At 53.8% G+C, this 139,537-nt stretch overlaps 7 protein-coding genes across 7 annotated transcripts; 1 reads left to right on the top strand and 6 right to left on the bottom strand.

Moving 5' to 3' along the window:
* Positions 1-3,231: 3,231 nt before the first annotated feature.
* On the bottom strand, positions 3,232-29,110 carry FMNL1 (formin like 1; the record flags this gene model as incomplete). Its single annotated transcript, XM_079726141.1, is given in 28 exon segments — positions 3,232-3,648; positions 4,161-4,281; positions 4,552-4,647; positions 4,797-4,898; positions 5,152-5,315; positions 5,451-5,580; positions 5,663-5,743; positions 6,296-6,364; positions 6,525-6,759; positions 7,217-7,419; positions 8,094-8,218; positions 8,405-8,698; positions 8,967-9,219; positions 9,399-9,500; positions 10,011-10,160; positions 11,267-11,377; positions 11,690-11,764; positions 12,646-12,739; positions 12,950-13,026; positions 14,024-14,132; positions 15,595-15,649; positions 15,652-15,674; positions 15,968-16,105; positions 16,440-16,523; positions 16,887-16,960; positions 17,736-17,819; positions 19,417-19,500; positions 28,982-29,110. Coding segments are annotated over 28 exon segments (3,366 nt in total). The 3' UTR covers positions 3,232-3,544.
* A 27,556-nt stretch (positions 29,111-56,666) lies between these two features.
* On the bottom strand, positions 56,667-60,240 carry HEXIM2 (HEXIM P-TEFb complex subunit 2). Its single transcript, XM_079725987.1, has 2 exons — positions 60,161-60,240; positions 56,667-57,652 (listed from the first exon to the last, which is right to left on the bottom strand). Exon 2 carries the CDS (start codon positions 57,572-57,574, stop codon positions 56,864-56,866), a length of 711 nt encoding a protein of 236 aa, XP_079582113.1. The 5' UTR covers positions 57,575-57,652; positions 60,161-60,240; the 3' UTR covers positions 56,667-56,863.
* A 7,920-nt stretch (positions 60,241-68,160) lies between these two features.
* Positions 68,161-69,767, bottom strand: HEXIM1 (HEXIM P-TEFb complex subunit 1; the record flags this gene model as incomplete). The annotated part of the gene is made up of 1 exon (XM_079725723.1): positions 68,161-69,767. One exon carries the CDS (start codon positions 69,765-69,767, stop codon positions 68,724-68,726), a length of 1,044 nt encoding a protein of 347 aa, XP_079581849.1. The 3' UTR covers positions 68,161-68,723.
* Positions 69,768-74,518: 4,751 nt separating this feature from the next.
* Positions 74,519-80,220, bottom strand: ACBD4 (acyl-CoA binding domain containing 4; the record flags this gene model as incomplete). Its single annotated transcript, XM_079725309.1, is given in 11 exon segments — positions 74,519-74,730; positions 74,733-74,748; positions 75,093-75,196; positions 77,463-77,602; positions 78,319-78,397; positions 78,490-78,560; positions 78,884-78,973; positions 79,197-79,317; positions 79,600-79,684; positions 79,756-79,876; positions 80,133-80,220. Coding segments are annotated over 11 exon segments (1,086 nt in total). The 3' UTR covers positions 74,519-74,559.
* Positions 80,221-82,434: 2,214 nt separating this feature from the next.
* Positions 82,435-101,309, top strand: PLCD3 (phospholipase C delta 3; the record flags this gene model as incomplete). Its single annotated transcript, XM_079725116.1, has 15 exons — positions 82,435-82,585; positions 92,648-92,809; positions 92,908-93,136; positions 93,488-93,617; positions 94,489-94,717; positions 95,177-95,378; positions 95,546-95,690; positions 96,499-96,651; positions 97,787-97,930; positions 98,073-98,223; positions 99,045-99,161; positions 99,827-99,993; positions 100,167-100,302; positions 100,392-100,541; positions 100,684-101,309. The coding sequence occupies 15 exons, from the start codon at positions 82,435-82,437 to the stop codon at positions 100,770-100,772; spliced, it is 2,355 nt and encodes a 784-aa protein (XP_079581242.1). The 3' UTR covers positions 100,773-101,309.
* A 5,155-nt stretch (positions 101,310-106,464) lies between these two features.
* On the bottom strand, positions 106,465-109,018 carry LOC307068193 (glycylpeptide N-tetradecanoyltransferase 1-like). Its single transcript, XM_079725931.1, has 3 exons — positions 108,887-109,018; positions 107,740-107,877; positions 106,465-107,007 (listed from the first exon to the last, which is right to left on the bottom strand). Exons 1-3 carry the CDS (start codon positions 108,995-108,997, stop codon positions 106,987-106,989), a joined length of 270 nt encoding a protein of 89 aa, XP_079582057.1. The 5' UTR covers positions 108,998-109,018; the 3' UTR covers positions 106,465-106,986.
* A 3,083-nt stretch (positions 109,019-112,101) lies between these two features.
* LOC307068332 (glycylpeptide N-tetradecanoyltransferase 1) lies at positions 112,102-137,628 on the bottom strand. Its single transcript, XM_079726140.1, has 9 exons — positions 137,478-137,628; positions 125,522-125,630; positions 122,919-123,063; positions 116,884-117,002; positions 116,231-116,322; positions 115,210-115,326; positions 113,991-114,161; positions 112,826-112,934; positions 112,102-112,206 (listed from the first exon to the last, which is right to left on the bottom strand). Exons 1-9 carry the CDS (start codon positions 137,606-137,608, stop codon positions 112,117-112,119), a joined length of 1,083 nt encoding a protein of 360 aa, XP_079582266.1. The 5' UTR covers positions 137,609-137,628; the 3' UTR covers positions 112,102-112,116.
* Between the last annotated feature and the right edge of the window lie 1,909 nt (positions 137,629-139,537).

Below are 139,537 nucleotides of genomic sequence, written 5' to 3'. Positions count from 1 at the left end.
TACAGGCCAGGTGCCAGCAGGGCTCCTAGAGCCTCTCGGCATCGTAGCTCCAGAGCCAGACTACCCGAGTCCAAAGCCCAGCATTGCCCCTACTGGTGGTGTGGCCTTGGACATGAGTTATTTTGTTGTTTGTTTTGTTGTTGTTGTTGTTTGGGATTTTTTAATAGGATCGCTAGAATGGTTTAATATTTATAGATCCTTAGAATTGCAACAGATATACAGTAACATAAGGGGTTAGCAAGCTACAAGTCTTGGACCAGGTCCAGCATTTGGCCTCTTTTTGTACTGCCTGTGAACTGAGAATGTTCATTACATTTTTTTTTATGTTACATATATTTTATCTATTTATTTTTTTAACATCTTTATTGGAGTATAATTGCTTTACAATGTTGTGTTAGTTTCTGCTGTACAACAAAGTGAATCAGCTATATGTACATATAAAAAACATGGGATGCTTCATGAATTTGCGTGTCATCCTTGCACAGGGGCCATGCTAATCTCTGTATGATTCCAATTTTAGTATATGTGCTGCCGAAAAGTGAGCATGTTGTCGTTGTTTTTAAAATATTTATTTATGGGGCTTCCCTGGTGGCGCAGTGGTTGAGATTCTGCCTGCCGAGGCAGGGGACACGGGTTCGTGCCCCACTCCGGGAGGATCCCACATGCCGCAGAGCGGCTGGGCCCGTGAGCCGTGGCCGCTGAGGCTGCGCATCTGGAGCCTGTGCTCCGCAACGGCAGAGGCCACAACAGTGAGAGGCCCGCGTATCGCAAAAAATATATATATATATATTTATTTATTTATTTGGCTGCACCGGGTCTTAGTCGCGGCACGCGGGAGCTTCGTTGCCACGTGCGGGAATCTTCATTGCAGCATGCGGGATCTTTAGTTGCAGCATGCAGGATCTATTTCCCTGACCAGGGATCGAACCTGGGCCCTGAGTTCAATTTTTGGACATGAGAATTGAATGGACACTTAACAAGTGCCAACACACAGCAGCCACTATTCTCCATTAAGTTATAATGCACAGGGGGTTGGTGAACCCAAGTCCTCAGTCCCATCTGAGCTAGAGTGGGTGAATCTCAGGGTTCATGTGCCTGTGGTTCACCTTGCCCACCTGCCCCCCTCCCCACCCTCAGCGTTCCAGGATGTCTTCAAACTGTTCAGCTCCAGCCCGACAGGCACCATGGACATGCGCAGCAGAAAGCTGCCCAGTGCCATGTGGGTGTCCAGCTGAGCCCTCAGGAGATGTGTGAGGTTCTACGGCAGGCAGACTTGGGTGGTGGGTGACCCTGTCCCTGCCCTCCTGTCCTCTCCCACCTCGAGCCCTGAAGAACGCCTCCCTTACCCACAAAATCCTGGGCCTGGTCCTATTCTAAAGTTCCCTCTTCCAGGAAGCCTGCCCTGATCAACACGCCTATCCCGGAGTCCCTAAACATTCCTGTTGTGATACTCATCCTGACTTGGGGCTCCCAAGGGCAAGGACTATTTCTCCCCCACTCAACCTAGGACGACACTTGGCCAGAGGCAGGACTGGATGCTCTATGCCTCGAACTGCTGGCAAGCCCCTAATGCGTATGCAGAGTAGGGCTTTGGCAGGGGGTAGGCACCTACAGCACCCCCTCCTCTCTCTCTTCCCGGGTGATGGAACCGTAAGCTTCGAAGACTACCTGGGTGTCCTCACGGACAGCCACCAGCTCACTCAGTGCTTGGGTGAGGGGCAAGGCTGGTGGGGCAGGAGTGGACCTGGCCAGGCGGAGGCTCTTCCTTACCTGCCCCCATGTCCTCTGCCCCTAGGCAAGGTGAGGAACAGCCGGGTCTGTGATCCCCAGGGCTGGCAAACCCTGTTCTTAGAGATGTTGTTCAAGCTGATGAGTCTGGGCTTTGTGCCCTTCAAGTCGGTACAGGAGGTGATGAGGTGGGCACAACTGGACCCAGCTTCAGGGCCCAAGATGGGGGGAGCAGACTGTGCCCCTGCAGGAGTCCCCAGATGTCCCTGCCCCAGAGACGGGAGCCCTGAATTCCGGGTCAGTTTCCTGGGCCCCAACTTGCCCCCAGACCAAAGTGGCTTTCTGTCCTGCTTTGGTTCCCCCACCGGTGAGATGGAGAGGACTGGGGGAGGCGCTGTCTGAGGCGGCTACCCACTGTCCTCCTTCAAGCCACTACTCCAAGAAGCAGCGGTCTCTGCGGCTGAACTCGAACTGGAAGGGCGCGTCCGGCGGCCACGGCCGCACCTCGCGCTCTCAGGCGGGCCTCGCGATCTTCTGCCAGGCCGCGCACCTTAGCGGCGTTTCCGGTGCCGAGCTGGCGTGCTCGCTGCACGGACTGCACAAAGCGGGTGCGCCCCGGGCTGGGCGGGGACCTGCGGGACTGGGGACTCTCTCTCGGGACCCGCTCTCAGAACTGGCCGCTCCTTTTCCTCCTACCGGCTTCCTCGCCCCAGGTGCGCGCAGCGCCTACTCCCAGATACCTAACCTGAACGGGCGGGCGCAGTCAGAATTCCACACGCGGAACCGCACCCCGCGCCCAGACGTCCGACTTCCCAAGTCCTACCAGCCCAGCCAACCCAAGCGCCGGCCCAACCGTGGGCGGCTCAGCCAAGGTGAAAGTCGAAAGAGGCAGGGCCAGCGGGCGGGGCCGGGTCATGCAGATAAGGGGCGGGCCATGTGTGGGGTGGGGCGGGACCGAGAGCATAGGGGCGGGTCAGACAGACGGGGAGGGGAGGGCAGGCGAAGAGTGGAAGAAGAACTCCAAGAAATTGGGACCTGACCGGCGGAGATGCAATAAGTCACTCAAGGGCGCGACTAAGGATACGGCGGGGCATAAGAAAACGAGGCCGGGGACCCAGGTAGGAGGCGGGACTGACGGAAATGGGGCGGGGCCGGCAGAAAGGTGGACTGAGGTGGAGCTAACCCTGCGTCTCTAACCCGAGCAGCAGGCTTGACCCTCTGCCCGCCCCCTCCGCGCTTCCGCAGGGTTTGTGGGCCAGACGCTAGGGTATACGCGCCATTCGAAGCTGGCTCCCTTCCCTCCAACCCTAGTGCAGAAGCAGCCCTTCTCCCCCTCTCCAGCCTGTTTGCAGAGACCTGCTATGAAGAACTTGTACAAGTAAAGCATTTGCTGAGCGGAAACAGGTTGCGCTTGGTGGGGGCGGACACGGAGCGGACGCGGATCTTTTGCAAACGTCTTTATTAACCTTGTATAAAAATAAGGTCCACGGGGAGTCCCCGGAGTTGGGGCGGGGTGGGGGGTGGAGGGGGCGCGAGGTTGCACTTTATAAGTTACAGGCCAGGCTCCGGCTGAGGCTAAGTATGGCTACTGGGGGAAGAGGGGTGCTGCAAGCAGCATTTGTGGGGAGGGGCCAGAGATGCTGCCCCCAGTGGCCAGATGAGGGTGCAACCGCCTATCTGAGGTGGGCGAATGGTCGGGGACCTCGGCGGAGGAGACTGCCCCGCCCAGCAGAGCTGAGGACCACCTTCCTTGAGTCCTGGCTTGCCACCCTCCCTGCCCCCCCGCAGCCTCCCAGTCCATCTGCAGAAATAGTGGCTACAGCGAGAGGTCGGAGGTGACCTGAAGGGGGGGTCCGGGGGGGCGCCGACGAGCGCTGCGACGACCTGTGTCTGCGCGGATGTAGGGCTGGTTCCGCAGACCTGGAGGCGGAGAGGAGAGACATTTACCTTTTCGGAGTCTGCCCAGGGTTGGGACACCACTCCAGGGCACAGGCCTCACCCCTCTAGGGACACAGGTTGTCTGCACGTGGGAAGGAGCCTGTTTGTTTATCAGACCTCCCTCCAACACAGCCCAGCCATGCACGGTCCAGGGGAAGGCAGCATGACTCAGTCCCCCCAAGGGCCCCCAGGGCTGTGGGCAGCCACTGGGATCAGAGGCCAGGCCGCTGGGTACCTGGGGGCTAGAGGGGGATCTCCTCTCCCAGGCTGGCCTCACAGAGGAGCCTGGACGTCCTCTTGCCGGTGCGAGCAGTGAAGGGCACCGTCTTGAGCACTGAGGGTTGGAAAGGGAGGAGGGGAGAGAAAGGGAAAAGGAAAAAAAGACAGAAAAGTAGCAAAGAGGCAGTGAGGCAGCCAGACCCCCAGGGTTGGGCGGCGGATGGAGGACAGCATAGGCCAGACCAAGGACGGGACAGGCCCCACCAAGTCCTCACCTGTGATGATATCTTCAATGGCCCCATCACGGTCACTCTCATAGATGAGTGGCTCCTTCTGCTGCTTCCGTTTCAGCTCAGAGATGAGGTCCATCTGTTGCCGCCGGATCTTGGGTGGGGACTGGGGGGGAGGGCGAGGGTATATAGCTCCAACTCCAGGGTCCCCTTCCCCCCTGTGCCACTAAACCCTAGACCATCTGCCTGGTCCCCCACGGTAAGAGGAGCTGGCTTGAGGAAAAGGAACCCATTTCCACCCCCAGGCTACTGGGGCATCCTGGCCTTGGGCAGGGTCAGTCCATAAAAATAAGGGTGTGCAGGAGGGCCAGATCTTTGGGGTGAGGATACCAAGCATCATTGGATCCTAGTACCAAGCTCAGGGGCAGCCGCCTACCTTGGGTGCTGGGACCTCCCCTTTCACCGGGGTGTCGGTGTCTGCCTCCTGGGCAGCTGCTGCTTTCTTCCACTGTTCCACCTCCTGCTCGGCTTTCTGAGGGGCCAAGGCGGGTCTGCGTAAGGGGAGTCCTCCCTTCCCTTATTCCACCCCCCAGCAGAAATAACCCCTACCACTCCCACTGCCCACGTGGAGAGGCTGCAATGCCCTGCAGGGGTCCCAGCCTGCCCACCAAACACACACACCTTATAGGCTTTGATGAAGCGACTGAAGAAGGAAAAGAAGATGGAGGGGGACGTGGTCTTGGGGTTCTCTCCGAAGTACTCCACCACAGACTCGTAGGCTTCCTGCGGGCACAGCCTGTCAGCCCCACCAGCACAGACCCCTCGGAGCCTGACCACTGCTCTGTACCCCCTTAAGACACTGGCCACTTCATCTCTCCTCCTCCAGGCAGATGGCTGCTCCCTCCTGCCCCATCCCCCCAAGGCATCCCTGCTGTGGTCACAGCGCTCCAGGCCTTGGCTACACAACCCCACCTAGGTAGTCCTTCACTCCCACCCCAGCTTCCCCACCTCCCGGGCCGGGTCAGCCCCAGCCCACCTGAGCCGTCTTGCTGTCTGCCAGCAGCTTATCCATGATGGGCGAGTTGGCCCTCAGGAACTCCTTGAGCACCGCGCAGTCATCCTGCCGTACAAACTCCCGCTGGGTCAACTCCAGGCCTCGCTGCAGGGAGCGCACGTCGGCCAGCACACTGTCCAGGGACACTGAGTGGGAGGTGGGCCAGTAGAGAAGCAGGGAATCAGAGAGGCAGCATCCCCGTCCAGTTACCTCCTGTGGTCCTGTTGCTTTCTCCCAACCTGTATCCGTCCCCAGGGCTGCGCCCCTCCCCCCACCCATACCTGAGCCTGCCTTGTCCAGAAAGTGCAGGTCGCTGTGGAAACCTGTGAGCTGTGGGTACTTCTCAGCAATGACCTTCACCAGGTAGTGCAGCAGTGTCTGCTTGCGGTCAGTCGACTTCATCTCCAGCAGCTGCAGTGAAGACCTGCTGTAAGCCCCAGGCCACCAGCCATCCCCCAGCCCCCGGGCCAGGGGACCCCATGCCCCCCCTCACCGCATCCAGACTCTGGAGCCGGAAGCCATAGGCTGCTCCACGCTTGCTGCTGTTCATGTAGTTGCCGAAAGCCAGGACGATCTGCAAGAGGCGGGGTGGGGGTGGCGAGGGGAGCTCAGCCAGGTGCTGGGGCTGAGGAAACCCCCTAAAGTATAAATTGCACAAGAAGAAAAGGTGGTAAAGAGCAAGCCCTGCACTCAGGGCCTACCGAACTCCTGCGTGGATGCCTCAGGTCCACGACGCATGTATATGCGTGTCTGACACATGTGCACAGCCAACACCATGGCACACCCAATTTTGTCACCTGCTATCCTTACCCAAAACTGTGCTGCCAACACCTCCTCCAAGGCTGTGGGGTCACCGCCTCCCTCACAGCCATATCTATTGGTTCCCCGACAACACGATGCTCTGCTAATGAACCCTCAGGAAGGGTATGAGGTGCGCTGTTGTAACATGGCCCCCATCCCCACCTTAGCTTTGCCCTTCTGAGCCTGGACGTTAGAAGCGGGAACCTTATCGTTGTTGCATCCCAGGGACTCAGGGCAGGGCCTGGGTCTCCCTCTCACACAGCCCAGAACAGGCAAGGTATCATGGGTGGGCCCCGCCTCCTAGACCCTTGCCCTAGGCTCTCACCTCCAGGATCTGGCGGAGTTTGTCCGAGGACTTGATGGACATTGAGGCTGCAATGATGGCATTCAGTTGCTGGGGGTGGGATGGGGGAGGCATGGTAAGTTGGGGCGGGAGTTCGGGGAAGCCCATAGGAGGCTCAAGTACTCCCAGATGCCCTCTTGGAGACCAGGCTGCAAGCTGCCTCCTCCCCAGTCCCAGCCCAGGCCGCATCGCCCTGCCAGCCCGCGCACACCGGCATGAGCAGCTGGGCAGTGTCTGGGAAGTTTCCCAGGAACGTGAGTGTGTTCATGCGCTCGGGCAGGCGGGGGATGCGGCTGAAGCGCAGCATGAAACGGTCCTCCTCTGACAGCTCCTCTATGGGTCGCTGCTCCCGCTCGAAACGGGCGATGAGGCTATGTTCATACTCTGTGGGCAGGAAGCGGGTCAGCAACTCCAGGAAGTCCAGGCCAAGGGTCTGTAGGTCGTACCTGTGAGGGGAGGGGCTGGTATCACTCCACACTCACCAGTTCTTGAGAGCAGGACCACTCCTACCCCATTACTTGATTGAATAAATGAACTTAACTATTTGCTATTGCCAACAGCTTCAGAGAATAAGAGATAACAGTCAAGGGAAGCTGGGAGCTAGGAAGCCCAGAGTCCCAATCATACATCAGTGGCGGCGTCCAAGCTGTAAATGCCTGGGCCTGAGTGTAAGGAGGCAAGAAGGCAAAAGGAACATCTCCATCCGGGCATGGACTCACAGTATGACCTCAGTTTTCTTAACCTGAAAATGGGAACACAGTTCCCTGCCCTACTCTCCGACCAGCATTGGTATGAAACTTGATGGACTCTGTTCCGTAGTTGGGGCTCTTTTACTATCTGCCTAACAACCCCGACCTAGCAGAGGGGCTGCGCTGCCTATAAGCATGGGGCAGAGGTACTCACGTCTCGATGGCCTGGCAGATGCGGTCCGCCCCCAGGTTGCCCTTGCGCAGGGTGATGGCCAGGTTCTTGGCCCGGTTGGCCTCGATGAGCGTGGCTTTGCTGGGGGCCTTCTGGGCTGCCTTACTCTTGAGGGCACTAAGGTCTACGCTGGGGCCTTGGGACTTAGTTTTGAACTGCTGCTCAAAGTCACTCATGTCCAGCTCCTGAGGGTGTAGAAAGAGGAGGTGGGGCTGGGCGGGGCCGGGGGCTGGTGCGTTCCTGGCTGTGCGCCGTGCTTGGTGCTAGAGCCACCTATCCAGCCCTGACCAGGCCACCAGCAGAGAAACAAACCAGTACCCAGCCTGACCATGCACCTTGATGGGGGATACAGGGAGAGCACATGGAGCACTAAGGAAGGGCAGGAACAGCACCCCATCCAGGGGACCCAGACTCCAAGCCGCTTCAGCTGAAGGAAGAGCCAAATCGGCCAGAGTTAAAAAGAGGAAAGGGAAGGGCATTCCAGGCAGAGGAACAGCATGAGCAATGGCCTGGAGGCAACAGAACACAACCCTTTTGGAAAACTGAAAGTGTAATTAGAAGGGCTGAGGCCCTGGCTGTCTGTGGGAAGGTGGTGGGAGAGGGGCCTGAAAGGAGGAGAGAGGCCAGACTTAGGGGAGGGATGAGCCCCTCTGCAGGGATGGAGGGAAAGCCTCCAAGGGAGTCAGGACACACTGCCTACGAGATGCACCAGTCCAGTTTGGCTTAGCCCCCAGTCTTGGGCCTCCATGTCCTCCATAAAATGGGGTAGAGGAGGTGACCACCCCCAGTGCCCAGCATGATCCAGGCAGGTCCCCCCCTCCTCTGGTGCCCACACTGGCAGCAAGGCAGGACCACTCACCTGCAGCACCTTCTCGTCATTGAGCTCAGTGAAGACAGTGCCTGTGATCTGATCGGGTTTCAGGGCCACCCAGTTTAAGAGTGGCATTCTGAACTTGGTCTGGATGGGTTTCTTGGCCTTCATTCCTGGGACAGAGAGGGAGTGGTCACTGGGGCAGTAGTAGGTGCCATGGCTGGAAGGAACGTAAGGACAGACAGAGCAGGCTGGAGGCAGTAGGAGGTCCACAGACAGAGGGTCCTGGAGGAGACTGAAGCCAGAGTACCCCCCACCGCACCCTCGCCTCGTCCCCATGCCCTGGGCAGTCTACTCACCCGGGCCCATCTCTGAGCCAGGCCCTCCAAGGGCAGCAGAGGCACCTGCCGGAGGCGGTGGGGGCGGTGGAGGCACCGGCCCTTCAGCGCCGGGAGGCAGCGGTGGCGGCGGGGGTGGGGGCTGCTGGTCTCCCGGCAGCGGCGGCGGCGGGGGCGGGGGCTCCGGACTGCCTGGGAGGGGCGGGGCCAGTGGGGGCTCCAGGGGCGTGGCTTCCTGCTGGGAGGGGAGACCAGGTAGTGGGGGCGGCGGCGGCGGCGGCGGCGGTGGGGTTGCTGCTCCGGGAACCGGCTCTGCTGCAGGTGGGAGTTCTGAGCCCAGCGAGAAGCGGGGAGGGGGCGGGGAGAAGGGCGTGTCAATTTCTTAGGTTGAGGGGTCGTGTCTCCGCCCCTCCGCCCTACACATGCGCACTGGGCTCACTGCGACCCACCCTCACCTGCCTGAGCCACGCCCACAATCCAAACCTACGCCTCCCACCTCTCCCCACCTGAGATGTCCCCAGGCTCCTCATGCAGGTCCCGGTTCCGCCATTCCTACCCCACCCGGCTTGAAGCCCCTGCATACCTGGGCTGGGGGAGCCGGTGGGCACCCTCGGAGTCGGGGCATCGCTGCCGCTAGGAGTTGCCACAGCGACCGGGAGGATCTCGATGGAGACGGCATCCCCGGGCCCCCTCAGGATACGGATCAACCCCTTTTCCTCCAGCTCCTCCACCTTCAGCTCTAGCGCTGAGGGCCGCGCCGGGGCAGGGGCAGGCACTTTCTCAGGCTCAGAGGGACGTCTGGAGGTGCCCATGGGGGTCGATTCGCTGAAGCGCTCCTGCGAGCCCCCGGTAGGGGGTTAGTAACCACCGGCAAGCCTGGCACAGAGCCCCCATTTTCTTGCCGGGGTGGAGGGAGGTGTCAAGCCTAGAAGCCCCAAATGGTCTGTTCTTGGGAGTCCGTCCCACCCCTGGCCCGGCCCACCCACCCCCCAACCCCCCGTCCCCCCAACCTCACCCGCAGTGTCTCCAACTCCTTTCGGGCCTGGCTTAGCTGCTTTTCCAGTTCTGCGATATTGGTCATGGATTCGTTCTCCGCATCCCGAAGCCGCTCTGTCAGCTGTGGCACCAGCACATGGTGAGCTCCCACCCGCAGCCGGGCATTGGCATGGGCACCGAGGGGGCGGCACCAGGCATGCCTGCCTGGAGGGCTAGGGGAGGCTTCCGGGCGTGCTTAGCCCTGGGGTGCCGCGGGTCAGCCGAGCCTGGCACTTGAACCCAAGTAGGTGAGGTCCTGAGAGCACTGAAGTGCTCTCAGGAGGGGAAACCAAGGCACCACTGATGAGGGAGGGAGCTGGAGTGGAGACTGAGCTGGCAGGGGCCCCAGGCACCCAATTCCACCCAAACCAGGGCCTGGGGTCCAAGCACCTGTAGAGGAGGAGACCTGCCTTCCTCAGAGGTCCAGCCCAGTGGAGGAGCTCAATGAACAATTCATTCATTCAGAAAGGCACCCAAAGGATTCAGGTGAAACTCAGGGGCCCCCAGCTCACACCTAGAACCAGTGCCTGATATCTGTGTGGGGCTCTGTGGGCCTACTCTGTGCCGGGCCAAGTTCAGGAGCAGCTCTCACCAGGGCCACCTGCTCCTGCAGCTCCTCTACGTGCTCCAGCACAGCATTCTTGGTCTCAGTGTCCTCCAGCAGCGCGCCCACATCAAAAACGTTGTCCAAGTAGGCCTGAATCTGCACCTGCAGCTTGTCACTCTCCGTGAGCCGAAGCCTCTGTCCCCAGATGGAAGGTTCAGGTTGAGGCCTGGTGTGAGGGGTCTTTCCAGTACCCCCCATCACCACCAGAGCCCAGACAAAGGGGCCTGAGCCCTAGCCCACTTTTGTTTCTTTATTTTGTATTGAGATATAATTCATATACCATAAAATTCACTATTTTAAAGCATACAATTCAGTAGTTTTTAGTATATTCACAAGGTTGTGCAAACCATCACCACTATCTAATTTCAGAACATTTTCATCACCCCAAAAAGAAACCCTGTACCTGTAAGCAGTCACTCCCCATCCTCTCCTCTCCCAGCCCCTGGCAACCACCAATCTTTCTGTCTCTATGGACTTACCTATTCCGGACATTTCGTATAAAGGAATCATACAATATGTGGCCTTTGTGTCTGGCTTCTTTCACTGAGCATAATAGCATAATGTGTAGCTTTTCAAGGCCCATCCACGTTCTACCATGTTTCACTACTTTGCTCCTTTTCGTGGCTGAATAATATTCCATTGAATGGACATAACACCCTAGCCTGCTTTTCACCTTTTGTTGATCCTGGCTTTCAAAAATCCAATCCCAAAGGCCCTGCTCCTCTGGGACGCCTCACAAAGAAATCAGAAGAAAGCTACAACTTCTCTGCTCAGGCTGAGCCACGAAGTACCAAGCCCTGTGCCCATCTTCCCCGGAGCAAGGAACTCCCCCATGACCCAGACCCATACAGCATGAGCCAGCTCCTGCTTTGGCCCAATATCTCCGTGCTCCCCATTTTGTGCCTCTCTGAGTCTGGTGCTCCCAGAGCCAGACCGAGGGCCACCTAGAGCCTGTTCTAGCACCTGCAACAACAGCTCCATGGTCTGAGTGCCTGTTTGGCGGCAGGCACCACTCTATACATTTACAGTCTTTATTATTTCTATGATTCTCCTATCTTACAGATGGGAAAAGTGAGGCTTAGAGAGAAGAGACCTATCTAAGGTCACAAGAGCTAGGAAGTGGCAGAGTCAGGATTTGAACCTTGAACCCAGGTCTGCCTGACCCCAGCACCTGTGCCAACCACTGAGCCATACTCTGCAGCAAGCAAGTGATTAAGTCTGGGGGGGAGTGCAGGGCTCACCTCCAAGTACAGGTCCAGGCCCAGGTGGGTGAACTCATATTGCAGGAAGACACGGAAGTTCATGTTCTCCACTGAATGTACCACAATGTTGATGAATTGCATGCAGGCCACCTGGGAGGCGGGGCAGTGAGCAGGTCTATGATCCTCTTGGTGGGGGGTTCTCAGTGACTTCCACCCCCCCCCATTTAACCCCAAGTCCCCCACCCTTGCCACATTTCTCACCCCACTAATCCAGCTTTGTCCCACCCATATTTCTCCCACATCCCCTCCTCCCAGCCTCCCCCTCACTGACATCCGCCCCTCCCCCACCAACCACTCAGTCCACATATCTGCAGGAGCTGAGCCCAGATCCCAGATACCCAGGCTCCTGACTGCTCCTGGCACCCAAGGGTGACCTGGCCCAGGCTGGGCTCCTGAGCTCACCATGAAGTCAATGTTGCTGTCCTCATTCCGGAAATATTCCATCAGCTTTTCAAAGCGGTGCTGCTCCCCACATACCTGGGTAGGAGGAATGGCTGTCACTGAGGTCCCAGTGACACACCTCCTAATCTATCTTCCAGCTGCCCCCTTTATGCCTCTGTGAGTGCCTCTCAACTTAAATCTGTGTCGGGCCATGTCACTCTTCTGCTCAAAACCTCAATTCCCTCTTGATCCGTCACAGCCCTCCCCAACGCTGACCCATTCTGGCCACACTGGCCTCCTGGCACATTCCTACCTCAGGGCCTCTGCACCTGCTGTTCCACCTGCCTGATGTGCTCTTACTCAAGACAGCCACCACATCAATCCCTCACTTCCCTCACAACTTTGCTCAAATCTTACCTTCTCAATGAGGCTTCCTAACCACCCGGCAACCAGTTCCCCTCCCCTGACAGCTTCCCTGACTTTTTTCCCCAGAGCATTTACGATTTCTTCATAGACCGTGTAATTTGCTTATTTATTATATCGCTTATTTATTATATCGCTGATTATCTGTCTTCTACTGCCTTCTTTGTTTCTTTTGTTCATTAATGTATCCCAAGTGCCTACTCTGTGCCTGACACATAGTAGGCCCTTGATAAATATTCATTAAAGGAATGCATGCTGCCTTATACATCATATTCTAATGCAGTTACTTCTTGCGAGCCTGTTAACCAGAGTCAGCAACTCCGAGATGTATGGATCAAGGCCAGTTTGGGCAGAGGTTCAACAGATCCCCATAGTTGTCCCTGTTGCCCCAGGCAGTGCCCCTGCGTGACCCTGTACCTTCCCTTCAGATGAGGAAACTCTCCAAATACCCACCCAGCATCCCTAGCTGCCCCCAGCAGAAGCCACAATTGCCAGCAACAGGGCGCCAAGCAACACTGGAGGGCAAGTACATGTTTGGGTGGGGGCTCCAGTACCTCCTTGAAGTTGTCAAAGGCGGAAAGGATGATATCGTGTCCTCCCCGAACCAGGCACACTGCCGCCAGCAGCTCCAGCACCAGAGCCTTGGTTCTGGGGAGAGAAGAGGCAGGCTGTCCCTTGCAAACAGGCAGGCCCCGCAGCAAAGGTGGATGTGGGCCTGGCTAGGGGGGAGGACAGGGGAGCTGATGGGGTGGGAATGAGCCTGGGTAGTGGTCCTGAGAACTGAGGGGGCAGAGTAGGCAAGGGGTGAAGTAGGAGGAGAATCTAGACATGGAGAAAGGTTAGGGGCCTGGAAATCACCTAGGGTTCTTGTTGTTGAGGCTCAGAGCAATCTCATTGACACAGGCTGGGTGGTTCATGACGAGGCTGAAGCCAGACTGGGGAGAAAGGAGAGGTCAGCTCCTCCAGGCAGACCCCCCAGGGTTCTTTTACTTATTTATTTATTTTTGGCTGCGCGAACCCAGGGCCCCGGTAGTGAGAGCGTGGAGTCCTAACCACTGGACCACCAGGGAATTCCCAGGAAGTTCTTTATATCCAACCACGACCTCTTGGATGGCAGCCAAAGCCTGGTCCCTCTTTTTAAATACCTTTGTCTGGGACTTCCCTGGTGGCGCAGTGGTTAAGAATCCGCCTGCCAATGCAGGGGACACGGGTGTGATCCTTGGTCCGGGAAGATCCCACATGCCGCGGAGCAACTAAGCCCGTGCGCCACAGCTACTGAGCCTGAGCTCTAGAGCCCACAAGCCACAACTACTGAGCCCGCGCGCCACAACTACTGAAGCCCGCGCACCTAGAACCCGTGCTCCGCAACAAGAGAAACCACCACAGTGAGAAGTCCACGCACTGCGACGAAGAGTAGCCCTGCTCGCCACAACTAGAGAAAGCCCGCGCGCAGCAACAAAGACCCAACGCAGCCAATAATTAATTAATTAATTAATTAAAAAATAGTAATAAATAAATAAATACCTTTGCGCAAAAGCCAGTGTCAAGACTCAGTACCTTGGACAAAGTGAGTCCTTTAAGGCCAGCTGAGTGAGGGAGGACTGGCTTCACCAATCACCCCTCCAAATGAAATAACCCAGAGGCTGCTCTCCCTGGTGTGCAGCCTTTCTTAGTGGGGTGCCTAAGTCCCCACGTGAGGCATATCCATGCTCCCAGCCATGTCCAGGGTATTCCAGGGGACCAGACCAGGAAGGGGCAGAAATCTGGGCTTCCCCTCAAGACTCATCAGTCTCAAGACGCTGAACTAACAGCCCAGATCCCCAGGTTCTCCAGTGCGGACAGGGTGGGGGACAGTTGGTCCCAGAACCTCAGCAGCTTAGGCAGCCCCCAGGGAGGACAGTCAGTGTCAATGCCCCGGGCCCATTGACCAACCTGGTAGTTCATGATGGCACGGAGACACATGATGCAGATGTGGACGTCATCCTTCTGGCTGATGATGCGGGAATTCCTCAGGGCCTTCCTGCTATGGGCCGGGGTCAGCCTGGGCAGGTGGGGAGGAGGAAGCAGGGGTCAGAGTCCCAAACCCAGCTTCCTATTCCCCCCACCACTCAGATGGCCACTGGAGTAAGAGGGGGCACATCTGGAATCTTCTGCTTCCCGTCCACCCAACCAAAGAGGCCAGCTGAGGGCCGGAAGTCTTCCTCAGTTCTTAGGCCTGGGGCCTGGCATTTCCGAGGGGGAGGTGAAGAGGCGGGGGTCAGGGAAGCAAAGACCCCCTAACAGCGACTTGGTATTAAGAAGAGTTGCTGGGGCTTCCCTGGTGGTGCAGTGGTTGAGAGTCTGCCTGCCGATGCAGGGGACACGGGTTCGTGCCCCGGTCCGGGAGGATCCCACATGCCGCCGAGTGGCTAGGCCCGTGAGCCATGGCCGCTGAGCCTGTGCGTCCGGAGCCTGTGCTCCGCAACGGGAGAGGCCACAACAGTGAGAGGCCCGCCTACCGCAAAAAAAAAAAAAAAAAAAAAAAAAAAAAAAAAAGATGCTGTATTGTGGGGATGGAGAGCTTATAGAGGGAAAAGACCGCCAAAGCTTGTGAACGGCCATGAAAATGCTCTCCACAAGGTGGCGCTCACAGCCACGTGAGTTTACCTTGCATCTGGACAATTCAGACTGCCGTGGGTCAAATCCCAGCTCACTGATAACTAGGCATGCATGTTACTTAATCTCCCCGGGCCTCAGTTTCCTCTTTTGTAAAATAGGAATGGTGATAACAGTACCTTCCTGATAGGGTTGTTGGGACTATGAAATGAGCTTAGAACAGTACCTGGCACAGAGTAAGTGCTCTATGAATGGTTTTGCTGATGCTTTGCTAAAAGAAACATGATTTTCTCCATTGTCGCAGAACCGCCAGTCAGTACTGGGAGGCCCCACTCCTCGCTCTTCCCGCCACATCTCCCTTTTCCCGGCATTGCTCAAACGTGCCTCTGAGTCTTTGCTTGTGCTGTTCCTTCTCCCTGGAATGCCCTTCCCTGTTCCCACCACGGCTTCTAAAGCCTGTATCCATCTGCAAGACACAGTTCCAGTGTCATCTCTTCTGGGAAAGCCTTCCTGATGCCCCAGGCAGTGGCCACCTCCCTACTCAGAGTTCCCAGTCATACTTCCATGACAACCTGTCACACACTGTCTCCTACTAGATGGAAGGCTCCCACGGGCAGGGTAATCTGTCACCTGAGAATCTACCACCTTGCCTGGTACATAGTAAAAGCTAAAAAAAAAGTTTGTTGAATGAATGAATGAACAAAGAAATATATTGTGAGAGTTCGGAGCTTAAGATGAAGTTGGTTTCCTAGACCCAGAGTGGGAAGGAAGGTACCTGGGGTCCACATGAGGCTCCAGGGCCATCTCCTTCCCCCTCCCCACCTCCCAGCAGGATGTCATAAGTTAGAGTGGGCTGACGTATCCGAAGCAGCTGAATCCAGGGGTGTCACCTGAGTTGAACACCTCACCCAACCCCACCACCACCCTGGAAGCTGACCAGGCATGCACCTGCCCCTAGGCGGCTACGTACCGGGGAGAAGGGGGGCATCTGGAGTCCGCACGGGAGAAAACAAGGGGTTAGATGATACAAAAGGGGTCCCACCGACCCCGAAACCCCCCCTTACCTCAGACCCCACTGAGGTTCCAGCCTCCAGGTGCACCCCAGAGGCTTCTTAACACACATCTCCCGAGCCCTGGGTGAGGCCCTTACTCTGATCCCCGATGCCAGGCTACCCCTCCCCCCACCCCCAGGGCCCTGGTGGAGCAGGCTGGGTACAGCCATCCAGGGGTGAATTCTCCATTCACCCCGCCACCTGCCACCCTGCCAGGGGGCCCACATACTTGATGGTCAGGTGGCGGCTCCTGGGCTGCGGCTGCAGGGATGAGGGCGGGCCCTTGCTGAGGTCTTCCACCGACTGCTCCAGCGGCTTGCTCTTCTCGGAGCCCGGGGCCCCATTGTCTGTGCTCTCCATGTAGTATCTGCGGGGGTTAGACTGGGGATGGAGGCCAACACTGCAGGGCACTTCAGAGGGGGTGGGGGAACCCAGGGAGAGACAGATCTGCAGGAGAGACTGGGGGCGGGAGGAGAAGTCTGTGTTCTTGGCACTGTGCTGGGCCTAGCAGGTCCCAGCTGGCCACCGCAGGCCACCTCCCTCCCCGTCCATGGCAGGCCATCAGGAAGGGGCCTTGCTCAAGCCAACTGCAGGGCTCCAGGGTGGACCCAGGCTAAGTTGCCTGGAAGCGGCCTGAGGAGTGGGCGAGGTGCAGGAAGGCACGGACTCAGGGGTGGGCACCAGGGCAGGGCCAGGCTTACGTGACAGAGCACTGCACGAAGGCCAGGTACTCGAGCAGCACGTCCAGGCCACGGTTCTCCTCGTTGAGGAACTCCTGCACCCACCTGCAGGGCACAGGGCTCCCTGAGTGCCGCCCAGGAAGGAGGTCCTGCCCAGCGTTGGCACAGAACGGGCATAGCCAGGGCCCCTGGGCTGCCCTTTCCCAGGAAGACAGCAACCAGTCCTGGCCTCGGAAGACCCAGTGACGCCAGGGGATGATGCCAGAGGCCTCGGGCAGGACCCACGGCCCAGCCATGCCTCAAGGGGCAGGCAGAGGGTGGGCAAGGGAGGACACCCAGCCTGGAGGGGCCCCATAGGCACAGCCTGTTCGGGGGATGGGGGGATAACAAGGGGAATCCAGGGGCTGCCTGCTGGCAGAGCTCTCCCCCTCCCCCGACCTCCCCAGGGAAATCTGAGCCCTTGCTCACCCAATGTGATTAGTCCTCAGGGAGGTCTCCAACTCCCGGAGCACTTGGGTGGACTCCTGGACTCTCCTCTTAAACTGGGAGCCAAGAACAGGGGAGTCTGGTGGGTGGAGCCCAGGCCTCATCCCACAGTGCCTGCCCACACCGACAGCTGGCCTTTGACACTCAGCTGTCTCCACCACCTCCACACACCTGCCCAGCGGAATAAGCATACTCAGGCCACACATACGCCCCCCTATACGGACACACAGGGTGCGCACCACGGCCACGCACAGACACGAAAGAGGCACACACGTCTCTAGACACAGACATAAAACGCACACGCGCACACACACACACCCGTATATGAGGACAAAGGGTACACACACATTCAAACATGAACACCCTGGGTACACACACACGTGCATATCCATACACAAGTACAGTGGGTACACAGACATAAGACACTCACATATCCACACACAGACATATGGGGTACACACACACACCCCTATACAAAGACTCAAGGATACACATACATCCATATGTGGACACAAAAGGAAGTACATAATACACACACGCACATCCATGCCTGGGCACACAGTGTGCACACACGCTACACAAGTACACACAAGTGTACACATCTGAGTACAGATAGGAGCTGCAGAGGAACCCGTGAAAGTGCACACCCAGGGCACTCTCAGTCCCCTGTGAATACCCACACACACTCGTCCATGTACCCACACAAGCCTGCAGAAAAGTCTATACACACAGTTACTCCAGCTGCCCAGAGCTTGGAAAGTGCAGGGGGAAAGGGACAGAGAAAAAGGGGGAGACAAATACCCCTAAGTTGGACATCCAATCTGCTGCTACCTTTCGGCTGACCCCACCGATTTCCAGGTAGCTCTTCAGCTTCTGGATATAGGCTTCAGGGGGGTTCTTGACTTGAAACCGCTCCTGCGGAGATGGAATAGGATGTACAAGGGACCAGCCAGGGCCACCCCGAGGCAAATGGCCAGCCCTTGTCCCAGAGTCCCTTTCTCAGCTCTGACCCAAGGTCCCAGGCTGCCTTAAGACCCCCCTGAATACCAAAGGCATAAACCCAAACATTCCGCCTGCCACTTGAAAAGACCCCAGTCCCCGGCCAGGCCGTCCCTTTGTCTATGGCCACAGGCCTAGAACAGCCTGGATGGAGTGTGGAGGGGTCAGTCCTACTATACACCCCACCCTGGAGGGGGAGACTCAGGCAGGCCAGTGAGTGGCACCCTCCCAGCCCTGTGCCCTCACTGGGCCACATCCCAGCCCAGAAGTGGGAGTACCAGGAGGAAGAACACTCTGGAAGGCCTTATGAAGAGCCCAGCTCCTAGCAGGATGGGGGCCCCTCCCACAGGGCTCCGCCCCAGTCGTCCCATTCACCTGTGTGTGTGCGCGCGCGTGCGCACACGCGAGCACGTGACCTGTGCTCAACAAAACAATCCTTAACTCCCCCACCCCATCCAGGGCTCCAGGAGCCACTCACACAAGAGGCAGGGGCCCCACTAGAGGCCCTCCACCCAAAGGAGCTCCCACCCTTCCCAGTCCAGACCCCTCAGATATGCCCAGCCACCCCCCCTCAACCTCCCACTTCTCCCAGGCCTCTGTGAGCCCAACCTGAGATGCCAGGCCAAGGGGCAGGGACCCCTACCCCAGCCCCAAAGCCTCCGGAGGCAGCTCCCCACCCTCTCCCCATAGCCCTGCCCTCACCCCCCAGACTCCTGCCCTGCCAGCTCATCCCATCCTGGTCCATTAGCAGAAGCCGAAGGCCCAGACCCGGCTCCCAGGAGAGGCTCCCTGCTCCCCAAATCCCCACCCCCAGCCTCCGGGGCCACAGGCCCACCTCCCTCCTTCTCTGAATCACTGTGGCAGCCAGGCCCCGCCCTGCCACAGCAGGGGTCCTCCCTGCTACCACGGACAGCAGCCCCACAGCTGAAGGGGCTGGGGCAGCCGAGAGAGCCACGAAGGTGGCAAGTCCAGGCGGCGGCTGAGAACCGGGAGACGGGGCCTCCAGTCCCTGCTCTGCCACTTGGGAGCTGGCTGACTTGGGGAACTGCTTGGTTGACTGCAGCTCCTCTGGATCCAAGGTCAAAGGAGGACAGGAATGCCTGACCCTCCTCCTCGCCTCCCATGGGGTGGAATGAAGATACCCAGCCCTAGGGCAGCTCCCTCTCTTCCCCAGCCCAGAGCTGGAGGGTGGACAGGGGCTGCCCCGGGAAGCTCAGCAAGCGGGATGGGGACACGGCCCCAGCTGCACTGGCCAGTACCCTGGACCAGCCCCTGCCGGCTCTTCAGAGGGCAGACCCAGCCCTGCTCGTGACTCATAAGGTCCCTGGGGAGGCCCGGGCCCAAGAGAGGGGGATTCCAGAGTCCTGCATATGCCCTCAGCACCCTCCCCAGATGCTACGCTGGCCTCTGGGCAGGGTCTTGGCCCTGCGGCAGCGTGGCAGTGTCCCCTCTCCTGCCAGCCCCGGCCTGGCCAGGGCAGGGCACCCCGATGACGGAATGGGCCTGCGCCCACCTGGTCACAGATGAGCTCCCACTTCTTCTCGTTGTCATACTGGCTCAGCAGCTGGGCCTTGTCCGGGGGCAAGTTCATGCAGTTCTGGGGAGGAAGACGACAAGATGAAGATGCGGAGTCTGGGGCCCTAACACCATGGGCAGAGGAGCACGGGCATTTTCAGGGAACCCACTAGAGGCCAACTCCCTAGTAGGCCTGTGATTCATATGAGTCCCGTCACCACCTCACTCCTGGAAATAAGTAGAATTAGCCAACGAGAACACCGAGGCCCAGAGATGGAGCACCTTTCCGAAGGCCCAACAGCTGGAAAGTGACACTGGGATTTGAATCCAAGTCTTCCTGACTCCAGGGCCTGGGCTCTGTCACCTCTAAATCGCGCCCCCCCCCCCGGCACAACTGGCATGGAGGCAGGAGCGTGGGTTCGCAGCTTAACTTCCTGGGACCTCAGGCACCTCTGGGCTCGTTTCCCCACATGTGATAAGGGGGTACCATCTCTTCTCCCATTTGCATGGGAAGCTAACAGGGACCCATCTCTGGCCAGGCCCAAGTGTGGCCAGGCGTGGACTGTGCCCCATTCCCACATGCCACCAAACAACACGTGTATGTGGTCCCAGCCCAGGGCACCAGTGTCTCACAAACACCACAAAGCCTCTGCAAGGACAGCAGCCAGCAGCCCCCGTCCCTCTCCAGCCCCCTCCCACTTGGTCACTTCGGGACAGACTGAGGGAGATGAGGTCAGATGGGCAGGGAGCTCCAAGCCGGTGCACGGTGGCTGCAGGGCCCAGGTGGATTCCAGGGGAGGGTCACCCAGTTACAGGAACCAGGGAGAGCAGCCAGCACGCTGGGTCTGTGGTGCTGGTGGCCCAGGCTGGGACTCCCCTCAAGAGCTAAGAAAGGTCAGCACTGCTCTGCCTGGGTCCTCCTCCCCCAGCCACAGATGACAAGGGTACAATGTGCCTGCCAAACTTCTCCCCACAGGACAGGCTTAGTGTCCCACCTGGTGCTATGGAATCACCAGGTGCCGCCAGCACTAGGAGCTCCCTGGACCCCCAGGACTTGGCGTGTCTACCTAAAAGAACCAGCAGATGATGCCAGTTCACCCCCATTCAGTAAACCCCAGGTTTATTGAGGGTCTACTATATGTCAGGCTCCAAAAGACAGTTCTGGCCCTCAAGGAGCTTAGTCCGTACTGGGGATGTGGGAGCCCCAGGGAGCCCCAGCCCAGGGTAGAAGAGGCCCCTGTCACTAGTTCTGATGGCTCAGACTACACATCCACAGTCACATGGCCCTGAGAGGTGGCCACAGCTGGAGCAGAGAAGGGGCCACACCCACCCAAGACTTCTCGGCCAGCTTCCTCTCCCGGGCGCTAGGCCTAATTCGGGGGCTCTGGCCAGACCTCACCCCGAAAATCACTGCCTTCGGTCGGCCCCAGACAACAGGAAGCTTGGTACCCTCTGCCCCGGTTGCCCAAGCTTTCCGGCCGGGGCCCCACTTGAGAGGTGAAACTGCCCATCCACCAGGCCCTCTCCCCTGGGCCGGCTGGGCATGGCGATACGTCATTCCTCTGCCCCGTTGCGAAAGTGAGCCCAGATTGAGGAAACCGCCTGCGGTCTCATCTGCTGCCCTCCCCCAACCTGCCAACAGCCAGGACAGCTCCTGCCCCATGGGAGGGACTGCCCAGGAAGGGGCCCTGGAGCCCAGAGAAGGATGTACCTGGCCAGGGAGGAGGCCTCCCTGGGGCCGTTCTCTGTCTCTGTCTCTCTTTCTCCCTGGTCCCTCCAGATCCATCCCCACCCCACAGAGACCCAGGGTGGGGCAGGGCCGAGGTGGGGGTGAGGGCTAAGGTTGAGGGGGGAGGAGGAAGCAGAGAGAGAAGGCAGGCGACGCCAGGGAGACTGGACCCGCGGCCAGCAGCGGGGAGGAGGTGGTGGCGGGGGAGGAGGGCGCAGAGGCGTGAGGGGGTTGGCTCAGCAGCTGAGCCTGAGAGGAGATCGCCCGCTCCCTGACATGGGTCCTTCTGGGCCTTCACCCACCCTGGGGACTTGCTGGCTCCAGGAATGGCCCCAGTGGCACTTCTAGAGACAGCAACTAATCATCATAATGACTCTGACAACTGTGGTGCCAGCTTTGCCCGAAGCCTTACCAGCCCTGCTCACAGATGGCAGCCTTCCACCCTCACCACCACTATTGGCACTGCTATTAGTCCCATCCTACAGGTGCAGCACAGATTAGTTTAGTCACCTGCCCAAGGTCACGAACCCAGTAAGAGGGGAGCCGGGCTGACTTTGAGCCCTGAGCCAACCCAGAACCAGCGCCCAGGTCCACTCCCCCAGTTCAGCCCGCGGTTATTACTGGGGAGGGGGAGGTCTCTGCTGGGCCAGCGCCCCTGTCCCAGCAGTGGTGGAGGGCAGGGCACCCCTTTGCCCCTTCCCCACCTGGGCCTCGTCAGGCACCCGGGTCTACATGCCAGCCTGCCAGACGGGCTAAATTTAGGCTCGGAAATCAGAAATAGCTCTGACAGTGCTGAGCGCTAATTAGCAGCTGTTCCTCGGCTGTGCCCACAGAGGAGATGGGTACCCTAGGAAGCAGGAGAGGGACCAGCAATGCCACTCACTCAGAGTGGGGTGAGGCCATGCTGGAAACAGTGACAGACCCCCAGACTCGGGGCCCTTAGCAAGGAGGCAGCGCCGTGGGGCTGGGGACTGGGAGACAAGCAGAAGGTTGGCTGATGGCCCTCAGATGGGACAGGGAAGGACCGGGAAGTCCAGGTGTGGGTGGAGGGTTGAGGGGGGGAACACCCACCTCCTGTGAGGGGAGGGGTTGGGGCGGCTGTGATGTGGAGGAACCCGAGCAGGATTCAGGGGACCCAGGCTCTGGGTCCACCTAGCCTGACTGCTTCTTTGTCTCCTTGAGCCTCAACTTCCTCCTCCATAAAATGGGCACACTTCCCTCCTGCCTCAGACTCACAGGGCTCCCGGGAACACTTCAGTGAGAAGCTGTGTGGGGTTTTTTTGTTTGTTTGTTTTTGTTTTTTTAACATCTTTATTGGAGTATAATTGCTTTACAATGGTGTGTTAGCTTCTGCTATATAACAAAGTGAATCAGCTATACGTATGCATATATCCCCATATCTCCTCCCTCTTGCATCTCCCTCCCACCCTCCCTATCTCACGCCTCTAGGTGGACACAAAGCACCGAGCTGATCTCCCTGTGCTGTGCAGCTGCTTCCCATGAGCTATCTATTTTACATCTGGTAGTGTATATATGTCCATGCCACTCTCTCACTTTGCCCCAGCTTACCCTTGCCCCTCCCCGTGTCCTCAAGTCCATTCTCTACGTCTGCATCTTTATTCCTGTCCTGCCGCTAGGTTAGAAGCTGTGTTTTGACGTAATAATACTCTTCAGGGACATACCACTATGAAGAGGCATGTCACAGGTTGGGGGGGGGCTCAGGGGAATCCACTGAAGACCCCAAGGTGAGGGCTGTGTGGCGGACAGAAGTTGGTGCAAACATTCGGAGAAGCGGACCTGTCTCCAAGGCTTGGCCAGAAATGAACTGAGCCTCCAGCTCCCACACGCTGCGGCCCCTCACACTTTCCGAAGAGGGAGACGGGGTTCACCTCTCAGGGTGTGGCCAAGAGAAGGAGCTATTTCCCCCGCTCCTCCTATTAGAATGGGTGGAGATCATTCCCCTCCTTCCCTGCCCCCTCTCTGTGTGTCAGAAGGGCCTCCAGCCCTGCACACCCAAGGCCAGTCCCTTGCAGGCCGCCCCCCATCCCAACACTGACATGTGGGCAGATGTCCCTGGAGACTGAAGGGGCTCCGGCTACACGTGGACACAGGCACACCCTCCAGTTTCACTTTTAGTTTGAGCTGAGACTATGTCCCAACCCACCCGCTCACCCTCTCCCTAGGAAGCCCAGCCCTTCAACCCCCAGGATGCCCTTGAACTTAGGCACCAGCCCATCTCAGACCAGCCCCACAGGCATTCCACAGCCTGATGGATCCAGAAGACAGCCCTGTCCCCCGGCCCCACTTCCCCATCCATCTCCCCTGCCCACCTCTACATGGCTTCAAGCTTGGTTTTAGAGCTCTCAGGGCATCTCCAAAAACAATCAACGTTATCCTCTTTTAAAAATTCTGGTATATAGATTTTCTAGGGCTCTTAGAAGCAATCCCAGGCTTAGAGGAGGGTGTGGGGTAACCCAGCCCTAGGGTGCTAAGAACCCCAAAAAGCTAACAGCTTCTCCCATCAGGGTTGAAGGGTCCCCATGGCAGAAACAAGGGCAAGCAGGGTAGGAGCCGGGTCAGCAGGCACTGCCCTTATAATCCAGGCTGGTAGGAGAATACCGACAACAACAATAATTAATATTCCCCCAAACATTCAATCCGTGCTAGGTGCCATGCTAAGGGCTTTCCATCTATTAACTCATTTAAATCTCTACGACAAGCCTACAAAGTAGATACTATTATAATCCCCTTTTCACAAATGGGAAACTGAGGCACAGAGCCATTAAGCTGCTTGCCCAAGGTGACCTAGCTGGCAAGCTGGTAAGATGACTCAGTTTCCTCGGAAGAAGGAGAGCTCAGAGCAATGAGAAACATGGGTCCTGGCCTCCCAGGGGTCTTCTGCAGACAGCCTGGCCCCCGCGCCTGTCTGAGGAACCAGGAACAGCCGGCCCCATTTCCTGCCACCCAGCACCCTACGTTTCCTGTTGTTGCCCACACTGAGCTCTTACTCACTGGGGAACCCCCCCACCACCAGCACACCCTCTCTCTGAGGGAAGTGGAGGCCTCCCCACCCCTCCCCATGTGCACACAGCTACCGTTGGTGCCACCGCTGCCCCACCCTCCAGGAGAGGTGGGCCCTCCCTCTCGTGGTTTCCGGCCACCAGGCAGTTTTCATCTAGGCCCCTCTGTGGCTGACATGCGTGATGGCAGGGCGGGCAGCCTGGCCTGTGACGGCTGAAGACTAAAGACGGCGCCCTTGGTTGGTCTTGGAAACAGAGGTGGGGGGAGGGAAGAGGCAGGGTCTGGGCTCCTTCACCTCGAAGGGCCCCAAGATGCAGAGGACCAGATCAGCCTCAACATCATCCCATCCTCACAGTGGACAGTGTTTACTGAGCACTTGTTCTGTGTCAGGCATTGTGCTAAGCACTCTGTTTAATCTCCTCAACAATCCTAGCAGGCTGGCATATACCCTTTTCTTTTTGGGGGCTGCACTGCACGGCCTGCGGGATCTTAGCTCCCCAACCAGGGAGGAACCCACGCCCCCTGCATTGGAAGTGTGGAGTGTTAACCACTGGACTGCCAGGGAAGTCCCTGGCATATACTATTTTTATTATCTTTTTACACAGGAGGAAAACTGAAGCTCGGAGAAGATGGGTAATTTGTTCAAGGTCACACAGGTAGTAAGTGGCAAAGACAAAACTCAACTCCCAAACTTCATGACCCCAAAACCCAGGAAGCTACTCAGCGTTTCCTGTGAGTGACCCCTGCCCTTCTCAGAGGCAGGGAGGGCTGAGCCACCTTCCAGGGCTCCATGTTCCCAGGAAAAATTTAGAGGTGGCCCCAAGAGCAGCCCCACCTGTTCCTGCCCATCTCCCCCAGCTCTTTGCCAACTGGTCCCAGATGTCACTGTGAATCATGCCTACCGCATCCCTGTGTTTCCAGGGGCAGCATGTGCCAGCGCTGCCTGCTGGGAATGGCACCCCACGGCCTCTGCCCAGCCCAGCCTCTGACACAGGGCCACAACCCCATTGGGATCCTCCATGTGAGACCCCAGAGATGGGAGGCACAGGGCCTAAGCGACCCACAGCTCCGTGCGCCAAACTTCATGTGCCCCACCCCAGAGGAGGGAGCTGCCTGAGGAGGCAGCGCCTCGGTCACAGCCTACAGAATGGAGACACCCACCTCTGCCTTTAACCCCCAGTCCCAGCCCCAGCAGGGAAGGAGTCCAGCGAAAAGCAGGACTCCCAGCATCCACACCCTGTCGGGGACTGCCCTGACCTCCCCACACAGCCTGGACAAGTGCCCACCAGCCTGGGCACATGCTAAGGGCACCCCAGGGTGCCAGGCCCCATCAGGTAAATTCCTCTCCTCTTGGTTTTTTTTTTTTTTTGCGGTACGCAGGCCTCTCACTGTTGTGGCCTCTCCCATTGCGGAGCACAGGCTCCGGACGCACAGGCTCAGCGGCCATGGCTCACGGGCCCAGCCGCTCCGCGGCATGTGGGATCTTCCCGGACTGGGGCACGAACCCGTGTCCCCTGCATCGGCAGGCGGACTCTCAACCACTGCGCCACCAGGGGAGCCCAATTCCTCTCCTCTTGAATGGCAGCATCACTTGGCCTCAAGCACATCACGGCGCCTTCCCTTGATCCCTTTGCCCCTACGTTACAGGCTCCTCCCTGCCCAGACACATCAGGGGTGTCCTAGGCCAGGCCGTAAGCCTGGCACTTCTGGCAGGCCTGGAAAGAGTGCCCTGCCACCCCAAACCCTGACCCCGGAAGGGGAAGGCCTGAAGAGGCTGGAAGACACCCAGCGTTCAGCGTGGTGTAGGAGAGGCGAGAGCATGGAGCTCGGTGGCCAGGTTTTCCCACCGTTGCGGCAGGCAGCCATCACTCCTCCACTGTTGCTAAGGCAGAAGGTGGAAACCCTGGATCAACCTGCTCTTCCTCCGCACCACCATTTAAGCAAGGGCACCCCTCTCTCTCAGAGCTTCCTCAGAAAAGTAGCTTGCACCACCCACTCTTGCATGGGAAAAAGGCTGCCCAGGGAGAAAGGGAGAACAGCACCCTCGTCTCCTGTCTGGCAGTGGGCCTCGGTCGGGATACCCCTAACCCACAAGAGGAGTTCCACAGCCAGAAGCCAAGGAGTGGTTTTAGATTTCAGGATCCTACTCCCCACCAGGGATGAAAGTGCTGAGCTTCAGTGAAAGGAAGAGGTTCCCTGGGGCCATGTGACTAGATCCCAAGGGGAGGGCTGTGCTTCCCCCTTCCAGAATGGGGGATCCCTGGGGGTGGGAGGCCCACCACTCAACCGTCTGAGGTTCTTCTCCTTTTATTAATTTTTTTTTAAGGATTTTATATTTATTTATTTGGCTGTTGGGTCTTCGTTGATGCACATGGGCTTTCTCTAGTTGCGGCGAGTGGGGGCTACCATTTCATTGGGGTGCTCGGGCTTCTCACTGCGGTGGCTTCTCTTGCTGCGGAGCACGGGCTCTAGGCGCGCAGGCTTCAGTAGTTGTGGTTCGCGGGCTCTAGAGCGCAGGCTCAGTAGTTGTGGCGCACGGGCTTAGCTGAGCGGCATGTGGGATCTTCCTGGACCAGGGCTCAAACCCATATCCCCAGCACTGGCAGGCGGATTCTTAACCACTGCACCACCAGGGAAGCCCTCTTCTTTAGACATTCATTGAGGACAGGGCTCAGCTCTGGCCAAGGAGGCAGTGCTCAGATGGAGGCACTCCCTGTAATCCCCATCACTGGGACTATAGTTTTAGCCAAATCTGCATTCCCCCCCCACCTTCCCCACCCCCCACCAGCCTCAGGCAGGGGCCAAGGGTATAGTCCCAGGGCACGGTGAGGAGTGCGGAACGAGGTTCTTAGCCAAGTGACCTTGGGTTGGGTGCCTTCTGTGCATACAAGACATGGGACAGGCTGATCCGTCCCCAGGAAGAAGGGGGACGTGTAAACACACTGGGGTTCCTTGGGCAGGGGGGCGGTGAACCCCAGTGAGTGCTGCTGCCCTAGATTTCTACCTAGCCACCACTGCTTTCTCCACCAGGACACCTTCGGACCCCTCTCTGGGCCTTCACCCTCCACGCCCTGGTTCTCAGGGACTCCCAGTGGCACTTAGTGTCAGACTCAGCCAATCGGAGCTAAGGCCAAAACACACGCAAGCATGGCAGTCAAGTCCTACACAGGCATCAGAACCTCACCACTTGACTTTTGGAATTTCCAGGGGTCTGAATTATTCACCCATCTCCTCCCCATTAGGTGTGTGTAACAGAGAAATGACCGGGACCCGGACCTCACCCTGAGAGCCCATCCCCCCCATCCATAGACACACACTTAAGGGGAAAGTCAGGCTGGCCAAGGTCCAGGGATCCACCACCAACTCGGGCTCCCCAGGTGGCCCCCGTCTAGCTCGTTCTTCCCCCTCACCCTTCGCTCCGCTCAGCTCAGCTTTGTGAAGCCATGGGTTTGGGACAAGGGAAGCAGGTGGAGAGGTGGGGTATTTGGGGACTAGCCTGATGTGCGGTGTCCCTCAGCGTCCCTCCCTCTCCCCGAATCAAGCAAGGTGCCTTCACGTGGACAGCTCAGACCCCGCCCCACCCTACAGCTCCTTCAAATCCCTCCCAGCCTTTCTCCTGGGAGGGGGCAGCAGACAAGACTTCCTGGAACTGGGAGGAGGGGCCACACAGGGGATCTGGCAAGTAGGGCCTCACGGCAGGCCAGGGGAGGGGAAATGATGTCAGGGAGGTGGAGAAGACGAAGAATCAACAGGGCCACCAGGCTGCGTGGCTCTGCTGCCTGCGTCTCCCTCGGGCCCCCACCCTCAGACCTGCAGTGCTAGCCTGCTCGGACTTGGAAGTGCCTCTGGGGAAAAGCACGGCCTTATTTGCCTGTCACCCAGGATCTGGCAAGGGAGCTGACAGCAGACAGGCCACCAGGCAATTAGTTAGAGAAGGAGCCTGGGACAGGCTTGAGATAGGGAGAGGGAAGTGAGAATGAGTGGCCATTTCCCCTCCCTTCTTCTACCAGGTCTTAGAGAACCCTGACTTTGCTCTGGAGCCCCTACCCACCAAATCCATCCCAACTGCCTCCAGGCTCAGTTGATGGCTTCCTCCCCAGTGGCCTAGTCCCCAAGGCCCCCAATCCCCTGGAGCAGGTGACAGTGAGGGAGAGGGGCTTCCAGACTTCTGCTCCACCCCAAGACAGAGTGACCAACCCATCCTGACCCCGCCCTTCCTCACCTTCATCCCTCCAGCGGGTGTGAGGGGATGCACAGGATAAGGACCTACAGACAAGCTCTCCTGGACATGCAGTGAGGGAGAAACACAGACACCCCCAACTGCATGATCTGACAACCCAGCTCCCAGAAGCTCAGGCACCAGCAGATCAGGACCAAACACCTCTACTCAGTTTCCAGCTCCCAGGAGGTTAAAATATAACCCCTTCTGTCTTTGACCCTGAGACACAAGTAGATGCTCTTGCACCCTGTGGCTGGGCCTGCGTGCAGTGGGGAAGGGGGTGCTCCGGGACCCCCTCCCCGCGTGCTGCGCTCCCAACTTCCTCACAGGACATTTTTGTTTAGACCTTTAGACCCAGAAGCGCTCGGGGAGGGGGTATCTTGGGGAGGGAGACTGGACGGTTGCAGAAGAAAGTTTCTGGGGGGAGAGTGCTAAGTCACTCTTTAAGAAACCACTGTCACTCCCACCCCCTGGAAGGGCCGCCACCGAGCCGCCGGAGATCTCCAAGCGGTACCTGAGCCCCCGGGGGCGGGGACGCGTGGCGAGCCCCTGCCGCCCCCCGCCCGCGCCCCGCGCACAGCGGGCCACACTCACCAGGACCCGGTTAAACCTCTCCTCCAGCTCTCCAGCCGCGGGCATCGGCTGCTTGGGCGCCGCGGGATGCTTGGGGGACAGCGCTGCGGGGCTCGCGGGCTGCTCCGCGCTGCCGGCCGCGTTGCCCATGGTGGTCCCCACCCAGTCGGCCAGGCGCCGCCAGCCTCGGAAATCCAGCTTTCCCGGGGAGGGCGGATGAGGCTCCCGGCCTGGGGGGCGAGGAGGGCAGCGGCTCTCGGCGGCGGCGGGGCTCGGCGACGCGGGCGCTCGGCTCAGCGGCGCGCAAGGGCCGGGGCGCGGCGTCCCATCGGGGCGGCCCCGTCCGAGGAGCCGGGCGGCGAGCTGCGGGGTGGGGGGAGGAAGTCAGGCTGCAGGCCGCCGGGGCCAGAGGGCTGGGCCGGGGGCAGGAAGCTGCGGCACGGGCTCCCCCCTCGGCGATCTTCTAACTTCTGCTGTCGCTCCCTGTGCTCGCAAACCGCATTTCGCCTCCGCCGCCGCTACGCACCCAGCCCCAGGGGGGCGGGCTGGAGGGAGGGGAAGGGCGCCGGGCGCCGGCCGGGGGTCGGCCGCAGCCATGGCGTGGCGGAGAGGGGGCTACCGACCCGCTTCACCTGCCGCAGAGGGGGCGGCCGGCGCCGCTTCACCTGCCGCAGCGGGAGCAACCGAGGCGAGGCAGAGGCGGCGGCGCGCTCGGCCGCGCCTCGGGGTCCTAGAACCGCAGGCTCCCGCTCGCTCGGAGCCGGGGAACTGGCGGGGTCTGGGTGAAGGGGGTCACGGCCTGGGGGACGGAGGGGGCAATCATCGGAGTCGAGGACTGCCACCACTTACGAGAGCGGCTTGGAGACCCATGACGGTGCGGCGTTGGGGCGCAAGGGCTGCGTCCCCCTCTCGGGTTCCCGCCGGAGAAGGTGGGAACCCCCTTCCAGGCCCCCCACCCCTTGTTTCTCCCCTCCTCTGTTTAGCCCAGGACCGAGCTGAAGACCAGAGGGCACCATCTGCAAATAAGAATCCCAAAGCAGGGCGGGGGGCGCAGATCCAGGCCAGCGGAGACCCCCGCGACCTGTCCACTCTGGACCAACTCTGCGCCTGTGCCGGCATCCCCAATGCTTTTAGAATGGGGGCGCCCAAGGAAAAAGGCAGGCTGCGAAAATCTCGGGACCACCAAGGCGGTGTCAAGGAGAAGCGCGGGTACTGGGGAACGGGAGGATTAAAGCCAGCATCCACGCTGGGAAAGGAGCAGGAACCGCAGAGGGGGAAAAAATCTTGACGCTGTCACCTCCAAGGACCTACGGTGGCCTCTCGCTTGCCTTGACGAATAACAATCTCTGATGTCTGGCAATTACAGAAATACTTCCAGAGGTCTTCTTTCATTCATCCTGACAATGACCAGGGAAGGTAGGTATTGATCTCCTCCTTTTAGAGGGGGAAAATGAGGCTCAGAGTGGTTAAGTGACTTGCCGAAGGGCACACAGCTAATAAAGGGCAGAAACAGGCCTCCGTTCTCTCCACCTCCAAAATCTACGATGCCTTGGAGCTGCTGCCCCTTCCTCCCATTGGCCCTCTCATTCAGGATGGACCAGAGGATGAGAGAGTATTGCGGTGGGGTCAGGGGTGGGAGGGTTAGAACCCCAGGTCTGGGCACAATCTCCAGCCTGAATTGGAGGCTTTTCTCTTTCAGTTGCTCTTCCCACTCCCATCTATTATATATCTATATAGATATAGAGATATAGATATAGATAGATAGATAGATAGATAGATAGATACATATAGATATAGATTTTTGTTTGTTTGTTTTTGTTTTTTGCGGTGTGCGGGCCTCTCACTCTTGTGGCCTCTCCCATTGCGGAGCACAGGCTCCGGATGCGCAGGCTCAGCGGCCATGGCTCACGGGCCCAGCCGCTCTGCGGCATGTGGGATCTTCCCGGACCGGGGCACGAACCCGTGTCCCCTGCATCGGCAGGCGGACTCGCAGCCACTGCACCACCAGGGAAGCCCCCATCTATTATAATTTGTGGGGATCCCCAGCTGGTCCTTCCTTGCACCACCAAGGCATTGAGGACCGGGGGCCCATTAATGAGCCCTGGATTTTCTCTAGGCCAGGCAGGGGCCATAAATATCCCCTCCACTATAGCTTCCTCTTCCTTCTGCCCTCCCTCTCAAATTCAGAACCACCGAAGTTTAAGCAGGAGCTGGGAATTTATCTAATCTTAAGGAAGGCCCTGGAATGAGCCAGTCCCTTCCCCCAGACTGACCTGATTTAAGCCTTTCTTCTGCCAAGGTCACCAGCACCTCTGGTGGGTGAGAGATGTCATCACTTATTTCATGTCCCAGGCTGGGACCCACAAATTAAGACAAAGCAGGATATTCCTTGGGTGTGCTAAGAAGGTGATACATTCTGTGCCCACTGCCCTCACTTCCAGCCTAGAGCAGACCACAGTCTTGCCCTTGGATTCTTGCCCTTGAGATTAGCTAAGACCTCTCTCTCTCTCCCTTTCTTTCTTTCCTTCTTTTTTATTTAAAGAATTTAGTCCCTGTTCTCCTCAGTGACTGTCTCTTTCCATTTAACAAGGCTTTACTTAGCACTAGCTCTGTGCCCGGGACTGTGCTCACTCCTGAAGATTCTGTGGCAGATGAGAAGAGTCTCTGTCCTTGGGACACACTCTAAACACATCTGGGAGAGTGACTGGGAGAGTCAGCCTGTGGTGCCCAGGTGTTCATGCTTACTCTTGCTCAGAACTACTTCTTTGAATGGGTAGGACAAGAGTGGGAGTTGTGCCCCACAGCTGAAAATCCCAGTGGGGTGGGGAGCCTCTAATGACTTAATAGTTGCCAGCCTGCACCCTCGGTCCCTGGCATTGCTCAGGCCATTGCCAACCACTGCCCACCCAAGGCCTGATGGAAATAAGCCTGGGCTAAGTAGGACTTGTTGTGTGGAAAATGATGAGCCCAACAAGCCTACGTTATCTCTCTCTCATGCTGATCAGAACTGTAAGGTACAAAAAAAGGGGGGGGGGAGGAATTTTAACCAATTATTACCTAATAGATTTGGTTGGCTTGGCAGGAAGTGTCTTTCCAATCGTGGTCCACAGAGGAGGAAATCCTAGAAGGGATGCTTGAAGTTTGGGACCAATACTTTGGTGGGTCTGTGCTTCCTCCTGCTGGGCACAGGCGGTATGACAGCCAAGACAGGGCGAGGCCTCCAGAGGTGATAGAGATGGAGTCACAGCATGGGTGACATTTCTGACTTGTTGTCGCCTTGTCACCTCCGATGGAATGATTGTGCAGTCACTGGGCACACTCGGAGCTCAGGTGACTGAGCAGGTTTCCCCAGGAATCTCCTCCCTCCCCATCCCTGCTCACCGTTACTCAGTTGGTGCCTCATTTTTTTTTTTAAGGTAATACACGTGTACAGTTTAAAACAATTTTAATGTATCTTTCCAGAGATATTTTGGATATATACAAACAGTATGTTTGTGTATGTGTGTGTGTGTGTGTTTGACACAAATGATAGCACACATTCCACACTGCTTGACACCTTGCTATTTTCACTTAATAATATATCTGCCTCCACAAAATCTATATAGTCTTCCAGCATATGGAATGTGTCACAATTTATTATTTTTTCAAAATTTTTTTAACATATTTATTGGAGTATAGTTGCTTTACAATGTTGTGTTAGCTTCTGCTGTATAACAAAGTGAATCAGCTATATATATACATACATCCCCATATCTCCTCCCTCTTGCAACTCCCTCCCACCCCTCTAGGGGGGTCACAAAGCACCGAGATGATCTCCCTGTGTTATGTGGCTGCTACCCACTAGCTATCTATTTTACATTTGGTAGGGTATATATGTCCATGCCACTCTCTCACTTCATCCCAGCTTACCCTTTCCCCTCCCCGTGTCCTCAAGTCCATTCTCTAGTCTGCGTCTTTATTCCTATGCTGCCCCTAGGTTCACCAGAACCTTTTTCTTTTAGATTCCATATAGATGTGTTAGCATATGGTATTTGTTTTTCTCTTTCTGACTTACTTCACTCCGTATGACAGACTCTAGGTCCATCCACCTCACTACAAATAACTCAGTTTTGTTTCTTTTTATGGCTGAGTAATATTCCATTGTATATATGTGCCACATCTTCTTTATCCATTCATCTGTCGATGGACACTTAGGTTGCTTGTGTCCCAATTTATTTTGCTATTCTCTACCTAGTGGACATTTAGGGCATGTCAGCCTTTTGTTACTATAAACAATGGTTCCTTCAGGAAATATCTTGGTACATATAATTGTTTTGCACTTATGTGTGTATCTGTAAGACAAATTTATAAATATGACATTGCAGGGTCAAAGGTTATGTGCTTTTAAATTTCAGATAGATTTTCACTGGAATTTGGATAGATTTGGAATTGACTTCCAAAAAGTTGCACCAATTTGCAACCTCCAGCAATGGATGAGATCACCTGTTTCAACCATCCTGACTAACAGAGGATATTTTCAGGCCTTTTGGTTTTTGATGAGGCCTCTTTGAAAGTCTTTGTCACAAGGCAGGTGATGATCTTTCTCTTTCTTCAAGACAGAGACTGTGTCTTTTCTGAACCTGTCTCCCCAGCACAGGACTTAAATATTAAATGAAAGAAAATAGGACTGCATTTTGGTAGGACTGGAGAGGGAAGTAGAGGGTTAGGGTTAAGCATGAAGCCTGTCCTTAAGGGTCACTCTTGTTTCCAGGCCCTGGTCAAGCCTGTGCCTCAAACCCAAAAGCCCTCATCTTGAGAATTCCCTGGCGGTCCAGTGGTTAGGACTCTGTGCTTCCATTGCAGGGGGCACAGGTTCGATCCCTGGTCAGGGAACTAAGATCCCTCAAGCCACACTGTGTGACCAAAAAAAGCCAAATAAAAGTGCTTCTCTTGCAGGAGCCTCCAAGATTTCGAGATCTGAGGTTGAAGGTCCAGCATTCCCTAGGCAGTTCTCACTTAGCTCTCTTGCATCCCAGGGATGGGACTCATCATCCCTCAGCTCTTAAAGACTGGAAGTAAGCCAGATGTTCAGCTACAGGGGATTAGTTCAACCAGCAACTCAATAGAACTTTCTGCGATGATGGAAATGTTCTCTGTGCTGCACAATATGGTAGCTACTAGCTACATGTAGCTACTAAGTGCAACTGAGGAAATGAATTTCAAATTTTACTTAATTGCAATTTTCAGTGTAAATAGCCACATGTGGCTACTATATTGGATGGGGAGGGGTTTAATAAACTGTGGTAAAATGGTAAAATGGTATATCCCCCCAGTGGAAAACTATGCTGCTGTAAAAAAAAACTATGCTGCTGTAAAAAAAAAAGAGAGAGAGAATGACTGATATGGAAAGATCTTCAGGATATATTTTGAAGCAAAAATATGGTGCAGAACAGTATATATAGCATGTTAACTTTTGTATAAGAAAGGGAGGTGGAAATAAGAATAAATGTTTGCATTTGCTTGAATTTACATAGGGAAGGTAATAAAAGTGGTAACCTATAAGGTTCTGGGGAAACAGGGTGGACAAGGCAGAGGTGGGAGCAAGACTTCTCAATGCGGGCTTCCCTGGTTGAGGGTCCGCCTGCTGATGCAGGGGACGCAGGTTCGTGCCCCGGTCCGGGAAGATCCCGCGTGCTGCGAAGCGGCTGGGCCCGTGAGCCATGGCTGCTGAGCCTGCGCGTCCGGAGCCTGTGCTCCGCAACGGGAGAGGCCACAACAGTGAGAGGCCCGCGTACCGAAAAAAAAAAAAAAAAAAAAAAGACTTCTCAACGCATTTCTTTTTTTTTTTTTTCTTTCTTTATTTTGGCTGTGTTGGGTCTTCATTTCTGCGCGTGGGCTTTCTCTAGTTGAGGCGAGCAGGGGCTACTCTTTATTGCAGTGCACAGCCTTCTCATTGTGGTGGCTTCTCTTGTTGCGGAGCACGGGCTCTAGGTGTGCAGGCTTCAGTAGTTGTGGCTCACCGGCTCTAGAGCGCAGGCTCAGTAGCTGTGGCACACGGGCTTAGTTGCTCCGCGGCATGTGGGATCTTCCCAGACCAAGGCTCGAACCTGTGTCAGCTGCACTGGCAGGCAGATTCTTAAGCACTGCGCCGCCAGGGAAGTCCCTAATTGAATATTTTGAATACTCCAGTTGACTACTGGAGAACACACCGTTGATTTCAGTCACACATTTACAAAAGTGACCACAGATCAGATCATAAGGCAAGTCTCCACTAATTCAAAAAAATCATTCAGACCTCATTATCTGACAGCAATATAATTAAATTAGAAATCAATTGGGAATTCCCTGGTGGTCCAGTGGTTAGGACTCCCTGCTTCCACTGCAGGGGGCCCAGGTTCAATTCCTGGTGGGGGAAGTAAGATGCCATAAGCCACGGCGGCCAAAAAAAAGGAAATCAATAATCAAAGGCAGGGCTTCCCTGGTGGCGCAGTGGCTGGGAGTCTGCCTGCTGATGCAGGGGACACGGGTTCGTGCCCCGGTCCGGGAAGATCCCACATGCCACGGAGTGGCTGCGCCCGTGAGCCATGGCCGCTGAGGCTGCACGTTCAGAGCCTGTGCTCCGCAACGGGATAGGCCACAACAGTGAGAGGCCTGCGTACCGCAAAAAAAAAAAAAAAAATCAAAGGTGACCCCATGAATTTGAAAATGTCAAAATGCACTTCTAAATAATTATGTGTTGAAGAACTCATACGAGAAATAGAAATTATCTAGAATATCTGGGGAGGTTCTGTAAAACAAACTTGGCAGTAGTCAGTCATTTTTTTTTTGGCTGCGTTGGGTCTTCATTGCTGCACGCGGGCTTTCTCTAGCTGCGCGAGCCAGGGCTACTCTTCATTGCGGTGCACGGGCTTCTCATTGTGGTGGCTTGTCTTTGTTGTGGAGCATGAGAGCTAGGGCGCACGGGCTTAAGTAATTGTGGCACGTGGGCTCAGTAGTTGTGGCTCGCGGGCTCTAGAGCGCAGGCTCAGTAGTTGTGGCTCACAGGCCTAGTTGCTCCGCGGCACATGGGATCGTTCCCGGACCAGGGCTCGAACCTGTGTCCCCCACATTGGCAGGCGGATTCTTAACCACTGTGCCACCAGGGAAGTCCCCATTAGTCAGTCTTGAGGTCAGAGGAGGAGGAGAAAGTGTGAAAGACTGAGTTTGGAGGTAACCACTGAGTCTGGGAAGGGAAGACCCAAAGGATGAGTTACAAACAACAACCCTGTGAGTTGGGGATTATTCTGGTCCCATTTTCCTAATGAGGCCACTGAGGCTGCTAATGGTGAGGGAGCCCAAGTCACCTAGTCAGAAAATGGCACAGCCGGGATGCAGACTCAGGTTGGCCCTCTCGCTTTCACGGTGCCCCTGAATGGACAGCTGAGGGAGGGGGGAAGGGCTTGTCAGTTAACAATAAATCTTAATCTCAGATCAACGTCTTAACCTTCGAAATAGTCTGCCAAGGAGGCATTTGCTCGCCTCTCAAGCTCCAAGCTGTCTGGCTGAGCCGAGAGGCCACAAACCACAGCCGTCATAGGTCTGTCTGTCGGTTGGTCTGTCTCAACCAGCTCTGCTAGCCCAGCCAGAAGTGAAAAACGTGGTCTTTCATGCAGGGCCCTGAAGTCCACACAAACCAGGGCAGTTGGGGCCCCATTCGACCAGCGGCCAAATGAAGTGGGTCACACAGGTGCCCAGAGCTGCCGAGCTGAGAGGCGAGGGTGGCCTGAAGGAGCCACAGGGAGCACCCAGACCCACCCTCCAGGCTAGAGGTCACCTCACCTATGATGGGGAACAAAGCCTTTTGCCTGGCACACAATAATTGTTTAATGAATGCTGACTGAGGGACATTTATGGAAGACCTGCTGCATACAGGCACAGTGTCTGTGAAAAGGTCTTATTTAGTTTAGTTTGATTCTCATGGTAACATGCTAAGGTTGGTGTTATTACCCCCAGTTTTTTACAGATGAGGGGACTAAGGCTCAGAGAGATTATGTGACTTGTTCAAGGTCAAGAAAGTGGCAGAGCAGAGACAGGAATCCAGGTTTGGGGGCCCTGCTTTCCCTACCATGTCCCCCAGTCCAGGGACAGCTGGTTTTCAAAGGTCTCCCTCTCAGCCAGTCCACTGACCCAGAGGTCCCTGTGATGAAAGCCAAGATCAGGGCAAGGCCTTGGGCAAGCAGCTGAACCACTTTACTCGATAACAATCTCTGGTGAGCCAACAGCCTGTCTGGTGAGCCCACAGCCTGCCAGGCACCGGGGAAGAGAGAAGAATTAACACTGGGCCTGACTCAGAAGAGCTCACAGCTGAGAGTGGGGGGCGTGAGGGGGGTTCTGTGTGCCCCAGGGGCCACAGAGGAGGAAATTAACCCCAGCCCCACTCCTGACGCTTGTGGGTCCAGGACAAGAAGTCAACTGGAGCCCACTTACAATTCATCTAAATGTTTAACAGTTATAAAGCAAGCCAACCCAGGGACTTCCCTGGTGGTCCAGTGGCTAAGACTCCATGCTTCCAATGCAGGGGGCCCAGGTTCAATCCCTGGTCAGGGAACTAGATCCCACATGCCGCAACTAAGAGTTCACATGCCACAACTAAAGATCCCGCATGCCGCAACTAAAGACCCCACATGCCACAACAAAGATCCTGTACGCGGCAACAAAGATCCTGCATGCCTCAACTAAGACCCAAACCAGGGACTTCCCTGGTGGCGCAGTGGTTAAGAATCCGCCTGCCAATGTGGGGGACACAGGTTCGAGCCCTGGTCCGGGAGGATCCCACATGCCACGGAGCAACTAAGCCCATGTGCCACAACTACTGAAGCCCGCACGCCTAGAGCCCGTGCTCCGCAGCAGGAGAAGCCACTGCAATGAGAAGCCCACGCACTGCAACGAAGAGTAGCCCCCGCTCCCCGCAACTAGAGAAACTCCGTGTGCAGCAACAAAGACCCAACGCAGCCAAAAATAAATAATTTTTTTAAAAAAAGAGATGATTCTTTAAAAAAAAGAGAGAGACCCAAACCAGCCAAATAAATAAATATTAAATAAATAAATACAGCAAGCCAACCCAGATAAATACATTCTATCCTCTTACCCTCGTAAATATACCTTCAAGAGGACCTGGAAAGCCAGTTATAAAAATAAATTCTCAGACTAGAGCTCTGCACTGGAACACCCCCGGCTCTGTCCTGCACTAAGAGGAGCCACAATCAAACACACACACACACACACGCACACACACACACCCCTCAGGCTGCATAGCCAAGGCCCTCCCACACCCACACCCTTCCAAGCACCCTGACCCACCTGTACAACTAGAGCTGTGCACACCGGCTGTACAGTCTGCCCTTAGGACAATAAACCTGGAGGGTGGCCTGTGTAGGCCCTGGAAGCAGGCTTGGGACCCTCTGGGTAGGGAACCAGAGGTAACAGGTCCCTAAGGCATGTGCTAGCCCTGGGTGATCCAATATGGTAGCCACTAGCCACATGTAGCTACTTACATTTTGATTTAAACTATTTAAAATTAAATAGGTCCCACTATTAAAATTATGTGGTCCCACTGAACCACATATCAAGTGCTCAATAACCACATGTGGCTGGTGGCCACCACACTGGACAGCACAGGTAGAGAATATTTCTATTACCACAGAAAGTTCTACTGAACAGCGCTGGTCTAGACAGTGAGGCAGGCCTCCCAGTGAGCTCCTCACCTGGAAGAAGTCAGAGCTGCACCCCTCTTGCCCAGATGTAAAGGCTGCACAGCCTGAGGATGTCAGGAAGTCTTCACAAAGATGGTGTCATTTGAGCACTTGACCAAATTAGTGGGAGGGGGTAGAAAAGGAATGTGAATGGCCATTCAAACAGAGAGAACAGCATGTGCATATGCAAAGGTCCAGTGGCCACTGGAATGAGGGGCATGGGATTAGAGGGGGGAGGGTGGGAGTCTGGAAGGATCCACAGGCCCAGTCCTCAAGGTCCTGGAGGACATGCTAAGGATATGAGACTTGAGCTGGTGGCTGATGGGGGCAGGAGGGGCAAGAGAGACATGGCCAGCTGGGCACATCAGAAAGAGAAGGAAGAACTGAAGACCAGTTAGGGATTTCAAAACAAAACAGAACAACAGACCAGGGGAGAGAAGCAGAGGGGTGGGGAGGGAGAGATCTTTCAGAGGGAAGACATGGCTTTGATGTAAGGGTGAAAAACAGCTCATGTTTGGGGAGGAGATGATGGGGAGATGGTGGGTCACAACAGGGACAAGGACGAAGGAGGAGTCACATATTGGGAGAGAAATAAACAGTTCCATTTGGGATTCCTAGAATCTGAGGGGCATCCACTGGGCCAGTCCAGACTGAGGGGGTGGACACTGGACCAGTCCTGCCCTCCTATATTAGTGAAGAAGAGAGGGGATGTGGACGCCGTGAGAAGGCTGAGCTCTCGCAGGGAGGTGAATGAGTCCAGAGACCCATCTGAGGACAAGAACTGGGAGGATGTCCCCACTGAGGTGTGGGGAGGCTACAACAAAGACCAGAACCTGCAGATTTCCCCAGATAAACCACACTTGCAAGGATGACTCCCAGAGAAGCCAGCAGGCCCAGCCAGCACTCCATCATTTGTTGAGGAGGGAGGATGGGCAGAGACTGGGGAAGCAGGGCCTGGGAGGTTTCAGGGAGGAGGGTTAGATTCCAGCCCTGGGAGGAGGTCAAGAGGGTAAGGACTATGAAGACGATTGAGTTGGGCAATCAGGGGTCCCTAGTAGCCTTCAAAAAGAATAATGCTTCCCATGGGAGCTCTGAATTTCAAGGGCAAGTTTGGCAGCAGGATGGAGATGAGGGGAGAAGAGAGGGTCAAAATCTAAGCCAGCCACCAGCAGGCAGAAAACACACACACATAATTAATGGTGCCATTCTTAACTTGTGTTGAAAATCTGGTTCAGGTTTTCACAGATAACTCATGGGTTAATCCTTAGAGGTTCAGGAGTTCCACGAACTCCTTAAGGTGGAGAATCCCACCTCAAGAACATAAAATATTGCTTACCTAGTATTCCCTCTCAGGGTGTGTAGACTGAATCTACCCCTAAGGAAACAGCAGACAAACCCCAAATGAGGAGCACTCAATTAAAAGAAGAAAAGGCAGGGCGGTCTACTCTGAAAAAATGTCACGAAAGATGAAAAAAGATAAGGAATTGTTCCAGATTAAAGAAGCTTAAGAAATATGACAATTGTATGCAGTCTGTAATCCTGGTTTGAATCGTACACTAGAGGGAAACAAATAGTCTAAAGGACCCTATTGAATCAATTGGTAAAATTGGAATATGAACAATAAATTAGATGAAAGTATTGTATCAACCTGAAATTTCCCAAAGTTGAAAAGAGTGCTTATGCAAGAGAATGTCCTTGTTCTTAGGAAATACCCGCTAAAGTATGTACAGGTAAATGGGCATGACGGTTGCCACTTACTACTCTCGGTTCAGGGAATAAGTAAGTAAGTAAATAAATAAATAAATAAATATTAAATACATATTTCACAGAGAATAAGGGAGGGAGCAATTGGGACAAAATTTTAACAACTGGTGAATCTGGGTAAGGCGTATATGAAGGCTCTTTGTATCTTATTGCAGCTCTTCTGTAAGCTTAAAATTTTTCCAAATAAAAACTTTTAGAAAACAAAAAAACTCTACCCAAACCAGGAGCCTCCTGAAGTTAGGGCCCTTTATCCTGCTCTTTTGCTCCAACGCTGACCTTGGGCTGGCCCAGGGCGGACCCTCGGTCGGTGTCCTGGGTGTACAGGGCAGCATTAGGGCCGGGGACGGCGACCCAATGGGACGAGGCCGGTGCCGGGGGACACGCCTCGGCCGCGACATTTTCTGACCCGACAGCTGGTACGCTCCGTCGCCAATCCAGCCAGGAGTGACTCACCCGCTGGGCTCCCTGGGCGGAGGGGAAGCCCCGCCCCGCAGCGAGGGGCCCGGCCAGCAGGTGTCGCTGTTGAGCCAGCGCTGGCAGAACCTGGCAGGGGCTCAGGCGGCACCTGGAGAGGGTCAGCCTTGGGGTGTTTTCCAGAACCCAGCCCTCTGGGGTCTGTAAGCAGCCTCGCACACCCTTGCTCTCCCTACATCCTTGCACTTCCCACTCCCGGGGCCTCAGCTTCCCCGCACCCCCTCCCCCACCTTGGATGTCCTAAGGCAACTCTCTTGGATGACGCCCGGTGGAGGGGGGGAGGGGATAAGCAGGAACAGGCTTCAGTCCTTGGCCCTAGAATCCGAGCAGCAAATTAATCCTCCCCTTTTCTCTGCCCCATCTGCCTCTCCTCCTCCTCTTCCTCCCCCCCTTCACTCCCCTCCTCCTCCTCCTTTTCCCATTAGAGCGGCCCCAGGGCTTTCAAAACTTGCGCGCCCCGTCAGCCCACCCCCAGCCTCCCTGGGCCTTTCTCCAGGAGTTGTTTTTCCTAGACTCCAGCTCCTTCTGCTGGGTCCAGGGATCAGGATGGAGATGGAGAGGGGGTGACAGGATGCTGAGGGGGGGTGGAGAGATGCCCTGATGCCCAGGGAGGTTATTTTTTCCTGTGTGGAAGGGAGTTGCTCTCACAGCCCTTCTGCAGTAGAGGGGGCTGGGGTGGGCGTGCGGAGGTCTCCTCTGCCTGGGAGGTGGAGCTGGCCCTTTATCCCACTCTTCCCCGGCACTCCCAGACTCGGGGTGAAAGGGGTCTAGAGAGGTCATTTGGTCCATCCCTCTGGCTGCAGGGAGGACCATTTAACTGTGTGAAGTTCTCTGAATCCTGTGTGATCACTAAGGCCTACAAGAGCCCTTCACTGAGCACCAGCTCTGTGCGAGGTACAAGGAGTCTTAGCTAATGCCAGCACTTTAAATCCGCCCTCACAACCAAAAAAAGTCCTCACTAGGACCACTGGAGACGGGCACTATTACTCTAAGTTGGCTTGTCCAGGGATCCACGTCAATCCAGTGCTCCGCTGTGACTCTTCCTGACTCTCCCAGTGGGGTTGATCTCATTCAGCTTTGGGGTGACCCCTGCACCTCACATGATGTCTCAGTTACTGCAGTTGTCTTCCTGGGTCCCCCCACCCGTGCCAGACTGGGTTCCAGACCACTTGATGGGAGGCAGTGAAACCTGGGAGCCCTGCTCTAGTCCTCACTGTGTGGCCTTAAGAGAGTTCCTTAATTTCTTCAAGTTCAGTTTTCTCATCTTTAAAACAGGGCTAATGGCAGTACCCTCCGCATGAGGTTGATGTGACAGTAAAATAAGAAGATGCATAGAAAGTGCTTAGCACAGTAAATTTAACTTAAAAAAGGAAGCCCTTCACCACCAGAATGGCTAAAATGAAAAGAGCAGACACCAAGTGTTGGCCAAGGATGTGGAGCAAAGGAACTCTCATACTCAGTTGGTAGAAGTGGAAAACCATTTAGCAGTTCCTATCAAAGCTAATTATATGCATACAGTACGACCCAGCACTTTCACTCCTAGATATATGCCCCAGAGGAATGTGTGCACATGGGCACTAAAAGATATGTAAAATAATTTCCATAGCAGCACTCATCATAATCCATGCAAAACTGGAAACAACCCAAATGTACAGCAGCAGCAGAATGAATTCATGCATTTTAGGATATTCATGCAATGGAATACTATACAGCAATGAAAAATGGTCACCTGCTCCTCATAGCAACATAGATAAATCTCACGGACATAATGTTGGTGGAAAGAAACTGAGCACAGAAGAGGTACATATAGCATGTTTATTTTCACAGAAGGTCCCAAAACAGCTAACTTGTCTATGTTAGAGGTCAGGATAGAGGTTGCCCTTGGTGATTAAAAGCGAGGCTTGGGGAGATCTGGGGTGCTGGTAGTGTTCTGTTTCTTTATTGGGTGTGGTTACACAGGTGTGTTGACCTTATGAAAATTCATTAAGCTGTACAAATGATTTATGCACCTGTTTGTATAAATATTATACTTCAATAAAAAGTATACACTAAAGGGCTTCCCTGGTGGCGCAGTGGTTGAGAGTCTGCCTGCTGATGCAGGGGACACGGGTTCGTGCCCCGGTCCGGGAAGATCCCACATGCCACGGAGCGGCTGCGCCTGTGAGCCATGGCCGCTGAGCCTGCGCGTCCGGAGCCTGTGCTCCACAACGGGAGAAGCCACAACAGTGAGAGGCCCATGTACCGCAAAAAAAAAAAAAAAGTATACACTAAGATAGAAAAGACAAATGAATTGAGCTACTTGTATCACATCAATAAATCTGAAAACATTTCTGTGCAAAGATCACATTATGAAAAATTTGGGTCATATGATTCATAGAAATTTTTAAAGTACCTAACACTACATTTTGTTTAAGCATACATACCCAGGTTGTACAAATAACAGACATGCAGTGGGATGATAAACCCCAAATGCAGAACAGAGGCTCCATTTTAGGGGGAGAGAGGGGACTCAGTTATGCACAAGGGACTTCAAATGTGTTTCTAGCTTTCTTTCAGAAGCTAGGTTGTTCTTATCATAGGTGTTCATGTTATTATTCTGTATCCTTTATACTTTTCGGATTGCCTGACATATTTAAAAGTACTCCTCAGCGTTAAAAAATGAAAACAGGGCTTCCCTGGTGGCGCAGTGGTTGAGAGTCCGCCTGCCGATGTAGGGGACACGGGTTCATGCCCCGGTCCGGGAAGATCCCACATGCCACGGAGTGACTGGGCCCGTGAGCCATGGCCGCTGAGCCTGCGTGCCCGGAGCCTGTGCTCCACAACGGGAGAGGCCGCAGCGGTGAGAGGCCCGCGTACAGCAAAAAAAAAAAAACAAAAACGAAAACAAAAGTTGGGGGGGCGGAATTGTGTCTTATTTATCTTTGTATTTCTGCTGACAATCTAGTGCCTGGCACTCAACAAATGTTGGTGAATGAAAGATCACCTGGCCAGTAAAATCATCAGAGCCAAAGTTCAATGTCAGGTCTCCCCAAGCCAAATCCAAGTCCAGGGAACACCCCACACACTGTTCCCCAGCCCTCAAGTCCGGGGAGGCTGGGAGGGAACAGCCATAATGCAGGCCCCAGCCTCACTCAGCACTCTCTGTATCTGAGATGAATTACAGAATTACTGAATTACAGGGTACAGAGAAGGAACAAAATGGCTTCATTAATCGGAACTCTGCAAATTCAGAATCTGATGGCCTAAATTTCTGCGAATCATACTGCCAAAATCTTTTAATAACTTGCTGTTTATCCGAAACCTTTTAAGATTTATCTATACGGTTGCTCAATTCTTTTTTTTTTTTTTTTTTTTTGTATTAGTGCATTTCATCTCTCCATGGAACAGAAAAAGGGGGCTTTCTAAGCCAAGGTTTGACCAAAACAGGATTGTGGGGCATATTTGACCCATGCAAGAGAATAAACAAACAGCCTTCAGCACATTAATTCTTTGTGTGTGAAGAGATGCCACTAATTGCAGATGCATTTTATCTGTTTGTTAGGCCCCTTGTGGAATGCAGACTCTAGAGAAAAGCACTTCTCACCACTCAAAACCCACCGAAGCATGCCCAGCCCGGAGAGGGGCTTCTAGGAATGCAAACAAGCGGCTGTCTCTACAGCAATCAGCAGAGTTTAACTGCCTGATGAACACAGGGGAGGGGGTTATTTTTAAGGAAGAGAAGTAGGTCCTACCTACTCCTGTGGGAGACTGATTATTCACTTACCTCCAGAGCTAACAGTTTTTGAAGGGTTGTGAGTGACACTGGTGGTGGCCAGAGCTGGGAGAAGCCCGTCTGGTCATCCATCACATCATCACACACCTGTCTGCACAGCAGATGTCTCCCCCTCACTGATGTGCCTTCCAGCAAGGTCTCTGCTTGGTAACATAGATGAAGGCAGTGCCACGCTGTACTTGATGGGGAAGAAGATGACGATTCTCTTCAAAAACTCTCATTCAGACTGTCTTCTTGCCACCTGCACCCCTGACCGAGGCAGGTTGCGATCAGTTAAACAGGCATTCATTCACTCAGTTACCAATTTAAATGTAATAGGGGGACTTCCCTGGCGGTCCAGTGGTTCAGACTCCGTGCTTCTACTGCAGGGAGCACGGGTTCCATCCCTGGTTTGGGAATTAAGATCCCACGTGCCAGGCGGTGGGCTAAAAAAAAAAAAGAGAGAGAGAAAGAAAACAAATTAATAAGGAATTCCCTGGTGGCCTAGTGGTTAGAATTTTGGGCTTTCACTTCTGTGGCCTGGGTTCAATCCCTGGTCGGGGAAACGAGATCTCGCGAGATGTGTGGCGCCACCAAATAAATAAATTAATACATTTAATAAAATCCCCATTTGTGCCAGCCACCGTGTTAGATGCAGGGGTGACAAAGATGACTAAGAGGGTCACTACCCTTAGGATCTTAGAGTGAAGCTAACAGCTCACTGTGAGTCCATGTAATTAGGGCAATGACAGAGGGAATTACGGAAGTGAGGTCCCTGAGGAGGGCGGGGCTGCTTGCTACCTCCCAAACTCCCTCCTCCCCCACCCGTACCCAGCTTGCCATCGCGCCCAACACCCGCTTCCCAAACTCCTTCCTCCGAGCCTTTGCCCTGCCGTTCTCTCTGATAGTGATGATGCCCTTTCCCACCCCCACCTGACTGCAAGCCCCTGCTCCTCCCCCAGGATTCAGCTCAAAATAAGCCCTAAATTCAGGCGGGTGGTTCATCTGGGAGGATGCGATCAGGCAGGAAAACCCTGGGGATTCTTTTTAATGTTTTATTTCCTAAGGAGGAGGTTAAGTCTACCATCCTATGTGCCTTTCCGTGTCTAAAATATTTCATCGCAATGTATTTTCTTTTTTTTAACACATTTACTTTATGTATTTATTTTTGGTTGTGTTGGGTCTTCGTTGCTGCGCGCGGCTTTCTCTAGTTGTGGCGAGTGGGGGCTACTCTTCGTTGTGGTGCGCAGGCTTCTCATCGCGGTGGCTTCTCTTGCTGCGGAGCACGGGCTTTAGGCGCATGGGCTTCAGTAGTTGCAGCACGCGAGCTCAGTAGTTGTGGCTCACGGGCTTAGTTGCTCCGCGGCATGTGGGATCTTCCCGGACCGGGGCTCCAACCCGTGTCCCCTGCACTGGCAGGCGGATTCTCAACCACTGCACCACCAGGGAAGCCCCGGAATGTATTTTCAAAAGAGAGTCAGTTCAGGGACTTCCCTGGTGGCACAGTGGTTAAGAATCCACCTAGCAGGAATAAAGAGGCAGAACAGGAATAAAGACGCAGAGGTAGAGAGTGGACTTGAGGACACGGGGAGGGGGAAGGGTAAACTGGGACGAAGTGAGAGAGTGGCATGGACTTATAAATACTACCAAAGGTAAAATAGATAGCTGGTGGGAAGCAGCCACATAGCCTAGGGAGATCAGCTCAGTGCTTTGTGACCACCTAGAGGGGTGTGATAGGGAGGGTGGGAGATGCAAGAGGGAGGAGATATGGGGATATATGTTTATGTATAGCTGACTCACTTTGTTATACAGCAGAAACTAACACACCACTGTAAAGCAATTATACTCCAATAAAGATGTTAATAAATAAATAAATAAATAAATAAATAAATAAATAAAAGAATTCGCTAGCCAGTGAAGGGGACACGGGTTCGAGCCCTGGTCCGGGAAGATCCCACATACCGCGGAGCAACTAAGCCCGTGCGCCACAACTACTGAGTCTACGCTCTGGAGCCCGCGAGCCACAGCTACTGAAGCCCGCGTGCTTAGAGCCCAAGCTCCGCAACAAGAGAAGCCACCGCAATGAGAAGCCCGCGCACCGCGACGAAGAGTAGCCCCCATTTGCCACAACTAGAGAAAACCCGCGTGCAGCAACGAAGACCCAACACAGTTAAAAATAAATAAATAAACAAACAAACAAATACATTTATTTATTTATTTTTAAAGAGTCAGTTCAAGCTACACCTCCACCTTGATCCCCACTTCCTGCTATGTTTCCTTGTCAAGAATCAAACTCAAAAATCCCTTACTGTCAGTCAAAAGCAACGTTGTGTTTCTAAAGATGTGTGGAAATGACTGTCATCAGTCTAGGATCCTGGTTCCCTTTAGGGTATGGAATGCAGTTGAGGAGTGATTGCTGCTGGGGCTTCAACAATAATAGCAATACTGCTATTTCCTTAACTGGGTGGTGAAGTGTTTGTTTTATGTCTAAAATATTATGTAATAACTTAAACATTTAAAAGAGCAACTGTGTCCAGAGTGAGATGGACAAGAAGGAAGCAGGAAGGGAGAAAGAGCTTTAGAGAAGTTCAATAAGAAAGAGCAGAGGTGGGCTTCCCTGGTGGCGCAGTGGTTGAGAGTCTGCCTGCCGATGCAGGGGACACGGGTTCGTGCCCCAGTCCGGGAGGATCCCACATGCTGCGGAGCGGCTGGGCCCGTGAGCCATGGCCACTGAGCCTGCGCGTCCGGAGCCTGTGCTCCGCAACGGGAGAGGCCACACAGTGAGAGGCCCGCGTACTGCAAAAAAAAAAAAAAAGAAAGAAAGAAAGAGCAGAGGTGACTTGTTCTCTGCTAGGCATGGAGGGCACATTGAGCAATCAGGTTTGACCTGCTGGTGTGGAGCAGAGGGCAGTGAAAAAGGCCCAAGGCTGCATCTCGCTGTAGTGAGCCATGTGGTGGTGGCTAAGAGCATGCACGCTGGAACTGGACCATCTGGGTTTAAGTCCCAGTGCAACCTCTTATCAGCCCATGACATTGGGTAACTGACTTCAATTTCCTCATCTTGAAAAATGCTTGAGGGGATCAAGTGTGTGATGTAGTGGGTGACACTTGCACTGGTTGGAATCTAGCAATTGCTGAATATTGTCATTATTTGCGTTACGACTGCTTAGTCACGTGACCCTGAACAAGTCACTCCAAACCTCAGTCTCCCCATCTGTGAAGTGGGGACCTCGTCACATCGCCCAAAGAAACTCATGTGAATGAAAGCGCTTTGAACACTCCAGTGTGATTCATCAACAAGAGTTAGTAATAAATAAGACGCTATAGGGGAAAAAAGACAACAAGAGAAGGTAAGCTCCATGAGGGCAGGAGCTGTGTCCATCACTGTGCTACCCCCCAGTGCCTGGCACAGTGCCTGGCACAGCACAGACACCTACTGTTATGAACTGACTTGTGTCCCCACCTACAAAAACTATACGCTGAAGTCCGAACCCCAATACCTCAAAATGTAACCTTATTTGGAAATAGGGCCTTTACATAGGTAAATCAAGTTAAAATGAGGTTATCAGGGTGAGCTCTAATCCAACAAGACTAGTGTCCTTATAAAAAGGGGAAATCTGGGGCTTCCCTGGTGGCGCAGTGGTTGGGAGTCCGCCTGCCGATGCAGGGGACGCGGGTTCGTGCCCCGGTCCAGGAAGATCCCACATGCCACAGAGTGGCTGGGCCCGTGAGCCATGGCCACTGAGCCTGCGCATCCGGAGCCTGTACTCTGCAACGGGAGAGGCCACACCAGTGAGATGCCCGCATACCACAAAAAAAAAAAAAAAAAAGGAAATTTGGACACAGAGAGGGAAGACAAAGAATCGGAGGGATGCATCTACAAGCCAAGGAATGCCAAAGATTGCCAGCAAACCTCCAGAACCTAAGAAGACGCAAGGAAAGCTTCTTCCCCTGCAGCAGTGGTCCCCAACTACACCCCCGCCCCCCACCCCATACCGGTCGGAGGCCTATTAGGAACCAGGCTGCACAGCAGGAAGTGAGGGGTGGGCAAGTGAGCGAAGTTTCATCTGCCGCTCCTCATTGCTTGCATCACCACCTGAACCATGCCCCCCGACCATGCAAGAATTGTCTTCCACGAAACCAGTCCCTGGTGCCAAAAAGGTTGGGGACTGCTACCCTACAGGTCTCAGAGGGAGCACGGCTTGCCCACACCTTGGTTTCAGACTGCTAACCTCCAGAACTGTGAGATGATACAGTCTCAAGCCACTCAGTTCATGGTACTTTGTTATGGCAGCCCTAGAAGACTAATGCAGCCAGTAAATATCTGTTGGACGAAAAAATGGTGCTCTGGTGAGACATGGCATCTCTTCACCAGCAGAGGAGGACGTATGTGTCCAGAGAGGTGATGGGGAAGGTGCCTCTCCTATTCTGCAGTGGGTGGGGAGCAGCAGTGGACAGAATAAGGCAGAATTGAACCCAAGTAGTTCAATGCCAGAGTCTGTGCTCTTCACCTCTGCACTGGAGAAGCCCGGCTGGCCCTAGAGAACCCTCCTTGCCCAGCCTCCTAGTGGCCTCCTCCCTCCCTACCTCTGCTCTGGGTAAGCAAGGAAAAATGGGACAGGAGATAATCAAGAAGGCACTAAAAAGGGAAGCAAGGATAGCATATGATCCCGAAACTTCAGGCAGACCCATACACAACACTTGCTCACAGATGGATGCCAGTAGCAGGAGGCCGGGTAATCCCCAGTCCAGAGCTCCCACCCCACCCCCGCCCAGATGGGGCAGAATCGTCATCGCACCCAAACCACAAGTGGTGGTGCTGCTGTGGCCATGAGGCAATGATTCTTTGCCAGGCAGAATTTCAGAATCTGATTGCTGGAGGGGCCCTCATCATGTTTTCTGGTGTCACTTCCTGCCTTTCCTCATGAGCCCTGGCACATCCAGTGATGGAGGCTGCGAGTCTCCAGGGACAGCTTGGACCCTCCACTGATTGGTGGAAATTCCTCCTTGCTCTTTAACCTGAGCTCTGCCCATCCCCTGGTCTGCCCTTCAAGGCTCCCCAAACACCCTGACACCCTGACTCCTGCTGGCGTCTGCTCACTGGAGGTCATGCCATCTTGGAGTCCCCTAGGGATGTGGACAGATGCCAGGCACCCACACACCTGGCCAAGGCAAGCTGGGCAGAGAGAACATTCGGAACTCTTAGAACTCTACTTCTCAGCCCTGTCTGAACCTGCACATCACGCCCACCCCCCACCCCAGCACCCAGGCTTAAAAATTCCAATGACTGGGAGTTCCCTAGGGGGTCCAGTGGTTAAGGCACAGCGCTTCCACTGCAGGGGGCGCAGTTTGATGGGATCCCAGGATCTAAGATTCTGCAAACCACGTGGTGCGGCCAAAAAAAAAAAAAAAAAAAGGTTAAAGAACATAAGAGAGGGACTTCCCTGGTGGCACAGTGGTTAAGAATCCACCTGCCAATGCAGGGGACACAGATTCGAGCCCTGATCCGGGAAGATCCCACGTGCAGTGGAGCAACTAAGCCCATGCGCCACAACTACTGAGCCCGCACTCTAGAGCCCACGACCCACAATACTGAAACCCATGAACCTAGAGCCCGGGCTCTGCAACAAGAGAAGCCACCGCAATGAGAAGCCTGAGCACCACAACGAAGAGTAGCCCCCACGCGCAGCAACAAAGACCCAAAGCAGCCAAAAATAAATAAATAAATGAATTTATATATATATAAAGAATGTAAGAGAGAGTCACAGATTTAGAAAGATATTTAATTCAGCCTAAAGACAGGATATTGAACTAGGTAACATCTAGAACTCTCTCACATGCTTCCTTCCACGATACCTGTATCTGTGTCTATATCTGTATATCTATCTATCTATATCTTTATATATAGATACATAAAGATATGCTTTGGGGAGGGGATCTGGACATACTGTTTTTAAATGTACTCTAGAAAAATTTAAAATCTAAGAATATCCAGGAATCTTTAGTAAAAGAAGGGTAAGGAGAGACGATAGAGCTATCAGATATTAAAGCGTATTAAGTAGCGATAAGAATTTTTTAATGTGATAAGTTTATCAATAAATGAGATACATTTAAAATTAGTGGAGGGGCTTCCTTGGTGGCGCAGTGGTTGAGAGTCCGCCTGCCGATGCAGGGGACACCGGTTCGTGCCCCGGTCCAGGAAGATCCCACATGCCGCGGAGCGGCTGGGCCCGTGAGCCATGGCCGCTGAGCCTGCGCGTCCGGAGCCTGTGCTCCACAAAGGAAGAGGCCACAACAGTGAGAGGCCCGCATACCGCAAATAAATAAATAAATAAATAAAATAAAATCAGTGGAATAGAAAACTCACAAATGTATTTGTGAAGGTAGTTTTTGACAAGCATGGAATTTCAAATCATGATGAAAAGACTTTTTCAATAGTGTTAAGATTTGGAGAATTCATGTGGAAGGTTAAAACAAGGCGTCTAGCATCTGAAGCCCAGGGGAGGAGGGGGGAGAGGCAGCTGAGGAGGGGGAGCTGAGAGGGATCCTGGAAGTGGGGTGAATCGAAGGAGGGGTGTTGCCTGTGGCTACAAACACAGCTGATGTGGATTACAAGTGAGGACAGTTGGACGAGGGGCCCAGAGGAAAAGATCCTGTTTATCAAAGGCCCAAGAGGGAAATGGCTGAGGCTGGGACGGAGAAGCCAAGGAAGGGAGGTCTAGCCAGAGAGGACAGTGGGGCCCGAGGGCCCAACAGTAAGAGAGGATGCTGGCCAGTTGGGCAGCCACAGGGCTTGGTTCCGGGCACGGCTGTGAGAAAGCCTGCAGCTTCCCTGTGTCCAAGTCCTCACAATATGGTAAAGGAGTCTGAATGGCTGACTGGGTGTGTGGGGGCCTAAGGAGAACCCCAAGGAGGGTGCTGGAAGGAGCAAGAGCCAGGACAGACTATAGGCCCCAAAAGACCCCTTTCCCTTCCTTCTCCGTGGAACCTTGGGCTGTGGCCGAGGTAGGCTCTGGACATGCTCATCATGTCTCCTCACAACTTAGTCTCCTTGGGAACTTCCTCTCAGAGCCACTGGACTGGGGTAGGGATGGGGCAGGGGAGGGGCCCATCCTGGTTGTCCTGAGGCAGGAGACAGCAGGTGCCCAGGGGGTTGATCTGGGCGTTTCCATCTTGGATGGGGTCCCGGGAGGATCTCTGGGGCAGGTGGTCTCTGGAATGTCCATGCCCACAGGCAGCCTGGACACAGTGGCCAACTGGGGAGCCAGCTGTTCAGTCTGTCCGCTGCCAGGCCGGGCCTGTGCAGTCCCCTCCCTCCCCTGGGTCCACAAAGTCTTTTTTGTTTGCGGGGCAGGGGTGGACGTTCAGCCATGGAGAAATGGGTGAACTGAGCTCTGCTGAAGGCAGCAATAACATCTCCGTCTCTAGGGGAGGGGGAGCCACGCTTTCTCACTCCCACCTGCCTTAAAGGCTCAGGGTCCAGGCAGCCCCTCAGTCCCCGCAGAAGCTGTCCTCCTAAGGAAGCCAGTGGAGGACAAAGATAAGGTAAGGGGGGATGAGGGGAACTCCCAAGAACCACCTTGGAATGGAGCTATTCACTTCAGGACTACGCAAGGCTCCACGAAGTAGTAAAGTTTACGGCTGCTTCCATTTGAGAGCACTTCCCACACAGCTGGCACTTTGCTAAGCCCTTAACTTACTTTATCTCTTTGAAGACAGGAGAACACAGTGGTCAAGAGCTCGAATACGATCAGACAGAACCAGCTGCTACTCCAGTGAAGCAGGAGCTGTGGGACCTTGGGCAAGTTTCTCAACCTCTCTGAGCCGAAGTTTCCTCATCTCATGCCTCTGACCCCAAACCCCACGGTATTAATCACACCGTTTCCTGGGGCCAACTTCACTGCCTGGACCCGGCAGCAAGGAGCCAAGAGTGTGAAAGAGGAAGATTTTTCAGGCCCGGCACCACAATCCCAGACAGAAGCTCCCAGCCAGGGGTAAGCCCTTGGAGGGCCCAGGATCCTGGCCTGAAGCCCCCCACACCCCCAGCCCCTTGAACAGGGCAGAGGAGGCTCCTGAGTTAGAAGCAGAACTGGGATGGATCACAGGTCTCGGGACTCCTGGTCCAGCGCTCCCTTCACAGAAGGCCCTCAGGGAATCTGTGCTTTTCGCATACAGGCCCCAGAAGACTAGTCTTTCCCTCTTGTCTCTACCACCAGAATCCCCAGAATAAGTAAAACCATAGAGACAGAAGGCAGATGGATGGTTGCCTGAGCAGGAATGGGTATGGTGCCTCCTTTTGGGTTTGGAACTAGATGGAGGTGGCAGTTGTACATGTTGTGAAGGTACTAAACGCCACTGAATTGTTCACTTTAAAATGGTTGATTTTATGTTACGTGAATTTCACCTCAATTAAAAATAAGGGTACCTGGGGAATTCCCTGGCCGTCCAGTGGTCAGGACTCTGCGCTTTCACGGCCAGGGGCGCGGGTTCGATCCCCGGTCAGGGGAACTAAGATCCCGCAAGCCGCTGGGGCATGGCCAAAAAAGAAAAGAAAAAAAGAAAAAAGGGTACCTGTAGATAAGAGATTACAGGAAGAAGAGTGGGCAAGTGCCAAAGGGGGAAGGGAAGGTGAAGGAGAGCCTGAGGTGAGGGAGGAAGGAGGACGTCGTTGCAGAAACAGGGAAGTTGGAGGTGGGGGAAAGGCTTGAGGGGGGCGGTTTCCTAGGCTGCAGGGGAGGTGGCCTGGAGGATGCAGCTGGTTGAGGAAGCAGAGTTTGATCCTGTGAACTTGGGAGCTCCTGCCCTTTAGAGGAAGGAGGGAGAACCAGGAGAGGGAGCGGGGCAGGCGCTTTCAGCCTCCGAGCCGTTTGCTTCCTCTCAGACTTTAGACTGGAAGCTCCCGGGGGTGGGGGCAGGGACCTCATCTTCTTAGCGGCTTTTAATTTTCAGAGCAGAGCGTCATCAAGGTAGGCAGTTCCTTTGGAAACCCTGGCACCAGTGGAATGAAATCGAACACATTAAGCAGCAGGAAGATCACCCACCACCCGCCCACAGCGGGGAAGTGAGGACGGCACTGGGCTGCGTGTGGGTGCCATCTCCGGGCAGCAGGGGGGCTGCCGAGACCTCCCAGGGCTGAGGGGCCATCTGTCACCCCCTTGCAGGCCCCAGAGCCCCCAGAGGACAGCACCCACCGGGGGTCTGGGATGGGGGAAGGGATTGGCTGAGCGCCGTGGGCTCCTTTGTCAGACCCAGGAAGGAGAGAGGGGGCAGCTACAGGAAGTGAGGGGGGTGAGGCGCTCCCTCCGGAATCTCTCCAGCCACTTCCCTCCCCTCCGGCTCCCACAGCTCCCGCACATGCTCAGTGTGCCCTCGAATTGGCTTGGCCGGGGGAGGGCCTTGACTGGCATCCCCACTTAAAGGGCCAGTGCCATCCTTGCCCGCGCCCAACGGGGGCAATGGGAGCTGGCCACCCTCTTCACTCATACTGAACTACTTCACCTCAGACCCCCTTCCCCACGTCCTGGCAGGCTCCTCCCGCCCCCTCAGCTGCTCTGTGCACCCCATCACCTCTCATTCCCTGACTCCACTGCAGGCAGGGACTGTCCACTGGACACAGGGGTGTCCACCTGGGATGGGGAAGAAAGGAGGATCCCAGACCAGGGTACGAAATCCCTCCTGGGAACTACCTGCCTCTCTGGGCCTCCCTGCCCCGGCCCAGCTGACCGAGAAGGTCCTGGAAAGCAAATGGCCATGAGGGAATGAGGCACTGAGCACCTGCTCTGGAAAGGCCTGGGGAAGAAAGGGGAGTGTGTCTAAGCCCAGCTTCCCCAGCAGATAGGGTGGTGAAGGCTGTAAACTGGAGCTTCCTCACTGAGGTGGGGTCCCAGGACCAGGCAGCTCGAGAGGGAAAAGCAAAAAGAACCCGCACCTGGCTACCGGGGCTGAGCTGGCCCTCCCCAGTGCCGAGCCCCGAGTCACGCCAGCTCTACCCTGGGTTCTGGGCACTGAGGTCAGGGACCCAGGTGGGGGGAAGGAGGTGACACTGACTCTTCACTGATCCCTGTCAGCCCCTCCTGACACTCTCCCATCCCACACCCTTCTCCTCTGGTTTTGTTTTGCTCCTGTTTTCTTGCCCCATCCTGGGCCCCACCAGCCTTGGGAAAATTAACCCACCTCAGTGTGACCCTGACCCAGAGCCCTTCAGCCATTGTGTGTGTGTGTGTGTGTGTGTGTGTGTGTGTGTGTGTGTGTGTCTGTTAGGGTTGCAGCAGCTTTCCTGTCTCCAGGCTCCTCAGCTCCTTGGCCAAGAAAGGCCAAGCTCCTCACCTGTCTCCTCCCCCGTGTGCAGCTCCTGCCTGCTCAGGGATACACCTCCAGCACCCTCTCCCTCGACACCCCTCCCCCACACTCCGGCAGCCCTCTGGAATCTTCTCTCCCCTCCTAGTTACTTTTACACACACACACACACACACACACACACACACACACACACACACACACACACACACACAGGCCTCCGGGCAAACAACCTTGTCCTGGCCCTGGCCCTCCCCTCCCTCCAGCTCCACGCTGAGGAATGCAGCAGCTGGGAGGCGGCCTGCGCCCTGCCCAGGGGCCTTCAGGTCCCTGGCCAGCACCCCACAGGGGAAGGCCGGCCTAAGGCCAGCTTTCCTGGAATCCAAAAGCCGCTTCCTCTCTGAGCCTTGGGTTTTCCATCTGCAAAGTGGGGATAATCATTCCTCTAGCCCTTCCTGACAGAGGTGTCTGGGATCAAAGGGGAGGGGGCTAGGACTCCCAGCCAGGGTTGGGTGGGGGGAGACCCCAAGGATGGGAGATTTTGCTCTCTTAAAACCCATCCCTTCCTAGAATCTGTTCTGGCCTTACTTCGCCGTAGAAGACGCTGGAGAGGTCTGGGTGTGACAGGGAAGAAATGAAAGTTGTCCTGGCAACACACAGGATTTTTCAACATTTCCATCCCAGCAGCTCCCAGGCCTGAGCCCTTCTCTTGCCCAGTGTGGCCTGTCAAGATGAGCTTTCCTGGAACGGAGGTTAGGCTGGGCCCGCCAGGCCTCTGGCCCTCCCTGTGCACGGTGGCAGAGCCAATACAGGCTCATTGGTGAGTTAACTTAACTTCCCCTCCACCACCGCAGCCTGACACTCTGCAGCCACAAGAACAGGAGACAAGGTGTCTGGGGAGAGGTGGGTCTGCGTGTGAGGGGTGTGTGAGCTCGCTTCAGAGCCCAAGACTGCTGGTGTGTTGGTGGCATATCCGGGCTGGCTCAGCTCTCTATCAGACAGACAGGTGAGGGGCTCACCTCAGAGGGAATTAACCACACAGGTGATTAGGCTAAAAGCAGCAGGATGCACAGACGCACGGCAGGCACCTCGAAAGCCAAGCCTCCAGCTCTGCTAAGGATCGATCCCCTGTCCAACCAGCCTGGGGCTTATTTTCCATCAGGAGAAAACTCCCCTTGAGCGCTTACTTGTAAGTGCTCTTCTAGGAGGTCAGGGGGCAAACCTGACCTCCTGCCCAACCCCCAGCTGGGAGATGCGGGGCGGGTGGGGAGGCTGTCGAGCACAGAGAGACACAAGGCACCCAGACCTTGTCTAGCCGAGCCCTCTAAACTGTGGGGAAGATAGGGAAAATACAGGGAGCCTGGGAACAAACCCTGAAGAAACCCCTGGACTGAGCCTAGCCCTCTCTCCTCCAGGGGAAGTTCCCAGCTCCTCACAGCAATCTTGCATCTTAAGTCAGGCTCTGGCTGAACCTGGTGACTCCTGACTGAGACCCCTCCCGCCTCTGCCTTCCCCTCTCTAAAACCTTCAGAGCAGTCTGATGGCCCCCAGATACATGGAGCAGATTTCAGGCATTCTGGAGACGCTGAGAAGCCCCCAATGCAGGGGTCTGCTGTCCTCCCAGGCTGGGGGCAGCCCCAGGCCTCTCTCCGATGGAAGTGCTTTGATTCTTAGAGCAGCCCTAGTGTAATCAATGCTAGCCACTCCCATGTGATCTCACCAAAATCATTTAATTCCTTTGTGAAAAATAAGATGACATCAAAGAACAAACTTCAAAGAACAAACTGTGGAGATGACAAGATGGAAGCCGGAACCTAAATGAGCTGTTCTCCGGGGGGGCGCAGAGGTGCTGAGACCTGCCTCCTTGAGACTCGGCTGGCCTGAGTGTGTACAAAACAGAAACTTCTCCTAGGTGCCCGGCTCCCCACCACGGCGGCCACCTTCCCGGTTCCACATCTCATTCTCCTGCCGAAGCCGCTGGTTCTCCGTCCGGAGCCTCTCTACCTCGGCGGCCAGCTCCTCCACCTGGCGACAGGGCCGCTGGCTGGTGCACCCCTGCAGCTGCTGCAGCCTCCTCGTCTCCTCCTCGGCCTGTGACAGCCGCCTCTCCAGATCCAGGTAGTCGCGGACCAGCTCCTGCTTGCTGCGGCCCTGCAGGCTCTCCGTGTGATAGCGCTCATAGGCCTCGGAGAAATCCCTCTGCTGGAACTCCCCGTGAGCTCGGCCCCTCGAGTCGCTGTCCCCGGCCTCACTCTCCCCACTGGAGCCTGGGTGGGAGGCCCCTTGGGGCACATCCAGGTTGGGCTCCTCGGGGTCTCTGTCGTTCATCAGGAACTGGGTGGTATTGTAGGGTGCCACGGGCTGGCCTTTGGCAAACATCTCCTCTCGGACCCGGGAGGCCCGCTGGCCCTGCCTCTCATCCCGCTGTTGCTTCTCGGCCCAGCTCAGCTCCAGGTAGGGTCGCCAGTGCCGCTTGCGCTTTGAAGGCCGCCGGCGGTGCTTCTTCCGTGCCAGTACGGCCTCCACTGAGCAGCCCCCTGGGCTCCGGGCCCGGGGACCCCTACCGTTCCAGCCTAGGCCACTGCCGGGAGGATCTTCCTCCTCTGAGTGGCTCTCCATCCGGGGTGTCAGGGGCAGGGAACCTCCAGGGTCATGAGGCTCAGGGGATGCTTTGGGGCTCCCAGGAACACGAGAGGTCTAAAGAGAGAGGAAAAAGGAGGCCAGATCACAGATGGCCCGTCCCATGGTAGAATCCTCTGTTCACCCAGCCTGAAGCCGACCTGCCCACACCCAGCTCACCTGGCCCCTCTCTAGCCTCGCACCTTCTACAACCGTTTGTCTGTTTCTGGGCTTACCTGTCTACTGTCTGTCCCCCAACCCCACCCCAAGCAAACTCATGGTGAGAGCCAGAATCTTGCCTGTGTATTTCACTCTGTAATTTCAATGCCTGGAACAGCACCTGGCACAGAGTAGACATTCAATAAATACTCTTTGAAATGGGATGGGAAGTGGCTCCTGATGTATTATTGGGTTGATCAGAAGCCCAAACGGCACTTGCTCTTCCCTCTTCCTAGAAAGCTTATCTTTCAGACAGAGCTGGTTTCCTTGCAAGTGACCTGTACAGTCCCACAGAGCCCCCCATTCAGAAAAGCCCCTTGCTTTGCTTAATGCTCTGCTGTCATTGTCTTGAACTTCTTAGTGATTTTTGAATTAAGAGCCCTTTGCACTGACCCCACAAATCATGTTGCCAATCCTGCTTCCAGCTACTTGCATAACTCATTATTTTTCATCCTTTAGGGTTAAGCTCCAATGTCAGCTCTTCAGAGAGGCCCTCCCTGACCCCCCTATCTAAGTAGCCCCCATATTCCCCTTCCCGGTGACTCCCTGTCATGTGACAGTTAATGTCCCACTTAGCGTTTAGCACATTACCATTTGTCTTTCTCCTAGAAGAATGTGTCCTGTCTGTTCAGCTCACCACTGTGTCGCTAAGCATGGCCCGAGGTGAGTGTTCAATAAATATATGTTAAATGACATAAGCCCAGAAGTGGGGGGGGATCCAAAAGATATTGGAACGTGAGACTCTCGCTTCTGTCATTCTAGGGTGAATGGAGTGTATTTATTCCAGGCACAAGTTGGTATCACTCTTCTACATGAGAGGCAGGAAAGCACTAGGGAGAGGAAGGGCCAATCTCCAGTCTGTAGCCCAGCGAATTCTACACCTTATCTAAGAGGCGGAAAGGATTCTGTCAAGAGTGCGTGTGTTCAGGGCATCTGTTTATCTCTGCCGTGGTGAGGGTGGGAGTACTGAGTTTGGGGGAGGAGAATGAATTGCTGGAAGTTTGTGGTTTGGGGAATTCTAATAATAACCACCACCACTGGCACAGTGTTTTATAATGTTCAACACGGTTCAGAGACATCTGAGCATGGGTCTACACAAGCGTAGGGAGTGTACTGGCGGGTGTATGCAGCCCTGTAAGAGCTGGAGGTGTGTTAACGTGCGTTTTGGAGACCCCAAAGTTCTCTTCATAATTTGGGATGGGGTACGTTGGAGTGTGTGTACGTGTGTTGTTTGTTGTGCTGTACTGTTACTTTACCTGCAGGGAGAATGTCATAAAGTAACAATACAATCAAGAGTGACAGGCCTTGGGGCTTCCCTGGTGGTGCAGTGGTTGAGAGTCCGCCTGCCGATGCAGGGGACACGGGTTCGTGTCCCGGTCCGGGAAGATCCCACATGCCGCGGAGCGGCTGGGCCCGTGAGCCATGGCCGCTGAGCCTGCACGTCCGGAGCCTGTGCTCCGCAACGGGAGAGGCCACAACAGTGAGAGGCCCGCGTACCACAAACAAAAAAAAAAAAAAAAAAAAGAGTGACAGGCCTTGTCACCACCAGTGTCTTGGGCCAACTGAGAAGAACTTCTGCCCCACCCCCACCCAAGCCAGCCCTGCCCTCCTGAAGGCTTGTCCCCTTTCCACCATTACCACTATTGCAGATAAGCTGTGTGATCCCGGGTGAGTCATTTGCCTTCTCTGAACCTTTAGGCCCTGACATGCCATGAACTCCAAATTAAATAAATCTGGAAAATTTACTGGAAGTAGCTAGGTAGGGTGGATCAGAGGACTAGAGTTCCCTCCTTACCTATAGGGAGCTGTGGACTCGGGGAGAAGAATGGGCAAGGTGGGGGCCGGTGAGAGAGAGCATAGGGTGGGAGGGTTCGGGCTCCTGTTGCCAGCTCAGAAGGTGATGTTCTCTGAGGGCCTGATACAATCCGTCTCTCCCCTCTCTCCTGGGTGGTTTCCTACCCGCTAACCTCCATCCCAAATTATGAACCGATGACTCAAACTCTTCTCCCTGCTTCAGACTTGGTTCACAGCCTAGACAAAATGCAAGGCAGGGTTCTGTTGTTTAAGACGCTAAGTTTAAACCCTGGGTCTTCTGCTTGCTGGCTGCATGATTCGAGAAGAGGCATGTCAGCTCTCAGAACATCAGCTTCTTTGAAATGGAAATAGTAATTTCTACCCTGAATGGCTGCTAGGATTTCACGAGAGAGCGCAGAATTAACATCTGCCATATTGCTCAGCGCATAGTGGGGACTCGTTTAAAAATACTGGTTTTCCAAATCCACTAGCACATCTGAGACAAGAAGCCAGGATCCCAGTTGGCAGGACCCGTGTTCAGGGCACTCAGGTGGTTGGGAGAATGGGGCTTACCTTGGCCTCCTCCAGGGCTGCTGGTGACTCTGTGTTAACAGTTGGTCTGGTTTGGAGTAGCCACCTTCTTCTGTTCCAAATCTTTCAGCAGATGCCTTTTAACTAGTGACACCTGCTTTAAATAATACAAACCTAAGTCCCGAGAGAGAATTTTCAGGAAGACTCTGGCTACCCAGCAAATCTTTACCAAGGCAGCGGCAGCCATTTTGTAGCACCAGACCTGCACACCCTCATTTTCGAATGAAGGGCCGCCTCCAGCCTGGTTTTCACACCTCCAGCCAGCAAGGGGTCAAATGGAGATTAAGGGGCCATCTCCCCAGTCCTGTTCCTCAGGCCCCAGGCCAGGGCTTACATCCTATACTCTTCTCCTGAAACTCACTGAGGCAGGCTGGCAGCTAGGAAGCTAGGCCTAAGCTTTGTTCCCCCAGCAACCAAAGAGGGGAAAAGACTGCCTGGGGAGGCGAAGACACAGCAATGACCTGGACAGGCTGGGAGTGGAGTGGGTCGGTGGCTCCGACAAGCCTGAGGAGGAGTCCTTTCCCCACTGCCTCCAGAGGCCCCAACCTTGACTGCAGGCACCCACCTCCTCCCCAGGCTGGGCTCCAGAAGTCAACACCTCAAAAAGCACGACTGGGCCCAGCCTGGGGCTGAGTCCTTTTCATCTACAGGGCCTGGCCTGCCTCCCTCCTTCTTCTCAGGATGGGAAACGGAGGAAAGGGTAAGAAGTCTTCGCACTACAGGCAGCTGAGAGGGAAACCCAACAGGGATAAGGAAGGATTCCTTGGAAGAGGGGAAATGATCCGGGAAGGAGATTCTGCAAAGGCGGAACTGACCTATTTGCTGTCAGGGGCTATGCACAGGACTACATCTGTGTGTCTTTCTGTGCGACCGCCTGTCTGCAATTCCCAACGCCTCAGCCCTACCTCTTGCTGCAGTTGCTGCAGCTCTGGTCAAGCCGCTCAGGCGCTGAGGTTGGGGGGAGGGCCCCCCTCCCCTCGCCTGGCAGCGCGGCACCTGCTGGGGATTGTAGTTCTTCTAGCTGAGGAAAGCGGATCGAGATCCTGTAATGTCAACAAGCACACAGAAAACTCTAAAACCCATCTACCCTTGCGCGAGTGGCGTCCCGCGCTCACCGATGCCTCCTTTGATTGGTCCACTCGCCTGCCAATATTCCCTTTTTCGTCAACGATTAGCTGTGCGGAAGCACAAGTCGATCCGCCTATCCGAGCTCAATTAAAGAGTTCATTGATGGCGTTAATCTTTACTGGGCAGAAAACAGATCCGGCTGAGAGGGGAGGGGCTTGGGCGCGGAGGGATCCTCGGCCCTAGAGGAAGGCGACGAGAAGGATCGGTGGCCGCCGCCGCCATTTTGGGCTGGGAGGAGGCAGCGGAGGGACTCGCTGCGCAGTGAGAGCACCCCATGGGGGGTGGTCCGGGCGCGGGGAGAGGCCGGGCCGAGTGGGCTGCCTGAAGTGGCGGCGCCGGGAGACGGCGGGGGGTGGGACCGGGGACCGCGGGGGGGTGAAGGTTGGAGTCTCTCTGGCCGGGCCCGGTCCTCAAACCATCCCGGCAGCCCCGCAGCCTCGCCTCTCACAGAGGGCGGGGTTCTTGGGTAATTACCGCGTATTTCCTGAGACCCCAGCTGAGTAGAGAGCGGGTGAAATGACTCTCCTCTGCTCTTTCCACGGGGGCGCAGATCCCGAGGCCGAGCTCCGCTAAGTTCTTTCCCCACCCCCATGCGGCCTGGGTATAGCGGCGAGGCCCGGCGTAGCGGGAACCCCCACTTCGATGGGCGCCGCGAGGGCGGGTGGAGGTCGCAGCTCCGGCCGCGCGTCCCTCTGGCGTGGCAGTCAGCTGGAGGCTCCGAGGGCAGAGAGCCAGGTGCACCCACCATCTCCCCCCCGTACACCAAGGCCATCCCGCGGCCAGGGCTGTGAACAGGAACAGCCTTCTTCCTACTGTAGCAACCACTAATTCTCCCCAGGGACCAGCTAGATCGCGGCACGTGGAAATCTCTGAGCGCTCTTGCCCTCGAGATCTCTCCTGTCCAGCCCCGATTCTCAGAACGACCTGACCTCGCACGTCGCCAGCCGCTTTGGGAAACTCCAAAAGTGTGCTGTTCCACTTCTCTCGAAAGTTTACACCAAAGGGGTTTGCGCTTTTGCCCTTTGCAGAGTTGGGACACAAAACAACTTGGAGTCGCCACGGTTCTGGGAATAAACATGGAGTGGCCCATTTCGGATGCTTCAGGAACATCTGTTTGCATTTTGAAATCTGAGCCATAACTTTTACCAAAACTTTTGGAGATGGCCGCCCTCCTAAAGGAAAAAACGAACTAATTCCAACGTAGTCTTTATAAGGCTACAAATTCTTTCCAGTTTAAAGAACTTTTCTCCCACAGACGAAACAAAATGGGGGAGTATTTTGCCACTGGTGCATTGTTACTAGGGAGCCTCTCTCTATTTTGAAATTCCAAGTAATTGAAAGTCACTTCTGTGGATCCCAGATGGCCACCAAAATAGAAATTGCAGTTTTGAGCTACTTCATATATGTGGCGTTTGGGGGAGCAGGGGAAACCTACCTTGAGAAAAATAAAACACTCAACCTTATAGCTGTAGCAGCTTCTTAAGGATTGAAGTTTGATGTGGAATTCTTTTCTTGAATGGCAGATGAAACCATTTTGTTTCTTACTGCTTGAAATCTAAATTCAGAGAGATTCATAGGTCAGGGGTAGCTTAATGTTGTTGCTAAAAGGTCAGTTGAAATTATGCCTAGGTAGACTCGGAATTAGGAGAGTGACTGGGCGGTGAGCTTTATCTTAGAGGGTACATTGTGATGCGTCTCATTGCTGATTACGGATGGTCAAATCGTTCCGAAGCATTTGGCCTTAATAGGAAAGTTTCTTCAGAACTGAAGCCCTGTTCCTCCTCTTAATAAAGTGATTTTTTTTTTAAGTTGTAAGAGTGACAGTTCCATAGCAACAGTTCCATAGCTTTAACTGTTTTCTCCCTTTGCCCCCCAGATGTTCTTAGAGAAAGTCTTAGAACTGGATTGCAAAAATACGATCACCTTTGACTCAGGTTCATCTAAAATTTGAACCACTTATCCTAAATAAAGCTTCAGGACACTTGATTCATGCTGTGGGTTGACCTGGCTTAAGTCATGTTCACTTCACACTGTTGTTTAGATCAAGAGAATATGCCAGTTAGGAAAAGCTGACACTAACTTGGTGGGAGTTAAATAGTTATAGCTGAAAGGGGCTTTAAAGATTATCTTTGTGGTTCCTCTGTCAAGAATTTAATGGCGGAGGATCTCAGACTGTGATTCATCCTCCATTGTGAAGTCATCTAGTTAAACCTTTGGAAGCTACTAAGTGGAGAATACTGTACCAGGTGCAGAAATTTGGTACTCATTTTTAAAGATGAAAGCTTATCATATTTAAGGTTGACCCATAAGCTTTTCCATTCCTTGATAAGAAAAGTTGGGAGTAAAATCAGTTTATTAATGGTCCCTTGGTTATCTACTGAGCAAAACACAGTACTGGAAGTTAGGAACTCCCAAGTTCTATTTCTGTGTGTGCTACCACAGATTTGGTTGGCTCGGCTAGAGGCCAAATCCTGAAGATGAGGCCAAACTGGCCATTTTGTTGCTGAGTCTATTGTTGTCTAACTTTCGACTAGACCTTCAGCTTCCTCCTCAGCTCTCCTCTTTCAGATGAGTTGCTTTGTGGTTTATGACAAATTCTACAAACCCTATATGCCTCAGTTTCCTAATTTGGAAATGGTATCAATGCAGCCTCCCTCATAAATACCTGGAGTAACTACTCTTCAGTGGCTATGTAAACATTTACTTGCTCTAACTTTGTTACTTGGGAACTTTAGGACTTCTGCTTCAAAGGTTATTTGGGGCATTTGGGAGACCTGCCTTACCAAAGTGTGGCCTTGGTTGCCATGGGCCATCCAGATAGGTTGAACGAGGGTCAGTCTCAGGGTACCAAGCAGTTGTTAACCACAAGTCCTGGATGTTTTACGTTTGCCTGATGGCCACCTCCTGGGAGTAGTGGCTATGTGTGAGCAGCGTTCATTGACAGAGGTAGGAGTAATTCTTTGCAGCAGTCCTCCTCTTCAGGATGAAGATACTTTCTTCTGAACTATTTGATTTCCAGTTCGTTTTTTACTTTGTTCAGCCCTCACCATCCTCTTCTCTGTCTTTCTCTTTTTAAATTCAAATGTTTGCTCATTTAAATGCACTTTTAGCAAGACCCAGAGAGGAGGGTAGAACTAACCTAGACATTCCCTTCCGTCCTCTGGTTGGTCTTCTGCCTTTGCCTGAAAGTTGTCCTGGAGTTATCCAGGTATGCAGAACTGCGTGCTTAAAGCCGACTTCAGAACTTCAGATCTTGTCCTCTGACGCTCTGGAGTCTAGGACAAATTCTAGTCAGTAGTTTACGAGAGCAGTGATGCTGTCATTTTCTCAAATTCTTGTGCATGGAACACTCTACAACTCCCACATTTTCCTTCAGGAATATCCTTTTTGGTCACCGTAGATCCAGGGCTTTTTAACACTTCACACACAGTCAGTGGATGTATCAAATAGAATGTGCCTTCAGATGAGGATTCGCAATACTCTTCTGAATTTTTGCTCTTTTTGGAAAATTTTAAGCCAAATGTAACTGCTCTTGGTGCTGTATTGAGGGATAGAATCACACTAGCTGTTTCAGGAGACTTACCAACAGTTCCTGGTACCAGCTCAACCATTTGAAAGAATTTTGTTGGTGTGCAGAAGTTTGTTAGTAAACTGCTAGGATTATTCCTGCTGTTACCCATGTTACATCATTTGTCATAATTGAACTGCCTCTAAGTAAAGCCCAAGAAAAACTTCATTCAGGAGGATTTGTGAGAGCTGTGTTATTGATCTGTCTGAAACCAGCCTTTGTTTTTTCAACAAGAAATGAAATGAGGTGGTATGCTTTCCAGCCTTCAAAGACAACTGGCAGAAATTGGCCAAATAGTGAATCTTCGCCTCCTAGACCATATATTTTGTCTTTCTTACAGAGTATGACTATTACCCTTTGGTCAGCAGATCCCACTCTTCAGGGCCTGAATTTGACATTTTCTTTTAAAAATTAGTCTTTATTTCTAGCAACAACCATTTACACTTTACACGAGAAAGGATAGTGGAATTTTATTCCAATAATCTTGCTTGAGAAATGTGAAAAATCATTTAAAGAAACTCACAAACTCAGGTATACTTAGGTACAAGTACAGTGCTATTTAACTCTAGCCAGCTTTTCTGTCACACTGTTGTGAATACTTGTTTCCTGCTGGTGGTGTAAGTGGACAGGGGGACACCTGTAGTACATTACCTAATGTTTGACTAAACATTGGTTTTCTGAAGGTAGACTATTTAGTTGTGGATCTTGTTTATTTCTGTAGATTCCCTCTTTGATTTCTCTCACTTTTGAAGTCACTGGGGTAAGGTATGTTTGTTTATATTTCCCCAAGCAAAGGATTTTTATTTTACTCTGGACAAAGTGAAAATTAAAATACTGATCAAATGGGCAACTGCTCCGGTCTTAAAAATAACCAGTAATAATACCAATGGTACCTTACTTTTGGATAGCCTATTTTCATGTTGTCTCCTTTAATCCTTAACAGCAGTTATGTGAAGTAGGCACGGCCCCATTTTGCTGATGAAGAATGAGGCTCAGAGAGTTTAATAAGAGATGTGTCCAGGGTTTTACTGCTAGTATTTGTCAAAGGTATAACTAGGAGCCTGGTTTTTGACTCCTAGTCTGGTCTAATTTTATAATGTTTCCTCTCTTTAGATACCTAGTCCATTTTTCAGAACTAAACCAATCTGGAGCTCCTTGGCTTGTTCCCCTGCAAACTGAAATCTAAAGGGCTCCGTCTCTTGAGGGCCACTTTAGGTTATAGGCTGGCCCAAGAAAAGTTTTCCTTACTCAAAGGAGGATTAAGCAGTCCAGCCAGCTGTCTCCAAAATTTGGGAAGTGCTTTGCCCTGGCTGGATATCCAGGCCCCAGTATAAGAAAGAGAACTGAAATTGCTAATGTGTAAGCATGGTCTTTGGAGCAGCTCATTTAAAATGTTTAGCAGAAAAGCCTTTAGTGAAAGGCTAGAGTGGACTTGAGGATCATCTGTCATGATCCTGTTAGTATAGGTAATTCAGAGTCTTTTCTCTCTGCCCTTAGAGCAATATGTTAGTCAAGTGTTTCAGTGTAGAAAGTGTTGATAGAAAACTGAAATTTTGCACAAATCTCATCATTCTAAGAACATAAATGCAGTAAAATGTCGGTGCCTTTGAAAGCAAAATTCAGACAGAAAGTTGCATATCTTAAGGTAAATCAAAGTAATTTATGACAGTTACTTAAAACTAAATATTTATATATTTTTTTAAGACTGGATTGAATGTCTCCTAAAACTTACACTTTTTTCCTGATGATAAATGCACTAAGAGTCTTTCTAAGACTATTAGTCGGGGAAACAAGATGGTTATATTTAAATCCATCTTGTTAAGTAAGAAGAGTTTCTGAAATCAGAGGTCATCACTGCTGCATCCTATATAGTTCAGTCAAAATGAGGCTTCTGCTGTGCACTGTAAAGGCAGAGGGCAGTGTTGCTGCTTCTGGGACTGCTGCATGACGTCATGGCAGAAGGAAAATTAAAAACACAAAAACTATTTCAAAATAGACTTTTAATGTAATTTTTAGGCCAAAGGAAAAGCTTATCATACATCGTCTCCAGTGGACCATCTGCCAGAATAGGGCCACCAGCTCAGTCCAGCTTTGAAGGCCCTGAGTCAGTCTTAACTGCCATAATTTCCCTTGACTCATGGATTTGTGTATGCTTCTCATGCATCATAAGGTGCATTTCACTCTTGACATTCCCACCACCTCCAGTATTTCATCTAGCTGCAAAAACAAGCTTCCCAATGGGAGTTTTTTCCCCAGGGGTTCTTAACCTTTAAGGAGTTTGATAATTTCATGTTCTCTCAAGCCCTCTTCCCAGAAAAATGTACACATAATACAAGTCTACATATAATTGCATGGGGTTCATGGAGCCCAAGGCCCCCTATGGTTTCTAAGGCCCCATGTGAGGGAACCCCTGTGCTAGTGATTTGAACAATGCGGTTGCTTAGGGAAGCACTGACACACGGCAGGTAAAGATGGGCTGGGTTAATCATGGTGACAGGAGGGAACAATCTTATAATTTCTTACTATTTTGATTTGGGGGCAGAAATTAATTCCCAGGGCCTCCCTGCATTTTCAAGACCAGAACTACTCAAGGACTAAGCAGCTATCAGTAGTTTAGGAGATTGAGAATAGCGGCTGTATAGGGAAGGTGCACGGTTCCCACTTGGCCCCTAAGGACTTAATTTAGCTCCTTAACCAGAAGCTTTACATTTGGTTTGCAGTGAGGGGGCATTTCTAATTTTAGTTTGACTCTCATGGAAAGGTGGACAGCTTCTGTTCCTTTTTTTTGGTATAGGGAGCACCTAAGTATTGGACAATTAGGGTTAAGTCCTTGGAATGCCCCAAATGGCCATTTCCTCTATAAATATAATATTCTCTACCTCTGAATATTTTAACATAAAGAGCTGCCTCACAAGTTTATCCAGCCATTGCTTGCACTAAGAAAGCAAGAGGTTTACGAAGAGCCTTTTCCAGGCATCCAAGAACTCCTTCCAGCCTTATTGGGAGGAGAGGGGAATTACTAAAACCACACTTGTAGGAATGAAATGAGGCTGTCCGTTGTCTAACCTGACAAACTGCCAAATTAGGCTCACGTTTTTGTTAATAGACTTTTGAACGGCTATTGAGAAGCAGAATTAAAATTTTAAGCTGCTGATTGTAGTTACATTCTACTCCCCAAACACCCAACACTGGTTTATTTCTCCAGCATCAAGAAAGAAAACCAAGGCACTAGAAAACAAGCACACTTAAGTACTGAAGATAATTAAATCTTTATATTTTGCCGGAACTGTATATTGTAGCACACTAAAACCCATTCAAGGGAAAACTGGGCAAATTGAAAATTCTCCCATTAAAGATTGTTTTTTGAAAATGGACAAATCAGATGATTCCTTTACCACCCCCAAAACGCAATCACATAAATCAGTACTATTCTGAATTAGCTCTAGAAATCACACTGAAACTACATTACATTTACAAATATTAAATTTATTATAACTAGAATGAATTTAATGGTTCTCAGATTTGGCCACCTTATAGCTCCATTTAAGGAGGGGATTTTTAACAGAAAAATGCTTTATAGCTTGGTCAAATTACACATTAAAAAAGAAAAAAACTCCTAAAAAGGAAAACAAGAAAAGCAACCCTTCAGTTTCACATAATTAAAGAACAGGAGAAAGCACACAAGCTACATCATAGCTAAATTTACCAAACCAACCAAAGCCAGGGGGGATTTCTTTTCTGATTATGTGTCATAAAAAGGTCCACTGTCTTATATACACATGTATATAATGTTACATTCCGTCACTGTAAAAAGTCCCCTTTGCCCCCCTCCCCCCAAAAAGTTTCAGTCTAGTCTCCAAACTTGGACAGCGGTGCTCGCTCCTGCTGCCGGTGCAGTTCGTTCTCCGTCAGCAGCTGGAGGTTCTCGGCGCGCAGCCGGTCTAGCTCCAGCTCCAGCTCCCGGACGCGCGCGTCGTCGCCGCCCAGCCGCTTGCTTTCCAGCCGCAGCCGGTTATTCTCGTCCTCCATGCGCGAGAGGCACTTCTCCAGCTCCAGGTACTCCTTGATGAGCTCCTGCTTGCTCATGTTCTGCAGGCTCTCCGCGTGGTACCGCTCGTAGGTCTCCGAGAAGTCCCGCTGCAGAAACTCGCTGCCGTCTCCTCCCATCCCGTCGCTGCCCCCATCCTCCTCGCCCGCTTCTTCCATAAAGTCCTCATCGCTGGTGTCGTCAGATTTGGCAGCAGCCCGTTTGGGATAGAGGCCGGTTTTAAGATCCGGCTCCTCCTGGTCGTGATCATCCATGAGGAACTGCGTGGTGTTATAGGGAGCCACTGGCTGGCCCTTGGCGAACATCTCAGCTCGAATCCTCGAAGCTCGCAGGCTCTGTTTCTCATCGAACTTTTTCTTCTCCTCCCAGGTCAGCGTGTAGTACGGTTTCCAATGCCGCTTCTTCTTGGAGGGGCGTCTCCTATGTTTTTTCTTGCCCAGCTGTCTCTGCTGCTGTCCCCACGCCTCCTCGCCCCCTGCGGCAGAAGCCCCCAACTTGTTGGCCTTCGGCCTCTGTTGCCCTCCCGCCGCCGGCTGGGGGGCACCGCCAGCGGACAAGTCGTCCCCATTCTGGCCCTTCTCACCCGCTTCCGGACAGCTGGATTCTGGGCAGATCTGGGTCTGCACGGGAGGCGGCTGGAGCTCCAGGCTCCCTTCCCCGCCCTGCCCCGGAGAGCCACCCGACTGGGGGGACGCTCTCGATTGCCACCTACTGTCCTCCTCGGGCACCCGCTCCTCCGCGCCTGGGGGGCGATCAGAGTTCGGCTCTTCATGGACAGCAGCAGCACCTGTACAGTTGCTAGTTTGAGGCTGGTGCTGATACTCTGACAAGAGTGGCTCGGCCATTGCTAATAGAATCCTCGGAGTTTGAAGAATTTTGGCTGTAAATCCTTAAGGAAAAAAGGGTTTTCTTTTCTTTCAGAAATGTCCAGCACAGTCCTCTTCGGTCTGTAATTCCTGCAGTGATGCCTTCAGCCAATCCTTCTGTCAGCAAACTCCAGTTGCAATTTGGGGGCGCTCAAGTCAGTAAAGGGTTAAGGGCCCACAGCGCGGCCGGCTAGCGGGTCCAAGGGGGTGCAGCAGCAGGAACAGTAGGTGTTGTGTAGAGGGGGTGGGCCTCAAGCCTCCCCGCAGAGCGCCCCCGCGATCAAGGAGTTGGTGGGCAAGGAGATTAGGTTAAATCCAACGGGTTAAACCCAGCCCCGAAGGGGTTAAAACTACCCGATGACGCTGACTCCGAGGGGCCGGATCCACAAAGGGTTAAATCCCCTGCCGCAGAGCCCACAAGGGGTTAAAGTCCCAGAGCCACCTCCTCCCACTTCCACGGGTGTCGCTCCAACCCGTGCTCCCACTTCCCTAGGCCCGGCCGGAGCCTCAGCCGAGGACAGACAAACTCATCTCCCCTTTGGCTCGATGCTCTGCTCAGCTCAGTTCTCCTCCGCCTCCTCCTCTTTTTCCTCCCTCCCTCCTCCCCCCTCCGACAACTCCTCTTCCGCCTCCTCCCCCGACTTCCCCTCCCAACCTGCCTCTCCACCTGCCAACTTCCAACTGCTGCCTCCCAGGCCTCTGCGCCCCTTTTATATAGAAGACGGTCCGCCCCGCCCACGCGCATGCGTAACGGAGTCCCCATCGCAGGAACCTGGGAGTCGTAGTTCCCATCTTTCAGACCCGCCGTCCTCTCGCGCCGTGCGACGTAGCCAATCCCAGGGCGCGTCGGGGGCGTCTTCCAGGCCACCTCCTTCCATCGTTTATCCCTCGCTAGAGAAACGTGAGCGCCCATTGGTCAAGAGGCACATGTCTCACCGAGGAAGGAAGGCCGATCGCAGAGAAGATGGGGCGGGTTCTGGACCATACCATTCTGCTTCAGGAATACGAGAAGATTCGATGGCCTATAAGGGCCCGCACAGAATATTTTTATGAAAAGGTGCGTCTTAAAGACTACTATTGTATTCTGTCCTCAGCGGAAAGGTTCTGAAGGTCATAAACACTTGTTAGCTAAAGCAAGAATGGTTTACTCCTAAAAAGTAGTCCCTAAAGTGTAAACGAGGGTTTAATTCTGTAAAGAGAGACGTTGGCCCATGGCTAATAATTCTCGATTCTTAAAATTATAGGAATGTCTTTAAAGTGTGTGGTTAGTGACTGGGATTGACGTTTGCGGAAGGATATTGTGAACACATTTTTGTTTAAAAAAGCGCATGAAGAAGTAAACAAATGAAGACTAAAAAGTGCCGCCTTAAAGGGACAGTGTGACTGCGTTAGGGCAGCAACCTCGGACTAGGCCTCGGAAAATGAGAAAGCAGGTTCGAGTCCCGGTTGACGTCCGCCTTCGGACTGGCCTCGGGACCCTTGGCCGAAAGTGGCCGAGTCCCAGCCCCAGCGTAGTCCTTCTGGGCCACCGCCGCCCCAGGGGCCAGTGCAAAATGGTGGGCCGTGACCGAGGGTCTCGCCTGGGCCGGGAAGCACCGGGTGTGCGCCCTGGGCTCCCCCGAGACCCGGCCTGTAAGGCCTCGCCCCCTCCCCGGGCCTCAGCTTTTATCGAAGAAAACGGTCTTCTGGGGCCGTCTTGGTCTCTTCAGTTAGGAACCGACCAGGAAATTTTCCTGAGCCCGGACAGGAGAGTCCAGGGCTGCTGATGAGCCTCTTTGTTGGGGGAGGGGTTCGAAGTTAATACTGAGTTGAAATAATCAAGCCTGGCTAGGCGAGAGAGAAGGGGGAATCATCCACAGAGGCTCTTCCTTGTCAGTAGGCGCTGGGCAACACCGGGAGGGAAGCAGAGCCAGAGGCTTCCGCGAGGAGGAATCCTTGCCCAGAAATGGAGGCAGGGGGATTCTGGCCCAGAACTGTGGGACAGATTCATGGCGGCGTGGAGGGGGGCGGCGACTTAGTCTCCTTGTGAAAATTCTCCAGATTCCAAGCTCCCGCCCGAAGGACAGGGGCCGGGAGTAGCCCAAACCCTCCGCCCAAATCACTTAGGCCTAAAATCTCCCGAAATCTCAGTTTCTCCCACTTGCCACACGCACAGTGACCCGTTCTATTCTTACTGTTCTATTTCTTCCTCAGCTGCCGTGTATTACATTCCAACCGCTTTCCACCGCACAACGTTCTTTTACACACAGAACCATTTGCCCCACCACAACAGCCCAGTGAGTTAGGCAAGGTAGGGATTATTGTCTCCATTTTAGAGATAAGAAATCTCAGAAACTGACTTGTCCAAGGTCACATGACAACTGAGTGGCAATTTCAGCTAAACCGAAGGTCTTTGTGTGTGACCCCGTGCCATTTTTCTTTCTGTCACAAACACAGAATTCCTTTTTTTTCGTAAGAACGCTAGATTTGGTTCCTTTTCATCCCCAACAGCTTCAGCCTAATTCAGGTCCTTATTTATTTATTTTTTCTCTCTCTCCTTTTTTACCCTCTCCCCCCACCCCCTTTTTTTTTTTTTTTTTTTTTTTTTTGGCTGTACCACACAGCATAAGGGATCTCAGTTCCCCAACCAGGGAACGAACCTGGCCCACTGCAGTGGAAGCGGGGAGTCTTAACCACTGGACCACCAGGGAAGTACCCCAGGCCCTTCTTCACTTAGCAAACATCGGATAGAAGGGCACAATGGTGAATAAAATGTCATCCTTGCTACTCAGGTAATGTGTAGAGAGGCCATCAAACCACAGTAAGCAAGTGAAGAAACTCCTGGTAGGAGCTTGTGAGCCAAGTTGCGTAGGAGTTGAGAATTATGGACAGGTTTCATGCAGGAGGTGACTTCTTGGCTGTCTGAAAGATGAAGCCTTTTCAGGCAGAGTAGCACGAAGTAGGGCATTCTGTGAAGAGCAAGCATCTCATCCCAAGACAGGTCTTGTCTGGGGACTCAGGAGTGGTTCTGTGGGGAAGTGCTGATGGGTATGCCCAGAGGGAGAGGCAAGCAAGAGTGACCCTGAGGCACATCCAGGTGTTTTGAGGTTGAACATCCGAGCCTGTTTTCGCTGGGCTTCCAAGAACTCAGGTCTATCCGAAAAGCCTGCCTCTCCTCTATGCTGCTCCATCAGTCACGCAGGAGGCTTCCCGGGAGCAAGAGCTGCCCCTCACACTGGGAGCTCCCCGAGGAAAAGAGTCTTTGCAGAGAACTCGACCTGGATGGAGTCAGAGACTTCCAAACTGTTACATTTTCAGACGCCTGAGGACTCCTGGGTACCCTCAATCAGGGGATTTGGAAGGTAAACTGAGCCCAACCTCAGTCTACTGGACAGGGCTCAGCTATATGGACTCATTTGTCCTATTAGGGGAGGGGTGGCCAGACTGATAGTTCGTAATTCTGGAATTCTATGAAAGGAGGCCACGCACCTTGATATTAGCTGAGGTTTAACTCTTTGCTAGGCATTTACATGTCCTGGTCATTTATTTATTTATTTATTAAATTTCATTTTTTATTTTTATTTTTGGCTGCATTGGATCTTTGTTGGCTGTGCGCGGACTTTCTCTGGTTGTGTCAAGCAGGCGCTACTCTTCGTTGCGGTGCGCGGGCTTATTGCAGTGTCTTCTGTTATTGCAGAGCACGGGCTCTAGGCGCGCGGGCTTCAGTAGTTGTGGCACGCAAGCTCCAGAGCGCAGGCTCAGTAGTTGTGGCGCGCCAGGGCTCGAACCTGTGTCCCCTGCATTGGCAGGCAGATTCTTAACCACTGTGCCACCAGGGAAGCCCCTGTCCTGGTCACTTAAACCCCTAGAGTGCCTTATGATGAAGAGCTCTTCATCGTTATTTCACAAAGCAACCCAGGCTCAGAGCAGTTAAGAATCTGGCCCAGGTCACACAGCTAGTATGTGCAACTGGAGGAGCTGGCTTCCGCCCCACTCCTGCATCCCCAGCATCAATTTGGTCCCTCTTCCACTGCCCTCCAGTGTCCATCCTTAACATACGGGTTAACTCAAAATTTCGGAGCCCCAGCAGTCTGCAGCAGCCAGCGACCCCCGGAGGTCTCTGCTCACTCCGGCCCTGGGCCCACCCCACCGGGGCTCCCGCGCAGGGCCCCGCCCCCACTCCTCAGGGAGGGGCGGGAACGAAGCTCCCGCCGGCCTTGGCCTTCCAGAAAGTTCCCTGGGAGAGCCCGAGCGCGGAGGTCACCGGGAGGGGGAACGGGGAGCGAGCAGCTGAGGAGGGGGAAGGGGGCAGTGAGCACTTCTAGGGCCGGAGTCTCGGCCCCGACCCTACGCCTGGCGCGCGGAGCAGGGGGTAGCCGCCCTCCCCTTCGGGCGTGGACGGAGCCTGTGCCCGGCCCCCGCCACACTCCTCTCCTCCCGCCACCCCTAGCTCGCCGGTTCCCTCCTCCCGGCCACGACGGGGCGGGGGGCGGGGCCAAGGCCGCGGCCCCGCCCCCGTCGCGGCGCATCCCGCCGCCCCCTCCGCCTGCATCTCCCCCGCCTCCGTTCCAGACCCTGGGCTGTTGCCTCCACTAGCCCGGGGAGCTGGGAAATGCTTCTTCTGGGACGCCGCCCGCTGGCCTCTCGGGGCCGTCCACGGGCAGCGGGGGAGGGGGCAGGGAAGGGACTTGAGGCTCGCGCGCCCCGGACCCGCTTCCCGCCTCAATCCGTGGCAGCCCAGACGGCAGAAGATGAAGGTTTTATTTTATTTAGTGAAACACTCTTTTGTAAGTTAATGTTTAGTGAAGACGTCCTGAGTATATGTGGGGTAGGGCGGCCAGGAAGACGGAGCAGACTTCCCTCCCCCGGGGTCAGCTCTCTCCGCCTTTCCCCAGCTCGGTCGGGCCTCCCAGCCAATCATTCTTCCAGGCCCCGGCCCAAGTCCCAACCTGCCCACGAGCTGAGCCTCCTCGGGGAGAGGCTGGGGTGGGAAAGGAGTCAGGTGACCCAGAGGGTGGGGAGGGCAGAGGCTGAGACCCGGCAGCTCCGCCCTGAATCAGCCGCCAGCCCTGAACTGGGGACGTGCACCCCACGTGCAGCCTCCCCAGGGAGCCTGAGGTGGTCGGGGGTGAGAGGAGGGGAATTCCTGTGGAGCGGCAGGAAGAGTGGGGTCCTATCTGGCTCCCCATTAGGGGAGAGGTGCCAAGGCAAACACTAACTGGGGCAGGAAGCAGGTGGGAGCGGGGTTTAACACCGTTCTCCTAAACTCGAGGAAGGCTCAGAGTCTCCTCCGTTGGCTGCAGAGACTCCTCCATTGAGAGTCACCTCTTCTGGGTCCGAAACTGTCGGAAGAGCCACTGGACGATGAAGGGCCACAGGAGGAAGAAGAGCAGCGTGGGAGCAGAGAGCCCAGTGCCGGGCCTTGGCCTCTGCCGCCAAGAGGAGAGAGTCAGGAGCCAGCCCGGGCCTCAGCACAGGCTGGGCCCTCCTTCGCAGCCTGCTTGCAGAGCTCAGGTGGGAGCTTCTGCCTCCCTCTCCCCAGTCTGTCCCTGACACGTTGAGCCCTAACTCTCCCCCATATCCTCCTCCAAGGTGCCGAAAAGGCTGAAGGCTGGAGAGGCTGCTGAGCGGAGAGACTGGTGGCTTCGAGGCTGTCTCCTCTGGGCCACAAAGCAGTGACCCTGTTGGTGTGGCCCGAAGACCCCATATTGTAAAGGACATGCCACATATTTCAAATGAGGACCCTGGGTGCTCAGATTTTAGTTTCTAAATACCATTCTCCGCTGAATGGAGAAGTGGCAGATTTTAGGTCTGGAGCAGGGAAGGTAGAATTGAATGTGAAACGTCTTGTACCAGGAAGCAAGGAAGCTTTTAAAGATTAATGAGTTTAAATTACCAGAACATAGGACCCAGCTTGAAAGGGTCCCACCAAAGTTGTGACAGCCTGGGCATCAAAAAGAATGATGATTGCAGTTGACTGAAATACTGAGTCTTTAAAATCCATGAGTTCATGATGATACTCAAAGAGAAAGGGGAAATTTATCACCATTGAGGTGGCTGTTAAATCAACTCCTTACTCTAAAAATAGATAATTAAAGAGAAAGAATTAAGCACTTATTCTGCCTTCCATAAGGCACTGTATTTCAGGGAAATCCTAGATGATCAGGGAAACTCTACAGAAAAATGACAGCTAATAAATGTTAAAGGAATAATAGAATTTAAAAGTCAACATTGTTTTTTGTAACCAGTAAATAAATTACGGATCCAGGCAAGGAGCATCTATCAGTTGTCAAAAGCTGCGTGTCAAATGGGCTTGATGGGGAACTGGACATTCCCTGGCTGCAAGTGGTGGGAACAGACTGTCACCCCTGCATCCCTGCTAGTGGTCCACGCTAGAATCATTCACGGTAGGACATCCAAGTATGTGTCCCTTGATGTAAAGAAAGAACATCACCTCTGATGTAATCTGGTCATGTAAACTAGCCAGGAGGCTGTCATCAGACAGACCACAAGAGTGGAACATTCTACAGGACCACGATCCAGTCTCATCCGCAAGTCAGCAGCAAGGAAGAGGGACTAGTCTAGACTAACAGAGTCTTAAGAACAGACACTCCTGGCCTGGACAGACAGGGAAGGTGGAAAAGGGTGGAAACCTTTAAAATCTTCAGCATATAAAATTAGTAAAAGGTAAACAATAAATAAAACCCTGGGGGGTGAGCGTTGAAAGGTTAGCTGCTGTGGATCTGAGGGAATTCCTGCCAACCTGGCTGACACCCACTGTGCCAAGGGGGTGAAGGGTCACGTAAGTGATTTCCCCGCACCCAGGAACTCAGCCGTCCCCTGCCCCCACCACTCCGGGCTTCGCAAGAACAGACTCACTCATAGTGAGCGGTGGATGCCAGCTTTGGTGGGAGACAGACCTAGGGCCACTCGCGGCTCCATTACTTAATGTTAATACTAACAATGAACCCCGTTTGAGAAGTCCTCCCCGGGCGCTGCGGAAGCACCTACACACATTATCTCATCTCATCCTCACAGCAGCTCTGTGAGGTTCTTCCAGGCTGTGTACCCTCAGGTAAGTTACTCAACATCTCAGAGCTGTAGTTTCCTCATCAGTAAAAGGGAAATGAAAAGAAAACCTATTCCACTGGTTTGTTTTGAGGGTAAAATGAGATAATGCAGGTAATGTGTCTGGCACACAGCTGGGGTTCCAGAAACGGCTGCTGTTATTTATTTTGCAGAAGCAGAGGTGTAAGGGGCAAGCAGATCTAGAAGTTGAGAGGAGGGAGTGAGGGATGCAAGGGCTGACTTTGGGGAGGGCGAGACAATAAATCTGGGAACAGAAGTCCTGACTGAGGGGCAATAGGGACACCCCCACCCCCAGCCCCAACGCAAAGAGCAGACACATTCTGGCCCCTCCAACTGCTGGAATTCCATCTGTCCTCAGTTACTCTTCAGGCAGAGGGAGATAAGAGCAGGGAAGGAGGGCCTCTCCCACTCCGAGGCTGGAAGCGCTACTACAGACCCCCTGACTTCCTTGCCTGCGCCACGAGCCACACCACTCCCTGGAGAAGGCAGAGGTGTGAGCAGGCAGAGACGTGGGGACAAAGACAGGAGTGGCTGGATGAGGAGCCCAGAAAAGAGACCCTCAAAGTCCTGCCCCCGTCTTGCCCTGGGCCTTCGGACGGGGCTCACCTGCTTGCGGGGGACAGGCATGCTCTCCAGGCTCCGCAGTCTCCCCTGGACGTCCCGCATGCTCTTCTGCAGCGCCCGAACTGTCCCCACCAGCCACGTGTCCAGTTCCTGGGGCCCCAGCAGGGTGCTTTCCAATCTCCCTGCAGTGCACAGACACACAGGGAAGGGGGCTCAGGAGGCAGCTCAGCTAGGGGCAGGGTGGTGGCAGGCTGCGGCAGGTCCAGGGAAGAGTAAGAGCAGAGTGCGATCCCTTGTACCAAGTGTGAGTCTTGTAAAGCCCATCCATGTGGCTGAGTAATGGGCTGCCACGGGTTTGAATCCCAGCAGCACTACCACTTAGCTGTGTGACTTTGGGCAAGTCAGTAACTTCTCTAAGCCTCGTTGGTCAACTGAAAATTATGTCATCTCCCTCACAGGGCTGCTCGCTCTGAGGAATAAAGGAGATAATATTTATGACAGTGCCCCTGATGGGACGTGGCACACTGGAAGTTCTAGAAAGGGATAGGGCAGAACTCGTTGTCCTAAGAGAGTCCCAAATGGGAGACCCAGAGAGAGAGGATGACTCCCAAGGCCGCGTAGGTGCAGGTGAGGGAGCTGGTCTAGGAATTTTACCCCAGCTGCTCTTCCTCAGTGCCAGCCAAGGGTACAGGCTCCTGGTGGCCCTCGGAGAGGAGGCCGGGCAGGGACTTGGCCCATCCAGGCCAGTGTCTGGCTTTAACCCTTCCTGGGCAGAGGCTACTCTCTCCAGTGCCTAGCGTTGGATTCCGCCTCCCCCCGTGAGGGCAGCCAGGGGAAGGCTCAGGGCACCACAACCATGGGAACGGCAGAAGGGGTGAAGGGTCACGCAGGGGCTCACCTTTCTCTGCAGGAGCCTCGGTGCTGTTCCCGGTGTGGAGCTCTCCTCCCAGGGCGCCCCTCTGCTCTGCCCCAACCTGCTGAGAAGAGTCACAAAGTCCAAGGGGGGTGGCGGGAGCAGCTATAGGGCCCAGTGGGGTAGGGGCGGGGAGGCGATGGGAGGAGGTCTCACCTGCTCAGGCTCCAGCTGCTCCATGGAATCACAGAAAACCTCAGAGTCCTGGTCCCTGGGTGGCTGGGACTCTGAGAAGGAGATGAGTAGGGTTAGCGACAAGAGGGAGGCCACGGAGGGAGGGGAGGGGGGTGCATCTAGGCAGAGGCGTCTGTTCAGGGCGCACTAGAGACACTGCCACAAGAGGCACAGATGGCTCCCTGAGGGGGGGCCTGCAACAGGAATCCCAGAACCTGCCCCTGGCCTTTGGGAGCACAGGAGGTCTCAGTGTCTGGGCACGAGGCGTGACAGGCACAGCGTGGCACCTAGCCTGCTCCCCTCCACCCTGCCTGGAGGTCCCCCCCCCACCTCTGGCCTGGGTCTGGCTCTCTGCCCCTCCTGCCCAGGCACTGACCTGGGCATGGGGGTGCTGGTTCCTTGGGAAGGCAGGGAGGCTCTGGGGCAGCAGGCTCGGCGTCTCCATTCAGCACCTGCTCTTTCCAACCTGCGGAGACACAACACCCAGAGGTGGGGCTGGGAAGACATCAGGCCCCTGCTCCCCAGTTAGCCATGGACTCTGCCTGAGACCCACCCCATCAGGGGCGCTGGTTGCGGTCCTTACGGGGACATCACCTAGAGCCCTCTGCCCCCAGGCTCCCCTCCAACCGAGCAGCCCCCCGAGACAGTTCAGTCAGCACTTCGTGGAGCTCCCAGCCTGGAGGCCTGACCTGTGACCCTTTTCAGGAAGGTCTCCGGGGGCCTCGGCATGTCAGGGATCACCCGGTACAGGGGCTCGAAGTAACCAAACATGTCCTCTGCCACCTCGCCCAGGGGCACTGTGTCGATCACCTGTGCGGGAGGGGGTCTAATGGGGAAGGGCTGGCCCCTCCCACCAGTGCCCCCTTGAGCTGGGCCGCCTCCACCCTGCTGCTGCCCTGTCATACCTCCCCACCCTTGTGCCCAGTCAGGAACCAGAGAGGCAGGGGTGGGGGAACAGCATGAAGGTGGTTAATTCCCATAGGTAGGGGTATCAACGTGCAGGAAACATAATGGGGTCGGACTGGAAGGGTGGGGGGCAGGCCACCTGGCTGAGAGCTTGGTCACAGAGAGGAGTCTGCAGCCTCTCCCTACCCTCTGGGCCACCAGCTTCATCTCAGTGATGTAGGCGGACATGGCCTGCTCCCTGCTCATCTCGCCCAGGCTGTTCCAGGCATCCCTGGGGGACAGAGGGCTGTGAAATGCTGGTTGACAGCTGAGGCTTGTTTGCCCAGCCGATGGGGAGCTCACCATTTATAACGTCCAATAGGGTCCCAGAACCCAGGCTGGGGGACCAGGCAGGGCCCCATGGTAGCCTGCTTGTAGTAGCTGTAGAATCGCAGCATCTCTTTATAGGAGGGGCGGTAAGAGCCTGGGCAGGGGTTGGGAAGTGGGGGAGAGAGCATCACTCCCAGCTCAAAGGGGATGGAGGTGGGGGGAGAACCACCCTTGGGGAGGGCAGAGATGGTGAGGGGTCCCACAGGGCAGCTGGACAGGGGCAGGTGGCAGAGGGGACCCCCAGGACAACTCAGGCAGGGACTTGCCTGTAAAAACTGCCAGGATCAAAGCCTCCTGGGAGGCGGACCCCAGTCGTCTTGACCCCCAAATGCGGGTCCCCATGCCCTCACCGTTCTTAGGCAGGTTCTGAACGACGCGGACTGCGGCCTGGAACTGTTTCTGGCAGTCCGGCTCTGGACTTTCATTTCCGGTACCCATACCCAGCTGCTCTGAGCCTTGGGGCCCTACTTTTGAGCGACTCTGCAAGAACAAGCCTGTGTGTGAGCAGGCTCCAGCCCGCCCCACCTGCCCCCCGCCCCCGCCCCCGCCCAACTCCTCCCTGGCACACGCCTCTGTAAGTCACTGGTCCATTTTCCAGGAGCAAACTAAGCTCTTTAGAGGCCTGAGTGAGACACCCCGGGAGGTCAGAAGCTGCGACTCAGGAGACGCCTTTTCCTACCCCAAGGCAGCGTGGGTGGGGCCAGGATGGGTGGAGAGGACCTCGGTGTGTGGGTGGAGAGACAGGTGGCAAGGGTCGCGGTGCCTCTCTAGATGCACATCTCCAACTCCTAGACAGGAGAACCCGCAAGCCGAGAGGAGACAGGGCGGGGCAAACATCCTCCCACCCCGGCTCCCCATACCCCGGCTCAGCTGCCCGGCACTCACCCTCAGCGCCCACTGCCCGGACACCTGGGTTTCCGCTCGCCACTAGCCGGAAGCTTCCGATTGACCTCCCGGTCGGGCCTGGCCCGGATGGGGACGCGGAGCAAGGGGGAAAATTTAAGCCAATGAGAGAGCCCGTTTCAGATTTCTTCTACACCTCGACCACTCAACGCGGCCCTTTCGACATTATGCAAATAGTTTAGCGGTGCCTCTCCCAATCAGGCGGGGCAAATCCGCGGGTGGGTTCCTCAACCCTGGAGCGCCAGAGGCAGGCGGAAGCGCCCCCTGGTGGACACCGTGAAATGACGCTGTCTCTTGCGCCCCCTCTGGTGGAAACCCGCTAGTCAGCTGAACCCAGGTCCCCCAGATTCGAGCCACGCAACTCAGCTCTCCAGACACTTAACAGGCGCTGGGGATAAAAGGGGGAATCATGTTCTGAGGTCAGGGGTTCTAAAGGAGGGACACTGGAGCTGAGTTTTGGAAGCCTTAAGAGTAAGCCAGGAGAAGAATGAGGAAGGTCATTTCTGGAGGAAGGAATTGCAGGATCAAAAGTACACAGGAGAAGACTAAATATTTAGAAAGAATATCCAGAGAGGTGTGGAGACGCCAGCGAGCACGGGCGGAATCTCTGGGTCCGGGATATCTGAAAATGTTGTAGAGCAGTAGGTAGCAAATCTAGGTCCTGAGAAACTAAGCTTTATCTTTGGGATGACACACTCCCGGCCGCCGCCGAGTGGCGGTGTGCACCCAGCTCTCCGCCCCCGACCCAGGGCACTTGCTGCAGAAGACGCACATATCCCACCCCTCGCGCACAAATACGCAGGTGGTTTCTTATGTAGTAAGTGTACGCATGACACGGTCACCGGAACCCGCACTCGACGCTCACCCACAAGTTGATGCCAAGGACATCTACGCAGCGTGCGGTGGCCGTCCCAGGACGGTCAAAGGCCCGGCGGGGGTGCCAACCTGTCCAAGCCTCCAACCACAGATTCTGCCAGGGTCTCCAGGCTTAGCGCCACCCCATCCTCTCCAGACCAGTCAGCTTGGAGTCTTCTACCCCTTTGGGGACGGCAACTGGCCGGGCAAGGAGAGGGTTAATCCTATGGCGTCATGGCCAGAGCCTTCCTCCCTCCCCACCTCCAGTCAGTTCCCACTCCCCCCGACGCCCCACCCCTCCGGTTCGGGCTGCCCTGCTGCCCGGCTAAACTTTCCGGGCCCGCAGACCCTAGGCCCAGAACGATCCGGCCCGCGGACCCTATCCCCTGTCTGGCTTCCTTCTGGGCCCTCGGGCGGGACGGGGAGGAGGAGGGTGGAGAGGGGTCCTGAGTCCACACTGAGTCAGGGTCCGGGGAAAGGAGAGGGTGTCTGTGCCAGAGGGCAGCCCTCGCTCCCTCCGATGCCTCCCCCCAGCTGGGGGCTCAGGACTCCGATAGGGTCCCAGGACCGCTCGGAGAATGGGGAGGCGGACTCAGGAGCAGGGGCCTAACGCGGAGACTCGGGGGCGCGGGTCGGGCCCCCTCTCCACATTTCCTCTAGGGCACGGTTCCCCGCCTGGGGTCACCGCCCCCTTCACCGCCCCCTCGCACCTCCCCACGCCATCCTTGGCCCCGCCCTCTCCCTCTGGGTCCCTCCTTCCCTAACCCTCGTCCCTCCCTCTCTCCCTCCTCCCCTCCTCCCGACACCTCCTCCTCCCGACTCCCTCCCGGCGCCGCTAAGTTTCTTCGCTCGACACCGCGCACAGACCTCGGGCCCGGCCCCGGCCCCGCGACCATGCTGTGCGGCCGCTGGAGGAGCCGCCACCGGCGGCGCGAGGAGCCCCCGGTGCCGGCCCAGGTCGCAGCGCCCGTCGCGCTCCCGTCCCCGCCCGCACCCCAGGACGGCGGCAACAAGAGGCCCGGGCTGCGGGCGCTGAAGAAGATGGGTCAGTGAGGGGCTGGGGCGGCTCGGGGTGGGCGCGGACGGGCCCCGGGGGCGCAGCCTGGGAGGGTCGGGGTGTTCCGGCGAGCCGTTGGTGGGCTTCCCAGTGGGGCTGTGGGGAGTCCGGCGAGGGATGGAAGGCCAGCACCGTTCCATCGGGGGAGGGGAGGTCGCACCTGGGGTCACCCGAGGTCCTGGGGTCCGAGCGAGGCCCCCAGGATGGCTTTTGTTTCCCACCAGGAGGCGCCCGACCTTCGGGTCAGAAAGCCAGAGTTGCCTTCTCAGATTTGAGGGAAGTCAGTGGGGGAAAGGAAAGTAACTGTGGTTTATCAAGCATCTCCCAGACACTGGCCAGCACTGGGTGGTTACAGATGTGGTACCCTTCAATCTTCTTCACCTTCCTGAGAGGCAGGTGGTATAATCCCCATTTCGCAGATGAGGAAACTGACTCAGAGAAAGTCAGGAATTTGTCTATGACCACACCGCTAATAGAGGGCAAAAGTTGGTATGTACCCCACAGTGCCCCTGGCCCCCTCGCAGAACCAGGGCAAAGTGGGACTGACTGGGGGGTTGAGGGCTTGAACGAGGGGGTTTATGTGTGAGAGTATTTTATACAATGTAAAATACTGTAAAACTGAAGTGGTGTAGAACTGTGGTCGGTAGAATAGTTAACGAGGTGGGGCTGAGGGAACAGAGGGCAGGGCTGCCCGAAGACCTGTGTGAATCTTGGAGGAAAAATCAGAGGTCCCGGGGCTTCCCTGGTGGCGCAGTGGTTGGGAGTCCGCCTGCCGATGCAGGGGACACGGGTTCGTGCCCCGGTCCGGGAAGATCCCACATGCCGCAGAGCGGCTGGGCCCGTGAGCCATGGCCGCTGAGCCTGCGCGTCCGGAGCCTGTGCTCCGCAACGAGAGAGGCCACAACAGTGAGAGGCCCGCGTACCGCAAAAAAAAAAAAAAAAAAAAAAAAAATCAGGGGTCCCGAGAGCCGGTCTTACCTTCTCTTTACCACTGTCCTCCACCCCTTGTTATTATTATTATTTTTTTTAAGATTTAAAAATTTTTAAATTTATTTTATTTATTTATTTGTGGCTGCATTGGGTCTTCGTTGCTGTGCACAGGCTTTCTCTAGCTGCGGCGAGGGGAGCTTCTCTTTGTTGCGGCGCGTGGGCTTCTCATTGCAGTGGCTCCTCTTGTTGCGGAGCGTGGGCTGTAGGCACAGGGGCTTCAGTAGTTGTGGCATGTGGGCTCAGTAGTTGTGGCTCGTGGGTTCTAGAGCGCAGGCTCAGTAGTTGTAGTGCACGGGTCCGCGGCATGTGGGATTTTCCCGGACCAGGGCTCGAACCCGTGTCCCCGGCATCAGCAGGCGGATGCTCAACCACCACGCCGCCAGGGAAGCCCCGCCCCCTGCTCTTACTTCTACCGCCTCTCATTCATCTGACCTGAATTTATTGAGTGCTGTGTTCTGAGCACCGTGCCTGGCACTCTCCTTATGGAGACAGAAGACGTGGTCTCTGCCCTACCCTTAATCAATCACACATGCATTCCGCAAACATTTATTGAGTGCCTATAGTATGCTCTGCCCTGGGGATTCAGCAACGAACAAGGCAGACACAGTCCTGGCCCTCAGAGAGCTGAAGTATCAGCAAGGATGTCAGACAATGAAGCAAAGATACAAGGCTATGAAGGAAGGACCAAGATGCTGGCGAGCCCTGGCTGCACCCTGGAGCTGGAGGGAGACTAGAGTGAGGCAAAAGGGGAGAGCCAGGTGGAGGCTGGGTCCTCAAGGCCCCTGCTTATAAGGTTATGGACTTTCTCTGGAGGGTGACAGGAGCCCGGGAAAGGTCTCAGGCTGGAGGAGAGAGGCAGGAATTGTGTAGAGTAGGGGTGGGTTGGACGAAGGCAGCGGTGAAACAAGGAGACCCACAGGAGGGAGGTTGAGGAGTCAGCTGGGCAAGCTGTGTGTGGGCGGAGGGGACGGGGAGCTCAGAAGTGGGCCGGTACAGCCGAGATGGATTCCAGAACTACAGAGAGATGCACTGGGCTGGACTTTGCAGTTGGTGGGATCTGGAAGGTGTCTCTAATAGGTGGCAGTGTCATCATCCTGCGGTCTAAGGGGCAGTGGTGGTTTGGGGAGAGGGTCGGTGGCCATGGGGAGTTGAGGTGCCGCTGAGATAGTCAAGGGCTGGTGTTGGGCCAGAGAAGCAGCCCCAGGGGTCAGCTGCCTGCGGGGGTTATGGGTACCATGGGAGGACTGAGGTGATACTCCTGCACACCTGCCTGCCTCCTCATTCCATACACTTTTGCTAAGCCCCGTCCGCATGCCAGGGCACAGTGTCAGGGCTGGGGCTACGGAGATGGAGAACACAGCACCTTGCCCTAGGGGAATGAACAGTCTAGTGCCAGGAGCCACTTGTAGACAAATAATTACAGCTGAGCCCAAGACTCACTACCCTTTGGCTGAGTAATGCTGAACGGGAGCTCCCGGCACCCTGTGACAGTGACACTCTTGGGAACTATGTGGGTGTCAGAATGCCATCTGGGCCACCCTCCCTCCGCCCTGACTGCTGCACCGTCCTGTTGAGTGACTGCCTTCCGAGAGAGGAATGTCAAGTCTGTGGAAAATGCCCTTTCCCCAGGCCTCACTGAGTCCAGGAACAGGGTGGAGGTGAAACCCAGGTGTCCTGGGGCCCAACTGCCCTGGCCGTAAAAGCCAAGTCCTAGGTCTAGCCAGGTAGCTTCCACGATGACCCCTGCAGCTGCTGCCTCTCCTGAAATGACCCTCAGGGCTGTGCCTTGTCACCGCCTTCGCCACACCCCTTAGTCTAACAGAGGACAGATTTTCTTTCCGATCAGGTCAAGAGACTAGAGCAGGGAGTGGCTCAGAGTCAAAGGCGAAGAGGGGCCCGAGGAAAAGAAAGGGGGGCCATACTGGGGGAAACCGAGATGAGGGGGGACGGACAGCAGCCCCCGCGTTGAGTGGGAGTCATTTGTGGAGCCTGGGGTCCACTCTGCTTCCATCCCCCGCCCCCAGGCTGGGCTGCTGGCCTGGCCTGTGCCAGGGAGGCCAGGGAACAGCTGAAGAGCCCGAAGAGGAGCCCAGTGAGCACCGGGGCAGGGCTGAGCTCGCAGTAGCCCAGATCCTACTTAATCCTCGGCCACCCCAGGGGAAGGTGCTGTCACTGTCCTCACAGATGAGAAACTTGAGGTGGAGGGGGTGAAGTCACCGGCCCAAGGCCGCGTGGCTGAGGCAGCGTCTGTCTGCCACCAAAGCCATCATTTTCGACGAGGGCTCTTTTTAATAAGAAACAGCGTTTCTTTCTTTCTTTTTTTTTTTAAAATTTATTTATTTATTTATTTATTTTTGGCTATGTTGGGTCTTCGTTTCTGTGCGAGGGCTCTCTCTAGTTGCGGCAAGCGGGGGCCACTCTTCATCGCGGTGCGCGGGCCTCTCACTATCGTGGCCTCTCTTGTTGTGGAGCACAGGCTCCGGACGCGCAGGCTCAGTAGTTGTGGCGCACCGGCTTAGTTGCCCTGCGGCATGTGGGATCCTCCCAGACCAGGGCTTGAACCCGTGTCCCCTGAATTGGCAGGCGGATTCTCAACCACTGCACCACCAGGGAAGCCCTCAATGAGGGCTCTTTATTGCTGGAATTAATGAATACTAATTAACACCTTTATAACACTGTGCGAGCACTTTTCTCCTATTAGCTCATTTAATGTCACAACCTTATGAGGTAGGTGGGACCATTAGCCTCATTTTACAAGTGAGGAAACTGAGGTTCAGAGAGGTTCAGTAACTTGCTCCGGATTCCAAGCTGGGAAGCAGCTAAGAGAGGATCTATCTGAACCCAGGAAGTCTGGGCCAGGGTCCAAGCTCCTAACACAATGCATGAATGAGTGATTTAAGCCTGGTGGGGAGGGGCCTGCTACGCCCCTCCCCCATAGTGGTTCTGCCAGCTGCCAGGGGTGTCCTCATAGGGCTGCCAAAAAAAAAATCAGTATGTCCCAAATTATGTAAATATTTGATACTAAAATGTTATTTGTTGTTCATCTGAAATTCACATTTAACTGGGCATCCTGAATTTTGTCTGGCAGCCCTATCTCCCCAGAGCCTGGGACTGTCCCTGTGCCCCGATGCTCCACCCTGCCCCTAATCCTCCCTGTGAGCAAAGCACTAACTGGGCAGAATCTGTTGCCTTCCCTCCCCGGTCGGCACACGCCGCCAAGTGCCGCAGAGAAAGTGGGCTCTCCCGATGGCCTGCCCAGGGCATCTCCTGCAGGGTGAGTGGGGCTGCCAGGGGCGAGGTTGGCAGGTGGGACGGTCTTCAGAGCAGCCCCTGGTCTGGGTAGGTGCCTGACCTGGGTGGTGGGAGGGGTGGGCAGCCCTCCTGGTCACGCCGGCGTGTGCCAGGCAGGGCTGGGGCGGGGGGGCTGGCTCTGTCCTGCATCCTTGCCCCCGTCACCTCTCCTCCTTCCTCAGCTCTGAGGAGCCCCGCTCCACGATCTCAGCCCCCAAACAGGCTTCACGCCTGGTCTGGCCCTGCGGAGAAGAATGCTGCCACCTTTATCGCACTATGTCCACCCGGAGCAGGGGAAGCACCGCCTGCCTTTCTTGACTTTGTTGATGCTTCAAGGAATGTTCTGGATTCTGGCACTGAGCTCCGCTAGGCTCCAGCCTTGGGTGTGGCAGCCAGGCAGGGCGTGGGGGACACGTTTGGTACCCGAGGTGCTGGGGCTACCTGCTGGCTTGAGGATTCCGGTGGGAAGGTGTTTGAGACCCCCTCGCTGTTGCCTGTCCCCTCCCAGAGCCTCATGGCCTCAGTCACTGGGGAAAAGCTGCTCTTCCTCCCCTCCCCCCGTTGGCATGAAGCTGTCGGCTGTCGCTGTTCCCTGCATGTCTCACATTCCTGCTGGAGTCCCGTGGGCACCTCCTGAGTGTGCACTGGCACACACACACACACACACACACACACACACCTTAGTTTCCACGCCAAGCTGACCACCTCCCACCCACCAACCCCATACACACACACACACACACACACACACCTGATATGCACACACCACCCGACACACACCTTCACTCCTTACACACCCTGCTCTCTGCATACGCGCCCCATGACCACGCAGCACTCCCACCCCTGCCACCAGCCCACTCTGGCCTCTGCCCACCCCCTACACGGCCGCTGCATCCACCCCTGCCTTGGGCCACCCACACTGTTTTCAGCATACACAGCTAGTCCTCTCTGATCATCAGTGGCCCATCCGTGAGAAAGGTGGGATTGAAGGGCCAGGGATAAACTTGGCCTCCCCACAGCCCCTTCCAGCTCTGCCAGTGAGGCAGATTCCTGCCCGCAGCCTTGGCCCCAGACCACACACAGCCCAAACCGCCCAGGCTGCAGGTGGTCACTGGGAAACCGTGGGGCTGCCGGATCCTCACCACCTCCGGGCCCCTCTCTGGGGGCTGAGATAAGCGGCTCAGGGAAGGTGTCTGGGCCCCAGCTGATAACACGGGAGCTGGTCTGGGCGGGAGAAGGGCCCAGCTGGAAGCTGTGGGACTGAGGAGCAGGGATGGAGCAGAATACCCGGGTCCCTCTTCCCTCCCGGGCACTGCCTCGGTTTCCTTCTTTGTTGTCACTTACTGTGAGCCCCCTGTGGGGGGGCCCCAGACGGAGAGCCCCTTGTGCTCCTTCAGTGACACAGAGCCCTTTGGGTGAGGCCCCCCAACTCTCAACGCTCTCCAGCTGCCCCGTGACCCTGGACAAGTTCGTTAGCTGCTCTGTGCCTCTTTAACAGCTTTATTGAGAGTTACTTCACATCCCATACCATTCGGCCATATAAAGTGTACAGTGGTTTCTGGCATGTTACATTATTATTATTATTATTTTTTTTTTGGCTGTGCTGTGTGGCGTGCAGGATCTTAGTTCCTCCACCAGGGATCGAACCTGTGCCCCCTGCATTGAAAGCATGGAGTCTTAACCACTGAACCGCCAGCGAAGTCCCTTAATTTTTAAAACTTGTGGTAAAATATATATATCATAAAATTGGCCATACACCATTCTGAAGTGGGTAATTCAGTGGCATTAATTACATTCACAATATTGTGCTATTTCTAAAACTCTTCCATCACCCTAAACAGAAACTCTGTAACCATCAGGACATAATTCACCATTCTTCCCTTTCCCCAGCCCCTGGTAACCTCTAATTTACTTTCTGTCGCTGAATTTTTTTAAATTGAGGTATAAGCGATATAAAATCTGTTCCTATGAATTTGACTGTTCTAGGTACCTCATGTAAATGGAATCGTACATCATTTGTCCTTTTGGGTCTGGCTTATTTCCCTTAGCATAATGTTTTCAAGGTTCATCCATGTTGTAGCAGAGATCAGATTTCACTCCTCTCTATGGCTGGATAATATCCCACTGTATGCATAGACTCCATTTTGCTTATTCATTCATTTGTTGATGGACGCTTGGGTGGTTTCCACCTTTTGGGACTGTTTGTCCTCATTTTTACTACTGTTATTTCGTGATTGTTCCCCCACCTGCTCGGTTGAGGTGGCCATGGTGCTGGCCCAGCCCAGCTCCAGGTTCAAGGCAGAGATGGATAGATAGAGAATCCACGGAAACCACGGGAGGCAGGCAGCTTGCCCTCCAGCTCCAAGCAGGTAGGAATGAGGTCGAGGAAACATCTGTGAGTTTGGATCTGGTGGGACCGATACATGTTTACTGGGTGGCTAGGCAGAGGGCCAGGCCGCTCTCAGCATCACTGCCCAGGGCCTGGGCCTGCCTCCTGACCTCACGCCCTTACCTCCCTTGGTCCTGCCTCTCCCAGCTGACAGCTCAGCCCCCTCACTACCCCAGGGTTCAGAAGCTCAAGCAATGGAGAAATAGAGGCACCCACCCAGGGACTCAGCACCTGGCCCAGCCTGGCACTTCACCCTCATTCTGTGTGGCTTTGCCTCTGGCAGTGTGGTTGGAGGACAGTGTGGTCCAAGGGGCAGTGTGATCCGGGGGCCTGTGCTGGTTGGGTGAGCAGAATGGAATGTCACCCCTTCCCCCAGCAGGCTCCTGGGGAGCTGGGGGTGAGGGCCAGGAGTAGGGGCCTCCTCAGCGTGGGAACCTGTCCCAGTGGGGGGCTGGTCGGGAGCTCAGGCTGCCTTTCTCCATGTCCTGTTTGCAGCAGGCTCTGGACAAAAGAGGCCCTCCGTGACTCACCTCCATTTCCAGCCTTAGTCATGCACCAGCCCCCCTCCTCCCCACCTGCCCCCCCACCTCAGGCCTTGGCATCACAGGGCTGGCCCAGTCAGGGGAGGTGGCTGCAGCTGCGGAGCCTGGTTGTCATGGGGATGAGGAGTCCCCTTTCCCGTAGCTGAGGGGGTGGTGGAGGGGCGGGCTCAGCCCTGGTGGCGCTGCAGGTGCCCCTGAATGCCCTGCCCCCCACTCTGTTGTTCCTCAGGATGAGAGAATGCGGAGGTTGCCTGGATGTGGGGAACCTGTGGGGATAGGGGCCTGAGGGTCTGGTGAGTCTCTTGGCCTGGCACATGCCAAGTTCCAGCTCTTTACCTGGAAGAAGGAGGGTTCCACCTCCCCTTCCTGGTTAGGTGGCACTGAGTGGGCATTGACCCTTCCAGAAGGCCACAGTCTAAACCCTGAGAGACCCCTTGGAGCCATTAAGGTCACAAATTGGCCCAAGGGGGACCACAGCCTCTTAAGGATGGCAGGTTTCTCCTCCTGCCCCTGAGTCCATGATTCTCCATCATAGTCACTCTCAAAGTCATAAGGTAGCTTTTTAAACATACAGATGTCCAACCCCCAACCTGTACCTGCTGGACGAGAATCTCTGGGTCATGGGTTTTGCAACCTCCACCAGGTGATTCTGATGCACAGCCGGAGTTGAAAAGCCCTGACCCACAAGGCTGCTGCCCTGACATCTGGACAGATGGCTCAGGGCTGGGGCTAGAATGCACTTAGTCCCCAGCTGTCTGTCCATCTGCCTCCCCTTTCAGAAAACACTGGCTGCAAGCCTGGCTCTGGGACAAGCACTGAGGTGAGGATATCCGAGTGCTTGGGCTTATTAAGTTCCACTGAAATTACAGTTTAGGTGGGGTGATTTAATTAAAGTAAAAAGTGTTGCTGGGGGTCAGGGAAGGAGAACTCCTATTTGAGGACAAATCAGGAAAGACTTCCTGGAGGAGGTGGTCCTTGAAGGACCCCAGTGTGAGGAAGAGACGGGAGAAGGATCCTACAAAGGCTCCTAGAGAGAGTGAGAGGAAGCCCCAGGAATTTAGACTTGATTCCTCAGGTCAGTGTTCGCAGCTGGGCAAGCAGGGTCCTTGGGGGCCACAAAGCCTAAAGCCAAACCCAGTATTGGGAGCTTGTTAAAGTAAAGGGAGGAAGAGAGGCCCACTGTCTTGTTTCCTTTGGCCCACACAGTGGTGTTTTGGGGTTTTTTGTTTCAATTTGATTTAATTGCCAACATTGACAAATCTGGAGGCGTCACATATAAATCCAGATCCGGTTCTCTGGGAACTCTGGGCCTTCATCCACTCCTGGCTGCCTCCGTCCTTCCAAAGGGTGTGGACCCTACAGTTCGTCTGGTTTCCACACGTTCTATTATCCCCTGGCTCATAAACCTTTGGTTTTGACCCCCTGCTGAGGAAGATCTGAGCAGGGTGTGGCCCTACCAGGATGGGCAGCATCTTGACTGAAGTTTGGATTTTGCAGCAGCTACTACTGTGGTCTCCATTTTATGAATGGGGAACATGAGGCTTAGAGCAGTCACAGGGTAGTGCCACCAGGGCCGTGTAACTGGGAAGTGACAGAGCTGGTATTTGACTCCTCGGACCCTGCTCTGTCCTAGGTCCTCAAGCCCAGGGTGGTTGCAGGGAGCTGGGGAGGGAGGAGGATAGGAGGAGCAGAGAGGTCAGTGTAGGGGCCGAGGGCGAAGGTGCTGGGGCCTGACCTCCAGGGCCTGAAGGCTGCTTCTGCCACTCCCCAGCCATGGAATTCTGGCAAGTTGCTGAAGCATCTCTGCACTTGTTTTCTCGTGTGTTAATACCTGAGTGGGGTCTGGCATGCAGTAGGTACTTTTTTTTTTTTTTTTTTTTTTTTTTGCGGTACGTGGGCCTCTCACTGCTGTGGCCTCTCCCGTTGCGGAGCACAGGCTCCGGACGCGCAGGCTCAGCGGCCACGGCTCACGGGCCCAGCCGCTCCGCGGCACGTGGGATCTTCCCGGACCGCGGCACGAACCCGCGTCCCCTGCATCGGCAGGCGGACTCTCAACCACTGCGCCACCAGGGAAGCCCCCGTAGTAGGTACTTTGTAAGCATTTTGTCTCATTAAGAAGGATGGACGCTGTGACCGGAGAGCACATGTGGGCTCAGGGGTTACACGGGGTTGTGACAGTGGCTAGGCAAGGGGGATACCAAGTGTCACAGGAGATCGTGCTTTCAGCTGGGCCCCACCAGGGCATCTGGAGATCAGCCCCGGGCTGGCCAAGGCAGGACTGGGCCTGGCATGCTTGGTCTGAGACCCTGGAGCCAGAGTGCCCTCTGCTGTCCTCCCTTGTCTTCGGGAAAGCAGAGGTGAGGAGCTTGGGTTGCAGCAAGAAAGATTTAGGTTAGATAGTGAGACTACCCTCTTGATGGTCAGGTTTTCGTGTCAAGGGAAAAGGCTGTTGATGGCAGCTTCTAGGCTTGAAGGCTGGAGGCCCTGATGGAGGGGAGTGGCAGAAAGAGTGACCCTTAGCGAGGCCTGAGGCCCAGGCGCTGCCTTGAGCTCTGCTCTGACGGCCTCCAGAGGAGGCTGCTTGACAGCGGGGAGGGCAGGCCTGTTACTGGCACCCCTCCCAGGGGGGCCTGGGTGGGACACACCAAGCACAGGCCTTGGGGCCAAAAAGCCTATAGCCAAAGCCAGTACTGGGGCCTGTTACAGGGGGAGGAAGAGCCGCCTGGGAGAGTTTGCAGAGGCTTGGGGAAGAAGGCCGCACCTCCCTGATGGGAGGAGGGTGGAGGGAACCTGCAAGCGGGGCGGGGCCAGGATGCTCATCGCCTCCCGCCCCCGCAGGCCTGACGGAGGACGAGGACGTGCGCGCCATGCTGCGGGGCTCCCGGCTCTGCAAGATCCGCTCGCGGACGTGGCAAAAGGAGCGGCTGTACCGGCTGCAGGAGGACGGCCTAAGCGTGTGGTTCCAGCGGCGCATCCCGCGCGCGCCTTCGCAGCACATCTGTGAGCCGGGGCCCGGGCAGGCGTGGGCAGGCTGGGGACAGTGGAGGCCCGGCCCCGCCACCCTGACTCGGCCGCGCGCGTCCCGTCCCTCTCCTCAGTCTTCGTGCAGCACATCGAGGCCGTCCGCGAGGGCCACCAGTCCGAGGGCCTGCGGCGCTTCGGGGGCGCCTTCGAGCCGGCGCGCTGCCTAACCATCGCCTTCAAGGGGCGTCGCAAGAACTTGGACCTGGCGGCGCCCACGGCCGAGGAGGCTCAGCGCTGGGTGCGCGGTCTGGCCAAGCTGCGCGCGCGCCTCGATGCCATGAGCCAGCGCGAGCGCCTCGACCAATATCCTCCCGGGGAGGGCAGCGGACCGCGCGGGGAGGGGGGCCGGCCGTGTGCCGGGAGGACCCTCGGGCCCAGGGGAGGCGTGGCTCCGCCCTTAGGGACCCGAGGTTTGAGATAGAGCCCCTTGTCTTCAGAACTGAGGGTGGTGACGGGGCATTCTGTCCCTGGGGAGCCCGGTCCCGTGGAGGACGTGCGGCCGGGGCACTCAGGGGGTCCACAGGCTGAGGGGAAAGCACAGCCCCCAAACCCGGGAGCCCCCAGGGCGGGGGTGGGGGTATGCCATACCTGTCAGTTACCTGTCAGCAGGGGGCTGGGCCCAGCCTGTCTCTAGTATTTCCTGAGCACCCACACCTGGATCCACTTCTATCTGCATCGAGCGGACTCCAACCAGGACAGTAAGATGAGCTTCAAGGAGATCAAGAACCTGCTCCGCATGGTCAACGTGGACATGAACGACATGTACGCCTACCACCTCTTCAAGGTGGGCATCTGCCACCATTCTGACCTCTGCTCTCTGCCTTCCCCCAGCCATCTGAGTCATCAGTTCCCTCCCCCCTTCCCCCCCCCCCCCCGCCAGCTTTTGTGGAGAGTGGCCTCTCTCAGCAGGAAGGCCACATCTGGGCCTAGGTACACTTTCAACCCAGTGAAGCCACTGGGCCAGGATGGGAGTGCTGGCCCAGAGCTCCTTTCCTCACCCTCAGGCAGAGCCCAGGTAGGGAGGACCTCAGGCTCACGGGTACACACAGGAGCGCAGCCCCCTACACTGTGGCATGTGTGGCACCTCCACACGTGACCATGTACACCCCACGTGTGGGAGCACAGACAGGGGCCCACGGAGGTGGGCTCTGCATCCGTGGCCCAGTTGGATCACATGGAGACACCTGTGTGGATGTTGACTGTGACCCCAAAAGACAGGAGGGCCACGGCACCAGTGCACCTGGGCCGATAGCGGCACGTGAATTCTGTTATGTGTCGCCTATTGCCCCCGGGTGTGAACGTGTGAGGCTGAGAAGGGAGCGTATACACACGGGAGGGGGGATTCTGGCACCGGGGCTCAGCCCTGCCCAGGGCTCACAGTTTTTCCTCCCACATCTTGATTCTTGGAGTAGGTAGGTCATGGGGCAGAGGAACAGGCAATGAACCCAAGAGTCCTTTCTTAGAATCCCAGCCCTGCGACTTAGCAGCTGTGTGGGTCTGAGTGAGACCCGGAGCCTGGCTAGCTTTCAGTTTCTCCACCTGTGAAACTGCGGACAATGCCTCCTTCCCAGACATGGTGGATGACGGGTGTGTCGGCGCAGGCCAGCTCTCCCAGGGTGTCCTCCTCCTCTGAATCTCTCCCTCCTGCTCTCCAGGAGTGTGACCGCTCCAACAATGAGTGGCTGGAGGGGACTGAGATCGAGGAGTTTCTGCGACGGCTGCTGAAACGCCCCGAGCTGGAGGAGATCTTCCATCGGTACTCGGGCGAGGACCGGGTGTTGAGCACCCCCGAGCTGCTGGAGTTCCTGGAAGACCAGGGTGAGGGTGGCGCCACGCTGGCCCACGCCCAGCAGCTCATCCACACCTATGAGCTCAACGAGACAGGTGAGGGGTCTGACAGATGGGGCTGGGGCCAACACGGCCCAGGGCTCGGCATCTGACAGGTCCGGGTTCCCAGCTAAGTGGGCTCTGCTATTGCAGGCTGTGGGCACCGTCTTGGGCAGGTTACCTTGCCTCTCTGAGACTCAGCTGCCACATCTGTAAAATGGCATAGTAATGTACTGTCCTCACAGGGTTGGGTTGAAGTTAAATGGCATAACTTGGGAGCCCCCTGGTGGCCTAGTGGTTAGGGTTCCAGCCTTTCACTGCCGTGGCCCGGGTTCAATCCCTGGTCGGGAAACAGATCCCACAGGCTGCGAGGCGTGGCCCCCCCCAAAAAAGGGCATGACTTACGTAGAGTCCAGTCAGTAGACAGGTGCTCACTATTACTAAGTTGAGTGAGCTTTGGGGCATTTTAGGGCCAAAGGGGTCCCCCGTGATGCTCTCTTCTGCCCATTCCTTCAGCCAAGCAGCACGAGCTGATGACCCTGGATGGCTTCATGATGTACCTGTTGTCGCCTGAGGGGGCTGCCCTGAACCCGGCCCACACGTGTGTGTTCCAGGACATGAACCAGCCCCTGGCCCACTACTTCATCTCCTCCTCCCATAATACCTACCTGACCGACTCACAGATCGGTGGGCCCAGCAGCACCGAGGCCTATGTTAGGTACCATAGTGGGATGGTGGGAGTGAACGTGTCTGGGAGCCAGTTTGGGGATGGACATGGGGCTCAGCTCCCGCCATGGGCTTCCTGGGGCCTACCTGGGGGCCTGTCCATTGCCCTGCTCTGTGCCACCCACATGACACCTTGCCCATCCATCCATCTGTCCGCAGAGCCTTTGCCCAGGGATGCCGCTGTGTGGAGCTTGACTGCTGGGAGGGGCCAGGAGGGGAGCCGGTCATCTACCATGGCCACACCCTCACCTCCAAGATCCTCTTCCGAGATGTGATCCAGGCAGTGCGTGACCACGCCTTCACGGTGAGCCCTGGGACCTCCACGCCCAGCCCCAGAGCCTTGCCCATGACATCAGCTGGTCTCAGTCCTTCCAGAAGAAACCCCTGGGACTTCCCTGGTGGTCCAGTGGTTAAGACTCTGTGCTTCCACTGCAGGGGGCACGGGTTCGATCCCTGGTCAGGGAACTAAGATCCTGCATGCCGCGTGCGGTGCGGCCAAAAAAACCCCAAAACAAAAGAAACCCCTGCCCAGAGACTCACTTTCACCAAGTGCTGCTGGGACAACTGCCCAATGGGGTAGAATAAAGCTGGGTGAGAGGCTCCCTTCTCCCACGCTTATATTTAGTAAATGTATTAAAATCATAAAATTTCCAGAAGAAAACCTTGTGGGTAGGGAAGGACATTTTAATCATGACTCACAAAGAGAAAATCGTGAAAGAGAGGCTCAGTGTTGCACCTACATAAAAGTGCAACTTCTGTCGAGCTATACAAACCTTACCATCAGCAAATGATGGGCTGGGACCAAAAGTATGCAACCTAAACGACATGGTCAGTGTCATTAACAGATAAAGAGCATTTATAAAAGAAAAACATTCCTGCAGCCACCCTCAGCTCCCCAGACAGTCCACCCCTTCCCCGAGGCCCCACATCTGCCCTCCACGTACACACTGACCCTAGTGTGTCCCACATCCACGCACTCAGTCTCCCCCAGAGTGGGTTCTCCAGAGCCCTGCCTTTGCCTGCCTGGCCTGAAAGGGCCGGGGGGCCGGGCACAGCAGGGCTCCTGGTGGGGGAGGGGTGAGTGACGGAGCTGCTGTCCCTCCCTCCCACAGCTGTCTCCATACCCCGTCATCCTGTCCCTCGAGAACCACTGTGGGCTGGAGCAGCAGGCTGCCATGGCCCGTCACCTCCACACCATCCTAGGGGACATGCTGGTGACGCAGCTGCTGGACTCCCAGAACCCTGAAGAGCTGCCGTCCCCAGAGGTGATGCTCCCGGACCCCCAGCCTGGGTGGGGGGAGGGCCTGGCTCCAAGGTCCACCACCCACCTCCCTTGTTCAGGCCCCCTCCCCTCTTTCTTAACCTTCCTCCGCTTCTCCGTTCATCTGACATCTGCCACCCTGTGGTCTTGTCACTCGTCCGCCTTCCATTTTGACTAGACACACCCCACCCTGCCACCTGGCATCGAAGGCCCTCGACGACCTGGCCCTGACCTCCCCGCCCTGCCTCCTGCCCACGGAGTCCCTGCAGGCTCGGCCATTCCCATCTCAAAGGCCTTGGTTGACACTGTCTCCTCCACCTGAAGCTCCCTTCCGAGCCATCTGTGCTTGCCAAGCGCCACCTGCTTAGAGCTCTAGCTCAGCGTGGAGGGCCTCTTCCTGTGGCCTTAACGACCCCCTCAGCTCTCTGGCCGGAAGTGGTCCTTCCTCCTTTCCTCCCAGCCCCCAGAGCATTTCATCTGCTCCTTCAGGACATTTATCCTTTTTGGGCTCTTGGAGAAAACTCTCCTCCTACTCCCAATCCCCAATTATGCAAGGAATGTAGATTCACCTTTGTGTGTGATTTGATTTTTTTGTCAGTATGAAAATAACATACATATGGTAAAAGAAAAAATGGAGCCGCAGAAAAGCATACACAATGAAAAATGGATTTTCCTCCACTCAGGCTCCCCCCGTCCTATTTCTGAAGAAGTAATCGTCTTCAACAGTGTCTTGTGTATCCTTCCAGAACTTTCCCACGCATATATATAGCTATGTACCTAGCTATCTTCTCTTTCAAATGGTGCATGAAGAAGATCATGTGAACACATATTCTACATGCGCTGCTTTCACATGAGATCTTTTTTGAAGAGAGCACCTTCTCTTTCAACCCCGAGCTGCCTCATTCATTTTATTGGCTGCTGTGTAGTATGCTGATGCTTAGAGGAGCCCCATTAGCCAGTCCCCTGTGGATAGGGCTGTTTCCCTAATAGGTTTCTTCCTATTAGAAACATCACTCATCTGTGTCTCCTTCGCTGCTTGACACCCTGGGCCAGCCCCTCACACAGTGGTGGCTGAATGATAGACTGACCGGCCGACATAGGGGCAAAAGGGCTTAATTTTTCCGTGTTGGTCTCTACAGCAGCTGAAAGGCCGGGTCCTGGTGAAAGGGAAGAAGCTGCCAGCGGCTCGGAACGAGGACGGTCGAATTCTGTCAGACCGGGAGGAGGACAACGAGGACGAGGACGAGGAAGAGGAGGCGGGGACCGCAGAGCAGAGGCGGCGGGTGAGTGGGCCTGGCTGGGCCAGCCCGGGCTGGGCAGGGGCTTGATGCCACTGTGGAGCTTGGGGGCAGGTGGCAGAGGGAAGGAAGGTGGGAGGACCAGGGGTCTGGAGTGGGCAGACCCCCGCTGAGGCTCGTCTCCCAGGCCAAGCAGATCTCCCCGGAGCTGTCGGCCCTGGCCGTGTACTGCTGTGCCAGCCGCCTGCGGACCCTGCGCCCTGCCCCAGCCCCGTCCCAGCCCTACCAGGTCAGCTCCCTCAGCGAACGCAAGGCCAAGAAGCTCATCCGAGAGGCAGGTAGGAGCCAGGACGTCGGGCCTCTGGGGGACCTGCAGGCTCCTGGTGGGTGGTAGATGCTGAAGTTGATCTGGAAAGGAGTGTGAAAGGGCTTCGGGGGCAGTGAAAAGAGGGGCTCAGGGAATGAGTGCCCAGCACATGCCCAGCACCTGGCCAGGCGTACATAGAGGGAAAAGGGCACAGGGAAGAGGGACGCTGCTGTCTGCCTTCACCAGCTCACAGCCTAGCGGTGGGGCCAGACATAGATGGATCATTACGGTGCCGGGTGATCAGTCGGGCATGACAGGCATGACGGAGGCTGGGGAAGCCCAGCAGGAGGGGGTGAGATCAGAGAAGGGTTCCCGAGCAGGTGATGGCTGAGAAGACAGCTGACCGAAGGATGAGGAGGAAGCAGCCAGGTGAAGAGGGGGAGGGGACTTCCAGACAGGAGGAGCAGGTTGTCCCAAGGCCTGGAGGCTCGAGGTACAGGAGGCGTGGCTGGAGGAGTGCTTGTGCGATGAGCCATGAAAGACAGGGGATGCCAGCCTGGGGCCAAGTGCTCCACCCACCGAGTCCGGAACGTGGGGACTTGGGGTGGGAGGCAGTGCCAGGCGGAGGGAGGGGTGGGGTCCCTGCCCCTCTCTGGACTTCAGCAGCCTCCTTGTGAGGACCCCCGTCCCCTCATCAGAGAGAACAAGGAGCCGGGGCGGGGGAGCTGGGGACGGAGTTCAGCCTCTGTTCCCAGCTTGTCTCTGGAGGTGGAGGAGGGGAGGGGACAGGCCCTGGCACCCGGTGAGCCACAGCCCAGGGGCTGTCACAGTCCTGCCCCAACTCTCCCTCAGGGAACAGCTTCATCAGGCACAATGCCTGCCAACTGACCCGTGTCTACCCACTGGGGCTGCGGATGAACTCGGCCAACTACAACCCCCAGGAGATGTGGAACTCCGGCTGTCAGCTGGGTGAGTGGGAGAGCACCGGGGAGGGGGGCTGGGCAGGGGGCCACGGCGGCCCCAGCGGTGATGAGGCCGCACAGCTTTCCAGAAGGTGGAGAAATGAGTCCTGTGGATGCCAGTTATTAAAAGACTGATCAACAAGGAAGGTGGGGAAACGCAAAGCAGGCTCGTTTGTGTAAACGAGCCAGTGCACAATCTCAAAACTTTTTATGAAGGTGGAAATGAAAAACCTCCGCTCCCACGTGCCCCTCACACACACACACACACACACACACACACAGCCCGGCAGTCCTCCCCACTAAGTCAACGCTGACGAGCGTGTGCTCTGGAGGGACGCCGAGCAGCGCCAAAGGAGAGGAGCCTGGTCCCCTTGGGGGCAGGCAGGGAAACACGGGGCTTCCTTGGATCCTGCCTCTGGCCCGGCCCCAGGCCCAGCCCCACCCTCCAGCTCCCGCCGTGGAGGCTGGGTCCCCTGGCTGCCATGAAACCCCCCAGCCATGGTAGGGGTGGGATAGCACTACCCAGGCAGGGGGACCCTGGGCCCTCTCTAGAGAGAGCTGAGTCCTCGCCCCATGAGGTGTGTCTGACGGGGAGGGCAGTGAGACTCCTGAAACTGAGCAGTGAATAGAGGGCCACTAAGAGCCCCTGCCCTGCCCCCGCTGTGTCCACAGTGGCCCTGAACTTCCAGACGCCAGGTTATGAGATGGACCTCAACGCCGGGCGCTTCCTTATCAACGGGCAGTGCGGCTATGTCCTGAAACCTGCCTGTCTGCGGCAGCCTGACACAACCTTTGACCCTGAGTGTCCCGGACCCCCCAGAACGACGTTCACCATCCAGGTCAGCAGCCTGGACCACACCCTGCCTGGGGTCCCTGTCTGCGGGGTGCCAGCCTGAGGATAGCAGAGGCCTGGGGACAGCTCGCGGGGAGGGCGGTCCGCCTCCAGGTCCTGAGCGGGAGGGCCGGTGTGAGCGCCTTGGGCCAGGCTGCAGCTCCTCTCGCTCCCGCGCAGGTGCTGACCGCGCAGCAGCTGCCCAAGCTGAACGCCGAGAAGCCAAACTCCATCGTGGACCCGCTGGTGCGCATTGAGATCCACGGGGTGCCCGCCGACTGTGCCTGCAAGGAGACCAACTACGTGCTCAACAATGGTGGGGGCCCTGCTGGGGCGAGCTGGGGGCAGACAGCGGGGAGCGGGGCAGGTGCAGGCGGGCTCTTGACGGACAGGCCTGCGCCCTAGGCTTCAACCCCCGCTGGGGGCAGACCCTGCAGTTCCAGCTGCGGGCTCCGGAGCTGGTGCTGGTCCGGTTCGTGGTAGAAGATTATGACGCCACGTCCCCCAATGACTTCGTGGGCCAGTTTACACTGCCTCTCAGCAGCCTGAAGCAAGGTTGGTGGGGTTGACGGGGGTGGGAAGAGAAGGGAGGCCGGGCCTCCAAGACCCTGTTCACCCGGGCTGCCCACTCCCTCCGAGAGCCTGGCCCTGCGGGGCGGTGGGCAGAGAAGCTGACACTGGGCTACCCTCCCGGCAGGATACCGCCACATCCACCTGCTTTCCAAGGACGGGGCCTCACTGTCACCAGCCACCCTCTTTGTCCACATCTGCATCCAGCGCTCCTGACGGCACAGCTGAGCCACCCTGGGTTCTGCAGGTGCCAGTCTGCGTCCCTCAGCGGAGGCCCTCTCCTCCTCTGGAGTGGAGGGGTGACGGAGGGCCAGCCCTCCAGCCTCCCACTTAGCCTGCCCGCCAGGCTCTGTTCCCAACCGGGTGCTGAGGGCCGCCTCGGCCCCTTCTGAAGAACAGGCAGTTGATCTTTTCCCCGGGCTGTGAGATGCCCCCAGCTCCTCGGGTGCTCAGCCCACCTGGTCGTCGTGGCTTCTGAAGAGCCAGGCCTGTTGCTGCCGGGAGACTTGGGGGGCAGGACACGTAAGCCCTCGGCCACTCTCTGCCCCGTCCCAGCCTCCTTCCCACAAGGAGCCCAGCCACCCCCCTGCCCCCTCCCCAGGCGTTAGCCACCCCCTAAGGCCCTCCTTCCCCCTCCAGGCTTTCTGGGCTCCTCCCTCCAGCTCTGGAACCTGAGCGCTGCTCCCTTGTTAAAGCAAGCAGGGAGAGGGAGGCTCAGCCCTGGGGAAACCTAGGAGGAGATTTTTAACTTGTCGTAGAGGAGCCCTGGAGAGGACAGCAGAACCAAATAAAGAAGCAAGTTTACCATTGCCACCCCCTGAGCACCTCTGAGGCCACACCCACAGGCCTGTGAGGAGGGACGGCAGAGGGAGCGTCCCTTGGGCCTCTCGCTGCATCTGGGCTCCCTGAGATAGCCGGGGTGCTGCAGGAGCTGCTGCAGCTCAAAACAGCCCTGACCCTTCCTCTTGGCTCAAAGCTGCTGCCAGCATCACAAGACTGTGAGGACAGCAGTTCACAAAGCCACCCCCACAGCACGTACACCAGGGGCCTTGGATGGGGAGGGGGCAGGTAGGTGGGCTTCTGCCAGAGCAGGGTCGTTATGGCCCTCAAAGGGGCGGGGACAGGCCTCTGACGGACTCCAGAGTCGCCCGTTCCAGGCTCAGCTGGGTTCGAGGCCCCTGTCTGCTCAGTAAACGAATCCCAGAGACCTGGAACTCTCCTTCCACCAGCCAACGAGCCTTCTAGACAAAGGCCTGGAAAGCAGCGGGCCGCCCCAGGCCCCCCTAGAGATGCTGGGAGAGCGTGCCCAGACACCAGAAGGCAGAATCCAGAGGAAACCTGTCAGAAAGGTGACTTTCTGGGATTAAATGTGGAGCCCTGGCATCTGGGGTTCCCTCAAGCAACAGCACCAACACTGAACGAGGGCTGAGCTTGATGGCAGTTCCCGGAGGGTGGCCTGGGGCAGGGGCTGGGCTGGGCTGGGGCAGGAAGCTGCTCCCACAGAACCCAGGGCCGGGCTGTCTCCGCCTTCCTACCGTGACCTGATGCAGGAAGTGACAGCCTCGCCCTGCTCTCGGTTTACACCAAGAGGAGCATTTGGTTCTGATCAATTAGTGTGTCCGAAAGAAGACAATCAGACTCTGAAGGGGCCCAGATGCCCCCCCGTCCAGGAACCATGAAGGAATGGGCTGGGCGGCCTTGGTACACAGCACTCACGGCTGTCAGGAGAGGCAGGCGGCCAAACTGCGGCCCCACGGTTGGGGGCACGGTGAGGCCAGGTCCAGTGTTGGGGTATGGAGGGCAACTGAGAGTTGTCCGGTCCCCGCAGGGCCTGGGCTGGGGCTCCTGTCAGGTGAACACGGGTGCCCCGGCTGAGCCCCCCACCCTGCTTCTCGTCTCTGGCTTGGTGCAGCAGAGGAAGGGTTTACTGCTCGGAGAAGAGCCCGAAGGCTGGGAAGATGGCCTTCAAAGGGCGAGAGTCCTTAAGGCAAAAAAGCTGACAGGAACTGATTATGGGAGCTGGGGGCAAAGAAGAAACAGCTCCTAATTCTGGAGACCCCTGGGTGGAGACCACCCACAGGGCTGTGTTCTCCCGGCCCAAACCTAAGATGGGAACGAAGGCCCGCTTTCAGGAGCTGGAGTCAGCTGGTCTGGGGCTGGGGAGAGAGACAAGCTGGGGGTCTAGGAGGACTGGGAAAAGGCCTCACGGATGATCCCAGGGGCAGACCCTGTGTCCTCTCAGGGTGCCGCTCAGGGTCCAGGTTCCCTGGGAAGGGGCTCGGAGGCACCAGCCGTGGGGCGGGGGCGGAATGGATGAAAAGGTCCAGAGGAAGAGAAGGGCGGGGGACACACACGACACACAGGAAGTCTAGATGCGGTTTCTCAGGCCCTTCCTGGGAACCATTCTGGTTCAGTGGGACCTGCCGGCCTGCAGCATTAAAAGCACCCCCGGTGTCTCCACAGAACCACCCGGCCCCTGGCCCGCAAGGGGAGGTGTGACATCTGGACAAGTGGGAGGGGCGGTGCCTGCACCCTCCGTCAGAGGAGCCACGCTGACCGGGACCGAGGGTGCTGGCGCGGAGCCTGGCTGCTCCTCTTACACGGAGGAACCTGAGTCAGTACCGGCTCCTTGCTGGCGGGTGGGAGAGGTCAGGGGCAAAGAGCCAAGCTGGCCCTGAAAGGGCAGCCTTGCCAAAGGAAGGTGTTCAGAAGTTGCCTGGTGCTGTGGTCACGAGGGCCTTCCCTGCAGAGCGAGAGGACTCCAGCCCAGGCCGGGGGCTGCCATCGGTTCCACTGCCACCTGCTGACCAGAGGAATACAGGAGGGCGGGAGGGTTTTGTTCAGCTGCTTCCTTTATTAGAAACAAGTGAGATGTACCAAGCAGAACAACAATGCATTTGGCATTTCTCCCCCCACCCCGGAAATGGATGCCCCTCCCACAGCCTGGAGAAAAGCCAAGACAGAAAGGTGAAGCTTCCCACTTCCCTGTTCCTGGATGTGGCACCCTGCCGGCAGGCAGTCAATATTTTTGCACTGAATTGAGTGACATTTTCCCCACGGCATCCCTAGGGATGGTCCGTTTGCAGGCCTGCCGTCACCTTGCAGTAGTAAACCACAGCCCTGGCTCTCCTCTGGTTCTGGGGCAGGCGGGCCAGGCCTCAAGAAGGCTGCCCCTGGGTGAGGAGGCACCCGCCAGAAATATGCTCCTGCCGCCCCCGCCCAACCCGGCCTGGCACCACCCTCTCCCGGGCTGTAGCTCTGTGAAGCTATCCAGGCCTCTGGGTCATCTTTGGGCAAAGAATTCAAGACACCCACCCTGGGCTTCAGCAAGTATGTGACGGCAGTTAGAAGGGAGCTGCAGGCAAGGCCTGAAAATTTTCCACAAACCTAGGTGTTGAAGTGGCTTGGCGTGGGCCGGCCTCCAAACCAGACATCCGCGTCTTCGGAAGTGGGCACGCGTGGGGGGAACCAGCCCTATGTAGTTGACCGCAGTCCAGAGCTGAGGCCTCCTTTCTCCCCAGCTCTCTCCTTACAGAGACAGGAGGCTGTGGGAATGTGCCACAGGGTCAGGGGTCAAATGCAGAGTCAATCCAAAGGCAGGAGTAGACATCTGGAACATGGAGTCCGAGAGCCCAGCGCTGGAGGCCGAGGGCAAGGACCACAACCGGGAAGCCCACCAAGAGCAGCTGCCCAAGGCAGGTCCCCACGGATGAGTATGGAGGCCCCGGGGCCTTTCCCTCGTTGGGTTCAAGCCAGCCACGGGCCCACCATCCTGCAAGGCCCCAAACCCCAAGCACTGGTTCTCTCTGAACTCTCTGACCTGAAGTCCTGGAAGGAGTTGAGTGAAGAACCCTGTTTGGGTAAAAAGGAGACTAACAGCAGCCACCGAGCCGACTCCTGCAGACCTGGGCGGCGGCGCTGAAGGCGGCAGGGTCCCTACCGGGAGACACCGGCAGAGTCCAAGGAGCAGTCGCAGGGTTTTGGAGGGAGACATTGGGACCTCTCCAGGAAACCTGTTTCTTCCAGAGCAGGCACGGGCCTCACAGTTTCCATTCCATGACTTCAGTCACCAAGGCAAAGCTCACTCCCAGCGCTGTCGTGCACCTCAAATTTCAGAGGCAGCTCAGGCTGGGACCTGGCCCCGAGCTGACCAAGCCTGTGACAGGGAGCTTTTCCAAGTTCCAGGTCCTGCTCAAGGTAGGAGAGTTGGGCACTCTGTTCTTTGACATCCTTAGAAGCCTGCACAGGGCGGGCTGCTCTGGGCCTTGGGGTGCTATGTGTCCGATGGCTGCGGGGCGAGCCCTGCCTCTCCGACTCCCGCCGTCCGTGGAATGCAGTGCACACCTCGCTAAGAACAGCAGCTTCTTTGGTCTGGGCATCTCGGAGTCAAGGAGTCAAAGGTCAGCCATGATCAGTGCCTGCAGTTTGCAGCACAGGGACGACAAGGAGAAGGGAGGCCCCTAGAGGCCTCTGATGAAAAGCCAGTCAGTGGGGCTGCTGGCTCCAGCAGCCGTCTGCAGGAAGCTGGCAGCACCCCTGCGTGTGCAGAGGCAGAACAGCCCCATCCCAAGCACATGATTCCCTCCAGCTCTGGGGACCCTGCAGAATCAGCCTCTGGCATCTCTCACCAAAACCCACAGCCTGCAGCACAGCCCTACAGGCCTGCGGGCTAAGGCTTCCTTCCCTCTACAAGTAGCTGAGAGGTGAAAGCAGCCAGGAAACCCCCCACCCCACACCACTTACCTCCTCCTAGAGCAAAAGTTACATACAAGCCTGCACATGGGTTGCTGCTGACAATTCACAGCCCAATCCTCCCCAAGCCACTTGGCTGAGCACAACTGAGGAATGCCTACACGACAGCCACGTGACCAGAGGCTCCATAATTCTGGGGGCCATCGGCAGCATCAGCAACCATCACCACCACCACAAAAATCCACAAAACATCATCAGTGAAAATCAGACTCAGACAACGACAACAGGAAATCATTCCTGTCGCCAAGTCCAGATCAGCGTCTAGCCACCACTCCTTGCTGCTACTCGCAGGCTGCGTGTCTTGGAAAGGAGCATGAGAGATGGCTAACGGGTTGGAAGGCACAGGCCAAGGGCTGGTGGCTGGAGGTCTGGGTATCATCGGCCCCACGCCATCCTTGCCCAACCACCCTGGGGGCATCAGGGTCCTCCTGGCTCTTTGCTCTAAGATGAGCTAAGCAGGATTTGCACTGATGTGGTCTTCACAACGATCCAGATGCTACAAGGAGGTCAAAGGTCCCCTTCAAACTGCCAGTCACCCCGGGCAGTGGAAAAACATAATCTCACAGGGGACTTATCCCCGTAACATAAGGTTGGCAACAGCTGGCTAATGAGCCCTGATTTAAAAATCAGTTGGCAGGATGACTTCCTACAGGGAGCAGGCCAAGAGGATTGGAAGAGGGACTTGATTCATGAAACCCGCTTCCACAGGTCATCCCCGCCACCCAGGTTTAGGACGCAGAAAAGGTGTGGCCCCTGCAGGAAAACCTCCGAGTTGGGTCAGCCCCAGCCAGGACTCCACCTGCCATTCTAAGAGAACCGAGCTCTCCCCAAAGCCTGCACGGCCCTTCCACCCCACCCCACCTTCTCGAAGCCAATATTCCAGCTGATTCAGAGGGGAACTGGATAATGTTCCCCACATCCTCTTTCTCCTGCTCCCCCAGGAAAAGTCAATGCCTGCTTTCAGAAGGAAACGATTCACTGTACCAATGTGTTTGTCTGGCACTGGCCTGAGATTCTAATTTTGAGGAATGATCTGGATTCAGTTTTTCATTAGAGACCAAACAGCCTTGTACATTTGGAACATGAAAGATATTTAAAATATTTATATATATATATATATATAATATATATATACTTTTATTATTCACCCGTTAATTCCATAATATGCCAATCACGAGCTAGTTTTCAGCAGTTACATTCCCTTGATCACGGCTGCATAATGATGTGATTAGGGCTTCCCTGGTGGCGCAGTGGTTGAGGGTCCGCCTGCCGATGCAGGGGACACGGGTTCGTGCCCCGGTCCGGGAAGATCCCACATGCCACGGAGCGGCTGGGCCCGTGAGCCATGGCCGCTGAGCCTGCGCGTCCGGAGCCTGTGCTCCGCAACGGGGGAGGCCACAACAGTGAGAGGCCCACGTACCGCAAACAAACAAACAAACAAAAATCATGTGATTACTTGGAAAACAGGGAGACCAGAGACACGGCCAGAGGTGACATCACGCAGCCTACGCCATTGCAATACAATCATCAAGTTCAGTGGCGGTTTGTAAAGCCAGTTCAGTTCTGGTCCCTTTGCCAGGGATTCTCACGTTTGTGAAAACTGGACCAACAAGTGGTGGGGCTCCATTTCCTGGTTTGAATTCTCAGTGGCTTTATCCAGAATCTCACTGGCAACCGGTTACTGTAACACCAGCCCAACCTAGGAGAGCCAAGGGGGAGAGGCGGAGTTGAGGCGACAGCTGTGCAAAGCCTCTCCCACCTCCCCGCCCAGTCCTGCAGTCCCAGTGACTGGTGGAGCCCGCAGAGCGCCTCCGTGCTGAGTGACGAGCCCAGGGCTCTCACCCAACCTCCTCTGGTGCTTTATACATCAGACCTTTTAATGAAAGCAGCTGTGGCCGCCCGAGGACTACTGGGCACGAGGCTGCCCTCACCTGTCAGTCACCCCGTGAACGCCAGCTACCCCCATGGCCCTGAGCTGCCTTTCGGAGCTGGCGGAGGAGGAAGGGCCACACTGGGATAAGGGCAGCAGCCCAGCAGAGGAAAACCCCCTCAGGTCCTCAGACTCTCCCTTCCTGCCTGACCGGGGGCACGCGACTCGCACAGCGTCCTGGGACGGTCCTGAAGCCCTGCCCCCAGTTGGATGAGGCAGCTCACCGGGTGGGAGGAGAGGCTGGAGACAACCTTCCTGCTTCTGCGTGGCTCTAGGGCCCATGCCCTCTGCCACCCTCACATCAGCTGCTGAAAGGAGAATACTGACCCTCCTAGTCTGGTCACCACAGGGAGGGACTTTTCAAGGGCCCAGACTGATGCTGGATCCCAGACCCGAGGTCCTGGTTCCGTTGGAGACGCCAACTCCCTGACCCACACAGGCCCAGCCGTGGGCCTGACTGCGAGGGAGCTCGGTGGGAGGCGGCACCTAGCGCGTACGTACCTTCTCTGCCCCCATGCTGGGGCACTTCCAATTGTAAAGGTAATACTGTAGGTTGCCGTCCCCTATGCCAAACTTGAGCTTCTCCAGGAAGGTTTTGTTCTCCATGAGATCCAGTGCATTGAATACGTCAAACCCTTTCTGCATGGCAGCAGGGAGAGACAAGAACAGGTGAAGACAGGTGAAAGCTACCTCACCTTCCTGCCCTTTTCTATCATATCCAAACCATCCACAGGCAGCCAGGGGAGCAATCTTCCTTCAGAAGCTCCTGCTGCTTCCGTGTTACATCCAGACTGCGGCCAGCACCCCGCTCTCTGGTGGTGGTTCTTATGATGCTCTGAGCACCCTACCCGGCCTCTCCTCGGCGTGCGCCTGACTACACACTTGTGTACGCAGTGTCCAGGCCACCGCTCCCACTGTTCCTTGTTACACTTCCCTGAAACACTCGTAATTTCCACAGCCCTCTCTGGAGACCAAGCCCTGAACCTTTTCCTCTGAAAAGCTGACTCCCATGAGCCACTGGGCATTTGCACTGCTCCCTCACTCCCTGACATTCCAACTCCGAGGCCTTTAGTGCACCGAGGGATTTTACGACATTTGATATGCTGCTTTGAGGCTGCAACAGACACTTCCTAAATCTCACCAACTTGATCAGAAGCTCTCCCAGGGCAGCGACTGGCCTGTCATTGTTCAGCTGGCGCACAGTGGGCTGGGCCAGGCGCAGGCAGAACCCATGGGGCAGGACTGCCTGGAGACCTCTCCAGTGTAAGAGAAGCCCGGGCCCCTCCCCCCACGCCCTACTGTCGGCCGCTCCAATGACTCACCGCAACAGACACCCGTCTCCCCATTCCCACACTGGGGAGGTCGTAAGGAGAACACCTCCACTCCCCGAGCAGGCCTGGCTATTCAGGCTCCTTGGCAGTGCCTACCGTGAGAATAAAACTCACTGAAATAAATCAGAAGGAGTTCAATGCCTTCACTTAGTGTGGGCGCTCCTTGCTCCCTCCTAGGTTTGAGCTGCTGGCTGAAAAGTGCTAGGCTGGTGGAGCACGAGGGGGAGGAGGCCTCAAAGCCCCCAGCCTGTGGGCAGCTACCTGCGAGCTGTGCTCACCACCGCCCCACGGCCCCTCCCCTCTGATCCGCTCCTCACCATTTTGGCGAGGACGAGGGCGTCGCTCATGAGGTCTAGAAGCGGGGTCTGGGTGTGGACGTTGTAGAAAGAATAAGCAGCCTTTAGACTCTTGTGGGTCGGGTGATTCATGATGGTGGACGGAAGTGTATAAAAGCTCAGGAAGTCGGTCACCTCACCGTTTGCATTCTGAAGGGGAGACAATAGGAAGAAGGCAGTGTCACACAGGCACGGGGCTCCTGCAACCTGGGAGCAAAATGTTTTCTACTGCACTCAGGCAGCTCTGCTGCTCTGGATGAATGGGTGGAAACTGAAACAGGATATGCAGGGAGAAGAAAACACACGGCCGAGGGAACGTGAGGACAGAGCTGGGAGGAAAATCCAGGCCGGGCTGTGGGCTGAACCTGCCATGATCCTTCCCCGCCAGTGGTGCCAGGGCCTTCTCACGGCTCCCAGGACCCAGCACACCTGGCCGGCGCCAGACCAAGCGGGGACAGGCAGGGAGTCGAAGGCTCACCTGACCGAGAGAGGCTCAGCTCTCTCTACTGTGAGTCACCAGTGGGGGTGGGGGTGGGGGTGGGGGTGGGGGTGGGGGAGGGGGAGAGGAAGGGCTCACACCAGGTCCCCAAGGGCTCATCTTAGCCAACGCAAGCTACAACTTCCTGTCTTTAGTGGGGACCGAGCACGGATGGTCAAGGAAGTCCAGGGTGCCCACGCTCCCATCAATCGCTCTTCAGTCACCGAGCCCGGGGACGCCAGCCACCTAGGGAGGACGCCTCCCCGCCAACGGGGCAGAGGCCAGAACGCCCCTCCCCACTCACCTCCACCACAAAGGTGTCGATGATATTCTCCTGGGGGTAGAACCAGTGTTCCACCTCCTCTTGGCTCATGACTGGCGTGAGGTGAAACTGCTTCAGGTACTGGGTGAGAAGCTGGTGCACTACTGCAATGTCTTTTTTCTCCATTGGTCGCAGCCCAGCTGTCTTGGGAGTCTGGAAGAAAGAACCAGAGAGCGTCAGATGTGCTGACCGTGAGCACCCTGGCTCCCTCTCAAGTCCTACATGAACCAAAAAGCTCACACCGTCTCCCCTCCTACCCCGACCCTGAGTCTATCCACCCAGGCCCTCAAGAGAGACTCCTCAGCTTTCCTAGGCAGCTCCCTCTCACCCACTGTCCACATCCACTCCGGCACAAGTCCTGCCCCTGCAGTGTCTTTGACCCTTTCCCTCGTGGTTAAGGCCGCCATCCTTGACTAAGGCTGCGTCAATCTCTTATCCACATGGCCCAGGCCGGCTTCCTAAGAAAACACAGCCCGTCACAGCCCTCCCTGTTCCAAGCTCCCTAACACAGAACACAAGACCTTCCACCCTCGGGACCAGTGGCTGTTCTGGCTGTGATCTTCTGTCTCTCTAGCCCAGTGGCTCTCAACAGGAGCAATTTTGTCCCCAGGGGACATGTGACAATATTCAGAGACATTTTTGGTTGTCACAACCAGAGGGAGGGGTGCTATGGCATCTAGTGGGTAGAAGCCAGGGATGCTGCTAAACATCCCACAACGCACAGGACGGTCTCCGTGATGAAGAATTACCCAACCCAGGGACTTCCCTGGTGGCGCAGTGGTTAAGAATCTGCCTACCAATGCAGGGGCCACGGGTTCGAGCCCTGGTGCGGGAAGGTCCCACATGCCGCGGAGCAGCCGAGCCCGTGCGCCACGACTACTGAAGCCCGCGCACCTAGAGCCCGTGCGCCACAACAAGAGAAGCCACCGCAATGAGAAGCCTGCGCACCGCAATGAAGAGTGGCCCCCGCTCGCCGCAACCGAAGAAGCACGCAGCAACGAAAACCCAACGCGGCCAAAAATAAATAAATAAATAAATTTATTTATTAAAAAGAAAAAGAATTACCCAACCCAAAATGTCAGTGGTGCCATGATGGAGAAACCCTGACCACCCCATGGATGGGCTGGGGTAGGCCCAGCCCGGTGCTACTCCTGGGCCTCAGTAAAGCCTTCCTTGGCCCCTCTCCTCCGAGCCTCGCAACCTTTTCCCACTGAACTGCAGCTCATCTCTTCCTACACCGCTCTCTCTCCTACAGACTTAGAGCACTTCACAGACAGCCGCCCAGCCACAGGCACCATGGAACCCCGGGCCCGGCAGAGCCTACACTGGATGCCTGCCTTGCCTATCCACTTGGACACCCCTACCCCAGTACTGCCCCTGGCAGGACACTGCTGCAAGTAAAATTCAGAAGAAAAGCACCAAACTCCTAGGATTTAATCTCATGCCAGAATCCCACCCCACAGCTGCTTCTCCTTAGAAAATGCTTCAGTGGAATGAACCCATGTGATGCTCCAGAGTAAATACTGGGGCTGAGGGAACATTCCCAAAGGCTTAAAACACAAAGGTGGGGTCAGCCGAATCTGAAATCAGGGTAGAGTTAGTTTATATACCTCAGTCATTGCCTGACACAACTGCTTCCTAATGCAGGAATTGCTTCTTTTTTTTTTTTTAATTTTATATCAGAGTATAGTTGATTAACAATGTTGTCTTAGTTTCAGGTGTACAGGAATTGCTTTTAAAACTGCAGTTCCAGGGGACTTCCCTGGTGGTGCAGTGGTTAAGAATCCGCCTGCCAATGCAGGGGACATGGGTTCGAGCCCTGGTCCGGGAAGATCCCACATGCCACGGAGCAACTAAGCCCGTGCGCCACAACTACTGAGCCCTGGCACTACAACTACTGAAGCCCGTGCACCTAGAGCCCGTGCTCCGCGACAAGAGAAGCCACTGCAATGAGAAGTCCGCGCACTGCAACGAACAGTAGCCCCAGCTGGCCACAACTAAAGAAAGCCTGCGCACAGCAACGAAGATCCACAGCAGCCAAAAATAAGTGAGTAAATAAATAAATTTAAAACTGCAGTTCCAGGACCTCTAGCTGCCGTAATTCCTTGATAATCCTGATGTCTCTAGGGAACACTTAGTGACCTTGTTTCTACATGGTAGCTCCCAAAATGACACCTCAAATCCTGGACTGAAAAAGCAGCCATGCTGGGGTTCTCACCCACAGGCGGGGAGATCCAAAGACGTTCTTCCAGCTGCTACACTTTAAGAATGCTCTCCAGTGGCCCAAGGGGACACTCATCATGGCTCCCTAATCTGGTATCCTGGGCAGTGCCTAACTATGCTGCAGCGGGCTCTCAAAGCGGGGCACTAATGACCCCAATCCAGGGGTGGATCAGCCCAATCCCAGGGCGATTAATCCAGTTTGGTGGCTGACGAGTCCAGGCGGGCAGCCCTCTGATCAGCAGGCATCCAATAACTGTGCTGACACTGCCCGGAAGAGCTCTGAGGGAAGAGAAGGGATTTTAAGATCCATTAGGCTCCTGAAGACAGGCACAACAGGAGAACAAGGAGCGTCTGTCTCACTGGCAAACTAGGCAAACCGAGGCCCAGAGGAGAAAACCAGCTCACTGCAGGCTGCCTAGTCCTTCGGCGGCAAAATGTGGGCGGGAGGACTGGGACTGGAAATCTGGGCTCCCCTCACAAACTCAAGCCACCTCTCCTCCACCTGACTCGGCAGAGGGAGCAGCAGATGCTCTGTGGCTCATTTCCGCTGGGTCCTGGGATGTGCTGCGTACCAGTGAGTGGATTCCTCTCTCCATTATGCTTCACTTAGGCTAAAATTACACGGAATAGGTGTTCTCTGAGTCTGCCAACAGATGGCAGAGAAACTAGCCCACGTGCAGGCTCAGGAGAACAGAGAAAGTCCAACTAAAATAAAAACCTGGCTACAGATAACAGAACGACAGGATGGAAAGGCTAGGAACCCGGAAACTACGGGTTGAGTTGCTTTTCTGGTAAGAGCCCCCTCCTCCCCACCCAGGCCCCGCTCCTTTCCTGCTGAGGGCGAGGCTCTCCTTGGCCTCCCTCCTGCCCCTGCCCAGGGCCCCGAAGCACCACTGGCCTCTGGAAGTCGGTAGAGCTTCATGGTGCGTTGCATGGTCATATTTCTGCTCAAGTGGGAGAACTTCACTTCAATCAGCTTCCGGGGGTTTAGGGACCGATGCCAGTACCTGTGGGGACACAAATGTCCTGTCCTCAGAGGACTATGGCAAGTCTCATTAAAAGGACAAGGGCGGGACTTCCCTGGTGGCACAGTGGTTAAGACTCCGTGCTCCCAATGCAGGGGGCCTGGGTTTAGATCCCTGGTCAGGGAACTAGATCCCACATGCACGCCGCAACTAACAGTTCGCATGCCGCAACTAAGGAGCCCACGTGCCGCAACTAAGAACCAGCACAACTAAATAAATAAATATTTAAAAAAAAAAAAAAAAAAGGACAACGGCACGGGGATCTCAAGATGGCCGGCAGGTGGCGTAAGAGACCCGTCGGGCCCCACCTGAGCCAGTGGTGTCGCCCCAGATCTCCAACCTCCCCACAGTGAGTGCAGAGTGGCCACAGCGCTTCCTATATTTTCTTTGTCAAGTTCACAAGCCACTCCTCTGTAACAGTATTTGTCTGGGAACAGCGATCCCCACTCCTGGAATCAAGTCAATGGAAAAGACTTCTAGTTCTCTGAATGTTTACCTCTGCCTCCTCCTTTCCAGCATTTGCCTGGTGTTTTCACTTTTGAAGTTCTTAAGGCAGAGTATTCAATTGTTTCAAAGAACTTTCGAAGGCAGAGGTTGTGCTTGGTGCACACAGGGATCAGACATGCTCTCTTCGGCCCACATAATATTCAAAACAACATTGAGCCAACCATTTAAAACTTTAGGACATTTACCATAAAAATCCAGATTTGGCCTCATCCTTAAAAATGAGAACAAAACCCCAGCAGACTGACCCCCACCATTTCCAAATGGAAGGAATCAGGGGGCGCTAAGAAAGCCTAACCCCTTTGGGCAGGGCACGCACTGTGCAGGCTGCTGTTCCTACAGCCTCCCCGTCACTCCCGTGTGCCCCACCCGGCTCTTGTGGGCACCACCACCCACCTTATCAGACACCAGAGCAGCGAGATGCTCTAGGGCACACGCTGAGGGGCAGAACTGTGACTCACAGTGACACAAGCTCCTCAACTAGAGCGGGCATGTCGCCGTTTCTAGGACCTTGCAAAGAAGAGTTTTTTTTACCTGCAGGTGCCAACAGGCTTTGGTAATACCACCCCGGCAGTGTAAACAGCTTGGAAGATGCCCTCCAGGTGCACCCGCCGGGTTATCTCACGGATCAGGACTGGAGCCACCCTCTTGGAACGCAGCTTCTTGTGGACACACAGGAAGTTGATCTCTACCATCTTCTTCTCTCTGAAGAGGAAGGAAAAAACCCAGGGACAAGGCTTTTAACAGGCAAGGTAATCCTGTCCAGCACATGGAGCGCCCTGCAGGGACCGGGGCCCTCAGCACAGGCTCGTGTTCTGCCTCTGCCTGCACTCAGCAGTCAGGACTCGGACGCCCTCCCACTGCCCTGCTCTGCTGCACCAGGCAAGGGGCCCACTCTCTACAGACTCTACCTCCAAAGGTAAGTGGGACTCAAGCAAACTCCTTTATTTAAGGCACCACAGGGCTTCCCTGGTGGCGCAGTGGTTGAGAGTCCGCCTGCCGATGCAGGGGACACGGGTTCGTGCCCCGGTCTGGGAAGATCCCACATGCCGCAGAGCGGCTAGGCCCGTGAGCCATGGCTGCTGGGCCTGCATGTCCAGAGCCTGTGCTCCGCAACGGGAGAGGCCACAGCAGTGAGAAGCCCACGTAATGCAAAAAAAAAAAAAAAAAAAAAAAAAAAAAAAAAAAAAAAAAAAAAAAAGGCACCACAGCATCTCCCTGGTGAAGCCCCAATAGTAGGCTGGCAGGGTCCCACCTTTAGCCGTCAGGAACCCCACAGAGTAAGTCAAGGGTTATTCTAGGATTTCAGGGGTTCTGACTCCCCCAAGAATCCACAGCCTTTAAGCCCAGAAGGCTGTGGTAGATGGTTCTGACGTTTCCAGGGAAAATGAAGAGCAGAGCTTGAAGGCCCCGTGACAACGTGGTTGTGAGTCACACCCACCCACTTCTGAAGCAGCTTGAGTGTGTCGACGCGTGAGTGGCGCAAATGCAAATGCTGAACTGCTGGTCAGGGAGTGCACCGGCCCTCAGGGTGGACTCCTTCCAGCTCAGGTCACAGACAAGAGCACCAGCAACAATTCAGAGCCAGACAGGTGGTTCCTATGATGAATTTCTATTCCCATGACCCAAGCTCCCTCCCTTCGTGGGAACTTCCCTCTTTCTTCTTCGGAAAGTATGTGCACGTTTCCCCCCCACCTTCCCAGACCAAGCAGGATGGTGGGGATGCGGGGGTGGGAGTGGCGCTGGTGCTTACGTGTCATAGATATGGATGTTTGCCGGGATGGCGCTGATGAACCCAACCAGTTTCCGACTCGAGACCACTCGAACCCCACAGTGCCACTGGGGGAGCCAGCCAGGCGGCCGGAGAGCCCTAGAGGAGAGACAGGGGCTGTAGCCGTGGTGCTGCTCGCCGGCGGGCTTGGGGGACTGTCTGGGCTCCACCGCCGAGTCTGGTTCTAAGCTCATGCTACCACCTCCCTGAGTGGGGGTGAACAGCTCAATTCTCCTACTTCTCTTTAGGGCCAAACCCTCCTGGACACCAATGGGATCGAGCCACAGCCCTTTCTTTCTGCTCAGTCCACTTGGCCTGCTTGCTCACCCAACCCAGGGCTGTCACAGTGGAGATTTCATACTGATCCAGTTTCTTTGCGCTCACTTACTCTGACAGCCTGAGCCGGAGCACCGGCCTCCTTGGCTTCGAGTCCAGTGGGTCCCATGGTCGGGAGCTGACTGTGGAGCCTCTGGAGCTCTGGGCTCCACCTCCCCGCAAGCGCCATCACCTCCTCTCTTTCCGCTTGGCCAGTCTTCCTTCCCCCCCCCTTTCAGGCAGGCCCCCTCTGTGCTGGCCTCATGCCTCTACCTTCCCGGATATTAAACGAGGCCCGGGAGGGTGGGTGGCCCAGCCAGGCAAGGTCATTTTCATACAACGGAGCATGCTCAGGAAATGGATCGAAAACGACCTCTTTTCTTTTCAATCTTATCAGGTCTCATCCCTCCCTCCCTTCTTACATAAAGTCACCATACAACAGACGATCTTTTCCTCTGGGTACGAATTCCATAAAGGAACCCCTCACCCAGTCATTCTGTCTTAAATAAGGTTTCGATTCTAAGCTCCACGAGCAGCAAGTCTCCTTCAGATGCAGGAACTCAAAAATCGCATACTCATTTGTCATTAAAAGGATGGCTCTTAGCAGGGATGAAAGATCTGGTGCCCTGTCGCTGTTCTGCTCCATGCCTGGCTCTGGGACCTTAATAAGAAAGCCCTGACAACTCACCACAAGAGAAATTCGGGAGAATAATCAAATCGGAACATGTTGTCATCATCTTCCACGTAATTCTCGTTCAGGAGCGTGTAGAGTTCTTTCAGCTGTAGAGAGACGAGGAGTGGCCTTAGAGGTGTCCTGCCGGGGGTGGGGACGAACTCCAGTGCCCTGGGGCCCCAAGCCTTTCAGGACAAGGCAAACTACCAAAAACTATGTTTAATCTCACAAATCCTTTTCATGGCAGGGACTCCTGGAACAAGCGCCCTAGTGCTTAACAGGAAACTGAGCCACCAAGGGTAGAGTGGCAGACTTAAGTACATGAAGGGGCGGACCAAGAATGTCACCCAACTAACCAGCCACTCCATCGTTAAGACCAGGGACTGAATAAATGGATGAACAAGAAAAATGAAAGCATGAAGAAAAGGTATCTGCCTTGGGGAGTGGCAGGGGTTAACTCTCAACCTGCCCGAGAAGCCAAGAGCTATTTATGTGGAGTCGTGGGCAGGCCCCAGAGGCAACAGATGGGGTCTGCTCAGACCTGCTTGGCTCAGCTCTTAAGAGAGCCCTTGAGGAAGGCCTGAGTAGAAGCCGTCTCGATGTGACTGCAGGCCTCTTCGTGCAAGTGGCAGCCGGTGCACACTGCTGGCCCACCCAGGCCTACTCACCACACCACGGTCCCCCAGGTCCAGGGCATCCCAGGTGAAGTCCTGGGGCAGCGTGTAGGGTTCCTGGCGGATGTTGTCTTTGTCAGGCTCCACGGGGCCATGTGTGTTCACGACTTCCCCTGGAAGAAGAGCACAGCCATAAGCCTCACGCTCGGCCTCCCAGGGGAAGGAAGGGGCTCAGCTCAAAGACTGACCTCAGCAAATTCCTCCTATCCCCAGGAGCCCTCCATCTGAAGAACACTCTGTTCTTGGCAGACCATCTCTCCAGCTACCCCTGGCCCCTAGCTGAGGGCCAATTCATGGCCAAACTTAAGAACAATCAGTGGGATCCAAGGTGGTTGGTTTCTTGCACATTCTTTTAAATCTCCCTTTGGTTACTGGATGACAAACATTTATCTTGACTAGTTTGGCGTCCTGCCTCCTGGTTGGTGTAGAGTGCTGTCATGGCCCTGGCCCAGACCCATCGACCTGGATGGATTTATAAGGAGTTGCAACAAGGCTGCTTTTGTGTCAACAGCAACAACAACGTACTGGGCCTATTCCTGAGCTAGACAATGGCGTCCAGGCGCCAGGCTCACTCTGGGCCCTGCCAGCCTTGGCTTTGAACAACGTGGGCCACTTAACTGCCGCTGCCAGCTCAGGCCCTCAGTGTTTACAGAGCTCTGTGAGCGACTTCAGGCTGAATCACTGAGTCTACAGCACGCTGCTGGGAAGTTACCCTCTGACGGGACATCTCCACCCGGGACAGACACCCTTTCCCTGTGGAGTACGTAGGAAGTGTGAGGCGTGCTGAGAAGACAGAGCCCTGATTCCCAACCTCAGCCAAATCAGACCTATCTGATAAACTCAAGACAAATCAGCCACTTAATTTTGGCCCCTGGAATTATTTGGCCCTGGCAGATTCTACAATTCAGAGCTCATTCATGTTCACAACTTAGAAGAAAGAAATGTTTAGTACATTTTGAAAACAGTCTTTACAGGGGACCACTCAGTACACGGCTCCCAGCACAAGGCTCTGTACATTCTAGGCACTCAGTTCATGCTTTTACTGACATTCGGACTCCTGGCCCAAACACACCATTCTAACGTGTAACAGGAAGCTGTGGACCCTCCCAGTGATGGATCTGTGGGACAGGTGTAGTGGAAATGGCTGCATCCAGCCATGAGCTGAGGACAACACCATCAGGACTGACCATCTAACTCTCGCCCGGCACATTTACTGAACACCAGTCAGACATGGTGTACCAGGACAGAGCTGGGAAAAGACAAGGTCCCTGGCCTCACAAGATGCACTACCTTCTGGGGAAATATTCAAGAAACGAGTCATTACCAACATGCTACGGGTCACAAATTGCAAAGTACAGGCAACAGTGGGGACACAGCAGGGAAGAATCCAGCTAACTCTTATTTATAAGCTGCTCCCAAAAAGGTTTCCTTGGGAGAGCGGTTATATATATTTTTTCCCCTGGCCTTTTGATTAATTCATAAAGCAGCCCTTGTGAATTGGTTTAATATAAGTCAATCCACTTTCAATTCCCTGCCACGTATAACTTTTTGAGCCTACCAAGCCAAGGGCCGGACCCTTGGAAAGTACCAAGAATTTCTACTCTAGTCTAGGTGCTAATCAATTTTCCCTATCTTGTTTTGAATTTATACCCTTTGCAAAAGACGTTTTCATTTATCTATCCATGGCTGTGTTGGGTCTTCATTGCTGCACGCAGGCTTTCTCTAGTTGCGGCGAGCAGGGGCTACTCTTCGTTGCAGTGCGCGGGCTTCTCATTGCAGTGGCTTCTCTTGTTGCAGAGCACAGGCTCTAGGTGCACAGGCTTCAGTAGTTGTGGCACGCGGGCTCAGCAGTTGTGGATCGCGGGATCTAGAGCACAAGCTCAGCAGCTGTGGCGCACAGGCTTAGGTTGCTTTGCGGCATGTGGGATCTTCCCGGGCCAGGGTTCAAACCCATGTCCCCTGCATGGGCAGGTGGATTCTTAACCACTGCGCCACCAGGGAAGCCCTCCAAAAGACATTTTTAAACTTCAGAACCTTTTAATCAATTTTTTTTCCCTAAATGATTTCACGGACAAGATACTGGTGGTCTTTGCCACTATATGACAATAGTCTCAAAGCCAAATCATTTCATTTAGGCTGGTTACTAGGTCCTGCATGCACCAAGCATTTCCATTTGCGCCTTCACCATGTGTTCACAGAATCCTAGAATGCTCCAGCTCTGGGGCAGGAGCTGGCGAATGAAATGGACGCAGGTCCTCATCATCATGGGCACCAAAGAGACAAGCAAGCAGGCACCTGTCACTCAGTATAATGAGAGTCCACGACAATGAAGTATGGTAGGAGGGGGAGGGGTCAGGAAAGACCTCTCAGAAGAAATATCTAAAGATGTGATCTCAAGGATAATTAGGAATTAGGCAGGAGTGGGCTGGGTGGGGCAGGGAGGGTGGGTACACGGAGGGAACAGCATAGTCAAGGCCTGGAGATGAAGCGGGGAAAGGAAGGAAACTAGGAGAGGAGGCTGAAGAGGAGAGTGGGGACCAATCGTGGAGGACCCTGCGAGCTACTACCGAGGCTGGACTTCATCCTCAAGGCTGTGGGACATCAACGGGTCTTTAAGGGGGAGGCGAGGGAGTAGTGACTTCCTGAGATTTGAATTTTACAAAGAGCACTCAATAAGTGCTTGTCAAGTGACATTACTGAGTGAACTTTTATACAATATTCAATTGGTAAGTCTTAATCTATGTGTTGACAAACCAGCTCTCACAGATTATCTCAAAGCTGTGTGGCATCTGCAAGACATAGCTGACAAAGCAGAGTTAGAGGAAACACTGAGAAAGCAGAAGCACTTTGAACAGACTCGCGGTCTGGGGTGCCAGCAAAGCTGAGAGCGGCCCAGGGCTCCTGCCTGCACTGCTCGGTGGAGACTGGCCTGCCTGCCACCTTCTAATGGCTCCTGAGCACCTCTGGCTGAGTTGGCGCGGGCTGCTCTGCAGAGCATGACAGGAATGCAGCCAGCTGTCTCTAGGCCACCATGAGCCAGCGAGCAGCTGAGGAGGACACTGGGAACTCTGAAAGAAAACCCTGGACTTTCAACGGGTTTCTTTCTGTACACTCTACCCCCAAATTCTCTCTCTGCCTTCCAACATCCGAGATGCAAAACTAAGCGCCACAGCGCACCCGTGAAGGACCTGGGAGAAAAGGATGTGAGATCTGGGAGACCTTGAGCCAAACGAGCAGGACAAGGGACAAAGTGGGGAAGCTTCTCTCTCAGGGCCCGGGGCAACCAAGTACGAGTCCGCCTTCTCCCTTTCTTTGGGAGAGTTACTTTTTAAACTAATCTAACAGTGGCCAGATTCACCCCACTAAGGTTAGGCAAAGTAAAAGGATTCCTCACCTTCCCCCAACTAGCGTAGGAAAAAGGGGTGACTGAAAAAGGAGAAGGACATGGTCTGAAAAGGGAGATCAAAAGTTGATCTGGGAGCACAAAGAACTGTTACACAGCTGAAGACACTGGCTGTTTACAGGCCTTTCAATGGTGAACTTAGGATGATTTTTTTTTTAATACATTTATTTATTTATTTGTGGCTGCGTTGGGTCTTCGTTGCTACGTGCAGGCATTCTCCAGTTGCAGAGAGCAGGGGCTACTCTTCGTTGCGGTGCACAGGCTTCTCATTGTGGTGGCTTCTCGTTGCAGAGCATGGGCTCTAGGCATGCAGGCTTCAGTAGCTGTGGCATGCGGGCTCAGTAGTTGTGGCTCATGGGCTCTGGAGCACAGGCTCAGTAGTTGTGGCGCACGGGCTTAGCTGCTCCGTGGCATGTGGGATCTTTCCGGACCAGGGCTTGAACCCGTGTTCCCTGCATTGGCAGGAGGATTCTTAACCACTGCGCCACCAGGGAAGTCCCAGATGGTTTTAAACCTCTAAAGAATTCTAAGTCTTTTGAGTGAAATACAATCTAACTCTCGCCACAAGTTGGGGAGTGCTGCAAGCACAGTACTTGATATGCTTGAGTCTCACAATTATTAGCCCCCAGTTAAGTGGAAAAAATTAAAGCAAGAAGCTATAAATCACTCTACCCTAAGGACAGTCAGAAGCAGAAATGGGGTGACACCTCAGCCACGTGGACCAACTGATGCCTATAACGTGGTACTTTCTATGGGCTGACTCACAGACACAAAGGAATCCTTTATTTGGACCTGACTGACCGTGGACCTGAAAGGCAGACTGGCCAGAAGCTCGGAGTGATCACTCTTCCACAGAGCCCCACGCCACACACTGCCCAGAAGGCACATCGAGAAGAAACAGAACAGCCTCCTTCCACCTTCCCGAGGCCATCTACGTCCCTGTGAGCAATAGCGTGGCTTTTTCACGAGCTTTCTGAGAACAAAACAGGAGCACTATCTACATACAGGTGGAGAAACTGAGGCAAACAACAAAGAGTAAATGAACTAAAGCAGAAGAGAAGCCCGTTACTCCCAATTGGCCTCTTCACCAGGTTCCATGTCTATGAAGAATGGAGCAAAGTCACCCATTTGCAAATTCTTAATGAAGAATAAAATCAGACCAAAACCCCACCTGAAAACAGCCAAGGTGCACAGCAGCCCCCCACCCCGGAATGCCTCTTTGTGCAATTCACTCAGAGGTGGAGCGTGTGGCTCTTGATTCTTCCTGCTGCTTCGTGGGGGAGTGGTCACCGGGGCCTGTTACCTGTAATACCCTAAGAATAGCATTACTGTGACCCAAAGCCTTGCTGGAGGGCTTAGCCAGTGGCCTGGGACCTGGCTGACCTGGGCAGCTCAACAGACCTGGTGGATGGGTGAGGGCAGGGCTCTAGAACAGTGCCTGCCGCTGATTCACGACTCACAACCATCCAGGCACTGCTTTGCTTCGCACCCTCTGGGGGGCACGTCTCAGCTTGCTTCTGGATTGTGACTAAGCTGTCTACAAACTGCATCTGCTCCAGAGCAGAGGCTCTCAAACTTTCAAAGTGGACACAAATCCCCTGCACGTTCTGATTCTGCAGGTCTGGGGCTTGAGATTCTGCGTGTCTACAAGCTCTTAAGCAATGGCCATCCTGCTGGCCGGAGGAGCACACTCTGGAGTGGACGACTCTCCTTGGGCACAGCCGCCCCCTCCCCTCACCAGGCTTTCATTCTGCCCTCGCCGCCCTCCTCCCCACCAAACACACTGTCAAATCTCACTGTGTCACCGGAGGGAGCAGTAACGTGGACAGCCTGAAGGTCACTCATGTTCGTTGTTAACACACGTTTTTTCCAACATACCTACTTTCGCAGTCACACAGAAAACAGGAACTGGGCTATCAATGGGTCCAGGAGCATGATGCAACCCACTGCGAAAACGTTCCGTCAGTAACACCCTCTGAAGTCAGCCGTCAAGGTGAGCTGTGGCTCAGTCTCGGCAGGCATCTCTAACTCTGCTACGACCAGTCTCTTCTGGAATCCTTTTGTTTTCTGCCTGCCCCCACCCCTTTGAGAGTTCATCATAGCTTTTTAAAGAGGTGCCGACCAAACCTGCATATGGTATTCCAGGTGGAATTAAACTATCACTGTTAAGCAAAAGGTCAAATTATTTTGCATCTATTAAGCACGCACTGTCTTGAGAGACAAGGGGAAGAGGCTGGGGACTGGCCCACTCCAGATTAAACACTTGCCCAGATAAACAAGTCTCTCCGTAAAATCTATGTGGGAAGACAGGTCCACGAGCACACATCCCCACTCATCACGTGCCAACGCCCTGTTTTTCTTTGTAGATTTATACGGGATGATGATGGACTAAAAGGACCATTATCTGTTCTCAATATGTGTTACTGTGAAAGGATGAGGTCCCTGAACAACAGTCTTTTCTGAACTGCACTGTAAAGACGATCCTCTAACAAACAACCACCAAGGACAACAGAACCCTCACAAATCCGGCACAGAACCCTCAGCGTGGCTGAGGCACATCCCTCGCCCTGGCCCTGGCCCTGGCCTTTGCCTTCGCCTTCGCCTGGGGAAGAAAGCAAATACATACCCAGTTTGGGGACGGGCTGCGTGTCCCAGAACTGGTAGCTTCGCTTGCTAGCCTCCTCCATGGTTTTCGCAGGTCCCTGACCTACCGAAAAAAGTTCAATGGCCTTCTGTATTTCCTGGATCCTCTCTGCTGGCAAAGAGTTCATCTGAACAAGACAAAGTTGGGGAGAGAAAAGGCCCATTATATTAATAAACACTTCTGATTCATTCAAGTCCAAGAGTGAAGGGGGTACAACTCAAAGAAGCGGTGTGGTTCCTCAGAGGTCAGCTGTTGAAGGACAAGTGGAGAAAGAGTGGTTGACGATGAGCACTAATGACAGGGAGGTGCTTCCGACAGGGTTTCTCCTCTTCTCAGTCTTACGACGGTTGACGGCAAAACATGGCTTAGTGTAAAATTTCAAACAATGCAGAAATGTAAAGACACACAGAAGATAAAAAACCCAACAGTCCCATCCCTCAAATATAATCCTTGTCATCAACAGTCTTAAATTTGGGAGGTAGGGTGAGAAGAGGCAAATATGATTTCAGACTTTTTTGCATGTAAGTTCCAAACACACACAATTTTCAAAAACTCAAATTGGATCATTCGGTATTATTTTACTGTTCTTCTTTAAACACTATGTCTTAGAGACCGTTCCACGCAGTCACATGGACCTGCCCATTCCAACAACTGAGTCCCCTGCATGCACAGACTACAAGATATCCGACCAACCCCCTACCAATGGCATTTTGGTGATTTTGGTCTTCAGTTTTACAGACAATGCTGCAATGAACTTTCTTCTACATCTCTTTTTGCTCACTGAATACGTATTTCTGCAGGATAAAGTTTAAGAAAGGAGGCTTGCTGGGTAAAAGGAGATGCACGTTTGAGATTATATATATTGTCAACTTACTCTCTAAAAAGAGAATATCAATTAACCCAGTGAACAGTGTATGGGAGTGTGTTTCTCAAGACCCTCATCATCAGATTTACCAAATCTTAATCTCTGCCAATCTAGGGAAAAAAAAATGTTGCTTTAATTTTCATAGCAAATTTAACCATCTTTTCATATAAAAACCTTTATTTTTTTCTTTGTGAATGGCCTACTCATTTCACTATCTTAAATTTACTGATTCATGTATTGCAAGTACTTGCTCAGTTTGTTGTTTACCTCTTGACTTTTACAGAGAAGTTTGAAATTTGTCACTTTTTCTTTTATGGCTTCTGGATCTTATATCCAGCTTAAGATTATACAAATACCCATAACTTCTAATACTTCTACTTTCCTACATCTTTTTTTCATTTAAATTGTGAAGGAAAGAGAGAGTATAAACCAACATATTTACATTGCTTATTCCTGGGAGGTAGAACTAGAAATGATTTTCATTTTCTTCCTATTGCTATGTTTTTTTTCTAAATTCTTTACTATGTATTCCAACACTCTCATAAGGAGAAAAACAGAACGGCTACATAAATGGTGTTTTGTTGAGATTTTCTAATCTCAAAGTGAACCATTTTGATAAAGGTTTGAGTTCAAACCCCCCTGGAGTCATCCAAACACTCACCCCCAGACAAACAAAGAAACAAACAAGAATCCCTAAAGCCAAAGCATGGGCTTGGGCTAGGATTCCTGACTGAAAGACCTGGGTAAACCACCTCCTCTCGTCTTTAAAATGGGAAGACCCCCACCTACCCTGTAGAGAAATTGAAGGTTGGGGTTAATTTAAACCATGTGCCTGGCAAGAACCTAGCTGGACAGCATGGTGGTCAATAACGGTAGTATTTTTTTTTCACGGTGGGTATGGTATTGAAAATATCAAAAAAATTACTTGAAGCCATATCTCAATAAGGTAGGAGATTCAAGTTGGAGTATGACTTTCGAGGCATAAAGCAAGGGGTGGGTATACTGGAATGAGACTGGATTTCTTGTGAGGCTTGTAAACTGAGGCAATTCTAAAAGAATTATGGATATGTTTCGAGCTTCCTCCAAGGCTTACTTTGAAGAGGACAGCACTTACCTGAAATAAAAGGTTTTCTTTTTTTAATGTGGCTTTATTTAAGAAACAAAACAATCCTTACCCATACTTCTGGGTTTTGTGTCGGTGTGTCAGTCTCAGAGGTAAGCTCTAGGCCAGTGGTTCTCAACTATGGAACTCAGAAATGGGCTCTGTGGGAGTCTCAGTTCTCATTACAATAACCATAGCATCAACAGAATGCTTGCAATATATAAAGGTCTGCCTTAATAGGAACAGGCCTTTCATTCTCATAGTGGTGGGGACTAAAGACAGAAAAGGCCGAGGACCACTGCTCTAGGCCACAGGGGCTGTCACAAGGGAATCACTCTATGGCACGTAGCACAACACCCCATGCAGGTATGCACCTATAAATTCTGAGGGGGCACCAGGCTTGGGAGTCAATGTCAAACGTGCTGTGCCTTTTAAGGTAGGATAGCAGTTTCATCACCTAGGTCTAGGGCAGCAGAGGGCAGCAGAGGGATCCAACTCCTCCCTCTCGAAGGAATACCAGTGGAGACTGTCAATCTACACTGTTCCTATACATTTACCCCAACACCCTCAAATCTGAAAAAGCAACTCTGTCACCAGAAAACAGAGCCTCCTTGTTACCTTCACAGGCTGATCCTGGGCTGAATCTGTCTCACTGCCTTTCTCTTTCTTCTTTTTTTGTTTCTTTTTCTTCTTTTTGGCTCCAGTGTCATTGGCTGGACTCAAACCACTGTAAGACAAAGTAAATACTGATGCAGGGTTTTTAAAAAATCATCTGTTTTGAGCTACACTGACAAAGAGCTTTCTGTAGAGCCAGACCCTCCTTAATCAAGCCTGTTGGCTTCAGAAGCAGACCAGAGAATCCAGGCCCCAGAAGGGGCATTTGGAGGACACCAGCAGACACAGCTCTCCTCTCCACTCCCACCAGAGCCCAGGGAGGGAGCAATGTGCAAGGGATGGCCTATTTGTTTGAAAGGACCTTTTCTGTTCTTGCTTTTATTTTATGCGGTTTATTTTCTTTCTTTTTTGGCCGCGCCGCGTGGCTTGCGGGATCCTAGTTCCCCGCAGGGATCAAACCCGGGCCCACAACAGTGAAAGCGTGGAGTCCTAACCACTGGACAGTCAGGGAATTCCAATGGTTCTTTTCTTTAGATTGCCAGGTTGCTGGCAGCAAAGGCACATGATAATTGTTAACAGGGCATTCATACCACCAACACTTCCTTAGAGCCTGGAATTTAAAGGGATGACAGCCCAAAGTGGTCTTCTGGAAACTCTCCCTCACTTCCACTCCCACCCTCCCGACGCATTAGGTTTTCCGAGTTGCCCCATCTGGACCTAAAGCACAAGGCAGTACTGGAAAGGGAGGAAGGAACAAGGAAAAAGGCAGTTTAATGTTGCTGTGATCTGTGTCCAAAATAGTCAAACGCTCATGAGAAATGCCTAAATCAGGCCTGTAGGATTGAGAACAACTACCAGCCAGCTCAGACTGGGTGATCACCACCAGCAAAACCCGGCACTAGGAATCTTGGGAAAATAACAACAATGAACACCCAGCCACCCCTGCTAAGAAGAGATTTACATGAAACGTGTGTGCCTGTGAACCACAGTAATGGGGGTTTCTCATGTTGCTTTCCCTCTGCATGACTCACCCAATGAAGGCAGCAAAAACAGTTTCTTAGCCACATTTAACAGTTTCCTACAGGCTTTCATGATCGTTTTCTGTATTGTCTCCCAATATTTTTGAGACACAAATCACATATTATACTGTGTTTTTCTAACATTTTCCATTCATTCGCTCCCAGATGTTTTCTCCCAATTCCTGTTGATTTTAGGATAATAGTTTTGATTCTGGGTTTCCTTCATTTTACTGATTAATTTTAAGGTTCAGCTTGCAGGTTGCTTTCCTAATTACTGGTTTTTTAATAGATTTATGTATGTATGCATTTATGGCTGTGTTGGGTCTCCATTGCTGTGTGTGGGCTTCCTCTAGTTGTAGTGAGCAGGGGCTACTCTTCAATGCAGTGTGTGTGCTTCTCATTGCGGTGGCTTCTCTTGCTGCAGAGCACGGGCTCTAGGTGCGCGGTGTTCGGTAGTTGCGGCTCACGGGCTCTAGAGCACAGGCTCAGTAGTTGTGGCGCACGGGCTTAGTCGCTCCGCGGCATGTGGGATCTTCCCAGACCAGGGCTTGAACCCGTGTCCCCTGCATTGGTAGGCGGATTCTTAACCACCGTGCCACCAGGGAAGCCCCCTAGTTTACTGTTGTAGTTGGTTTTTGCCATGTCTAAATTGATTTGGGCGTTGTCAGACTGGGAGTAATGCCGGACTATCACTCTGCCATCCTCCCTGGAAATCTTCCATTAAAAAGTCTAAATTAGGAGTCGAACGCAAGGGTACAGTGAACCCTAATCTGCAGAATCAGCTAAGTGCAGGGTTTTATTTTAGCTGTACAGTCTAGATAATCAATTTTTCAAAGAATTCAAACAGTATAAAATACATTTTACATACCATATGGTAAGTACCATTTAAGCTTTATTTTATAATTCAGAAAGGCTCTTGGAGTTATTATGAATATTAATTATCATCTCATAGCACGTACTATATAGGGAGAAGGCAATGTGCTACTATTTCCCGTTGCAGAATGTCCTCAGATTTCTCTTGTCCTACTCCTGGTTAGGAATGCTTGTATCCAGACTTCACAACCTTGCACTTGGACTAAAGTTATCTCCAGCCTTTCCTGGATCTCCCTGACATCACAACTTCTCTGCCTCCTCCTAAACTCTACATAGCAGTGGGACTCACCTCTGTGAAAATGGCTTTCCATGAGTCCCTCCCACGCTTGAAAGCCTACGGTGACAGCAGCTTCTTATTCTGGAAGGTATCAAGCCCCGCTTTCCCCTCGGCCCATCACATTCAGTTCCCATCTAGCTCATCCACCCTTACTTGCCCTGCTCGGGAAGAACTGTGCCTGCACCTGTGGGGCCAGGCCTGTCACCAGGCCCCTGTTGCAGAAAGACTAAAGTCAGGGAGAGCAAGTAAGGTCCTGACTTTAGTCGAAGTGTAAGGTTCTGACATCCAGATGCAAGTGCACCTCCTAGATACCATATTAATGGGACACAGAAGGCATAACACGGAAGGAAGACTGATAACATTCAGAAGGGGGATAAGGTAGACGCCTTAAAACCAGATGCTCAGCAAAACCCCCAAGGCCATGGCAAAGAACAGGAACCATAAAGCCATTTACAGACTGAAGATAAAGCTTTCCTCTTATTATCTCAATTTTGTTATTATGCACAGGCCTGTTCGAAGCCTTTGACAAGCCTGTGTGCTTTTCTGATTCCAGAGACATTCCCACTTCAGTCTCCGGATTGTATGCAGCATTATAAGGTTTAAAAGCTGGTTGATGGGGACTTCCCTGGTGGCTCAGTGGTTAAGAATCCACCTGCCAATACAGGGGACACGGGTTCGATACCTGGTCTAGGAAGATCTCACATGCCACAGAGCAACTAAGCCCGTGTGCCACAACTACTGAGCGTGCGTGCTGCAACTACTGAAGCCCGCGTGCCTAGAGCCTGTGCTCCGCAACAAGAGAAGCCACCGCAATGAGAAGCCCACGCACCACAACGAAGAGTAGCCCCCGCTCACCGCAACTAGAGAAAGCCTGCGCGCAGCTATGAAGACCCAAAGCAGCCAAAAATAAATAAATTTAAAAAACCAAAAAGCTGGTTGATGGTAGGAGACAAAGCAGCATTCCACTGTTGATACAATTTATAAGTCCTTATTCATTTCAGCTTATGGAATGAATTATCTGGTCCCTGTATATGAATTACCATAAGAACTGTTTTTATGGAAAAAAGAAGCAAAAAGGTTAAGGTGAAGAACTGCTGCATATTAACTAACTGAATACTTACTAAGCACAATTTCACATGAGGAAAATAGAAGAAATTACTTCCTCCGACTGCAGACATCTTCACAAATAGGCAAAATCACTAAAAACTCCCTTCCTGCCTTTGCTCTTGCTATTCAGTGGAGCCACTTCCGTGTAGCCATCTCTTTATGGACCCCACTTTTGTGGACAGCCCTTGGGTAGAACTCTTGTTCTGTTTTATGCATTATTAATAAAAGTGCCCAGCAAACTCCAAGACCCACACTAAAACCAGAGAGCTACTTTCATTTTCCTTGGATTGGCTTGAATTTGCACATGCAGCTACTGAGCAACGATCCTGTCTCAATTTGTACATCAAGAATATGGAGACACCTGAAGAACAAAGGAAAGTTTAAAAAAAGTCACTGTCACTGAGCTACCAGGTACTGAGCCATATCCATGAGAACACTATGAGCTCAACATGGTTTGACAGTCAACAAGCCAAACAGGAAGACAACTGACTTGGCGAAGAGACTTCCAAGGAGCACAGTAGGGTGAGCTCTTCAGGTGATTATAATACCTTTAATTATCCATAAGAAACCAAGCTCAGAGGCCTTGAGAGTAGGTCTTTAGGAAGCATCTTAGGAAGCCAATACCATTTCACAGGATGGCCTCAATCTGGATTTGGGAAGAACCAAACCAAAGGACCCCACGGAAGCTAGGCTGGTCCTTCTCAAAAGAATTTGGCTTCATTTTTTTTTTTTTTTTTTTTTGCGGTACACGGGCCTCTCACTGTTGTGGCCTCTCCCGTTGCGGAGCACAGGCTCCGGACGCGCAGGCTCAGCAGCCATGGCTCACGGGCCCAGCCGCTCCGCGGCATGTGGGATCCTCCCGGACCAGGGCACGAACCCGTGTCCCCTGCATCGGCAGGCGGACTCTCAACCACTGCGCCACCAGAGAAGCCCCTGGCTTCATTTTTAAAGGGACCTGGAGTCCATACCCACTGGGTGAGTATCCCTGGGCATGCTGGGGCTCCGCAAATTAAAACAGAAATCTCTCAGAGATCTCTCTAAACCTGCCAGTCACCTTAACATACTTCAAAGGGACTGGCCAAAACCTTGGAATACAGCAAATCAAAGTCTAACTTTGGTTCATTTGGTTCCAAAATAATGAGCAGAGAATTAGTGAAACTTGCCCCCTTTTTTGGGGGGGAAGGGCTTGCCTGCAGTGGAAAGGGAGATGGGAATTCACATAAAAATTTTGAAATGTGCTTTCTAAAGTAAAGTTGATCAACTCAAGTCATTAACGACCAACCCAGTGAATATGGGATGAATGAGCAGAATGACAAACCAGGAACAGAGAAGAAAAGTAATCAGGAAATGTCATTTTTAAATGAAGGTCAAAATACTCTAAGTTCAAACACATAAGAAATCCTATGGATGCTCTGGTATAAAGTCAGGGCTGGGGACTTCCCTGGTGGCAGAGTGGTTAAGAATCCGCCTGCCAATGCAGGGACACGGGTTCGAGCCCTAGTCCCGGAAGATCCCACATGTCACGGAGTAACTAAGCCCGTGTGACACAACTACTGAGCCCGCGCTCTAGAGCCCGTGAGCCACAACTACTGAGCCCGCGTGCCACAACTACTGAGCCCGCGTGCCACAACTACTGAAGCCCGCACACCTAGAGCCCGTGCTCCGCAACAAGAGAAGCCACTGCGATGAGAAGCCTGCACACCTCAACGAAGAGTAGCCCCCGCTCACCGCAACTAGAGAAAGCCTGCGCACAGCAATGAAGACGCAACGCTGCCAAAAATAAAATGTAAATAAATAAATAATAAAATAAAGTCAGGGCTGGGGGAGGAGGTGGAAAATGAACTTCAGTACTTATTTCTAGAAATAGAATGCAGCACCAGAGTGTGTGCTGGTGGGAGGGAAGGGCAAGCTGACAGAGGAGCAGCTCGAGCTGCCAACCTCCAGACGACAGCAGCAGTGCAGGTCCGTGACACAGGCCTCCTCTTAATCCTACTGATAACAAAATCCACTCAAAGGTGCGTGGCTGAGGGACGGAAGTTGTTATCCTGGGAGCTAAACAACCGGAGCTGGAAGGAATCTCAGGGCAGTCTGGCTTAACCTGTTGTTTACAGAAGACGAAACCAAGGCCCAGGGACATGAGGCATCAACTAACCAACTAGTACCCAGGGACAAGTCACCAATCTAACCACTTGGCCCATTCCTCCCCAAACACTGAAGTCTCATTCCCTGTGAGAATTTATCTGAGAACCTTCGAAAGCCCTAAAACAAATTTTTGCGTATCAGAGGAGCAGACATTAAAGGCAATGAGGAGAGTGAGCCGTGTTTTATCCAGAAAGCCTCCCTGACTACCCCAGCTCTCATTCTCATTGATGTCCATCTGTTTTAAGATTATGATCTCCCACACAATTTAATACTTTATATATATAATGTGTTGCTGCCTGGTTTCCCAATGAGATAAAAGTTTTCCTGGTATAGGGACCGTATCTTTCACAGCTGTTTCCCACAGCATTCCTAGTTATGCTGAGCACACAGTTGACAGTTCAACAAATATGTGCTTGACTGATGCTTTCCAGGCATAACAGACTAAAATAAAACCCTGAAAAGCTAGAACCCAAAAGAGGGTCAGCAAAACATCTTTAGCAATGTTTCCATAGGACAGCTGTGTTAACATTCTATGAAAGCAGTGGCGATGCTGTGCTCTTTTGAGCCACTGTTTTGAGATTTTAAATTGTCAAATTTCTTATTAAATTATCAACTTTCTTATTCATTGTCTTCTCCCTCCTTAGGACCTGTTCTATAAGAGTTAAAACAAAAAAAGCTCCATTTTAACTACTTTGAATGGTTCCAATGTCTTAAACACAGACCATGGTTTAGTTTTGATTATGAGATCAAAAGAAAAAAAGAGTTCAGAAAATAAAATTCACGACTTTCGGTTACCTGTTTTCTACCCCTAAAAACTGGAAGTTAATTTTTTAGGCTAAAATTTAAAATTTCCAGAGAAACTTAATAAATCCTAGCCTCTAACATCCTTTTGATTCTACTTGTAGACATCAGGAAATCCTTCTGCAAATCAAAAAAAAATTTTTTTTGGGGGCCATGCCAGTGGCTTGCAGGATCTTAGTTCCTGGACCAGAGATTGAACCCGGGGTCACAACAGTGAAAGCACCAAGTCCTAACCACTGGACCGCCAGGGAACTCCCCTTCTGCAAACCAATTTATTCATGAGGTATGATTTACCAGCAACCCTACTGGTACAGTATTCAGAAGGCCCAAAGCCAGGTGAATCAATGGCATTTACAAGGGGGCCCACGTGGAAAACACATGGCATGAATCAGTATCAGCTGCCGATCCTCGTGCTGAGACTGCAGGATCACTTAATGCAATCCCCCAAACTTTGAAAACTCCCACCAATCAGTTATTCTTTTTTTTTTTTTTTTTTTCTTCCGTACGCAGGCCTCTCACTGTTGTGGCCTCTCCCGTTGCGGAGCACAGGCTCCGGACGCGCAGGCTCAGCGGCCATGGCTCACGGGCCCAGCCGCTCCACGGCACGTGGGATCCTCCCAGACCGGGGTACGAACCCGTGTCCCCTGCATCGGCAGGCGGACTCTCAACAACTGCGCCACCAGGGAAGCCCCAGTTATTCTTATAAAAAACTGCTTGTGAGTCCTAAATTACTGTAAAAATAAAAACACTCTACTACTGCCATCAAGGTACCCAGGAGGCCTGTGAAAAGAACAGCAGGTTGTGGGAAGGGATTACAAAAGACTGCTTTTACTGCCACCCTCTGCCCTCCCTGGGGTAGTTAGCCAGAGTTTTGGGCGTGAACAAGCCAATTCCTGTCATGAAGGAAAATTGTTTTTTTACGGGTCACAAAAGCTCTGATACACTAAGTAGTTTACAATGGGAATGAGACAGAAGTGTAAATTCTACATACTCTGGGTTGGTTTGGTGAGCTAGACTGTAACCTGGCAACTCCTAGGTCAAGTCAAATGCGGTTCAGAGACCATTTTCAGTAATTTTCAGAGCAGTGATTCAATGCTGGCAGCAATTTCACACACTGGAATGAACTCTGAAAAAGATATCAGTCTAGCAAGGACGGTTTAAAGGGGCCAGTTACCTCCATCACCAACTGGCTCCCTAGTTTGGGAAAGTCCATGGGTTATTGAATGCATCCAAAGACAGGACTCACACTGCTGCAGAGTCAGGAGGAAGGAGTCAATGTAGCAGGGAAAAGAAATTCAGCAAGTTCAGAATGGATCCTCCTGGGTGTCAAAGGGAGAGGTGGATTTGCAAATCCCAAGCCTCATTACAAAAGCTAAATCAGTCTTTATAAGTGAAGTCTACGTGAGATAATCCATGTAAAGGGCTTAGCACAGTGCCCAGCACATAGTCATGCTAGCAACAGAGAACATTTATGGAACACTTAACAACAGTGAACCCTCCTCAGCTCCCTCTCAAAGAAAGCAGCAGTAGAAAAAATTCTGAAGCAAGTACCAACCCTGTTGAAGAATATTAGTTTCGTTTTGTTTTGGTGCTCTCAAGAGAGAACATAGTGTTTTGTGTGCCTTAAATGCAACAATCACAAGAGCACCGTCCTTGGGGAACTGGAAGAGAGGCTTGCAGGGCAGAGATTTCAGATAAAAGGTTAAGAGGAAGAGCTAAAGCAGCATCCTCCTAAAGTTACTAAATTGATGGACCCATGGACTCTGCAGGGAAAGGGTTAATGGCAGACTTAGTAAAGCTGGGAAATTTTAGAGTGAGCACATTAAACAATGTGAAAAATCAGCAAAACTGGTTTGCCATGAACAGCAGTCTCCCTGAAATAGGCTCTCATTTACTTTTCATTTCTTCTGCTCTCCAGTCCCTTCTCTCTGAAGCAGCTCTTGATTAGTTTCTTTTTAATTGCCACTTAATTGGGAAATAAAATTAGAACACTTATTTGATATCAGTGATGAGGTTTCTCTTTTCATTTCTGCTTTGATCTAGTTTTGAAAAACCAAAAGCTGAAGAGAGAAATTAAGAAAAAGGAACTAAAAAGATTTCTTCTTCTAAGAGCCAGATACAGCTATAAGCAGCTATAAGCCATCAAATAAATGTGGAAAGAACCACTCTTGGAGAATCTGAAGAATAAAACAGAAGCAAGTAAGGATAGCTTTATGGAATTCCATTCAAAAAGACCTTTCTTTTCTCTTAAGTTTCCTCATAAAGGGTAATATCTCATGATTAGGAAGTGAGGAAAACTTTTAAGAACCCATATTAACCTGTCCCCATGGAGTAAGAGAACAGAATGGGAAACAGACATCAGAAATCCCTTATCAAAGCATTCTTGATCCATGGCTTCCCAGCATCTCAGTGGTATCGATGACACTGCAGAATAAATTCTAGGAACGAATCCTACAAACAAAATAGTCTAAAAGTTTTCCCTTTCCAAAACACCCAGATAAACTTTACTTGTTTGTTATCGCACAATTAAAATCTACTGCCAGCTGATAAGATTTATTCTTTAGCGATAAGTCTCTCACTAAAAACAAACAAGAAGCAGAAACTACTAAAAACAAACAAGAAGCAGAAACTAACACAACGCTGTAAAGCAACTATACTCCAATAAAAAAAAATTTTTTTTTAATTTTAAAAAGGGGAAAAACCAAACAAGCAAATTAAACCCATAGGTAAATCATGACCTTCAGGGGGATACAGCATAAAGATGATCTTAGTCTGACTCTCCACTCAATTGCTCACGGTAACTTATGCCAGGCAAGTTACTGGGGAGGGGGTGGGGGTGGAACGCTACCCTCCTTTCTTTCCTCTGTTGAGTGGATTTAAAAAAAAAAAATAGCAGATAGAAAAACTGTAGGCAGATACATACACACACACACACACACACACACACACACACACACCCCCCGATATACTGTATGTGCACACATGTGCACATGCGTGCTTATATGTATACATGAAATTTATACTCACTAAATATTTAATTATGGAAGAAACACATGACTAAAAAAATCAAGAACTAAACTTCTACACAAAGAAGGGATGTAAGACTAGCAGAACTGTATTTCCTATTATTCCAGTGCATGAACGCATTTCTCTTCATTAGTGTAAAGCACTGAGCCCATCCTGAAAGGCCCAAGAGAACCAGGGTTAGTTTGAACTATCATTAACTTTTATTGCATACTGTCTTTTAGAACTGTTAGCATAAAAAGGAGATATTCCCCTTCAATTCTTTTATCACTTTTGAAAACATTTAAACTAATATTAAGTAAAGGCAAGAAAAATTTCAAGAAGCCAAAAAACAGTGGAAAACTTCCACGAAAAATTGAAGGATCCTTGATATCTGTGGATTATTTCACAAAAACTGTAGTAAGGCTTACGAGACTTATTTGGGAAAAGAACGCGTACATGTCAGAAAATCTGACATCCTTCCCCTCAGTGAGGAGAAATGAAGCTCCACTAACACTGGGCTACGAACTTCAACATTTGTCATTCATTCATCCAGCAAACACTCATAAACACCCACTAACTGCCAGGCAACTCAAAGACAGGATCCCTGTTCCGAGACACCTCACAGTAGGTAAGACACGGACTGGATATGAATGTTATTTAACTACTGTCATGATAAAAGCTACAAAAAAAACCACAGTACATGATGGGGGGGGCAAGCTGGGGGAAGGAGGACAGGGAAGATTTGAAGAATAAAAGGAAGCGGGAAGGCTGCTTCAGATGTTATGTCATTTAATCTTTACAACTGGCGGTTAACTAGCTTTCCCAAGGTCACAGGACTATTAAGTGTCAGAACCAGGCTTTGAACTCAGGTTTGAATGATTCCAAAGTCTATGCTTTTCCCATTATACCACACAGCTTCTTCCCAAAACTGTCTCCTCTGACAATTAATGGAAAAATGTTGACTCCATCCCAGATTCTAAGTGTCAGAACTAGACTCTGTCCTCCAGGCTGGGTCCTCTGTTTTTCACCTGCCACCTCCAAACTTATTTATACAGATCTCTAGATTCGGGATGCTAAAAAACTGAATTTGTTCACCCAGACCATAACCATGTACAACAACAACACACCTCCAAAGGTTTTTTTTTAGGTTACCACTTTGTTGTACTTTAAATAAAACACAGAACTTTCCGCCAAACAGCCTTGCAAAGTGATTCATAGATTATAAACCAATTAACGAGTTACAGACACTGGTCAAGGCAACAGTTTAGCATTGAAAACTAAAAGCAACTACACACACAGCAAAGATGAAGCCATACTTTCACTTCTGAAACGAATTTCGAATTCAAGAACTCTCACATACGACTGGAATCTCTACTCAGAAGGGCTGTACTTTCCCTCCTTCCAGTTCCTACTTCCTCTTTCTCAGTTCTTCCTTTCTCAGGAATCTCACACTTCAAAACAAGGCTTTCATTACATGAGATCTGTGTGCAAAAGAACACAGTCCTATAAAAACCAAATTTGACAAGCTTCCTTTTCCCCTACATTCTTCTTGTGTTTTTTAAAGCTGACTGAAGAACATAAAGCTAGATCTTTTAACCTAAGCATTCATCACAAGCCACTTATAAACCACTTAAATAGTCCTTTGTTCTCCCACTGCCTTAAGGTAGCAGAATTTCTCTTTAAAGTTTATCCAAAGATCTCAACCTTCTACTTTTACCTCCAAAACTACCACCAACCGATACAGCAAATGACAGGATGGCTATGAAAATCAGACTACCAAAGACTCAGCCAAAGTTATACATCCAAAACAGTCTCTCATGACTTTCCGTTAGAAAACACATATGTAAATATAGATAGGGAGAGCGAGCGTCAGCGCCAGCCACTGTAACAATATGGAGAAAGAGAAATGATAGGGTGTGGCTTGCAAGACTGAACACTGATTTGGAAGCTCAACACCCAAACGCCTGATGCATTTATTCTACCCGAGGAACAGTTACCAGCAGGCAAGACCCTCAAGTACAGGAGATGCAGTATTAAACCCACTTCCAAACACTGTCCAAGGAAGCACCATCACTCAATTTCTAGAAGCTCCAGGCTACTTCGCAAAGTTAACAGAGCAAAGATACTGGAAGACCTAATTATGTGCTGTTCAGGAAACTTATGGATTATTTGGAGCAACAGACACGGTATACATCCAAACATTATCATACAGTAATTACGCAGGGTTTATAAGGTGAGTTTATATCTTGGGATTCTCTAGTAGTGATATTTTACAACATAATTATGGTTGGTATAGCCTGATGAATTTCCTCATTGAAGGTGAACTGCAGTGAAACGTTTTATTATTCGTTTACTGCTAATCACGTTGTTCACACAACACCTTATAAGTAACGTTCCTTTTGAACTGCACTGTTAGATTGACCTGTGTTGTGCCATTGAAGACCATCGTCCAACATGCTCTTTTCCTCGGACGCGCCTGAGCCACACGAGTGGAACATTACACAGAAGAACTTTTATATAATAAAAGTACTGAACGTCTCTGGGTCTTAATATACTAACCACCCACCCCTGATAAATGACACAGACAGCAACCAATCGCCAGGCAGAATTCCAATGTCTCAGCCAATAAGAAGGTGGGGGTGGGGATACACTAAGCTCCCGATGACTTCCCCGCACCCCAGAGACCCAGGTTGTGGGGGACTGGATGGGAATTGGACTCCGAGGATCTTGTTACCCCCGGTTGTAGCTGTTGTCCTCCTCGTTCTCGCAATCGCTGCAATGCTCATGGCCGTTTCCGTTCCCTTCCATCATCTGCGGCAGCGGAGGTACCGGCGGCTTCACTGCTGTATCACTCTCGTCCGCCATCTTGAGTTGCGAGAGCCGGCCTCCGCGCCCCGCTACATGGGGGGTTCCTATTGGACGAGGGGAACTTGCGCGATATTCTGGGTTTTGTAGTTTTTGTGGCGAAGGTATCCGTAGCTAGGAGAAGGTCATTCCCGGGAAACCGTAACAAGATGGACTACAATACCCAGAAATCAAGAGGGGAGGCTGTCGTGGGTGGGAAGCCAGCACTACCCGGAACTTGTGGGAGTTCGGCCGCGCGGGAAGAAAGAACGGCCCAAGGTTGGCGAGGCCCACGCTCCGCCACCCGGGCGGCCGCGTGGCATGCTGGGAATTGTAGTTCAATGCAGGTTTGGGGCGTGGGCTCCAAAATCCAAGGATTGACCTCATCCCGCCCTTGCTAGTGTCTGGGCCGCAGGTGAGCCGTTATTGGCTTCCGTTAAGGACTGTTACCATTCCCGGGTAAGTAAGAGGCCTTGAAGCCCGCGGCTGTGCCCCACTGGGAGCCCAAATGCATAGGGCCTTCTTGAAGAGCCCTTACAGCAAGAAGCCAGGTTGGCTCCTGGCCGCGTTTCCTCACTCGGGACTCTGGGCAGCCCCTGGTCGTTGGTAGCTCGAGGCCTCTTGAGAGGCGGTGAATTGTGATATGCGGAACACTGATCCTCAGCAAGGACATCTGACTGCTCTGCCAGGCCTTGCTGCTTAATTGGCCGGAAGATACTGAAGCTCTTCCACACACTCAGTCCCTTTCATTCTCCGCAGCAACCCTTCACAATTAATCTTAATGAGCACTTACATGCCAGGCTCTGTGGTAAGGCTTTTAGTACATCTCATTTAATCCTGTCAACAAGCCTAGAATGTGGGCACTGTTCCCGTTTTTCACAGACAAGAAATGTGGCCCAGATTGGTCGGTAAATTGCACAATCACATAGCTAATAAGTGGCAAAATCAGTGTACAAATCTGGATCTGTCTTAGGCCCTCTGAATTTTTCACCACCACAAAAGTCCCATTGTCTGATATATCTACCCAAGGAAATCAGTTATTAGAAGGTAATTTTGACATCTTAAGCTCTTTTTACCCTTGACTGAGTGGTCCACTCCCTTGGGTCTCACTCCTGTGACTGAGTAATCGCACCTGATTCTTGAAGCAAAGCCCAAAGACAAGGGTCCCATTCCTAGAGATTTCCCATTCAGGTTGAGTTATGGTGGGTGGTGAGGGAAGGACAAGTTCTTATCATCACAGAGCTCCAATGGCCAAAAAGGGAAATGATCTTTGCCTTTGGGAAACTCTCAACGTGGGAAGAGGAATAGAGTAGGAAGAAATAGTTCCCATCTGACTCAGGGAAACAAAACAAATAGAACAGCTAAATATAGTCAACTTTTGGTTTTTATATCAGTGGCAAGAGCAGAAGTAAATATGATCCAAAGCAGCAGATAGCCCCCAATCATTTATATTTAACTTTGGGAGGCAAAGACACCCACTCAGGCTGAGAGCTGTTACCCACACTCATCTCTCCAGGGCCAAGGCTGCTGCGATGCCTTATATGCAGTGAAGACAAAGGGAGGAAGTCAGAGATAATAATAAAGCCTTACATGTGTTAGATGGATTTAACTCTTCTAAGTGTTTCACCTATTATAGCTCATGCGACTTTGTGAAGGAGACTTGAAGAAAATCGTGCTTGCAAAAAAAAAAAAAATCACAGTGATACCTAGTTGCAGACCTTGGGTCAGAACCCACTTCTGTTATTCTAATTCCCAGCCCTATACTTTGTTTTCCCACAGATTCGTAGAGGTTAAGCAAAGGCCAATGAAACGTGACTGATGAAGAGTGATTGTAGAGGATGATGGTGCTGGTGTCTGTGGCCCCTGCCATTCTTGCAATTTGAAGCTTAAGTAAGACACTCTGCATTGTATTTCACTGCAAACTGAGCAGTTTTTACTCAGTGGAGAGCC

Source organism: Hyperoodon ampullatus (genome assembly GCF_949752795.1).
Source record: "Hyperoodon ampullatus genome assembly, chromosome: 19".
NCBI classification, from domain to species: domain Eukaryota; kingdom Metazoa; phylum Chordata; class Mammalia; order Artiodactyla; family Ziphiidae; genus Hyperoodon; species Hyperoodon ampullatus.
Note: the sequence above shows the minus strand (reverse complement) of the source record. Positions and strands in the feature narration are given on the sequence as shown.

Bases quoted from the DNA above. Each gene is read 5' to 3' on its own strand.
- LOC307068332 (XM_079726140.1), bottom strand. From the start codon at position 137,608: ATGGCGGACGAGAGTGATACAGCAGTGAAGCCGCCGGTACCTCCGCTG. The intron at 115,327-116,230 runs GTGAGTTGTCAG...TCTCTCCTCTAG, and splicing joins TCTCCCGAATTTCTCTTGTG to GGCTCTCCGGCCGCCTGGCT. The intron at 112,207-112,825 runs GCCAGTGGTGCT...CTCTTCCCTCAG, and splicing joins AGCTCTACCGACTTCCAGAG to AGCTCTTCCGGGCAGTGTCA.
- HEXIM2 (XM_079725987.1), bottom strand. From the start codon at position 57,574: ATGGAGAGCCACTCAGAGGAGGAAGATCCTCCCGGCAGTGGCCTAGGC.
- LOC307068193 (XM_079725931.1), bottom strand. From the start codon at position 108,997: ATGAATCACCCGACCCACAAGAGTCTAAAGGCTGCTTATTCTTTCTAC. The intron at 107,878-108,886 runs GTGAGGAGCGGA...GCTGCCATGCAG, and splicing joins CCCTCGTCCTCGCCAAAATG to AAAGGGTTTGACGTATTCAA. The intron at 107,008-107,739 runs GTACGTACGCGC...TGGCTCTCCTAG, and splicing joins CCAGCATGGGGGCAGAGAAG to GTTGGGCTGGTGTTACAGTA.